This window comes from Panthera uncia, assembly GCF_023721935.1.
Source record: "Panthera uncia isolate 11264 chromosome B3 unlocalized genomic scaffold, Puncia_PCG_1.0 HiC_scaffold_1, whole genome shotgun sequence".
Taxonomy (NCBI): Eukaryota; Metazoa; Chordata; class Mammalia; order Carnivora; family Felidae; genus Panthera; species Panthera uncia.
In genome coordinates, this window is record NW_026057582.1 from 85,544,612 (window position 1) to 85,685,817 (window position 141,206).

Sequence of the window (141,206 nt, forward strand, 5' to 3'; positions counted from 1 at the left end):
AGGCACAGAATCCAAAGCAGGCTCCAGGCTCTGAGCTGTCAGCACAGAGCCCAACATGGGGCTTGAACTCACCACCTGTGAGATCATTACCTGAGCTGAAGTTGGACGCTTAACCCACTGAGCCACCCAGGCGCCCCATACCACTTCTTCTTTATCCATTCGTCTATTGATGGACACTTGGGTGCTCCCATAATTTGGCTATTGCAAATAATGTTGCAATAAGCATAGGTGTGCATATATCTTTTCAAATTAGTGTTTCATATTCTTTAGGTAATTCCTAGTAGTGGAATTACTGGATCATATGGTAATTCTATTTTTAGTTTTTTAAAAAAACTCCATATTGTTTTCTACAGTGGCTGCACCAGTTTGCATTCCCACCAACACTGCATGAGAGTTCCTTTTTGTCTACTTCCTCATCAAAACTTGTTGTTTCTTGTGTTTTTTTATTTTAGCCATCCTTTGTTTTTTAACGTTGATTTATTTTTGAGAGAAAGAGACAGAGTGTGAGCAGGAGAGGGGCAGAGAGAGAGGGAGACACAGAACCTGAAGCAAGCTCCAGGCTCTGAGCTGTCATCACAGGGCCCGATGTGGTGCTCAAACCCACGAGCAGTGAGATCATGACCTGAGCTGAAGTCTGATACTTAACCAACTGAGCCACCCAGACGCCCCATATTTTAGCTATCTTGACAGGTATAAGGTGATACCTCATTGTGGTTTTGATTTGCATTTTCCTGATGATGAGTGATGTTGAGCATTTGCATGTGTCTGTTGGCCAACTGTATGCCTTCTTTATAGAAATATCTGTTCATGTCTTCTGCCCATTTTTAAATTGGATTATTTGGGGTTTTTTGGTGTTGAACTGTATCATTTATATAATCTGGATATTAACCTTCTATTGGATAGGTCATTTGCAAATATCTTCTCCTATTCAGTACGTTGTCTTTTTGTTTTGTTGATGGTTTCTTTGTTGTGAAAAAGCTTTTTATTTTAATATAGTCCCAATAGTTTATTTTTGCTTTTGTTTCCCTTGCCTCAGAAGATATATCTAGAAAACTATTGCTACAGTCAATGTCAGAGACATTACTGCCTGTGTTCTCTTCTAGAATTTTCATGGCTTCAGGTCTCACATTTAGGTCCTTAATCTATTTTGAGTTTATTTTTGTGTATGGTGTCAGAAAATGGCAATTTTTTTTTTTGCATGTATCCTTCCAGTTTTCTCTACACCATTTGTTGAGGAGAATTTTTCCCATTGCATATTCTTGCCTCTTTTATCAGACATTAATTGACCATATAATCATGGGTTTATTCCTCTGTGCTATCTTAGATAGGGTTGGATCCTAAAGGCTGATCTATTATTCTGTGTGAAGACCACGTATTCAAGAAATAGGCTAGTCATGGGGCGCCTGGGTGGCGCAGTCGGTTAAGCGTCCGACTTCAGCCAGGTCACGATCTCGCGGTCCGTGAGTTCGAGCCCCGCGTCGGGCTCTGGGCTGATGGCTCAGAGCCTGGAGCCTGTTTCCGATTCTGTGTCTCCCTCTCTCTCTGCCCCTCCCCCGTTCATGCTCTGTCTCTCTCTGTCCCAAAAATAAATAAAAAACATTGAAAAAAAATTAGCCCCCAACCCTGGAACCCGGGGGGAAATAGGCTAGTCACTCCTCAGGCCACTCATGGCTGGTTTGATGCTCTTTGCTCCAGACTTAGCTCCTGAGCTAAGAAGCTCCTTCGTTACACGTGGAGAATGGCTCTTCTGAGGAATTCTAGAACCAACTCCCCCAGGCTCCAGGAGTGGGGGCACAGGGAGTCACCAGGGAGAAGCTCTGGGGTCCTCTGCTCTGTCCACACACCCAGGCACCTGGTAGAGTGAACAAAACTTTGTTTCTTTCTGGAAAACAGTCTCACCTGCCAGAGCTGCTGACAGGCATGAAGGTGAAGAGAAAGGTCTCATGAAGAGGTGATCCTTCTGTGTCAGACTTATTCCATGATCACTAATGTTTCAGTTTTGTTTCACAATTGCACATTGCTGGGGACTTTACAAGCTGTTGGTTGCATTCTCAAATATGGGGATTTGAAAACATCTTTTAGTAGGCACCTTCCACAAGTATCAAGGGACCTCTCGATTATAATTTTCAGCTCTTTTCTTTCTTTGGACATCATCTCTCTGAGCCTCAGATTTTATGAAATGCAGAGAAGGACATTGCACACAGGGTTGTGAAAAACAAAACAGATCAAAGCTCTTAGACCAGGGCCTGATGTATACAGCAAGTGACCAATAAACACTGGCTCTTATCATTGTTATTGCAAAAAAATAAAAAAAATAAAAAATAAAGGCTGAACTAGGCAATACAGAGTCAGTGTGCTAACTAGTTAGCAAGAACTACAGTAACACACTTTGGCCCTGCTCAAATATAAGACCATCAACATAGGGAGTCTCATGAACCTGAAGCCAGAATATCCATAGCCCTGACCAGAAATTTCTCAGAAATACTAGTTCACTTATTAATTTCAATTCACTTATGTGAAAGACACCATTCTGGCTCCATGGTAGTAGTGGAAGGAAAGCAATGTATAAAGATGATTAAGATATAGTTCCCACACTCAGGGAACTTATAATTTATAAAGAGGATAAGGCATGTATACAAATAACTATAATACAAGATACAATAAAAGTGCTGTAGGAGTTCAGAGGAGAAAGAAGTCAAAAGAAATAATTTTAATCATGTTTATAATAAATATTTACTTGGCTACCTGGGTAGCTCAACGAGTTGAGCGTCAACTCTTGATTTTGGCTCAGGTCATGATCCCAGGATCTGGAAGCAAGCCCCATGTTGGGCTCTGCACTGAACATGGAGCCTGCTTAAGGTTCTCTCTCTCTCTCCCTCTGCCCCCTACCCCACTCACGTGCATGCTTTCTCTCTCTCTCTCCCTAAAATGAAATTTAAAAAACACTTTTTAAATGTTTATTTATTTTTGAGAGAGACAGAGCGCGAGTGGGGGAAGCACAGAGAGAGAGGGAGACACAGAATCTGAAGCAGGCTCCAGGCTCTGAGTTATCAGCACAGAGCCCGAGGTGGGGCTCAGACTTGCAAACCGTGAGATCATGACCTGAGCTAAAGTTGGATGCTTAACCAACTGAGCCACCCAGGCGCCCCTAAATTTTTTTAAAAAATAATAAACATAATGAATATTAATGACCACTTACTATGTTTACTCTTGCTCTTTTTTTTTTTTTAATGTCATCCGGCCTCATTGCTATAAATGTCATCTATATGTTAATGACTCCCAACTTTATATCTCCAGCCCAGACCTCTGTTCCAAATCCAAAACTTGTGTATCTAACTGCCTATTCAGTATCTCTGTTTGGATGTTCAACTGACACTTCAAATTCAATATGCTTAAAATTTAACTCATCTTTTCTACAAAACCTGCTCCACTTGCAGCCTTCCCCATCTCAGGTGATGAAAACTTCATCCTTCCTGTTGATTATAACAAAAAGCTTGGAGACACTCTTTTCTTATTTTAGTGGAAAAGGAAAAAAAAAAACCCATGTACTTATCAGTCAACTTCAACAATTATCAACAAACATTCAAACTTGTTCCATTGATATTCCCACTCCTTTCCCAACTGATTATTTCTAAGCAAATCCCAGACATCATATAATTTCACCCATAAATACTTGTATTTGTGTCTAAAATATAGAGAATCTTTTGAAAACATCAACACATACAGGGGCATCTGGGTGGCTTAGTCAGTTAAGTGTCTGCCTTCAGCTCAGGTCATGATTTCATGGTTTGGTTTGTGGGCTCAAGCCCCACATGGGGCTCTGCACTGACAGTGCGGAGCCTGCTTCCAATCCTTTGTCTCCCTCTCTCTCTGCCCCTCCCCCATGCTCTCGCTCAAAAAAAAAAAAACAAAACAAATAAAACATTTTTTAAAAGTTTAAAAAATTAAAAAAATCAACACATACAAAGAAAATTGACAGCAATTTCTTAATGCAATCAAATATGTAGTGTTCAAATTTCTCAATTGTCCCCCTATCTCTCTCTCTCTTTTTTTTTTTTACAATTCCGAAACAAGGTTTACACACTGACTTTGGATGATTCTTTTCTTAGCTATCTTTTAATCTGTAAGTCCTCTTTCATTTTTATTTCCTGCAATTTATAAATTTGTTGATGAAACTAGGTCATTTGTTCTATAAAATTTCCAGAATTGTGTCGATTTTTTTTTATTGCATCCCTGTGGTATCATCTGACATATTTGTCCCTTCTTATTTTCTATAAGTGGGCAATTAGATATATTTGTTATGATTTATGCTTCGTTTTTTCTTTTTGGCAAGAATACTTCATAAGTGGTATCATTTACTTCCCATTGCATCTTATCAGGAGACATATAACATCTGGTTGAATGTATTTTTGTTACAATTGATAAATAGGTCCAAATGTTACTATCTTTTTACTTGATAGTTTAGTAGTCATTGGTAATCATTACCTAGCTGCATTATTTCACTAAGAGCTGCAAAATAGTGATATTCTATAATTTTTTTTAATGTTTATTTATTTTTCAGACAGAGACAGAGCACAAATAGGGGAGGGGCAGAGAGAGGAAGACACAGAATCTGAAGCAGGCTCCAGGCTCTGAGCTGTCTCACAGAGCCCAACGTGGGGCTTGAACTCATGGACCATGAGATCATGACCTGAGCCAAGGTCAGATGCTTAACCAACTGAGCCACCCAGGAACCCCAAAATAGTGATATTCTAATTTTAACATACTGTATTCATTTATTAGCTGGAATTCTTTCATAAATAAGAACTTTTTCTTCATCAAATATTTGATTACCTAAGGAAAGGCAGAATTAATCCTTGATTCTTTTTTTTTTTATCTTTTTTTTTAAATGGTTTTTTCATTTTTTTTTCACATTTATTGATTTTTGAGAGACAGAGTGAGACAGAGTGCGAGTGGAAGAGGGGCAGGGAGAGAAGGAGACACAGAATCCGAAGCAGGCTCCAGGCTCTGAGCCATCAGCACAGAGCCCGATGCGAGGCTCGAACCCACAAAGTGTGAGATCATGACCTGGGCCGAAGTTAGACGCTCAACCGACTGAGCCACCCAGGCGCCCCAATCCTTGATTCTTTCTTTTTGACTTGCTAGTTTTCAAAACAATGATTTAAGGTTCTCCATATAATAGAGAATATTTCTCCAAATGATGAGGCTCTTTAGCATACTCCAAAAACGACCAAGGAAATTTTTGTTTTTAGTATCACTATGAACTCATGGATTTTTAACACCTGGTGTATTCAATCAACTGCAATTATTGTTCACTTTGAAATGCATATTGTTAGATCTTAGGACTGTTGGACATCACTTCCTTCAGATTAGCTCCAGAGTCCTTTTGACATGATTGCAGGGGTCTTTGATAGCTTCCATCCTTTCTGTTATAATAAGATGTTCCAGGTTCATCCTGTTCATTTCCTGCCCCAGATCTGGAATCAGCTGTTTCCCTAAGAAGACTTGGTTCATTTTAGTAGTAAATAGCACTTAGAGACTGTAATGTGGATGGCTGGAAAGCTTATTGCTAACATTGGATTGGTCATTGTTTTTGCTTTTTCCAATTAAGTTTAGGATTTCAGAGATTTTACCCAAGTTTCTTGATTTTATATTTGTATCTCTCTTATGATCAACATCTTTGTTGTTGATAACATTAACATAATTTGCTTTATTCTATTTTCTATGTATATATACAATCATTTCACACACAAAAAATACCACTATTGTATATAATACAATGGAGTATTACTCGGCAATCAAAAAGAATGAAATCTTGCTATTTGCAACTACGTGGATGGAACTGTAAGGTATCATGCTAAGTGAAATTAGTCAGTCAGAGAAAGACAAAAATCATATGACTTCACTCATATGAGGACTTTAATAGACAAAACAGATGAACATAAGGGAAGGGAAACAAAAATAATATAAAAACAGGGGCACCTGGGTGGCTCAGTCGGTTGGGCGGCCGACTTCGGCTCAGGTCATGATCTCACGGTCCATGAGTTCAAGCCCCACATCGGGCTCTGTGCTGACAGCTCAGAGCCTGGAGCCTGTTTCAGATTCTGTGTCTCCCTCTCTCTGACCCTCCCCTGTTCATGCTCTGTCTCTCCCTCTCTCAAAAATAAATAAAATGTTAAAAAAATTTTTTAAAATAATATAAAAACAGGGAGGGGGACAAAACATAAGAGACTCATAAATATGGAGATCAGACAGAGGGTTACTGGAGGTGTTGTGGGAGGGGGGGATGGGCTTAAATGGGTAAGGGGCATTAAGGAATCTACTCCTGAAACCATTGTTGCACTATACGCTAACTAATTTGTATGTAAATTTTACAAAATTAAATTTAAAAAAATTAAAAAAAGAAAAAAATACCACTATTACTATTAATGAGATGACTAGCAAAAACTGTTTAATATTTCTTTGCAGTTGCTTTTTTCCTTAGGGTACATCTCATTAAAAATGTACAATTAAGACCTATACTACAACATGGACAAATCTTGAAGACATTATGTTAAGTGAAATAAGTCAACCATAAAAAGACAAATATTGTATGATTCCACTTATATGAGCTACTTAGAGTAGTCAAAATCATAGAGGCAGAAAGTAGAATGGTGGTTGGCACAATCTGGGGGGAAGAGGAATGGGGAGTTATTGTTTAATGGGTATAGAGTTTTTGTTTTACAAGATAAAAAGAAGTATAGAGATGGATGATGGTGATGGTTGCACCATATTATAAATGTATTTAATATTACTGAACCATATGCTTAAAATTGGCTATAATCGTAAATTTTATGTGTATTTTACAATAAATTTTTTTTGAAAAAAGTACTGTTAAATTATTGTAGAGTCATTTGAAATAATTCTACCAATTTAATACAGAGAGGTTAATTTATTTCATTTTTTTATTTTTAGTGACTATTTTTATATTTTTGCTAGGATAACATTTAAATACAATGAAATGCACAGCTCTTAGTTGTATAATGTCATGAGTTTTGACAGATGTATACATCTCTGAAACTTACATACCAATCAAGAAATAAAACATTTTCTTGGGGTGTCTTGGTGGCTCAGTTGGTTAAGTGTCCAACTTTTGGTTGATCTCAATGTTTACTGAATTCAAGCCGCACCAGAATCAGCCTCCTTGAGGAACCTGCTTGGGATTCTCTCTCCCTCTCACTCTCTGCTCATCCCCCACTCATTCTCTCTCTCTCTCTCAAAATAAATAAACAGCAAAAAAAAATTTTTTTTCTTCACTCCAGAGAATTTTTCATGGCAACCATATTCTAATTTCTACCATCATAGATTTTTTTTCCTGTTCAACAATATTAATGTAAGTGGTATCATTTAGTATGTAGTCTTTTATATTCAGCTTCTTTTAGTCAACAGTAACACTTTTGAGATTCACCCATGTTTCATGTACCAATAGTTCATTCTTTTTTTATTGCTCAGTAGTATTCTATTGTGTATATGTTCCACATTTTATCAGTTCTCCTAATGATGAATATTTGGGTTATGTTAAGACCAGTATAAATAAAGCAGTTATAAACATTCATAGGTATTTTGTGAGCATATGTTTTCATTTCTCTTGCATAAAATATCTAAGGGTGGAACAGCTGGGTCATAGGATAGGTATTTGCTTAACTTTGTAAGAAACTGCCAAACAGTTTTCCAAAATAGTTGTATAATTTTATACGCCCACTAACAAACATATGAGAGTTTCAGGTGCTGCACATCTCGCTAACATTTGGTATTTTCATTGTAAAGGAGTATTTCATTGTGTTTTTAAAGTAAACTTTATATATAATTTATGTACAATAAAATGTGCCTATTTTAAATGTAGCATTTGATGAGTTCAACAAGTGTGTGTGTGTGTATGTGTGTGTGTGTAGCCACCACCACAATCACATAGAGAACATTTTCACCACTCCAAAGTTCCCTTGCAATCAGTTCTCACATCCTCCCCAACCCCAAGCAACCACTTACTTGCTTTCTATCACTATAGATTAGTTTTATGCATTCAGGAATTTCATGTAAACTTATCCATGCAGTAACTACCGGTGGTGACCATGAAAATGCAGCACTGAAATCTGGTTTCAAGGAACATAACTGACTGATGACACTACCTGCTGCCGCTCTGGATCTATCACCACATTTGGACCAAAGCCACACTTTCCACAGACTGATCCCAGCCAATGAGAGAACACAGCAGGGCTACAAAAACAGGCCTAATGCTGTGATATACACAATGCCTCCAACAGGTGCCTTGATTTGAAGACTTTTTTTTTAAGATAAAAAATTTATTGAAAACTTTTTTCCTGCCAGGATCTATTCTTAAGGCCCATTTTAATACTCATTAGGTCTTAGGTTAATGGGTACGTTAAACTAACAGATTTGCTCACAATTTTTAAGGTAAAATGGGTATGTATATTGGTTTCAGGTGTATAACAGAATAATTTGATATTTGTATACATCACAAAGTGATAACCACAATAAGCCTAGTTACCTTCGATCACCATTCAATTGACCCCCTTCACCCATTTCGCCCACCCCTCTGACTTAAAGGTTTTTCATCAGCCTCACCAAACCTTCTTGGAATTATGCTGTAGGACAAAGCTCTTCCATTCAAAGATTTATCCCTTTCTTCTTCCACAGATGTCAGACCTGTACCTTGATCTGAAGGCTCTCTTTGCTTTCCCCTAGTCCCTCCCTGTGGTGGTTTAAAATAAATCCACTAATTCATTGACACTCCCTTCAAAAGTAGAGCTAATTTCCCTCCTTGCAAGAGGGAAGTCACTAGACTTAGTGATTTGCTTCTAATAAATAGAATAAGATAGAAATAATGGTGTGTAACTCCCACACTATGTCATAAAAAGGCATTGTGGCTCCCTCCTTCTTCTCTCTTGGCTCACATGCTCTGAGAGAAGCCAGCTGCCATGTTATGAGGGTATTCAAGTAGACCTATGGAAGGGCCTACATGGCGAGGAACTGAGGCTTCCTGCTAATAGCCATGTGAGTGATCCACATTGGAAGCAGATATCCAGCCTCAGTCAAGCCTTCAGATTACTATAAACTCAATCAACAACTTGACTACAACCTTATGAGAAACCCTAAGCCAAAACAACTCAACTCGTTTGCTCCTGAGTTTCAGATCCTTAAAAACTATGTGAGATAGGAGTGCGTGGGTGGCTCAGTCAGTTAAGCATCCCACTCTTGATTTTGGCTCAGGTCATGATCTTGGGGTTCATGGGACTGAGCCCTGCATTGGGCCACAGACACAGCAAGGAGTCTGCTTGGGATTTTCTCTCTCCCTCTCTCTCTCTGCCACTCCCCACTCACACACACACTCTCTCAAAATAAAAAATGTTAAAAAAAACACTATAAGATATAAATATTTGCTATTTTAAGCTTTCAAGTTTGGGGTTAATTTTTTTCAAATTGATAACCAATATACTCCCCCAGCAAATCTCTTTGCACATCTAATTATGTGTTGGCATTAGTTCCCCAGGAAACCAACTAACATACTATTCTTTTATGTTTTGTTTCTTTTGTTCAGCATGATGTTTTTTATTTTCATCTATGTTGCATAAATTTGTAGTTTCTTTTTATCACTGAGCAGTGGTATATTGCATGAAGATATCACAATTTGTTTATCCATTCTCCTATTGATGGACATTTGGGTTGTTTCCAGTTTGGGTTGGGCTATTATGAATAAAGTTTCTATGAACAGACCCCACAAGTCTTTTTGTGGACATATGTGTTTTTATTGAGAAAATGTCCAGGAGTGGAACCACTAGGTCACAGGATAGTTGTTTGTTTAATTTTACAAGAAACTTACAAATACTCTTCTAAAGTGATTATAACATTTTATACAAGTATTAGCAGTAAATGAGAGTTCTATTTGTTCCACAATCTTGCTAACATTTGGTGTTATTGCTCCTTTAATTTTTGCTATTTAGTGGATGTTAAGTGATAGTGCACTGTGGTTTTAATGTGCGTTTCTCTAGACTAATGATGAATGCTTTTTCCTGTCTTACTAGCCATTTGTACATCTTGTGGCAATCCACTTAAATTGTTCACTTTATAATTGGGTTGTCTTTTTTTATTCATTTGTAGATTTAAAAAATATACTCTGATTCAAGTTATTTGTCAGATTGGCCATTTTGACTTAATTTTGATTTATACGTATGTAAAACATTTATATAATTCCAAAGTCAAATTTACAAAATAAGTTAAATTTTTAAAAGTCTACTTCCCATCCCTGGCTGCCTCACAATTACTTCTTCTCTCCTCCAGTGGGTAACTTTTTTTTCTTTTTAAGTTTTTGGTTTATCTTTGGAGTCATTATTTATTCTCTTTCTCTTTCATTCTTCATTTGATCAGACAGAAAATCAGGTTGGCCCTTACTTTAAAATACTGTGTATCTAGAATTCCACTGATTGTCACTATCTCCACTGACATCAGTCTAATCTGAGTTACATCATTGCTCACCCAGATTACTGCAAGATCCCTGACTGGCTCCCCCCTTCACTCCTTATATCCTCCATGATACATTCTCAAAGTGACCAAAGTAATCCTGTAAAAATCTAAATCAAACCACATCACCTCTCTGTTCAAAAGTTTGCATATGTTCCCCATTTCACTCAGAATAAAAACCAAACTCCAACATACCTACAATCTCCTGTGTGATCTGGTCTCTAGTATCTCCCTGATCTTATCTCCTATTCTTTCTCTCACTCCTCCACTCCAGCCACAATGGGCTCCAGCTAGTCTTTGGATGTACCAGGCATAGCTACCTTAGGAACTCTGTACTGGCCATCCTCTCTTTCTACGAGACTCTTCTGCCAGATACCCAAGTGGCTATCTCCCTCACTTCCTTCAAGTCTGCTCAGGTCTCATATTCTCTCTAAGGCCTACCCTGACCAGCCCATTCAAACCTGCAACCTTTCGGGGTGCCTGGGTGGCTCAGTTGGGTTAAGTGTCCGACTTCAGCTCAGGTCATGGTCTCATGGTCTGTGAGTTTGAGCACCACGTCTAGCTCTGAGCTGATAACTCAGAGCCTGGAACCTGCTTTGGATTCTGTGTCTCCCTCTCTCTCTGCCCCTCCCCACTCACACTCTGTCTCTCTCCCTCTCTCAAAAATAAACATTACAATAATAAAAAAATAAAACAGCAACCTTTGCTGTCCCTCCCCTCTTCTTCCCCAACACCAGAGCACCTACCAGTGTTCTCAGTCACCCTTACCCTATCTTCTTCTTTTTTGCCACAGCACTTACCACTTTCTCACATACTATATGTTGCCTCTTTATTATTTATCTGTCTCCTCCACTAGAATGTAAGCTCCACAAAAGCAGGAATCTTTGTGTACTGGGTGTGCTGGCACACAGTAAGTGCTCAATAAATATTATTAAATGAATAAGTAAATGAAATCTGGACATTGTTGTAAGCATATTTAAGAGATTGTCCCATTTAATTTTCAAAATAACACTACAAGGTGGGATGCAATTATTACAACTTTATAGAAAAGGAAACTAAAGCACAGAGAGGATAAGTACCTTGTACAGTTGGCAAGTGGGGAAGTCAGTTTCATAGAAGCAGCTGTGTTTGAGTTGGGTCATAACCCTTAAATCCTTTGTGGAATGAAATGGAACCTTATTTCACAAACAAAATAAATCAAAAGGGTAAAGTAAATAAATTCCTAAATGAGAATTAAGGTGAACAAAGCATCTAAGGAAAAAGAGACAGCCTGAACAGAAAGTATAAGAATGACTGAGGGAGTGGTGCCTGGGTGGCTCAGATGGTTGAGGGTCCAGCTCTTGATTTCAGCTCAGGTCATGATCCCAGGGTCCTGGAATCAAGCCCCATGTCAGGCTCCATGTTGCATTGGAAACTGCTTAAGACTCTCTCTCTCTCTCTCTGCCCCTTTCCTCCACTCATACTCTCTCTCTCTCTCTAAATAGATATACACTAAAAAAAAAAAAAAAAAAAAAAGAATGACTGAGGGAAAGGCAAGTGGCTCAGATTGACTGAATAAGGGTTAATGTAAAGTATTCGCAGGAAGTAATGTTAGAAAGGGAAGTTAGGGCATATTATGAAGGATCTTCAGGAAAGTATTAAGAAGGGGGCACCTGGGTGGTTTGGTCTGTTAAGTGTGCGACTTCAGCTCAGGTCATGTTCTCATGGTTCATGAGTTCAAGCCCTGCTTCGGACTCTGTGCTGACAGCTCTGAGCCTGGAGCCTGCTTCAGATTCTGTGCCTCGTCCGCTTATATTCTGTCTCTTTCTCTCTCTCAAAAATAAATAAACATTAAAAACTGTCTTAAAAAAAGAAAGAACTAAGAAGGAAGGGGAAAGGTATTTGTGACTTTGTGATAGTGTAAAGGGAACAATATTTCTTTAACCCAAGCATTCCCTCCTGAAAAATAACTCTATTCTACAAATATCTTTAAAAAATGATGTAGGGGCGCCTGGGTGGCTTAGTTGGTTAAGCGGCCGACTTCGGCTCAGGTCATAATCTTGCGGTCCGTGAGTTTGAGCCCCGCGTCGGGCTCTGTGCTGACAGCTCAGAGCCTGGAGCCTGTTTCAGATAATGTGTCTCCCTCTCTCTGACCCTCCCCCGTTCATGCTCTGTCTCTCTCTGTCTCAAAAATAAATAAACGTTAAAAAAATACTATATAGGGGCGCCTGGATGGCGCAGTCGGTTAAGCGTCCGACTTCAGCCAGGTCACGATCTCGCGGTCCGTGAGTTCGAGCCCCGCGTCAGGCTCTGGGCTGATGGCTCGGAGCCTGGAGCCTGTTTCCGATTCTGTGTCTCCCTCTCTCTCTGCCCCTCCCCCGTTCATGCTCTGTCTCTCTCTGTCCCAAAAATAAATAAAAAACGTTGAAAAAAAAATTAAAAAAAAAAATACTATATAAAAAAATAAATAAATAAAAAATGATGTAAAATTTGATTCACACAAAGGCATGGCCTCAAAACTAAGTTTACACACCTAGATTTAGACTACCTTTACCACTATCATCTTCACCACCACAAGAAAATCCTTAGAGGTCCCTGCAGTAAGAGGTAGCTTTGCTCAGAAGGCTAAGGCCACAGCCAAACACTAACTTCCATCTCACAGGCTAATAGAATGGATTAGGGTAAATAGTATCTATAAATGTTTTTCACTTTTGGGACTTACTTTCTTTAAATTTTTTTTTTGATTTTTTTTTTTTCTGAGATAGAGAGAGCAGGAATGGGGGAGGAGACAGAGAGAGGGGGAGACACAGAATCTGAAGCAGGTTCCAGGCTTCCAGCTGTCAGCACAGAGCCCCAGGTGGGGCTCAAACCCATGAACCATGAGATCATGACATGAGCTGGAGTCTGATGATTGACTGAACCACCCAGGCACCCCTTGGGAATTACTTTCTTAAATAAAAGAATGTGGGGAGTGAGGAAGGAAAAGGGGTAAATGTCTTTATTGTCCTTTTGCAGTGCTCTGCAGGGAGAGGGTAAACCCGGTGTCTGTGCTTTTCCCGTTACTTAATGTGAACAAATACTTAGGAAAATTATCCAACAAATAATTACTGTGGGCCTCCTCTGTGTGCCAGACATAGCAACAAATGCAGATTTCTCCCATACCTAGACCTTTTTTAGAAATTATTTTACTCAATGCCTCTGCAGATAAACCAGCTATTCATACTAAGAGGTGACCCTATGGCTGCCAGTATGCATTATGATCATAGTATTTTCCCCAAAAGCCAAGGATAAACCTCTGACACAGCAATCCTGTAATCAAACACGACTCTCTCTGTGTAAAGAATGCTTTATAGGCAGAACTGAGTGCAGTATGGGAATCTGAGCTGCATGCAGTTCCTTTTGGATATTTTAGTTGATAAGACCATGCAATCCAGCAGAACAAGCTGGAATGCTGCCAAATGAGCTCAGATCTAGGGCGCCTGGGTGGCTCAGCTGGTTAAGCATCCAACTCTTGGTTTCAGCTCAGGTCATGATCTCACGGTTTGTGGGATCAAGCCTCACATCAGGCTCTTTGCTTATAGCATGGAGCTTGCTTGGGATTCTCTCTCTCCCTCTCTCTCTGTCCCTCTCCTGCTCTCTCTCTCTCAAAAATAAGTAAACTTTAAAGAAATAAAATAAACCTGGGGCACCTGGATGGCTCAGTTGGTTAAGCGTCTGACTTTGGCTCAGGTCATGATCTCGCAGTTGGTGAGTTCGAGCCCCACGTTGGGCTCTATGCTGACAGCTCAGAGCCCGGAGCCTGCTTCAGATTCTGTGTCTCCCTCTCTTTCTGCCCCTCCCCTGCTCATGGTCTGTCTCTCTCTGTCTCTCAACAATAAATAAATGTTAAAAAAAATTTTTTTAAAGAAATAAAATAAATATTAAAAAATGAGTTTGTTCACATCCTCAGAAAAACTAATGACATTCATCAGGCCAGAAGTAAGGGAGGAGTTATTGTCTTTTTTTTATGAATTATTAGAGCTGGCTTAATTCCTGTGGACATCCCTAAGCATTGAAAACTTTATGGTGCCCTCCTCTCCCATATATACATAATTCAAGATGAGAACAATTAATTCCAATAAAATTCTGCTTTTCTTGTGAGGACAACTAAAATTTTAAATTTAATTCAAATTTAAATGCCAAATATGAAATTATTTCCAGAAAAAATTTAGAGATGCCCCTCCTACCTTGTTAAATATGTGCATAACTTACCTATTTGCTAATTTATCACTATATATTATGAACTGGCAAAGGTCTGAGAATCCCTTCATTGGCTTACACTTAGCCAAGGCTACAATTACCTTTCATAGTATTTGAGATTTATACTGTTTTCTGCCTTGTGCCCACTGAAGTGGGAAGAGCCTGTAATAGCGTCTTCCTTTTGCATCTCCTCTAACCTTGCCTTCAGTGGTAAATCCCTAGTGACCCCTTCTACAATTCAAGGGTCCTTCATCACAAAGAGTTTGAAAAGCATTGGTTGTAAGCACTATATCTGCCAATGCTGCATGACAGGGGTGTGGAAGAAACAAGGAGTTCCCAAAAGATCATATGTGGTCATCCCAGTGGTCAATAGTTAAATGAAACACTGCAGTGGGCTCTAAACCACCACACACTACTGCATGTGCCTCGTAATCATGTGTATCAGAGGTGCCCAATAATCCCTTTGGACAGGTCTTTCTTTGAAGGACATCTTTTTACTACTAGGTTCCTGCCATGGCACACTCTTCCTAAACACAAAATAGGTTTTTATATACTTTGCAAATCATGTATGTATTTCTTTAATATTTTTAATCAGCTTTCCATGCCTCACATACATGCATCAGTGTTTTCTGTATTCAGTTTTAAAATTCTGGAACCTAGATGCTAATACTAAACTCCATAATTTTCTTTATACAGCATTTTGCACATTGTGCTGTCTGCCATTTGATACTTGAAAATATTTTCTGATAATATGACGACGATACTGGGATCATCACCTAATGTTTGGGATACTGTTAACCCAGGAAAGAGTGGGGTCTTTAAGAGATACCGGGAGTCAATCTTCTTCTGATATTTTCTGCCTTTTAAAGAACAGCCCGCTGAATGCTCATCCAGCTTATATGTGCAATTGTACTATTATCATAGCCTGCCATTGTAACTGTAATTAACAAAACCTAATTCTAGCGCGGTCTGAGATCACAGACCTGAGTTTGTGCCCTTACCATCTGATCAGTGTGTGGTCCTTCCCTATACCATTCAGATCTATTGTCTAACCTCTTTGTCAGACCTGATGAAAGCAGAGTGTGTGGTTAACTGCTGCTGACCCTTATACTGAAGCCCTGTGCTACTTAAAGGCCTCATCTCTACAGTTGCTATGGAAACTGTCCCCTTCTCCTTACAGCCTATTCTGGCTTTCTGCCTCCACGTGGCACTCTTGTCTGATTGCAGAAGAGGAGGCCTGCACATCTCTCCAAGCTTTGCCAGATTCAGATTTGCAAATGGCGGGGCAGAGATGTAGCAGAATATTGTTTTAGTGGCATGTAGGGTGAGGCACCACCACCATCTGATATTTCTCCTTCTCTGCTACAAAAAGGATTTTCAGGGCCATGTCCATTCTTTTAAATTGAGATATAACTGACATATGATATTACATTAATTTTGGGTACGACCATATCCAAATTGACTGCAGAGTGGACTGGCTATTTTACTATCACACATGCTCCACGATAAGGACTAGGACTGCAGTGAGGCACTTAATATGCAGGCCCTGTCCAATCCTCCTCAGGGTCTCCAGAGAGGAGGTGGAACAGAGTCAGGAACTGTGCTCCTTTCTACCCTGTACCATCCTGAAAGTGTAAGGCAAATGAGACCAAAAGAAAACAACAACAACAACAACAAAAAACAGTGCTGCTAGAGCCCTATGGTGAAAGACAGGTTCTCTATCGGATACATACATGTACAGAATGATTCAGAATCTCGGGTAAAAGAAGATGCCGGAGTACAGAATAGGTGATGGGGACACACTGAAGAACAGGGGAGAGTAGACTTAACAGCACACACCATACTTACAATAATGTTCTAGTCAGTCATAAAACAGTGCCAGCCTCTTCAGTCCTCTTTCGCATCCCCTGGTTTTTTGTTTTTTTTGGTTTTTTTGGACAGGTCATCATCTACTTCGGTTCAAACACTGCCCCTTCTGTTTTGGGAATTCCCTGGGGGAAATAATGCCACTGTCTCCCAAGGTTACCCAACTCACTGTGTCACATTACTTGTCGTTGGGAAGGTCTTTCCTGGGTTTTACTCGAATCCCCCTTGCTGCAGTCTGAGCTCATTGCACTGGAGTCCTGCACTCAGCAGAGATGGAGACTAGCCAACCACTATCTTCGGAAAAACAACTCACCAGGGACTCTGGGCTGGAAGGTCATTCTGTCCCTCCAGTACTGCGCAGCCTTCCTGAGCATTCCCAGGGCCTGGGGCAATGAGGACAAGTAAATCGAGGATGGAATCTAGGACCCTGGCAGGCAGTGACAAAAAAAAAAGAAAGAAAGAAAGAAAGAAAGAAAGACAGAAAAGAAAAGAAAAGAAAAGAAAAAAGAAAAAGGGGGGAAAAAACCACACCAGATAATGATAATACAGCGGCACAGATGGAGACAACGCTATAAACTGGGAGACAGGGAGGGACAATATGGCTCCCCTCAGTTTGGGCCAGGCTGCGGAATTGCCAGACAGTACTTATCCGGGAAACATCCTAACTAGAAGCTTCTTCCGGCGCCAAGGCAATCGACTCGCCCCTCCACCCGGTCCCTCAGAGCCCCACCCCTGCCCAAGTCGGAGTGGGCGCTCCCCGTGGAAAACGAGCGGGGGCTGACGCGGGCGGCCACCACCCCAAGACCTAGGGAGTCCGCAGGGCCGAAGCGTCGCTGCCCCAACCCTGCCCCTGCGGCGCCAGAGCTCCACCCCCTGACAGGCAGCAGCCAATGAACGGTTCTTGCCGCCGGCCTTTAAGAACGGCGCACACTCTGCCTGCAGCGGACGCTGCCGGCCTAGCACTCCAACGGAGTTTCCATGGAGACCGAGGCTGGGCCTGGGCGGCCTAGCGGCGTTGCCATGGAGACAAGTCCCGGGCTGGGGCTCCGAAGCCCCGGCGCTCCGCTAGCTCAGAACCCCGCGGAGCCGCCGTGCGAGGCCGGAGCCGCAGTGGCGGCAGCACGCTGGGACCTGCGGAAACACTCTTTGCTCATCGTGATCGGCGATATTGGTACAGAGAGTCAGCTGAGGGCCGTGCGGGCCCACCTTGAACAAGGTGAGCCGCTGTCCTGGCTGTGCTCGGGGCATCCTCCATCCCGTGCTTTTCCGCCATCTGTGTGTACGTCTGCATTCTCCATCCCTAGGTTGCACTTCCTGAGATCTGCCCTCCCTTGTTAATCTGAATCATCAGTGCATGTCACCTGCATCTTCCATGTCGTGCATAGCCTCTCTAGCTACTAACATCTCTCTTTCCCCATCCCTCCCATACACCCCAAGGCGTTCCGCAATCTCCCTGAGGCAGGGGAGCTCTATACAGTCCCTGGGGCCACTCTGGTCACACCCCTCCCACCCGCAGTGTCTCGGGTCGGATGTCTTGAAAGTCCTTACCATCCCCTGGAGAGTCCATGTTCCTACCTTAGTTTCTTCTTTAGGTCCCTGAACAGGAACAGTGTGCTTTCTGAACGTCCCAGACAAATCTTAAATCTCTCAGTGCCAGCGGTAAACCTGAGAGAGTGACCTTCGTGGCCACTATCTCCTCAGCCCTCACCTCCCTCTCCAGTTGCCTGCCTGTGGCGCAGTGCTGCGGAGCCACCTGCGGGTGGAAGCAAGCCGCGGAGGGGTGGAGGCAAAGAGGGGGCATAGAAGGAGAGACTAGAATACTATTTAGCTGTAAAGACCAAGAAGGCAGCCCCCAGTATCTGGGAACTGGCCCTTGAGTGTCACTTCTATCACAATTGGGCAATTCTGCAAGAAAATTACTACATACAAACTCATTAATGACCAAGTTTAGCCTAACCTCTGCCCTTCTTTCTCTGGCTCAGGCAAAGCTCAAGAAAGACACAGGATGGGAAATAGACATAGGCACTAGCCACCTTTCTTAAAGACGGCACTGAGGCTGATCATGGCAATCCTTACCCTCTCCCTGTCCTCATGAGCTTGGAAGGATTCCCCTAAGTCCATCCCCATTGACCTTATCTAGCGCCCTCTTTTTTTTCTCTCTCTCTCACAGGGATTCTCTCCTGGAACATTGACTTATCATCCTTCGACTTGAACCAACAATTGAGACTCTTCATTACCCGGCACCTAGCTCACTTCTCCTCAGAGGTCAAAGGTTAGGACTAGTGTCATTTGTCTCAAGTTCTTGGGGTGAGGGCTGGTTACAGAATGTCAGAGGTCCAGTCTCCCTGGCAGAGCTGGCTTTGTGGGAGGTTTGGGTCAGGCAGAAGGGAGGGACTACTGAGGGGAAAGTTGGAAAGCTAGGAGGCTATCCTCCGCATACCCAGGACTCTTTGCATACACATGGTATGATGGTGGAGGGAGCCTGGAGAACAGAATTTCTACCTGACAAGAGGGTGGTTTATGGACAGCTGTTGACATGCACTAAGGGAATGAGGTACTTCTCTTGAGTGATTAATCATCTCCCATGCAAAAATCCGCTCTTTTTTGTGTGTGCGTTCCTCTTTCTGTATATCCTAGCCTCCTTGCTTCCCTTTATAGAGACCTGTGAGTGCCCCAGTTACCTTCCCGGATCTTTGCTTAGCACCTTTCCCTCAGTCTACACAGCCCCACCCTCCAGGTTTCAGGATTCCTTGTTCCTCCTTTGGGTCATCCAACAGCTCTTGAGAACAGAGCGGAATCCTGGTCCTAAAAGCTGATGAGCACCATCAAATCCAGGGTTGAAGCAGGGTCTCCTGGATTGCCGCTACAAGAGATAGTCACACTCTGAGGTTTGGCTCTGAAATCAAAGTCCACAGGATTCAATTTCCCATTCTGCTGAGTGGGAGAAATGAGTTAGGAATTTGAGAAAATATTTCAGGCACTATCATTCCATGGCAGTATCTGTGGGGAGACTGCAGAAAGGCCTATATCCCACTATAAAAGTGTTGGGCATCTGGTCATGCTATTGGTAAATGCTGACACACCAATCCATGTGCCAGTGCCTTTATGGAAAATAAAATCCATCCAACTCAACAGTCACTGCCACCAAATGACTGAATTCTTATCCACCAAATGACTGAATTCTTATCTTATACAGATAAGTCTCAATTATCCAGTGTAGTGGGTAATCACCAACCCTTCTCTTCCTATTCCTCCTGCTAACTGCCACATTTTTAGTCATTTCCCTGATCATTGACTCTTCTAGAGACGTTCCTAGAGAGAGGAGATGAGAGGGTTAATATGACCGATATTCCATTATCTTAGGAATATGTGCAGCATTTTAAAAAATGTGAAGCTGGCATCTCTTTGATGTGACTGGCTTCCTGTGAAGCTAGCCACTCACTGTTTTGAGACTGCCTTCTGTTTAGAATTATTCATGTCATGGCTTCCTCCACTAGCACTGATGATTGAAAATCAACAGTTTTGCCATTTATTACTCCTACCATCTCTGGTGCAAGCTGGATAAGGGGATGACAGTGGATGAAATTAATGACTGAATTGAAGTTTGGTGGGTATGTGCTGATGTTAACAATTCACACTGAATTCTCTAATTTTGTCCTTTGGGCCACAGAAACTTAAGAGTAGGCCGCATTCTGGAATGGTGTAAGAATGAAGAAAACTTAAACCAAAATGCTTAGCCATTCTTCAGATTAACATTCAGGGATGCTTGGAAAGATGCTTACAGATAGATGCATAGTTACGCTCAGGCATTTCTCAGAAATAACCACTAATATATAAACACCTACTTGATCTTTATAATCAGTTTTGCCATGGCGTCCTTCAGGGGCCTAGGACCATACTCCTAAGATCAGGGCTCACTTTAGTCTACTGGATTTTTTTTTTTTTTTTAAGGTTTGGACATTTTCATGGTGGCCTATGTCCCTGGAGAACAGTGGAGAATTTCCTGGAAAAACCCACATGGCTCAAGACAGCCACAGCCCCACCCCTGCTGGCTCTTCTTTCAGCTGTCCCCACAAACAACAGTCAGCCCAAAGCAGCTGCAGACACTGCCCCGCCCTTCAGCCTCCCATTTGCCAAGTAGCAAAGGGAACCAGGCTGCTGTGATGGGTTCAAGGGGATATGGTATGGCTTAATCCTTTCTGCCCAATCCACAGGCTAGGCAACCATCCCTCTCACCTCTCCTCAACCCTGGGACAAAAGGCTGAGAAAGGGGACAAATACGTATCCTACAGTGTCAGGGCAAGTGCAATCATTCCTATCCACTCTCCACTCTTCACTCAAACACAGAAAAGGAAGGACCCAGTGATGGAGTGTCAGTGGCCCAGCTCCTTCTAGTGGTCAAATCTGGTAAAGCTTTCCAAGGTGAATTTTGAGCCAGGTAGTCTCCAGTGGTGACTTGGAGCCTAACTTTCTAATCCTGCAGAAAATCTGGAGCTTCCAAGCATTATGAAACAGACCCAGAAACTATTAGGACAGTGGAAAACTGAGTTTAAACAACACTCTGATACTTCTATTATTGAGCACCTATAGGAAAGGGAGAGACTTTCCTAATTTATAATTGATGATTGATATTCTAAGACTCTAAGAAACATACACTGAAGGATCAGTTTGTAGGCCTTCTGTGTGAGTCTCCACTACCATTAATGTGCTCTAAAAGTGGTATTTCTGTTCCTTCTGCAAACATGAAAGCCGTTGTGAATTAATACAGTAGTTCATTGGCCCCTACAACTCGGGGTTCTGCCTTGCAGTCTGAACAGGGAAAGCAGCGAACATGAAAGTACTTCACTTCCTACAGGCACCTCCAGCTTTGGGTTTACCTGGGAGCTAGGGGGTACTCTAGAGTTGGTCTGGTCTGAGATTCTGGTTTTAATCTCAATTTGATTCTGATCATAACTCTACAAAAAGGAGACAAAATTTCAGTGGCATTTGTGCGCTGCAGGGTTAGGATTCTAGGAATGAAGCGCTTTTTCATCTTTTATGCCATTCATTCCTCACTGCATTATTAGATGATGGTATTAATACTATCCTCATTTTATAGTTCGGGAAGCAAGCTTTCAGAGAGGTTAAGTGGCTTGTTTAATGGCATGACTGATAAATTGGTAGAGTCAGGTCTCAAATCCAGGACTTCTAGTCGCGTTTTATGTCTGAGCTCAGGCCTCTCTTTGGCATCTCACCATTTCATTGCAGCAGAGCCTAGGAACACAGCAGGTGGAGGGGCAGTTGTGGTGGGTGGCTGTTCAGAGGGTGAGGGTTGAAGGAAAACTCCAGTGTGAGTTGGAACAATGCCCAGGGTGTGGCCCTTAGGGGTAGCAGCTGAGAATAAGGGGGGCTCTGCATTGGCTGGGAAATGTTATTTTGTTCTCTAGCCAAATGTCTACTCAAGTTTCCCTCTTAGCACACTTCAGAGAGCCCTAGAAAGCAGATAGGAGATAGAAGATTTGAAGTGGGAAGAAATACAAAATATGAAGTTGCCGAAGGGAAGTGTTTTCCTTTTGTGATGCTCAGAACTCAGTCTGGTTTGTGTTGTGTATCTCTGCAGATAGTCTCCTCAATCCAAATGGGGCTGTTGCCATGTTGCTGCTTTGCATCTCCGGATCTGAGCAAAGATTCCTCCTCCTCTGTTCCTCCCTGCCCCCCCTCCAGTCCTGGTGACTCAGCTCCTCCTCTCCTCTGGCTACAGTTAAGGGGGGAGGGGGGATGCTGAGAGCAGAGACTATTTTGGCTTCTCTGACCTTCAAAAGCAGTTTTTGGCAGTCTGGGGCAGGGGTGGGGCTGGTGCTGGGGTTTGAGTGGGTGGATGTCAATGTGTGGAAGGCATTAGGAGTTGGCCAGAACTGGGGAGGGTTGGTGGAAGAGAAGAGGGCAGGGAAGGACTCTATGGAAGCATGAGCATCACTGGGTTGGAACTGTATGCTAGGGCTCTCAAGATCGTCCCTTTGAGTCTTTTGAGTGCTGAAACAGAGGTAGAGACTAAGGGAAACAGCCAACAATGGAAGGATTAAGTTAGTGTAAGAAACATCAGAGAGAGAAATAGAAAAGTGCAGAGAAAAGGAGAGCACAGGGACCCAATACCCTACAAAGTCATAAGATTTTTTTTTTTTTTTTGATCCGAAGAGTACTTTATGTTGCACTTAATAATTGGCCTATAGTTAAAAAAAAAAAAAAAATCTCACTTGGGCCTGGGGCCCTGGTGATCCTCCTTGGTCATTTTTAACTCTCTCACCGAAAAGCAGAAAGCGCCCAGCCTCTTCAGATCTAATGACCCAAGAATTCCAAGTATCAGTGCTAGTGTGGTTACTGTGCTGTGTTGCATTGACACAGAACTACATGCAGCTCCCAGAGTCCCTGTGCCCCCACCCAGAAGGGCTAGGGACCATGTGTCTACTCCAGAATTTCAACCTACACTGCAACCTAAAATGAGACTTCTACCCTCCCCTGGTTCCTGCAGATGTGGCTCAAAAGCCCACAGTGCTCACCACCCCATCCCCAGCCTTCATCTCAAGCAGTCCCCTCACTTTTATTCCATTCTTTCAGGTCCCCAACCCCTTTGTCTCCTGCTCCTCCAGGGATTGAAGGTCATTCCCTGGGTCTCAGGGGAGAGGCGGCAGATGGTTCCTGAGGGAAGGGGGAGGGCCCAGGCAGCCCACACCTCCTGTATCCCTGCAGTGTGTCATAGCACAGGACTTTGGTCTTTTGGCTGATGCTAAAAGGGCATTTCTTGATGAAGCAGTGTTGAGGGGAGAAGGGCCTTATGGGCCATTGTAGACCACCGTGGCTCTTTGACTTACTAGACAACTCCTCAGCACCCCCCAGAGCCAAGCAGAAGCATCAGAGCCCTGACACTGTGAAGGCAAATAAACAGTTAAGTCTCCAGTGCCTCGTCATGGACCAGCCCCCCTTCCCCCCCCCGGCACCCCCCCCCCCCCCCCCCCCCCCCCCCCCCCCCACTCCCACCCCAAGTGCGGCAGACTCTTCCCTGAAGCTGCCGGCTGAGGCCGGAGCTGCAGCCTCCATGAGGGGCTCCCGCCCACACCCCAGGGTAAGAACCAAACCAAAGGGCTTTGCATGGGGGTGGGGGAATGCTGTGGTAGGGGTAGCGGGAAAGGAGTTGATACCTAATCTTGTGTGTTTGGAATTTGCCCAGCAGGGTGGGCAGACTGGGGGGACAGAGAGAAAAGATGAACATTACTGGCTGTGGGGTCAGCTTGGACCCAGGACCAGGCAGAGGCCAGTGGGGCCGGGACTGTGACAGTCCACCTCTCAGGCTGGGCTGGGTTGGGAGACATCAGCCTAGGGGCAGTAGCAGAGGGTGGTGTCTCTGGTTCTGCCTGGTAGCCCGGGGTGCTGGAGGACTTTGGGGGCTATGTCTTTGGGCAGAGGCAGAAGAATCTGAAGGAAAGGCGGATGTTACGGGAATGCGCCTAATGGGAGGGTCTCTGGTGTCAGCTGCTGGATTGCTCAGCTGCTCCAATGCTGGGGGTGAGCGGGATAGCGAGTTTTTGCCAAGTAAGGCAAGGTGGGGGACACTGTGGAAAAAAAGGGAAGAAAGGGTCACTAAGACGTGGCACGCGCCTCTTCATAGACCAACCTATTTGCAGCGGCACCCCCCCCCCCATTCCCTGTAAACGGCTTGAGACTGGGACTCTAAGCCCCCGCTTCTGGCTCCCTCTGGAGATTGAGAGGCCACTCGGGAGATTGAGAGCAAGCACTCCCTCCCCGGCAGCTGCCCCGCATTCCCAGTCCTGTCAAACCCACAGGTTCCAAGTCTCAACCCCACCCCCACCCCATCGCCGCTTCTCTTCCCAAGATGGGGGCTCTGGAACAGAGGCGCCAGTTTCTTCTCCCTCTCTTGTGTCCCCCCCTCCTCACCCCCCATGCAGAGGCAGCCAAGAAAATGACTTGTCATGCTGGGGTGGGGGGTGGGGGCGGAGCTGGAGCCTGAGCTCAGCGCGCACACTCACACACACTCACACACTGCGGCAAACTGCAGCTGCCCAAGCGGCCCCCCCTCCCCTTCTGCCTCACTGCGGAGACACCTGCCCTCCTGCCTGCTCAGCGTTGGCGGCCAAGGCCACCCCCACAGCATCACTGGCCAAGGGGAAGTGTCCCTGCCTCGTATGAAAGAAAAAGGAAAAACAAGTCAATTCCCTTCAGTGGGATTGCTGGGGGAGCAGAAAAGAGAAATAGGGCTTTCTCCTAGGCCTCAAAAGGGTGCATGATATAGACCATGTAGTTGCCAGTCAGAACTGGAGAGCACATGGGTGAAGAACAGGGTCTTTCACCAAGACGTTAACTGGAATCAGAGAAGTCTAGTAGTTATACACAAGGGACTGTGAGGAATGGTCAACTGGTGGAGGAAGAGTGGTAAATAGAAAACAAATTAGTCTGTACCACAGATTTCTTCTTTCAGACCATTGTAGCTCGAATGTGTGACCTTGTGTGTATATGTCCAGGGTAGGGTAGGATTTGCCCTTTTAAATCTGAACTACTTACGACTAGTCTAGGGCTAGCCTGGCCCTTCCCTGAACCTTGATACCTACCCCTCATCTGCCCAAGAGCTGCCCCAGCCTGTCTCTAAGGTGGTTCTCATCCTCTGAACTGACCTCAAAGCTTCCCACAGTTCCCAAATTAATAGAAGAGAACCCTTGAACTCTTCTTGGGCTCCACCCACCCACTATGAGGTTTGTTCTTCGGACACATCTACAGTTCATTTCCCCTGCAGCTGCAAGTGCAGCCCTCTGCTGCCAGATTTGCCTGATCCTGGCACTGTGGTTCTTCCTCTTAACAAAGGCCCTGGCCCCAGGCTCCTCATGCCTAAGCCCCAGAAAGAGGAAAGAGCTGGATCACAGAAGAGGGTCTAGGGGACAGATTATGAGCACTCCCACCAATATCTTTCAGACAGCTCACTCCCGGGCCATCTGTTCAACTCTCTTTCTGCAAGGTAACGCCGCTGTGTGCAGCAGTTAGGAAGGGCAGGAGCAGGGGATGGCAGCATCCTCCATTATTTTGTAACCTGCCACTTTCTTTCTTTGCTGCATTGCTCGGTGTTTCATGTGAGTCTGCAAGAGGGAAATAGACAGGGCATTTGAGGCTGTTTCGTCTTTCTCCATGGCCTGGGGAACACTCTGAATCTCTCCTTCCTTATTTGTGTCTTGTTTGTGGACCCCTAACTCCCATCTCCATCGCAGAGGGCCCATAGGAGAGGGGCAAGGATGAGAGAAGAAACTGTTCACAAGGGATGGGTTGTGGGGCAGTGTACCAGGCCTCTCTTGTGCCTGGGGACATGGAGGTGAGGTGGGAGAGGGAGCTGTAACCTATGGTGGTGGGAACAGCATGATTGTGTGCATGCTTGTGAGCTCAGGCTTGGCCTCTGAAGAACTAGAGAACAGAACAAGAAATTATACTCCTATTTCTAATCTTTGAATTCTAAAAGCCCAAGGTTCAGATAAATAGAAACAGTCTTTTGGAAAATGGGAATTCTGGCCTTGGATGGGGAATGGAAAGGAGGATGGGGAGTCTGTAGACACTGCAAAGTGCCCATCTCCATGTTTCCAGGCACTCTACTGGCATGAAAGCCCAGGGCAGAGGCAGGCTAGTGAGGAGAGAGCTGAGTAAGCATCACAACCCCAGGAGCCCTCCCTCCAGCTGAGCCCCCCATCCCCAGGCAGCACCAGGAGCTTAGTGCTCGAGAGGGACAAAAGCTTCTTGTCAATAGGGCAGCCTGAGGCAGGAGTTTCAAGCGGAGGGGGTGGGGGTACCAGACTGAGCAGGCAGAGGGTGTGGCAGATGAAGGGAGGAGAGAAGACAGTCAGTGTGGGTGAAGGGAGGAGGAAACCCTGACAGGGAAGGGCTGGAGGAGCCAGTTCCTAGACCTTACTCAGCAGTATCCAAAGTGGCAGGATCTAAGGATTGCTAGCCTCCTCTTTCCCCTCAGCTCCATTTTCTGACTGTACATTCTTTTCTCTCCTTTCCCACACAATGCCTCTTCCCTTTTACTATACCCACTCTCTTCAATACAAAATCCTGCATCTCTCCCTCAGGCCAGAGGACCCTCTGCCACCAGAGTGAGATCCTTGAGACCGTCATCCTGGTAAACCCCAGTGCCGACAGCATCAGCTCTGAGGTAAGGCCAGGGCCTGTGCCTTGCCACAAGGGCTTGTTGGAAGTGCTGTAACCCACCCCTGCCAGTACTACTGGTGAAAGGCCAAGAATTCCCAGACTTGGCTTTGAACCATCTAGGCTGCTTTATGATCCCCAGCCTTACACTGGAGGTATTGTGGGCCTACTAGTGGGGAGCATGTCTTTGCAGTACTAAGGGGAACCAGGAACATCCAGTGCCCTTCCCTGAGTTTCCCACATCCATGACCACTCTTGTCCTTCCATTATAGGTTCACCATCTCCTTAGCAGTCAATCAGCTCACAAACTACTGATCTTGAGTGGGCAAAGTTTAGAGCCCGGGGGAGACCTTATCCTACAGAGTGGCACCTATTCTTATCAGAACTTTGCCCAGGTCCTTCACAACCCAGAGGTAAGTGCCATGTCTGAGTCTGGGAGGAATGAAAACTGGGGTAGGACTGGGGCTGTGGGGAGGGATCCAAGGATGGGAAATCTCATGTTGCTTGAAGGTTGGGAACTTCTGCGGAAAAATAGGAGGCGATCACCTCGCAAAGAGGTGGAGACTAGCAGATTGAATCTGAGTTGGGTTAAGGCAACCCCAGCTGTTTACCTGACCTGATCAGCCTTTCATCTCCCATTCCTCCAGATTGCCCAATTGCTCAGCAATAGAGACCCTGGAATCCAGGCCTTCCTCACCGTTTCCTGCTTAGGGGAGGGAGACTGGAGCCACCTGGGACTATCCAGTTCCCAAGAGACCCTGCACCTCCGACTAAACCCTGAGCCCACACTGCCCACCATGGATGGTGTGGCTGAATTCTCCGAGTACGTCTCTGAGACTGTGGATGTGCCATCTCCCTTTGACCTGCTAGAGCCCCCCACCTCAGGGGGCTTCCTCAAACTCTCTAAGCCTTGCTGCTATATCTTCCCTGGTGGCCGGGGAGACTCTGCCCTCTTTGCCGTTAATGGTTTCAACATCTTGGTGGATGGTGGCTCTGATCGCAAGTCCTGCTTCTGGAAGCTGGTGCGGCACCTGGACCGCATTGACTCAGTGCTGCTCACACACATTGGGGCAGATAACCTGCCAGGCATCAATGGACTCCTGCAGCGCAAAGTGGCAGAACTGGAGGAGGAGCAGTCCCAGGGCTCCAGCAGCTACAGTGACTGGGTGAAGAACCTCATCTCCCCTGAGCTTGGAGTTGTCTTCTTCAATGTGCCTGATAAGCTGCGGCTGCCTGATGCCTCCCGGAAAGCCAAGCGCAGCATTGAGGAGGCCTGCCTCACTCTGCAACACCTAAACCGCCTGGGCATCCAGGCCGAACCTCTGTACCGTGTGGTCAGCAACACCATTGAGCCACTGACCCTCTTCCACAAGATGGGTGTAGGACGGCTGGACATGTATGTCCTCAACCCTGTCAAGGACAGCAAAGAGATGCAGTTCCTCATGCAAAAGTGGGCAGGCAATAGTAAAGCTAAGACAGGCATTGTGTTGGCTAATGGGAAGGAGGCTGAGATCTCAGTGCCCTACCTGACTTCTATCACGGCTCTGGTTGTCTGGCTACCAGCCAATCCCACTGAGAAGATCGTACGTGTGCTTTTTCCAGGGAACGCACCCCAGAACAAGATCCTGGAGGGCCTGGAAAAGCTTCGGCACCTGGACTTCCTGCGGTACCCTGTGGCTACACAGAAAGACTTGGCCTCTGGGGCTGTGCCTGCCAACCTCAAACCCAGCAAAATCAAACAGCGGGCTGACAGCAAGGAGAGCCTCAAGGCCACTGCCAAGACAGCTGTAAGCAAGCTGGCCAAACGGGAGGAGGTGGCTGAAGAGGGAGCCAAGGAGGCCCGCTCAGAACTAGCCAAGGAGTTAGCCAAGACAGAGAAAAAAGTAAAAGAGTCATCTGAGAAGCCCCCAGAGAAGCCTACCAAGCCTGAAAGGGTGAGGACAGAGTCGAGTGAGGCACTGAAGGCAGAGAAGCGAAAGCTGATAAAAGACAAGGTAGGGAAGAAGCACCTAAAAGAAAAGATCTCAAAGCTGGAAGAGAAAAAAGACAAAGAGAAAAAAGAGATCAAGAAGGAGAGGAAGGAGCTCAAGAAGGATGAAGGAAGGAAGGAGGAGAAGAAGGATGCCAAGAAAGAGGAGAAGAGGAAAGATACCAAACCTGAGGTCAAGAAAATTTCCAAGCCAGACCTGAAGCCCTTTACCCCTGAGGTACGTAAGACCCTCTACAAAGCCAAGGCCCCTAGCAGGGCCAAAGTGGACAAGAGTCGGGCTGCCCGTGGGGAGAAGGAGCTGTCCTCTGAGCCCCGGACACCCCCAGCCCAGAAGGGAGCTGTACCACCCCCAACAGTCAGTGGGCACAGGGAGCTGGCTGTGTCTTCACCAGAGGATCTCACACAGGACTTTGAGGAGATGAAGCGTGAGGAGAGAGGGTTGCTGGCTGAACAAAGGGACCTAGGACTAGGAGAGAAACCACTCCCTCCAGACACTGCAGAGGAGGGACCCCCAAGCACAACTGGCCAGGAGATACCACCCTCTGTTCCACGGCTGGAACAAGAAGAGCCCATGATGAAGGAGAAAGAGATTGTCCCAGACATCCCTGAAGAACAAGGTAGCAAGGATAGAGGCCCAGACTCTGGGGCTGAAACAGAGGAAGAGAAAGATACCTGGGAGGGAAAGAAGCAGAAGGAAGCAGAGAGGCTCCCTGATAAAATAGAAGCCAGAGAGGAAAGTGAACCTGAGGTAAAGGAGGATGTGATAGAGAAGGCTGAGTTAGAAGAAATGGAGGAGGTGCACCCTTCAGATGAGGAGGAAGAGGAAGAGACAAAGGCTGAAGGTTTTTACCAAAAACATATGCAGGAAGCCTTGAAGGCAACTCCAAGGATCAGGGAGGCCCTCGGGGGCCGGGAAGTAGGACTCCAGGGCAAAGCTCCTGAGAAGGAAACCTCATCATTCCTAAGCAGCCTGGCCACACCTGCAGGAGCCACTGAGCATGTCTCTTACATCCAGGATGAGACAATTCCTGGCTACTCAGAGACAGAGCAAACCATCTCAGATGAGGAGATTCATGATGAGCCGGAGGAACGTCCAGCTCCACCTAGATTTCCTACAAGTACCTATGACCTCCCTGAGCCTGAGGGTCCTGGCCCCTTTGAGGCTAGCCAGCCTACAGACAGTGCTGTTCCTGTCACCTCCAGCAAAGGCTATGGAGCAGCAGAGACTGAACTCACCTACCCCCCCAACATGGTGGCCGCCCCTCTGGCTGAAGAGGAACACGTATCCTCAGCCACCTCAATCACTGAATGCGACAAGCTTTCTTCCTTTGCCACTTCCGTGGCTGAGGACCAGTCTGTGGCTTCACTCACAGCTCCCCAGACAGAAGAGACAGGCAAGAGCTCCCTGCTGCTCGACACAGTTACAAGCATCCCCTCATCCCGCACTGAAGCCACTCAGGGCTTGGACTATGTGCCGTCGGCTGGTACCATCTCACCTACCTCTTCACTGGAAGAAGACAAGGGCTTCAAATCACCACCCTGTGAGGATTTCTCTGTGACTGGTGAGTCAGAGAAGAAAGGAGAGATTGTAGGGAGAGGCTTGCCTGGAGAGAGAGCCGTGGAAGAGGAAGAGGAGGAGACCACAAATGTAGAGATATCTGAGAAACTTCCCAGTCAGTTTGGAACCCCGATGTTTGGTGTCCCTGGGCATACCCTACATCAAGGGGAACCAGTCCTTGGAGAAGTGGAGGAGCGCTGCCTTAGCCCAGATGACAGCACAGTGAAAATGGCCTCTCCTCCACCATCTGGCCCACCCAGTGCCACCCACACACCCTTTCATCAGTCCCCAGTGGAAGAAAAGTCTGAGCCCCAAGACTTTCAGGAAGCAGGCTCCTGGGGAGGAACTAGGCGTACACCAGGTATGGGCAAGGAAGATGCTGCAGAGGAGATAGTTAAGCCAGGGCCTGAAGAGGTCACATTGGAGGAGGGAAAGGTGCCTCCTCCCAGGAGCCCCCATGCCCAGGAAGCACCTGTCAGCATCGTTGGGGAACATACAGGCTGCACTATCCAGCTGTTGCCAGAACAGGACAAAGCAATAGTCTTTGAGACTGTGGAGGCAGGAGAGCCCACAGGCCCAATTCTGGGAACAGAAGCTCTTTCCAGAGATTTGAGAACATCACTCCAAGAATCTAGTGAAACTCAGAAAGATGGGGTGCTCCAGTTTCCTGACCAAAGCCTCTCCCCTGAAGATGCAGAGTCCGTATCTGTACTCAGTGTGGTCTCACCAGACACAGCCAACCAAGAAGCCATCCCCAGGTCTCCCTGTGGCCTGACAGAGCAGCACGTACACAAAGACCTTTGGCCAGAGGTATCTCCAGAAGACACCCGGTCACTTTCTCTCTCGGAAGAGAGTCCCAGCAAGGAGACCTCTCTGGATATCTCTTCTAAGCAGCTCTCTCCAGAAAGCCTTGGCACCCTCCAGTTTGGGGAACTAAGTCTTGGAAAGGAAGAAAAGGGGCCTCTGATACAGGCTGAGGACACCTCTCAGCACCTAGTGCGCACATCTATTCCAGAACCCTGTGCAGCCACACTGTCACCTCCCACAGATGGGACCACTGGTTACTCTGTACTGGCAGACATCACAGATAAGAGCCCTGATGGAAAGTTACCTACCAGCTCCTTCTCTCACTCTACATTGTTGGGAGATGAGAAGCACTCACCTGGTGTGATCACAAGCCCTGGTGAACACATTCTGACACCTGACAGCTCCCTCACCAAGAGTCCTGAGTCTTTGCCAAGCCCTGCCATGGAGAGCATTGCCATGGAGTGGGAAGGTAAAGTTCCAGAGTTGAAAGACAGAACCCCAGAGCAGAGGGACAGGGGACCTGAACCAAAAGATGAAGTCTTACAGCAGGACAAAATTCTGGAGCAGAAGGATGACATTGTAGAGCAAAAGGATACAGCCATTGGCCAGAAAGATAAGGCTCTGGAAGAGAAGACTAAGGCTGTAGAGCAGCAGGATAAAGCTTTAGAACAAAAAGGCAGAGACTTAGAACAAAGGGACATAGCCCTGGAACAGAGGGACAAGGCCCTGGAATCAAAAGACAAAGACTTAGAACAAAAAGACAAGGTTCTGGAACAGGAGGACAAGATCCCAGAAGAAAAAGGTGAAACCTTAGAACAAAAAGTCAGAGACGTTGAGCATAAAGACAGGGCTCCAGAGGACAAGGTCCCTGAACTGAAGGGCAAGGCCTTAGGACAGACAGACGAAGTCCCTGAGCAGGAGGACAAGGCCCATGGACAGAAGGATAAGGCCTTAGAACAAAAAGACATAGACTCAGAACAAAAAGGCAAGGCCCAAGAACAGAAGGAGGAGGCCTTGGAAAAGAAGGATGAAGCCTTAGAACAAAAATACTGGGCCTTAGGACAGAAGGATGAAGCCCTGGAACAAAACAATAAGGCCACTGAACAGAAAGATAAGGCTCTGGAAGAGAAGGACAAAACTCAGGAGCAGGAGAGCCCAGTGCAGGAGGATAAAACCATGAAACCAAAGGAGAAGATCCTAAAGGAAAAATCTCCAGAAAAAGTTAAGGCTGTGCAACAGGAAGAAGAAGCTCTGCTGGAGAAGACCAAAGTTCTGGGGCTGGAAGAGAGCCCAGTGCATGAGGACAAGGCCCTGGATCAGGGAGAGAAGTACTGGAAGGAGCAGGATGTGGTACAGGAGTGGCAAGAAACATCTCCATCCAGAGATGAGCCAGTTGGAGAACAGAAAGAGCCTGCCCGGACATGGGAGGACACATCTCCTGAGCAGGAGGACAGGTACTGGAGGGGCAGAGAGGATGTGGCCCTGGAACAGGACACATACTGGAGGGAGCTGAGCTGTGAGCGTAAGGTCTGGTTCCCTCATGAGCTGGATGGCCAGGGGGCCCGGCCACGGTACACAGAAGAGCGGGAGAGCACTTTCCTTGATGAGGGGCCAGATGATGAACAAGAAGTGCCCCCACTGGAGCACACGCCTCAGAGCCCCTGGGCCTCAGACTTCAAGGGTTTTCAGGAGCCCTCACCACAGAAGGGACTGGAGGTGGAGCGCTGGCTTGCTGAGTCACCAGTTGGGCTGCCTCCAGAGGAAGAAGACAAGCTGACCCGTTCCCCTTTTGAAATCATCTCTCCTCCAGCCTCCCCACCTGAGGTGGTTGGACAGAGGGTTCCTCCAGCTCCTGGACAAGAAAGCCCTATCCCAGAGCCTGAGCCCATGCTACCCATGAGGAACGAACCCACCACCCCCTCATGGCTGGCTGACATCCCACCATGGGTGCCCAAGGACAGACCCCTGCCCCCTGCACCCCTCTCCCCAGCTCCAGCTCCCCCCACGCCTGCCCCAGAACCACACACTCCTGCACCCTTCTCCTGGGGCACCACTGAGTATGACAGTGTGGTGGCTGCAGCACAGGAGGCAGCAGCTGAGTTGGAAGGTGGGCCATACTCTCCCTTGGGGAAGGACTACCGCAAGGCTGAAGGGGAGATAGAAGAAGGTGGGGCTGGGGCTCCTGGCAGCAGCCCTCAAAGCTCAAAGGTTCCAGAGGCCAGTGAAAGCCATCCCACCAAGGAGCCCGAACAGATAGAACCTGAGCAGAGAGAGCCCACACCCTATCCTGATGAGAGAAGTTTCCAGTACGCAGACATCTATGAGCAGATGATGCTTACTGGGCTTGGCCCTGCATGCCCCACTAGAGAGCCTCCGCTTGGGGCAGCTGGGGACTGGCCCCCACGCATCTCAGCCAAGGAGGAGGCTGCTGGCCGAAACCCATCTGCAGAGAAGGAGCTTTCATCTCCTGTCTCACCCAAGAGCCTCCAATCTGACACTCCAACCTTTAGCTATGCAGCCCTGGCGGGACCCACTTTACCCCCTAGGCAAGAGCCTGAGCCGGGTCCGAGTATGGAGCCCAGCCTCACCCCACCTGCAGTGCCCCCCCGTGTTCCTATCCCCCTGAGCAAAGGCCCAAGCCCCTCTCTTAATGGTAATATCCTGAGCTGTAGCCCAGATAGGAGAACCCCATCACCCAAGGAATCAGGCCAGGGTCACTGGGATGACAGCACTAGTGACTCAGAGCTGGAGAAGGGAGCACGGGAACAGCCAGAGAAAGAGGCCGAGTCCCCGAGTCCCCCTCACCCCATCCCTGCAGGGCCCCCTACATTGTGGCCTGAAAGTGAGGCACATATCAGCCCTCCCTCGGACTCACACCTGGGCCCTGCCCGACCCAGCCTGGACTTCCCTGCTTCAGCCTTTGGCTTCTCCTCATTGCAGCCAGCTCCCCCACAGCTGCCCTCTCCTGCTGAACCCCGCTCAGCACCCTGTGGCTCCCTTGCCTTCTCTGGGGACCGAGCTCTGGCTCTGGCTCCGGGTCCCCCCACCAGAGCCCGGCATGATGAGTACCTCGAAGTGACCAAGGCCCCCAGCCTGGACTCCTCACTGCCCCAGCTCCCATCACCCAGCTCTCCTGGGGCTCCTCTCCTCTCCAGTCTGCCAAGACCTGCTTCACCAGCCCTGTCTGAAGGCTCCTCCTCTGAGGCCACCACACCTGTGATTTCAAGTGTGGCTGAGCGCTTCCCTCCTGGCCTGGAGGCTGTAGAACGGGGGTCTGGAGAGCTGGTCTCAGGAATGGAACCAGCTGCCCAAAGTCTCTGGGACCTCACTCCTCTGAGCCCAGCACCCCCAGCTTCACTGGACTTGGTCCCAGCTCCAGCTCCAAGCTTACCTGGAGACATGGATGACAGCACTCTGCCCTGCCACCTGGAATGCACAGGAGCTGCCACCAAGAAGCCAAGCCCATTCCAGAGTCCCTCTGGAGATTGTGCCACCAATGGCCCAACTGAAACCAGCCCCAACCCCCCAGGCCCTGCCCTGGCCAAGGCTGAGAAAGAAGCAGCTGAGACTTGCCCTGCCTGGGAACGTGGGGCCTGGCCTGAGGGAGCCGAGAGGAGTTCCCGACCTGACACACTTCTTTCCCCTGAGCAGCCACTGTGCCCTAGAGGGGCTTCTGGAGGCCAACCCAGAAGTGTCTCCCCTGAGGTTGAGGCTGGGCCCCAGGGATGTGCTGCTGAGCTCCGGCCCCACCGAGGGGAACTCTCCCCATCTTTTCTGAACCCACCTCTGCCCCAATCCACAGATGAAGGTGACCTCTCAACTGAAGATGCTCGGCTAGTAGGGAGGGGAGGGCGGCGCCGGGCAGGGGGCCCAGGGGCCACAGGGGGCCTGTGCCCTGTGGCTGATGAGACACCCCCAACATCAGCCAGTGACTCAGGCTCCTCACAATCAGATTCTGATGTTCCACCAGAAACTGAGGAGTGTCCATCCATCACAGCTGAGGCAGCTCTTGACTCAGATGAAGATGGAGACTTCCTGCCTGTGGACAAAGCTGGAGGGGTCAGTGGGACTCACCATCCCAGGCCTGGCCATGACCCACCCCCTATCCCTCAGCCAGACCCCCGCCCATCCCCTCCTCGCCCTGATGTGTGCATGGCTGACCCTGAGGGGCTCAGCTCAGAATCTGGAAGGGTAGAAAAACTACGTGAGAAGGAGAAAGCACAGGGGAGAGTAGGGCGCAGGGCCCCAGGCAGGGGCAAGCCAGCATCTCCTGCCCGGCGTCTGGATCTTCGGGGAAAACGCTCACCCACCCCTGGTAAAGGGCCTGCAGATCGAGCATCCCGGGTCCCACCCCGACCACGCAGCACTCCAAGCCAAGTCACTCCAGCAGAGGAAAAGGATGGACACAGCCCCATGTCCAAAGGCCTAGTCAATGGACTCAAGGCAGGATCATGTAAGTATAACATGAAAAGTTAGAGATTGTGGGTTGGGGTTGGGTGTGGCTGGTCAAAGACTCCAGGAGTAGGAGAAACTGTGGAAGATTGCTAAAAGTGTCTACTTTACCTCTCCAATGAGTCCTGGCTTGTCTCTACAGCGGCCTTGGGTTCCAAGGGCAGCTCTGGCTCCCCTGTATACGTGGATCTCGCCTATATCCCGAATCATTGCAGTGGCAAGACTGCTGACCTTGACTTCTTCCGTCGAGTGCGTGCATCCTACTATGTGGTCAGTGGGAATGACCCTGTCAATGGCGAGCCGAGCCGGGCTGTGCTGGATGCCCTGCTGGAGGGCAAGGCCCAATGGGGGGAGAATCTTCAGGTGAGTGGCAAGGGATGCCAAGGAGGAGGTCTGGTCAAAGCTTACTCAGTGGAACACAGTCTCTATTCATAAAAGAACTGAACCCTTTCTATGGGCAGTGGGACTACTTCCTAGACCATCAGGTGTGATGCCCCATCCCCCTCACTTACCTTCCCTTCATAATGTAACATCAGGCATGTCTTGTCTCCCTCCTAGGTGACTCTAATCCCTACCCATGACACGGAGGTGACTCGTGAATGGTACCAGCAGACTCATGAGCAGCAGCAACAACTGAATGTTCTGGTCCTGGCTAGCAGTAGCACCGTGGTCATGCAAGATGAGTCCTTTCCAGCCTGCAAGATTGAGTTCTGAAAGAACCACACTCCTTTCCCCAGGAATCTGCTTCCCCAGCTCCCTTAGAGAATGGCTATTGCTGAGTCCGTTGGGGTTGAGGGACACGGGAGCTGGGGTGGGGGAGATGGGGCGGGATGTCTTGTTGTGGGAATTTGGGCTGGGCTAAATGGGAGAGGTTGTCCCTCCCCCTCATCCATACCCAACGGGATTTTCAAAACCAAAGGCAACAGGGATTGGATAGAGGGAGGGCACGAAATTAGGATAGGAGGTCATCTGTGCCTGAGAACTCTGGAGTGACACCCTCTCCTAACACTACCAAATGTTCGTATTGGGTGGGAAGGAAGGATGGGTCTCAGCAACCTCCTCCCTCATGGAGGGAGATCATATATCCCCAAGCCCAGGGACCTCTTTATCTCTATTTAGCAACCCAAGGAAAAATTTCCAGTAATAATTTATGTGACCTGGGGCAGGATTCTGTCAGTAAGGTACCCAGAGCTGCGCCCCTTCCTCCATCTCCGATTCCCTTACCCACCGGGGTCTGGGTTCCAGCAGGGGTCTAGGGGTAAACCACTGCTATACTGTCCCACTGCCCCCCACCATATCTGAATGTCTCAATACAAAACTTGAAGCTCTTTTGACCAACAGACTGGTGAGAGAAGAAAGTTGCTTATCCTCCCAGCTCCTGCTTCATACCATTCACATCCCAGAGCTGTGCCCAGACCAGGCCTATTGGGCAGCACAAGAGGGGCAAGGAGAGCCCAGCCCCAATCCCAGAATTCCTCCAAGCTCCCTGACCTTTTGACGTTTTCACCTACCCATTCCAATTATCCTCATCCCTTTTCATCCCCTGCTTGGCTTCTCTGCATGTGGTCATCTGCTGTGGCCTGGTGTGTAATGGGTTAAAAATAAGCCACTGCCTGACATCCCAACATTTGACACCCCAGCAATGTGTGACTCCCCCCAACATTCCACTATGCCATCCTGCAGCTGAAATGGGAACACTGGCTGCCTTTCCAGCCCTAAACTCTTGGACAGAGGATCTGGGAGGTAGAGGCTATGCCAGAGAACTTGGGGAAAATGAGAGGAAGGGAAGAGGGAGACAAAGCTGAGCTAAAGCTGAACTCCTACTGAGTAAGATGAAAACAGGCTGAAGAAACCACCCCAGGAGAGGACCTCTCCCCAAGCAAGCCAATGAGCAGCCCTGCCAGACTATCGCCGGACTGAGAAATCCAGACACTCGTCAGGGCTCGGCTTCTCTGCCAAATGACTGTGTGGAAAATAATATGAGCCGGCCTGTGTTCTTCCTAGCTCCCACCCTCCCTGTGCTGCTGTGCTCTGCTCCTCCCCACACTTCCCTGCTATAGTTCCCAGCTGCTGTAATGGAGCCGCCTCCAACTCTAACAATAAAATCAAGTTCATTACAGATGCTGTCGTGAGGCTTAGGCTTTTTCTGACTCTACACATTGCTTAGTTGCTGGACCTTGGCTTCTACCTCTCTGCTTCTCCTGGCACTGTCATTGATTTTGATGTCTTTGATAACTAGAAGCAGCTCCAGGACCCAGGGAAGCCAGAGAACATCGGGTAGATAAAGGTAGAAAAGATATGGGGAGCCAGCATAATTTCTGAAAATGAGAATGCCAGAGTATGAGGAATAGGGGCCTAGGGTGGGGAGATACATTTGGTTTGGGGGAGGGAAGAGAGGGGCAGGGTGTCTGGGAAGGGGATCTGCATACTCTCGACTTGGGGTCAAGAGCTGAGGACTGAATAGCATCAGATACCCTGGATAAGGGAACACCAAAGAGTCAAAGAGTTGAGAAGCCCTAAGAGATCCAGAGCCTATTGAGGTTGTAATGAGCACTCACCTGTGCATTTAGAATTTCCATGAAGTTAATGCTGGATTTTTCCCTTGCGGTGAAACCCTTTATAGTCGTAGGTATGTCAGGAGAGGCCAGGTTGTTAATGTAAATATATGGGGAAGGGGATATTCCAGCCCTCCCAGTGTGCTGGGCTTTCTCAGTGTAAATGTCAAGGAGGTAAAGAAAGACCATAACCCCTTTATATCAACTCCTCCTTGACACTCACCCCAAATCATCAGAGTGGAAAATTAAGAGGGTGAATCTAAAGATCTGGTGAGAAGGCAAGTACCCACTGCTGCTTCACAGAAATAGAAACTCTGTCCCCGACAACACTACTCATTTAAGACATTTTAGGATGGTGGGCTGACTGCCATAGGGCCCTCCTGGGATGCCTGATCTCTTTTAATGTTTTAAAATGTTTATTTATTTTTGAGTGAGAGAGAGGCAGACTACAAGCAGGGGAGGGGCAGAGAGAGAGGGAGACACAGAATCAGAAGCGGGCTCCAGGCTCTGAGCTGTCCGCACAGAGCCTGACAAGGGGCTCTAACCCACGAACTGTGAGATCAGGACCTGAGCCAAAGTCGGTCACTTAACCAACTGAACCACCCAGGCACCCCCCTGATCTCTTTATTTTATAGTTCCTTCCCACTCAACTATAGCAGCTTTTGACTGGTTCAAATTAATTCAGTCACACGATTGATTTATAGTCATACTCATACTTGAATTCACAAGGACATCATCACCACCATCAACATTTTTATTATTTCATATTTATTGAGCACTCATAATGTTCTGGCCACCCCACTGCAATGACTGCATTATTCCTCCTACCCATGCCCATTCCCATCCCCATATCTTTGGGAAAAGCTTCATAATCACACCTGACCCTAAAGACATAACGATAAAAGGAAAAACCTCTTGGGGACCCTGGAGTGTTTGGTCTTTGGCCAGTCTGTCCCTGGCACTACTACAGAAATATATATAATCTTTCCTCATGTCTGTACAATATTGATCTCTGCTGATTGCTTAAAATAGAACCTGATTTTCTCTGCTACAGCATCTCTTAAGCCAAGTAGCCCCACAACAAAAGGAGACCCAGCTTCACAGATTGGCCAAGAACCCCCAGAGCATTTTAAGTAGTTACTCTTAAAATTTTCACAGCAATCTAATACCTATTTTTCCCTAGAGCTATTGCCCAGAGGAACACTACTGGGGCAGAGGGGGAACTTGCGACGTTATATAAAACACCCATAAACCCAATCTAAAGATTAATGACCACAATGGATGTTTGGGAAAGGGACTCTCTTTCCGCCCCCCGCCCAGACATTTCAGACAGCCATCCTAGGCCCACCTGAGGAGTGCTAGCAAAGACAAGAATCTTCCTGAATGCACATATGGTCTAAGGGTACCTTGAGAAGTTGTGAATATTTCCCCAGAAAGCGGAGACCCGGGAGTCCCCTTTTGCACTTGATGTCCCCGGATGGTGTCTTCAGCAGTTAAGTGGCATTTCCTTTAACAATCTGGAATTTCTTGGGATGCTCAGAGGACGTTGGGTAATGATGCTTCAGCCCACCCCTTTATGGAAATCCTATTCAAGTCTAATGGCCATATGAGGAGTCAATGGTTGCTTTGAACATGAAATTGGCTCCCCTCCAAGCCCAGCTCGGGCACAGTTCTTGGCTTCATGCCAAGAGGACTGCTTCCTCAGACACCTCTGGTGAGATCCAAGGTCTTACACTGGTAGGTGAGTTAGCCAACAGAAAAAGTTGCTAGCTCAAATAGCTGGTATAGTGTGACACCACTAATGAGAACACGATTAATCACATGTTGCTGGTGGAAGGGGTGAGTGCTGGTTACAGGCTAGAGACTGGCTCTGAGGGTTTGGATCACTAGATTGACACTGGGCTTGGGGAATATCCTCTCCAGGCAGCTGGTCAGTCACCTCAGGGAACACCCAGGACTGCTGATTAACCTCAGGGACCTCCTGTACCTGCAGATCATCCTCCCCAGGAAACTCTTGGGATGGTTTATCTACCTCAGGAATGTCCTGAGACAACAGATTGATTGCAGAAGCCTCTTGGATTAGCCTGCCAACCTCTACAAAGAACTGGCATGACTCGCTGAGCTCCTCAGGGATCTCTTGGGCTGGCTTGCCAACTTCTACACCGATTTCCTGGACCAGGCCACCAACCCCTACAGGGAACCCATGGGCCAGCCTGCCAACCTCCACAGAGACCTCCTGGCATGGCCGGCTGACCTCCTCAGGGTTCTCCTGGCAAAGATGGCAAGCTTCCTCAGAGATTTTCTGGCACAGTTGACTTGCCTTCTGGCATGGCTGGTGGATTTGAGGGACCTCCTGGCATATCTGGTTAACATTATCATGATCCTTCTGGCATGGCTGGCTGATGACAGGGACCTCCTGGCATGGCTGGCTAAACTCTTCAGGGATGTCTTGGCATGGCTGGCTGATGTCAGGGACCTCCTGGCATGGCTGACTGATCTCCTCAGAAACTTTCTGGCATGGCTGGCTGGTTTCCACAGGTGGTTCCTGTGAAGACTGGCTTGGTTCAATAGGCTCTTGCATCCCTTCAACGGGGAACTCTTGTTCTCCATTCCCAGGGAGCATCCCAAGGCCTTGATGTTCTTCAATCATGTGTGAACTTACAGAAGGTTGATCACTGAAGCCAAAATGGCAGTTACCATCCACTGCAGTAGGGGAGGAAGGACCAGCACTGGACACAGTACTGGAAGGACCACTGCTGTCTGTAAAGCAAAGTCAGAAAACCAAGTCAGGCAAGCTGGAAGAGTAGGTTAAATTCTATGTATGTAGTCCAAATACCAGAATATACGGCCTATGTTAGTCATGTGTTGAGAAAAGAGGGTCTGATTCTTCCTAAGTTATGCAGAGGCTCCTAAATTAGCCCAGCTCAGGAATTGTTGGTCTGGCATAATGTATACTACAGGAGTATACAGGAGCACAAAGGTATATCTAAGACTTCAGAAGAGAGTGCTAAGGCCTACTTCACCCAGTTCTTTCACAAATGTACCCCCACCCTAACTCCAAATTCCCATTGTCCCTCATTCTTACTTTGGAAGCATATCAACACTGTATTCCAGTGGTTCATAATCAGGGGTATGTACCAAAACTATGGAATATTTAAAAAAATAAAAATTTCCAGGTTCCATCTCCAGAAATTCTAATTCTATAGGTTTTGGGTAAACGTGTGGGGTAGAGGGGGAAAAAGGCAATATATTTTATTGAGACACTTCCCATTAAACCTGATGTACATCTTTTGTTAAGAATCATTTTTTTAAGACAATCAGCTTATTTCTGCGGCAAAGGTAATCATTCTTTACAGCCCAAGAGATAAGTAAGCAGGAGAATGTAGCAAAATCTTGTGAATCAGAACAGCAGGAAGGAAAATTACCTGAAGATGGAAGACTGCCATGGAATCTAAATGGCAGAAGTTCTTAATTAACCCTTCTAGGGGTCACTGAACTCTTTGAAACTTTAATGAAAGTCACAGACTATCTTCTTAGAAAAATGTACAGAAAGGTATGCATATGGATATTCATACTATCTTCACAAATAATTCTTGGGGCTCAAAGACTTTACCCTGAAATCCATCCTGGATCCAAGGTTAAGACTTCTAAGTCTTGGAACACATACAGGTTTATGGATGTTATAGACATATACAACAACAACAACAAAAAACTAATTAGCTAGATACTGACAGTAATAAAATAAAGGTTTTAGAGTCTTCAATTACACTGTGGGACAATTCCTACCCCAATCTCTACTTCACTGACCTCTAGTAGCGGACTAATCTACTTTTCCTTTTGTAAATGTACTTATTGATAGTATTGTAATTTCATATATAAAACACTGTGATACCAATAATGATAGATTTTGGAAATAGGAAACCTGAATATCCTGTCATCAAGGAGAACCTGGGAAAGTTGGCAAGCCTGAGACTGCAAAGGCTGAATCAGTCATTGAGTTTAGGGTATGCCAGTTCTCTCTTTTCTGTACAGGACCACAGGAAGCATGCTTCAAGCAGGAAAGAAAGAGGAACATGGTTTGGGCCACCAAAGCCTATTTAGGGCAGACAAACCCTAAAGAAAATATTTACCAATGAGGCTACACATCTCATACTGAGTCCAAAGTCTGATGGTAGATTAAAAACAAGAAAAAAAAAGTTTACCCAAGGATAGAAGTAGCTTTAATATTCAGCTAGTGGTCTGATTCAGGCAAATCAAAGAGGATAGACAGAAACAGAAGCAGGAGAAAAATAAGGTTTCCAGAGGCAGCCAAAGCAATCTTGAGAAAGAACAAAGCTGGAGGTATCACAATTCCAGATTTCAAGATATACTATAAAGCTGTAGTAATCAAAACAGTACTGACACAAAAATAGATTCATAGATCAATGGAACAGAATAAAGACCCATGCTTATATGGTCAATTAATCTGTGACAAAGGAAGCAAGAATATACAATGGGGAAAAACATTCTCTTCAATAAATGGTGTTGAAAAAACTGGAAGGCTACCTGCAAAAGAAGGAAACTGGACCACTTTCTGACATCATACACATAAAACAAACTCAAAATGGATTAAGGACCTGAAGCCACAAAAATCCTAGAAGACAGTACAGGCAGTAATCTCTCTGACATTGGCCAAAGCGACATTTTTCTAGATATGTGTTCTGAGGCAAGGGAAACAAAAACAGAAATAAACTATTGGGACTATACCCAGATGAAAAGCTTTTGCACAACAAAGGAAACCATCAACAAAACAAAAAGGCAACCTACAAAATGGGAGAAGATATTTGCAAATGATAGATCCAGTAAAGGGTTAGTATCTAAAATACATAAAGAACTTCTACAACTTAACACCAAAACCCCCCAGATAATCCAATTTAAAAATGGGCAGAAGATCTGAATAGACATTTTTCCAAAGAAGACATACAGATGGCCAACAGTCACACACAAAGATGCTCAACATCACTAATCATCAGGGAAATGCAGATCAAAATCACAATGAGATATCACCTAACACCTGTCAGAATGGCTAGAATAAAAAAAAAAACAAGGAATAACATATAATGCTGTATGTTAACTAACTGGAATTAAAATTAAAACTTTAAAAAAAAAACAAGAAATAACAAGTGCTGGGAGGATACGGAAGAAAAGGAATCCCTGTACACTACTGATGAGAATGTAAATTGGTAGGGTCACTGCAGAAAACAGTATGGAGGCTCCTCAAAAAATTAAAAATAGAAATGCCATATAACCCAATAATTCCACCACTGAGTATTTACCCAAAGAAAATGAAAATGCTAACTGGAAAGGACATATGCATCCCTATGTTTATTGCAGCATTATTTACAATAGCCAAGATATGGAAACAGCCCAAGTGTCCATCAATAGATGAATGGATAAAGAAGATGTATATATACGCAACAGAATACTACTCAACCATTAAAAGTATGCAATCTTACCATTTGTGACAATATGGATGAACCTAGAGGGTATTATGCTAAGTGAAATAAGTCAGACAGAAAGACAAATATCACTGATTTCACATATGTGTGGAATCTAAGAAAAAAAAATAAACAAATAAAAAACAGAATCAGACCTAAAATACAGAAAACAAACTGATGGTTGCCAGAGGGGAGGGAGCTGGGGGGATGGGCAAAATGGGTGAAGGGGAGTAGAGAATATAGGCTTCCAGTTATAGAATGAATAAGTCACAGGAATAAAAAGTACAGCAAAGGGAATATAGTCAGTGGCACTGTAACAGGGTTGTATGGTGACAGATGGTAGCTATACTGGTGATCATAGCATAACGTATAGATTTGTTGAACCACTGTTTTATAACATTGCATTATCCACTGTACTCAAAATAATAATAATATTATTAAAAAAAAGATTTCCAGGGGCACAAAACCCATAAATACTCCAGGAGAGAGGTAAAAGGAGCAACGGCAAGGTGAATATAAGAGAATCTGAAATTCAGGGGAAGAACCCTTGGTGTCAGGAAGGGATGTTTCTTCTACATACAGAGTGCCAATTCAGCATTTAACCCAATGCTGAAATATGAATCTTTGTTTCAGTCCTATCCAAATAAAATAATAAAAGCCATGCTTGATTTTCATTATTTCCTGGAGGCAGGCTGAATAAGGAAAGGATTTTTCCATCACTGGTGTCTGGGGCCCTTATACTCCCTCTGATTGTCACCAGTATCTCCCCTTCCCTGCAATTACCCTAAGAACTCCTTGTGACTCCACTGCTCACACTGTTACCAAGGAAAATTAGTGATAGGCTAGATATTATAAAGAAGAGATGGGAAAAAGCAGCACCTCAACTTGAACTAACAGCTGAGAACAGACAACTTCCAAGAAAGGATATGCAGAAAGTAATACAAGATACTAGTTTCTTTCTGCCAACTTTTCTATATATCCAGGTTTCCTCCCAAGTCATCTATAGTTGAGAAAGCTGTAGAGACAAAATGGGAATCTGAGGAGAATGAAGTCCTTTCTTCCCCAAAGGACCTTCTGGGACACTATCTTTTAGGAGTCTCTCTAATGAAATAGAGGGGCATGGAGAACTGAGATAATGAGATAAAGAGATCCTCCCTTCACCTTGGAAACAACAGATGACACTGCTTCCCCTACTGGTTATTCCTGGTCTTTCAACCTTCAGCTACATTTCTCTCATGACACAGATGTCTCATTCATCAATCCCTCCATCCCTCTTGGCCTTTGTCCAGGCAGTTCCAAAAGGATTACTTACACCAAGGGGGCTTCTCAGAGCGCTGCCGGAGTTGTAGGGTAGGTGAATGCAGAGTACGGGGTGGGGAAAATGGGCTATCTGAGGCCTGGTTGCTGTGCATAGAGTCAAAGAGGGCTGGATAGAGTGGGGAGAGAGAAGGAAGGAAAAAATGAGTTTGAGAAAGAATCCAAGAACCACAGGTTCTCAACATAAGCCAAAACAAACTTACGCTTTCTCAGGCTGAAAAGTAGTGTTTCCTAGGGACGCTTCACACAAACCATTTTTAATATTTTAAACTTTATATTATGAATATTTTCATTTTCTGTTCCACCGTATCTCCCCATTTTTAAAAAAAGTTGTTGAAAGACTAGTACAATCCATACTGATACATTCATCTTCTATATTTACCACATCAATGTGTTAACATTTTGCCATACTTGTTTCACCCATTTCTTCACGCTGAAGTTCTTTTTTAAAAATGAGAGACATTATGAAACATTTCAACTCTAAATTCATCAATATTCATCTCTAAAATATAAGGAATTTTTCCTACATAGCCACACACCATTAACAAAGCTAATAAAATTTAATAGTAATACCCTAATATCATCTAATACCCAATTCATATTCAAATCTCCCTCAATTATTCCAAAAATGTCTTCTTTAGTAATATCCAAACATGAACCATGCATTACATTTTATTATGTCTCCAAAGTCTCTTTTGATCTGGAATATTATCCTCCCCCGCCCCCCTGCCACACACACCATTTATTTCCCTCACAGTGATTTTTTTAAAAAAACAGGTCAGTTGTCTCACAGAAATATTGCTTCCCACATTCTGGATTTGTCTGATTGCTCCCTCATAGAATTGTTTAACTTGTTTCACTATTGCTTGTATTTCCTATAAACTGGAAGTTAGATATAAAAGGCTTGATTAGATTATTCAGTTTAAATAACTTTGGTAAGAATATTTTAAGAGGTGATCCGATGTACTTTATATCACATCATATTAGAGGCACATAATATCTCACTGTCCCACTAAGTAAAGCTAAGTTTACTAACTGGGTTTAAGTGGTAGCCACAAGATCTCACCATTGAAAAGTTTTCTTGTTCTGATTAGAGGTAATCCTTGGGCACCATGCAACTCAATCAACATTTCACTTAATTGTGTTAGTATCCATTAATGATCCTTAATTATTTAAATGGTGATTTTCTAGTTCTATCAATCCTCCAACATTTATTAGCTGGCATATTTTCTGTAAAGAAGAGCTTTCCCTGGGGCTATTTGATTACACTGAACTGCAGTTCTTACTGAAAAGGTAAAATAAGAGTTTATTTACTTCCAATTAGTTTTCAGAGAAAAGAGGTAGTGAAAGTATTCTCCAATTGTGGCAGATGCGAATTATTTTATTTTTGCCTGCTTTTTAGTAGAATTACTTATTATTTATTATGAGCTTGTAGATTTTTATATATTCAGTGTACTTTAAATTATTTTTAAATGCTAAAATGTGGGGTGTCTGGGTGGCTCAGTCGGTTAAGCACCCAACTTTGGCTCGGGTCATGATCTCTAGGTTCATGGGTTCAAGCCCCGCATCAGGCTCTGTGCTGACAGCTCAGGGCCTGGAGCCTACTTTGGATTCTGTGTCTCCCTCTCTCTCTGCCTGCCCTCTTTGTCTCTCTCTCTCTCTCAAAAATAAATAAACATTAAAAATTTTTTTAAATGCTAAAATGTTCTGATTCTGGTCAGTGGGAGCCTCTTCAGGGCTTGATCACTTCCTTGCTTTTGTTATAACATGACTCAGGACCACCTTGTAATTTCCTTGTTCTAGACCATGCATTCTCAACAAAATTGGTTCTGGTGAGGGTGAAAAAAAATCTTAGCTATTCTGCTGGTTTGTGGTCCATCACATGGTCACAGACCATAAACACACATGTATTGTATATTTGTGGTATTAAAATTCCATATGGTGGGGGCTACAAGGGGAAAAACTAAAAGACTCTGGGGATGGAGTGTGAACATTGGATTTCTTTTCACTTATTTAGGTCTTCTTTAATTTATTCAGCAATGTTTTGTAGTCTACCGTGCAGAAGTCTTTAAACTTCTTGGTTAAATTTGCTCCCAGGTATTTTATTCTTTCAGATGTTATTATAAATGGTATTGTTTTCTTAATTTCCTTTTTGGATTGTTCATTGCTGTTTACAGAAACACAATAAATTTTTGTGAGTTTATCTTGTACCCTGCAACTGGGCTGAATTTGTTCATTAGTTTTGGAAGGGTTTTTTTGCGGATTCTTTGCTTTTTTTCTATATAGGGCCATATCCTCTGCAAATAGGTTTAATTTCTCCCTTTCCAATTTCAATTCCTTTTTTTTTTTTCTTGCCTAATTACTCTGCCTAAAATTTTCAGGACAATGTTGAGCAGTGGTGAATGTGGGCATCTTAGTCTTATTCTTGAATGTAGGGGAAAAACTTTTAGTCTTTTGCCATTGAGTATGATGTGTGTTATTGGTTGTTCATAAAGACCCTTTATCATGTTGAGGAAGTTTCCTTCCATTCCTAGTTTGCTGAGTGTTTTTTTCGTGAAAGGGTATTGGATTTTATCAAATGCTTTTCTATGTCAACGGAGATGATTGTGAGTTTTTCCCTTTGTTCTTTTATTTTTTATTTTTTAAAAGATTTAATTTTTTAACTTGTAAAAATAATGATAGAACAATTTTTTAAGTTTATTTATTTATTTTGAGAGAAAGCATGCACACACATGGGGAAGGGGCAGAGAGAGAGAGAGAGAGAGAGAGAGAGAGAGAATCCCAAGCAGGCTCTGCTCAGTGTGGAGCCTGACTTGGGCTCAATCACATGACCGTGAGATCATGACCTGAGCAAATATCAAGAGTTTGATGCTTAACTGACTGAGCCACCCAGGTGCCTCTTTTAATTTTTAAATATTTTTATTTTTATTTTAGAGAGAGAGACAGTGCATGCAAGCAGGGGAGAGGGGCAAGTTGGGGGGTGGGCAGAGACAGAATGAGAAAGAGAGAGAGAGAGAGAGACTCTATGCTCAGCACAGAGCCCAAAGCAGGGCTCAATCCCATGACCCTGGGATCATGACATGAGCTGAAATCAAGAGAGGAACACTCAACCAACTAAGCCACCCAGGTGCCCCTCTTTTTGTTCTTTTAATGTAGTGTATTACATTACACTGACTGATTTTCTTATGTTGAATCATACTTGCATTTTTTTTTCACTCTTGCATTCTTGAGGTAAATCTCACTTAGCCAACTTGCTGTTGGATTTGGTTTGCTAGTATTTGGTTGAGAATTTTTGCTTCTCTATTTATAAGGGATATTGGTCTGTAGTTTAATTTTCTTATGGTGTCTTTATCTGGCTTTGGTATCAAGGTAATGACGGCTTCATAGAAAGTATTTTCTCCTATTCTATTTTTTGGAAGAGTGTGAAAAGTATTAGAGTTAATTCTTATTAACTATTTGGTAGATTTCACCACTGTGCTATCTTGTCTTGGACTTTTCTTTCTTGAAAAGTTTTTCTACTGATTCAGTCTTTTTCTCTCTTACAGGTTATGTTCAGATTTTCCATTTCTTCTTGGGTCAGTTTTTATAGTTTCTGTGTTTCTAGGAATTTGTTCATTTCATCTAGGTTATCTAATTCATTGGCATATAATTATTCATAGTGCTCTCTTATAATCCTTTTTATTTCTGTAAAGTCAGCAGCCATGTCCCCAGTTTTATTCCTGATTTTGGTTATTTCCATCGACACTTGATTTTTCTTAGTCTAGTTAAAAGTTTGTCAATTATGTTAATTTTTTTCAAAGAACCAACTTTTGGTTTTGTTGATTCTTTCTGTTTTCTATTCCTTCCTTCTTTTGTCTTTGTTCTAATCTTCACTATTTCTTTTCTTCTACTAGCCTTGGGTTTAGTTCCTTAAAGTATAAAGTTAGGTTTTTGGTTTACCATCTTTCTTGTGTTCAAATGTAGGTGTTTACAGGTATAAATTTCACTCCTAGTACTGATTTTGCTGCATTCCATAATTTCTGGAATGCTGCATTTTCACTTTCATTCATCTCAAAGTATATTCTAACTTCCCTTGTGATTTCTTCTTTGACGCATAGGTTAAGAATATGTTTAATTTCAGGGTGCCTGCGTGGCTCAGTCATGATCTTGAGGTTTGTGAGTTTGGGCCCCCATCAGGCTCTGTACTGACAGCTCAGAGCCTGGAGCCTGCTTCAATTCTGTGTTTCCCTCTCTCTGATCCTCCCCCCACCCTTTCTCTCTCTCTGTAAAAAATAAACATTAAAAAAACCAAATATTTAATTTCTCCATATTTGTGAATTTTCCAGTTTTCTTTCTTTTAATGATTTCTAGCACCATTCCAGTGTGGTTAGAGAGGATATTTGGTATGATTTCAATTTTTTAAAATTTATTTTTTTTGTGTCCTAGCATATGGTCTATCCTGTAGAATATTCCATGCGCACTTAAGAAGAATCTCTATTTGTTGGTGATGGAATGTTCTATATATCTGTTAAGTTTAGCTGGTTTATAGCATTATTGAAGCTGTTTCCCTACTGATCTTCTGTCTGGTTGTTTTATCTACTATTAAAGGTGAGATATTACACTATTATCATAGAACTATCTCTCCCTTCAATTCTGTCAATGTTTGTTTCATATATTTGGGGACTCTGTTGTTTGGTGAGTATATGTTTATAATTTTTGTTGTGTTCTTGATGAACTGACCTTTTTATCAACATAGAGTGACCTTCTCTGTCTCTTATAACAATTTTTTATTGAGAGACCATTTTGTCTGACATTGGTATAGCTACCCTGGCTCTCATTTCGTTATTATTTGCATGGGATATCTTTTTCTATCCTTTCACTTTCAACCTATTTGCATCTTTGGATCTAAAGTGAATTTTGTGTAGATAGCATATAGTTGAATGACTTTCTAAAAAACCCATTTTGTTAATCTCTGCCTTTTAATTGGAGAGTTTTATTCATTTACATTTAAAGTAATTACTGATAAGGAAGAGCTTAATTCTGCCATTTCACTATTTGTTTCTATACAGCTTATACTTTATTTTTTTCCTCCTTTGCTCCATTACTATAATCTTTGGGTTTAATTGATTTTATGTAGTGTACCATTTTGATTCCCTTCTCATTTCCTTTTCTGTATATTTTCTAGATATTTTCTTAGTGATCACCGAGGAGCTTACAATTAACATTCTAAATTTATAACAATCTTGTTTGAATTGATGACAGTTTAGCTTCAATAACATACAAAAACTCTGCTCCTATAAAGCTCAGCCCTCACCTTATGTTGTTACTGTCACAAATTATATCTTTATTTATTATATGCCCATTAATACAGACTTGTGATGATTGTTTTATTCATTTATGTTAAGTTATATATGACACAAAAAGAGAAGTTACAAATCAAAAATACAGTAATGCTGACTTTTATATTTACCAATGTAGTTACCTTTGTTTTGGTATGGTATCAAGTCACTATCTAGTGTCCTTTTATGTCAGCGTCAAAGGCTACTTTTAGCATTTCTCAGAAGGTCTTAATTTCTCTTTCATTTCTGAACAGTTTTGCTACATAAATAATTATTGGTTGACATTTTTTTTTTCTTTTAGCACTTTAAATATGTCATTCTATTGCTTTCTGGCCTCTGTGATTTCTGATGAGAAATTGGTTGTTAATCTTACTAAAGATTCCTTGTATGTGACAAGTTGCTTTTTTCTTACTACTTTCAAGATGTTCTGTGTCTTTTGACAATTTGATTATAATGTATCTCAGTGGATTTTTTTTTATGTTTATTTTTGAGAGAGAGAGACAGAGGTGAATGGGAGAGGGGCAGAGAGAGAAAGAGGCACAGAATCCAAAGCAGGCTCCAGACTCTGAGCCGTCAGCACAGAGCCCGATGCAGGGCTCAAACCCACGAACCATGAGATAATGACTTGAACCAAAGTCGAGCGCTTAATTGACTCAGGTCAATTGACCCAGCCGCCCCTAAGTGGGGATATCTTTGAATTTATCCTTCCTGGTGTCTGAATTATTTGGATGTATAGATTTGTGTCTTTATCACATTTGAGAAGTCTTCAGAGCCATTATTCAAATATTTTTTCTGCCTCTCTTTCTTTCTGGGACTCCCACTATGAATATGTTGGTATCCTTGATGGTATCCGACAAATATCTTTGGCTCTGTTAATTTTTTTCATTCTTTTTTCTTTCTCCTTCTCAAAATGGACACTTTCAAATGACTTATCTTTATTTTGCTGACTCTTTCTTCTGCATGCTCATATCTTCTAAGAAACCCTCTAGTGAGTTTTGCGTTTGTTACACTTTTCAGTCCCAGAATTTCTGCTTGTTCCTTTTTATATTTTCTATCTCTTTAATGACATTCTGTATTTGCTGAGACATTCTCCTGATGTCCTTTAGTTCTTTGTCCATGGTTTCCCTTAGCTCATTAACCATATTTAAGATAGCTGATTTAAAATATTTGTCCTAGTGAGTGCTTCCTCAGGGACTGTTTCCATTAATTTCTTCTGTGAATGGATCATATTGTCTCGTATCTTTGCATAGTGTATAATGTTTTGTTGAAAACTAGACATTTTGAATGATGCATTAACTCTGAGTATCAGATTATTCCCCCTCCTTAAGGTTTGTTTTCATTGTTTGCTGTAGGCTGTGGCTGTTTAGTGATTTTTCTAAACTCTTTTTGTGAAGTCTGTCTTCTTTATCATGTGTAGTCTCTGAAGTCTCTGTTCCTTTAGCTTGTTTCACAACTAGTGTTCTGACAAGGATTTCCTTGAATTCCAAGAACCAAAAGAAGGGGAGGGGAAGATGGGGGGAAAGGAGAAGGGAGGGAAGGGGAGTTCTCTCAGCCTTTACAGATTGGTTCTGTGTTGAGGTATTCCTTCAACAGTTAGCAAAACTGTTTACAACTCCCCCTTGGTCTTCACTTCTTGCTTGTGCCAAGTACAGAGTTCAACCAGAGGTAAAATCTTAGGGTCATCTTGTGTGTTTTCTGCACATGCGTCCCTCCCTAGGCATGCAAATGGCTTCTAAATTCCCCAGAATATGTGGGTGCCTTTGAATGCTTTAATTTTCCAAAAAAATTCTCTCCCTAAGTCTTTACCCCAGGCTTTCAGTACACTTATTGTTTGCCTCAATTATAATTTTTGCCCCAGGAAGCAGCATGTTATTCATATGCCTTACACTGTTTTCAAGGAACACTCTCTGCTACTTTACTGCCCTGATTCAGGTCCAAGTTAAGTGAAACAAAGGTAAGTACGCTGTGACAGTCTTTAGGTTAGACAAGTTAGAATAGATAAATTAGAATAGACAAACACAATTCTTTGAGAATAAAGTCTGTTCTCTCTTTGGAACCAGGGACCAGAGCCCCACACTGAGAACATGGCCTGCCGTCTTTAAGACTGATGCCAAAGTTGGGGAGAGGGTGGGATAAGAGACAGTAAAATGATGGGAAGCTTTCTCCCATTCTTAGGTTGCCTCTTTCTCAATTGACCATTTTCCTGGTTGATGCAAACTTTTGATTATTTTCCAGAGTTCTGACAAAGCTGATTCTGATAGTTTTTGCTTGATTTTTTGGTGCTTCTATGAAAAGACAAGCCCTTGGAACAACCTATTAATTAATTTTTACATTTAGATTTCTCAAATGTAAAATAAACATTTCTGAAATGTAGAAATAGACATTTCTAAAATGTCTATCTTTCCCCCAGTATTTTGAAATACTAACTTCATCTGTTTGTATATTTTCTATTCTGTTGATTGGTCTCTCTGTCCATTCACGTACAATACAACAGTGTTTTCATAATAGAAGTTTTATAGAATGTTGTGAGATCTGATAGGGCTAGTAACTTTTCACTACTCTTCTTTTTGAGGTTTTCTTTGGCTACTCTTGCTTATTTTTCAACGACAACTTCAGAATCAATTTGTCTGACTTTAGAAAAACAGCCGCATTTTTATTGGAATTATGTTAAATTTATAAATTAACTTGGGAAGTTATGATGTTGAATTGGCCTATGCAATTAAACAATTTTTCAAGTCTACTTTTGTGTCTTTTTAGAGTGCCTATATTTTTAATTTATTATTCATGTTCTAGGAAGCACAGGGGCAGAGACAGAGACAGACGTACAAGATAAGAGTATTCTCCATACCTGCAGATGCCTGTGCTTGGGCATCAGTGTGGCGCTGGCAGACGCTACTCAGGAATTCACTCACTTGACGCAGGGAAAGGGCATTATGCAGTGTTTCCAGAGGGTATATGGTAGGCACCATGGAACACCCTTCAAATCCTGTTAGAAAAGAGATGGGCAAAGTCAATGTTATTCCTGCCAGATATACCCCAATTGTCCAAGGAAGCATGGAGAGTCCCTGAGAGCCATCAGGAGAGTCCGTGGCTTTTGGAGATGGGGTATCCAAGATTCTCAAGAGTGGGAACTCTTTAGAGCCCATAAAGGAGTCTGTTTCTCACTTCCAGATTTCCTAAAAAGTCTACCTGCTAAGACCTCCAAGTGAATCGAATCATCTCTGATCCTACCTATGGAGAGCCTGCAATGACCCATGGAAAAATCAACAGAATTCCAATAGGGTAAGTACCTACATTGCTCCTGCTCTTTCTAGGGGAATAAAACAAAAGTCCAGAGGTAATGGTGAAATTGTAGGTCTAAATGAGGTAGGGAGGTCATGGAGCTGGGAAGAAACAGCAGGTTTCAGGGATCATGTAAAGAGAACTGGATTAAAGAGGAGGGCATGGAATCTGAGGAGGGGTTCATGCAGATTTAGGATATGGGTAGAAAGACTAGCTGAAAGCTAGTCTGGAAGCAAGCTGGAGTGCATGCAATACACATGAAGCTCAGCCCAGGAAAACCACATGCATGAACAGGCTGGGGGATGGAAGTTCTTTCTTGGTCATTTCCATCACATCAAAGCTTCTCCCTTCTGCTCTCACTGGAAAACCCCAGAAGACTTGCTAGAATTTCTCTAGTCCATCAGGAAAATGAGGCAAACCCCTAGGAAAAAGAATAAATACTGATTCTCTGTGCTGAACCCAACAATTCCAAGGTAAGTTCCCCAGTCTGGGTTGGGTGAAGTGTAAACCTAAATTTGGAACCTTAATCCCAGGGCCTCTTGATGAAAGAAAAAAAAAAGTCCCCATTAGAGGATTAAGAACACACATCCCAAGTACTTTTTTCAGCCCCCAATCTTTCCTATGTCTCTTTACAATTCCTTAAAGAAACTAAGAGTAGGCACAACAACAATACCTATGTAAGACATAGCCTCTTGTTCCCTAATGACTAAAATCTATAACTCAAAAAGATTACACCTGACCATCTTCTAAGCTCTGGCCCTTGTGTGCTTCAAAGATTCGATTAAGACATTTGTGCCTCAATTTTCCCCTGTACTCTAGTGGCAGGAGCATAGAAGTATATAGTCTTTAGCTCCTCAGAGGGGCTAGAAAAATATTTAGATTTGAAGATGGTGGTAGCTGAGGGTTATAGACACAAGAGCAGATTCCAGGGCAAGAGACTATTCCTATACTGAATAGAGTTGGGAATGGGTAACATTAGGAGGCAGTGAGAAAGGAGAACAGGAAGGGGATGAGCAGCCAATGCTACAGCTACCAGGCAGTCTGGCCCCAATTCCATCCAAGCAACTAAATGCAAGTCACATAACCTTAGGGTAAACAGGAGAAAGGAATAGGTGGACTCTCCTGCCAGAAGTGCAATAAGCAAAGCAGTCATCCCAGCCAGGGTAACGGCAGCAGCCAGCTTGGTGGCAGGGGGTACCGTAGAGGCACTCGGGGTCATCCTGGCCTGAGCGCAGCCAGTTCCGGAAGAGGCGCAGGTGGTAGGAGCACTGGTGCAGGTGATGCGCCAGCGTGGCATCCAAGGAGACTGGCCGGCCCCCTGGACAGTCAGAGGAAAAACTGCGCAGCAACCGGACCACAGGGTGCTGGTCATCCAGCAGCTCTGGAGGGGATGGGGGGGACCACGGCAGGAAGCACAAAGATAAAGAAAGAGAAGAGGGAGAGACAATGAGGGGGGCACTGAATGGCACAAGCATTACTAGGAAGTGGGACCACTCAACTCCAAGGTGAGCTAAGAGAGAAGGAGAGATGGTCAGAACCACTGGGTATCTCTTGCAGGGAAGAAGAGTCGGCATCACATGGAATCTAAAAGAAGGGGCTAGTGAAACCTCATCATACAGCAAGGCCCTCCCCTCTCTCACTGAGGATAAATTAAGTCAGTGCTTACAGAGAGCAGTCACATCATTCTAGATGGGGGTAAGCTGGCAGTTTTGTGGCTGGAAGTCTTGATTAGAGCTCCAGTGTCCCTGGTCATCCCTGAACAGATGATCCCTGAACATCCCTACTTAGGGCCTGCTTCACAGACAAATGTATTTATAAAGTTGGTATAGAGATGCAAAGATTCAAAGTCACTTAGAGAAGAGTATCAAAAATGGTAGAGGGAATCAAGATAGAGTTTGAAGCTAAAAAGGCTCAGGCCAGGCCTCTGGACCAGACTCTAAAATAGCCACAAACAGGGAAGGTATTAGATAGGTGGCTAAGGAGATTGGCAGAACACCAGGTATAGAGGTCCTTTTAAACAGAGTATGTAAAAAACGGAATCCGTAAGTGAAAATGATGATATTGACTAATCAGCCTTTACTCTTACCCAAATATGCAGATATTTAAAAAATAATTGCATAAATCTCAGGATTCAGGAGACACTGTATCTATTACATAAGCCAAAAAAAAGTTAGGTAATTTTATATTTTCTTCCCACTGCTGTCTAACTTTGGTCAGCTGGTGAGTGGAAAAGCTTCAATCCTGAACCACTTACAATTTTAGCTGCGTGGCAAACTTTGTGGATATATGCAATTCAAATGCAAAAGGTTGAAGGCAGTGAAAGGCATGTGGAAAGGGGCATAGGAGGAGCAATAAGGAAAGGATCCTAGGAGAAAGGTATGCTGTCTTAAGACCTGATGGTATAGACAAGTTATGTTAGGGTAGCTAAAGAACTCCCAGACCAGAAGTGGTTCCACAGAGTGATCTTATGAGACTATGGTTTCCAGAGACATTATTATGGATGTCAGGAGAGGTTTCAGCTCTATCCAGGCACTAAGTGTATCCTACAAGAAATGGGCTTGGTAAATCCAATGGGTACACTCTAACATTCTGGATAAGGGTAAACTAGTCTCTTTCCCACTATATTAGTTTACTTTAGTGAGTTCAGCATGCAGTTTAGTAATGGGCCATACTTGTATACTCAACATAGTCACAGGATGTGACAGAAGCTTATCAGGAACAGAGTCAGGGATAGGCTGACAGATGTTCTCCTGCTAAAGTGAGATACTGCCTTGCCTCCTTGCCAAAGCTAGGTCAGGTTTTCCAGCTGCTATTTCAAAGACAGACCTCATGGCAAGGAAATGGTGATGATGGGACAGTAGGTTGGCATATTGTTGTGACTAATCTGCATAAACAATTGTAGACAGAGCATCCACTCTGTAATTGCTGGGTCAGTGACGCAAGATTTGACCATGGGGTAGAGCCCTCATGTTGTCCAGAGGGACAACTTAAATCTAGATAATCTTCAGCAAGAGATGTAATAGCTCCAAATTTCTCCAACAGGTAGATCCCAGATTCTGGTATCTGAGGCACTTTAGCCTCCAAACTCAAGTACAAGAAGAGGGCCAGAAGGTCTCTGAGGAAGTGTGCAGGGTGTCAAAGGAGATCCTGAATTTTCTCTCCTGCACCATATCTGAATTGTCCAGGTCTTTCTTCTGCTCTTCCTTCAGGAGAATTAATTCTTCTCTTCTTCAACTGGTGAGGCTGCTAACGAAGGCTTCAGGGAACTAGAGATATATAGGTTTGAGGATCTGTTTTATGAATTTGGATCTTTTCTCATAAAGCCTAAGAACTAGGCTAAATCAGTGATTTAGCTCTGATTTCAGGGGCCCAATTTCCTGGTACTATATTCTATACTCTAAGTAACACATCTCATAAGTCCAAGTCCCAAGTTGTGGGGTTGGGTTGGTGCGTGAGGCTCTACTCTGGAGATGATTGTGACACATGAAGGCCAGAAGAATTTGGAGCTAAATGTGAAGGCACAGCGATGCCACTCTAAAAGGGGAGCTCCTGTCACAGGCACAAATGGGAGCCAGGGTGGGGGTGGGGTTATAAACCGAGCAAGTATAGGCTAGTCAACCTAGGGAGATTTCAGCAGTGCCTAGTGGAGAAGTATGGCCTGACTGGGCTAAAATCTAGCAGCTGCCACTGGCTATGGAGGTTTTTCCAGCCAGGAAGCCAGGCTAATTTTGCCTCCTTTGCAGAGTCTTAGTTCTCAGACAGAAGAAAATCATATATAAAGAAACCGGATTTACCTTGAAAACAAGGTACAAGGCAGAGAGAAACGAGGAATATGAAGGATAAAACAGGGAGTAAGTCCTGGGTTTCCCTGCCATGCCCTACAAAGAGACCACAGCTCTTCAATTTTTGGTTTACACAGATCTCTAAACTCTCCCACCTTAGTATGACCAGACCAGTTCTTCAATATTCTTGAAGTATTATTCCTTCCTAAGTCCCCCAGAATTCCCAGGTGACATCTCAACCTTCACTTCAAGCTTATCTGAGATAGCAGTGTCTTAGGCTAGGGCTAAAGGGAAACTGTGTAGTAACTCGTGTTATATAACCCAAGGTACAATCCCTTTTCCTTTACCTACTACCTCCTACTCCTTTCTTTCTCTCTTTATCCCAAATTGGTCTGGGCTCCTGTTTTCTAGGTCAACGCCCTAGGTTAGTAGTAACATAAAGCAAATGTCAGGAGCACAAGAGCCACATAAAGTACACACAATGATAGGAGATAGGAATATGGTGATGGAAAACTGTAAACTCAAGACCTTATGGGTATGCTTGGGAGCTGGGAACTGCAGCAACATTGCTCCAAAAGAGAAACAAATTAGTCATTCACTCCAACAAAAAGTTGGAGAAAAAAACAGGAAGACCAAACTTATAAGCTGAGGAGTAGGGGGAAAAAAAAGACATGGGGATAATACAGGAAATACTATTCTCTTCCTAAGAAGGAGAACCATTGTCATGTTTGTACAAAGCCCAGCAGTCATGTGATGGGAAAGGGAGAGGTTTAATTAATGTTTTGGTGATGATGCTGAAAAAAGTGACAGAACAATGATGATGGTGACCATGGATGTAAATCCCTGAGTTGCCACACGGATAGAGCAGCCAGGCTGCAGCCAAGAGTAAAGTTTGTCACAACAAGGAGTATGTCCCAAGAGGGACACTGGTGAGTGGTTCAGAGACACCAGGTTGCCAACACAGTGGAAGACAGAGGCAGAGTCAGTGTCAGAACTCAGAGGTTAAGTGTCTGGAGGTGACATGATGAGGGGGAATGACATTGAGTCAGAAGCAAACGTACCGTTAGTCGGATGCTTTGCAAACGACACAGAAAATCGTTTTACGGCCGGGACAAACAAGAGCTCTGGGGAGAAAAGACATCATGGGGATTATACCCACCCCTGCCCCCACCCTCTGCTCTGGAATTTGCCCACAATATACTCTGTTCTTTACAGTTAGTATATGATCTGTTCCCACCCCACCCCCTAGATTCCTGACTACTACCTTTTGATCTTCTCCTTTGGTATAATCTCCTTGTAGGAATCTGTGTGTCATTTCTACCACAGTACGACCCCACAAACAACCCTAATTTCACCACAACATTCTCTTTCTGGTCATTTGGAAATAAAATCTGTGTAAAAACTTTCCTCCCTTCCCCCAATCTCTTTCCATATCATCTTTCCTGCCTTGACTGAGCAACTTCCCCATCCCTGATTTCCTAGATTTTAATTAAGATTCCACTGCATTCTTCCTGACCACGGATCATCCTCCTTGGTCCTTGCTCCTATAGGCCAGAATCCAGGAAAGAATATAAAGGTGGAATAAATTGATGTAGCAGGGCTGTATGTGGGAGATTATGAAGGGATAAGCATAAATAAGTAGTATTTGTATGGTGAGAGGGAATGCAAATGGAGGGGTGCATGGGGTCTTGGTTCCTTCTCCCCTCTATAATTGATGAAGAAAACTTGCTATAAGGCCAGAGTCAGTGCCACTTTAAGTATGAATAGTTCTTGAGCTGTGTCCGCGCTGGGGGACAAGTGAAAAAAAGAGTTGCCCCCCAAACCCACCCACATACCATCTCGGTGCTTGAGACTGGCAGGTGGTAGCTTTTTGCCATGGCTGCGGGCGTAGTCCTGAAGATTCGGAGCGCTGGAGGAGCCACCCAGCACTGTGGTGCTGAACAGCCCTGTGCACTGTGAGCCTGCAAGGCCGGGAGTGCATTAGTAGCCACACAAAGCTGCAATTACCACACAGAAGTACACATAACTTCACATGACAACATCAAGACACATACATATAGCTACTCAGAGCCACCACCATGTGGCCACTTCTCATAACCACAAACAGATTTCACTATTGTCCATAGTCGCACCGGACAAGCAAGGTAGGGATTCTGCTAAAGATCTATATACTAGATACAAGAGACCACTACAAATACAATGTTAGTCATATTAGGGGACTCAAAGCTACTGAAAGGCATAGACTGTTTTCCAGGTGACTCTTAGGAATGCTAAAAGAATAGGTAGATCTCTCTAGATCTCCCTAGATTTAATTCAGTGCTCCTTACCCTGGATATAGAGTTTGAAGAATTGAGAAATATAATACTTTATAGACTTACAAGGAAAGAACTTTGATTGAAACTAGAGACTAGGTTTTGAGCACTCAGCCCAAATTTCAAGTTCATGTAAGTTTCAATCCCTCCTAAGTTTTTCATCCAACATTCCCCTCCTTCTATCTCTCTTCAGGCCTTTTTTATGTTTCCCAAGAAAAGAAGTACGAGACTCACTGAATTTTTAAAGCTGGAAGGGACTTAAAGATTATCCAGTACAATCTCTTCATGTTAGAGGTGAAGAAACTGAGAGTCAAAAGGGATCTCATTTACTCAAGGTCATATAGTTTGTTAGGAGCTAAGCTAGACTAGAGTCCAGGTCTCCTGATTCTGAAGATCAGTTGTGTTCATTTAGAAAAGACATAATTATTTTTTTCATCAAGAAGAAACAGAGCATTGTTTCTGAAGTGAAGATGGACACAAATTAAAGGCATGTGAAGAGTCCGGTGACTGCATGCAGAACATGCCTACTGTGTGCTGAGGACCCTATTAAGAATGAGGACCTGATAAACACGAAACAATGAAAAAGCCATGTTTTTCTGCTCTCAAACATTTATTGTCTCATAAACCCTATCTCAAAGCCAGATGCCTACACACATAAGTTCAAAGAAAGCAAAGGGAACTCTACTGCCAGAGGAGTAAATAAAACTTAAAAAATCTCTGAAGCAAATAAACCAGTCAATGTTCCAGATATTATTGAGAGTAGGGTTGAGACTCCAAAGTCCCCTCTCCTACTGTAGCTCACAAGGACAGAGTGGGAGGAAAGAGACAAGATTGACACCTAAGTTTCAGGAGTTGCATCTCTCCTTCCAAATCCATCTTAGCCAAGGCCTTGGCTTTGGCTTTGGAACTTAATATAGCAGAGATGGATAGAATGGAAAGGAGGTCAGCTTCCTTTGAGCCCACAAAGAAGGTGTCATGGTTTCAGGGGTCCCAGCATTTCAAAGCTACCATAAAAATCAAGAAGCTTAGACGGCTAATAATCTCTGTCCTGGAATTCAAGATTGCTGCTCTATGCAGCACCTTCTCCTACTTTTCATGTGTAAACAGGCTCTAGAATGGGGCTCAAATAAAGCTTGTTAAATATGTCTACTTTTCTTCACAGAAGCTGAAACTAGCAGACTTTATCCCAGACCACCCGAGCTTTGTTCTATATTTACTTCATCCCCTAATAATTTTCTGGTGCCATCCTGCCAATCTTGCCCTGTCCAGTCCTTGGATCATCTCAGAGGGTAGTGTCTAGGTTACCACCACCCTTGTTCTTGACAGCACTCCTACTCAACTGGGCCTGACACACCTATCCTCATTTTCAGCCTACTTGAAACCTATTCATTACTGAAACTTCTAGGAAGAGAAGTCTGTGTCACAGATCCATCAATTTGCCATTTATTTTCCAGGCCCCAAACCATCTACCTCATCTCAGGGATCTAGAAGGCAACCTACTTCCATAAAACTAGCCAGGAAAGTTACCAAAACCTTTCTCCCCCTTGCTGGTCCAAATGCTGATTATGTTTAGGCCAAGAAATTGCCAAGGACAAAATTAACAGAAAAATGAAAGGAGCTAAATGGAGTGAATAATAGGACAAGATAGAAAGAGCCGGAGAACCAAGTCCAGACGCCACACAATTGTCTCTAACTGCCAGTTTACTTACTGGCTCACAAGACACTGTATTCAAAGATAGCCCCTCCCAAGGACCACTCCCCGCTCCCAAAGAATACAATACCCTCTGAGGCTTGGTCCTTCCTGCAGTCTGTGTTCTTAGGAAAGGTTGAATGATGTTCTCCACCCCTCTCCAGGAATCAAAAAAATCAAGAGACATTCCCTCAAAGTCCTGAGAGAAGCCTCTGCCACTACACCAGTCTCAGATTTGTCCCTCAATTTTCAGGAAGGAAGGAAAAAAAATTACAGGATTAGGAAAGGATGAAAGAGCCATGGAGGTAGGAGGGGCCTGAGCAGGGATACAATAAACATAGGTCTCAGAGGAAGACATGGCACAAGTTGTCCAAATGAGGAATATGACACTTATGAGGAGGTCACAAGTACATCTATTTATAGTTTTGTCTCTGGTAACTCTGAAGTATCAGAGTCTCCATGGCCCCTTAAGGTTGGGGCTAGACTGGGAGGACAGATAAGGAATGAGAGGGGAAGCCAGAAAAAAGTCCTTCAGCCGAGAAATGGGAGTTGGTATAAAAAAACAAAAGACAAACACCTTCCTGGAATGGAAACAATCATCTGGGTTCAAAGTTCACACCTAAACATGGCTTCTCCCAATTCATCCTCCCTAGCCCCACCGACAATTCCACAGACTGAAATGACCCCAACACCCATGACTAAGGTTTCCCACAATAAAACCCTGAGGAACAGACAGACACACCTCCCCAACAACAACAGGTGAGATGCTGGAAGACCATACCTAGGCCACTCTGCTTCATCTCCGTTGGTGGCCGTGCAGATGAAAAGAGCCGGTAGCCACCAGGCCTCGAGGATGAAGTCTCAGAAAGCACCTGGAGAAAAAGGACTCTGTATTACCATTTTGGCACCTCAACCAAGAAGTCTAAAACCCTGGTCCTGAATTCCTGCCCCTATAAAGCCAAGCAATGTCAGAAAGTCTGGAAGAATCAAAAGATTTTTATGGGGGAAGAAGAATGAAAAGGGAATGAAGAATGTACTTCGCAGAGGGAACTGTACAGGGAATCCCATACCAGAAGGCACTTGTATTTCCAAGATGCCTCCCATTGCCCTTCTATCCCAAATCTGAGAAATCATTATTCAACTATTTTCAGTTCTCAGCAGAGCAGTATTCCTTAATCTTATCTATCCCTCCATGGGATTCAGAAAGCCAATCACAATAGCTGAGTAACAATAAGAAATAAAGTCTGGCTACCCTCTCTTCTTTCCATGGGACAACTGTGGTTATGGCAACCACACTCAGTTTCTTATCTGAACCAGGAGGCCCTCCCCTCCATGTCTGGAGACGTGTAACAGATTTCTAAAAAGGCTACAAGGGCCTAATCACACAAACCCCAACATACACACCCTCCAACCCCCAGATAATGTTCTGAGTCCCTAGGTCCCAAAAGGCAAAGATAGAGGCAGGAAAGGAAGATGAAGTAGGGAGGGACACCTGTGTGCAGGATGCCAGGTGAGTGGTGGACACAGCCCGGGGCTGTAGGCCGATGGCTGGGGAAGGCCGGGGGAGGTCTCCTGACCTCCTGCGGCGCCGTCCCCGCAAGGGGATCAGGTCCAGGTTCCCCGTGCACTGCATGTTCATGACCTGCAATCAGACCGGGTGGAAAGCCGGTCACGGCTCCTTTAACTCCCAGGCTCCCAAAAGCCCCAGTGAGGCAGAGCTAGTTATAGACCTGGAGAGGATCATTACCTAGGGCACAGCTGCTATGAAGGTCACAGATCTATATTCTAAAACTGTCCAAAAATATGAGATGACAAGAGCAGAAGAAGGGATGGGGGAAGGGTTGTAGTCAATAAGGATAAAACTACCAATGCCTATACCTATAGAATAAGGAAAGGAAATATTAATATTAAAAGGCTGTGTGACCAAGGAGTAAAGAGACAATTTTCTTGCAAAACTGAGGAACATATCTTGGGCTACCATCATCCTGGATAAGCCATGGTATAAGTAACACTAGGAACTAAAAGGAAGGAATGTGGTTACAACAGGAAGCTTCCCTATAGTCCTGAAAGAAAAAAGCCAACTCCTCAAGTCTGAGAGATGATACACAGAGGGCTCTGCTTTGCCTATGTCTCTCGACTGCTTAAACCAGAAAAGTGGGGGTTAAGCACAACAGTGCCAGAGAGACTGGCAGACGATGTGAATGGGGAAGACATTCAGATGTGGAAAAGTATTTTATTGATGGAAGATTATACATCATTCTGTCCATTTGATCTAGTCACATGAGTCTGCAGGGTACTAGTATATTATGGATACTAAGTTATACATCAAAGGGAAAATGATGCATACCACACTTAAAGAAGCTCTGAGTAGTCACAACATCAAATCTATCTTAAAATAATCAGGAAGAAAAAATAAGCCCGAAACAGAGTGCAGTTTATCTTTCCAACTTTCTCCAAAATCTGAACTGTAAACCTCTGGCTGAACCTATGTAAGCTAGTTGCAAATTCTTCTGAGTAGTCCCAAAATGAAAGATCAATTCCTTTAAGACAGAGAGCTGGTACAAAGCCAGGTGAACAGATTTGTCTGTCAAAGCAGGACCCAAATCGGACAGTCAGAGTCACTGAGACAGGGATAAATCATGGGGTCAAAAAGAGTGCATTGGGCCCAAGAGGAAAAGACTCTGCAGGAAAAAACCAGGAACAAAAACCCCAGCACAGTTAGCTGGATACAAGGTAATATTTACAACAGTTACTTCCTCTAGGCTAGAGAATTGGAACCAGGCCTAGAGGCAGACACAGGCCCAGGTCCCTAGATCTCCTCATCAGAACAGAGGGTAAGACAGAGAGACCTCCATACTTTATTTCCTTTCTGGAATGAATACCGATAACTCTAAAGGAATGAAATTAGAGTGCTATATAATTGCTCCTGTTTGAGCTATAGTTTTTAACCCAAGGGAACAAAGAGATGGAGACACCCTGGCCTTTAATATCAATTGTTTTATTATTATAGCTACTGTTTACTGAGCATCTATATGGTGGATATTGCTTGTGTTTCATAGACAAAAAAAAACTTGAGGCTTGGAGAAGTTACCTGTCCAAGGTCACACAGCTTCTAGATATCAGCCTGGGAGTTTAGCCCAGAGTTCATGCTATTTCTACTATATTTCCTTTTAAAGAACAGCCTTTTCAAATTCATCCAAAGGCCTCCTCCTCATTATCATCTCTTAAAATCCTATCTCTTGGCACCTCTCACTGATATCTCCTTAATCTCAGAGGTAGCAACCAACTTAAAGGAGCTTTATTGGGAGACCAGCTATGAAACGGAGATTAAATAAAACATATCCATCAGGGGCAGAAGGACTCTGCTTAAGGTGCCAAGAATCCCCCCAAAGTGATTCAGAGGATTCATGGATATTGTCCTATGAGCAATTCCACCACTTCTTTCTCCCAAGCCCCTCCTATTACCTCCATGGAGCCAGCTTTTCGGTTACGAATGAGGGGTGATCTCCTTGGGAGGCCAGGGCCCTCAGGGGGCTGAGGTGAAGTCTGCAATGCCCGGTCTGGCTCATCCGATGCCTTCCCTGGGCACAGGTTCTCCATGCTGCCTTGGTCTGCTTTCATCTCTTCATTCTACCCAACAACAAGCACAGATTCAAGAGGAGTTAATGGCCTCCAGCCTTCTAATCCTAGACCCCCAACCCTCTTACCTCCCTCTACTGTTTTCAAGTTTTCCACCACTTGGTTCCTAAATCCTCTAATCTAAAACCCCAGCACTCCAACCCACCTCAGAAGAAGCTGGACGGAATCCATAGCCAGTTGGAGCGTTGCCTTCTTCCTCAACACCTTTCACTCCAGGGCTGAAGTGTAGCTCCACATGGAACCGCTCCTCTGATAAGGGATCCTATGGGGCATCAACAGATGAAGGGGCAGTTGGAAAAGCTGAATATGGTGGTGGAAGACCAGGCAGGGACAACAGAGAAGAACTCAAGAGGATATATCCTCCCAGGGATGAGGTTCCAGTATCTTACTCCACTTTGGTGCTGATCTATCGTAAGCTTCCCCTTAACTATAGTCTAGTGTTAAAGGTTCCTCATTACCTCACTTCTACCATTTGTGATCCACCACCGCACACAACTTTCTAGCCTCCAGTTCTACAACTCTTTCCATCCTTCTCTCACAGTAATTCAGTTTTGCTACAGTACATACAGCAGCACAGTTAAAGATACCTTTGTGAAGCCAGATGAAAAACGTATAATAATGTTTGAGTGAAAAAGACTCATTATAACATCATCCCAAATTCTATACCCTCCCTAATGCAGAGCTATGTTGTCTGATAGCTCTCTGGCTCAACACCATCCCAAAACACTTTTTTTGTTCCAGAAGGAATCTCCTGGATGCTCTGTGACATGCTGTCCTTGGGTGTCACACCTAGCTGAATTCTACAAATTATAAGGATATGAAAGTTTCTAAGATGAGAATTAAGGAGAAAGAAAGGGCACCCTCATTACCCACCCCCCCCCCATTGGCTAATGCTCCTCACCCGTGTGTTGTCCTCATAAAGCATGATGACAATCTGGGTCATATAGTTGAGCTCTGAAATGGCACTAAGATAAGCCAAAGCTCGCTGCCATTGTGCATCCTGGGTCTCCTACCGAACAAAAGAAGACGAAAGTCAATGACCAAGGACTAGGAAGTCAGGGAAGGGGCAGGGAGACAAAGAGAATACAGAAGGCTTGTAATAAAAAGCAGGAAGAGGAGAGTAAAAGAATGCTTGGAATAAATGTTCATACGTTGAAGGAAGGAGGATCCTTACATCAAGAAGTCCCCCATAACGGAATACACTGAGTAGGGAATGGACATGGCTTTCACTGGTGAAATAGAGACGTGTTCGAACATGGCGACCTGGGGAGAGCACCCCTCGAGAGTACCTAAGATAAGAGCTAAGTCATTCACACTGTCAGATAATCTTCTTCCCACCCTTCCACAAAGTCTTTCCTCCCAACTCAAAGACTGCTTTCCTTTCTATCCCAGGATCCCTTCTATTCTTGGTTCCCCAAGCTGTACCAGCCTGGATTCCCCCCAGGGCTCCCTGATATGCCCCTCCCTCCATCCAGCACCCCTCCCAGCCCTCCCTCACAGGGGATGCAGCTTGTTGACAGACTCATCCTCGTGGGTTCTCTGCAGGTCAAGTAGTATCTTCCGCAACAGTGGAAGACAGAAGCCCACAGCAATTTCCAGTTTCTCCTCCCGACTGATCCCGTATTCCTAGGGGCCATAGGCCAGGAATAAGTACATCAATGAATCTTGTTTCCCTCTTGCCTCATACTCCCAGGCCCAAGATGATGCTTGTCTTCACCTCAGGTCTAGAGTTTCTTTCATATCTACCACATTCCCCCTCTCCAGGTGTCTCCTCAGTTAGCCTCTTGCACTTACTCAGAGCCAGAGTGAACCCTGACAAATATAGCAACTCAACTAATTCTTTCTCTAAGTTTTCTTTCCCTGGTTCCCACACCATCCCTCCTTTCTGCTTTTCTCCCCTTCCTTTCCCAGTGCCCCAGGCTATGAGACACACCTGGGGAATGACCACATCAGCCAGTGCCTTAGAGAGACGTAGTAACTCTGCTGTGCCTTGAAGTCCCAGACTCCCATTGTGCTGCACATCATACTTGACACAGTCATAGATGTCAGGGATCTTACTGATATCATAGCGCCCACTCTTCTGTCGAAAGTCACGCTCTAGCTTGCTCCAACGCTGTAGCATGAGCTCTAGAGTCTCACTATGGTAGAGTTGCAGGTCTGGAAGGAAGACAGACAGTCAGAAAGAACCAAAGATTTTACCTTCAACAAAAGACCCTAAAAAATCTGCAGTAGAATCAGAGAGATGAGGATGCCTTGTTTCAGACACTTAGAAGAGGGCACAGGAGTGCCTGAGTAACCCATCCATACCTGAAACCTTGAAGGGAAGATAGTACTATTCATACCCACCTACAGACTTGGGGTCCTGCATCCTTTCCCGGATCTGATGAGTGAGGTTTTCAATCAGGGCAAATACCTGATCACAGACCTTTACAGGATTCTGGATGATAGCCATGGAGTTGAGGAGGGAAGTGCTTCCAGTGGGAGCGAGCTATGAGCAACAGAGAGATGAAAAGCAAGATAGGCTCTGTGCTGATTGTGCAGAATCCTGTGAGCCTATTACAGAAACTGTCTGCCAGTAAGATCTGTTTACAGGCTCACTCTAATGAGAATTCCTGGGCTACAGGGCAGACCACCAGTTCCAAGATGAGAGGATTGCTCAAACACACAGTCATCTAAGGAGGGTTGAGGGTAAAAGCCTTAGAATCCAGAGGAAATAAAATAAACCTAGGTTCTTTTATTGGGGGGTTCTAAAATATACATGGAAAATACTGAGGAATAAAGATTAAACCAACCCCTCACAATCCCTACACAAGGTTTTCATGAGTGGGTAACAGAGATAACAAAATCTTATTCCTCTAAACAAAATGTTAGCTTGAACCTACAGCAGAGGTCTTGCCTCAGAACTAGATTCCAGCTCAAGCTTTCAGGACAGTGACAGTCAATGAAGAATGGGGAAGTGAAAAGAGGATTATGGGTGGAATACACATATTCAACCTAGGTCCTCACAAGTCCCATTTTTGCTAGCAAAAAGAAGCAAGAGAGAAAGAAAAAGTGCTTTAGCTTTTGAATTTGACACTGATTGGAAAATAAGAGAGCAAGGTCCTGTCCTTATTAAGTCCTGCTCAGAGAAAAATACAAAAAATGCCATTCTCCAGACAATGTTCTCAGCTACTTAGCTCATTGAAGAACCCATCAGAAATGGTTACACCATATTGTGAATAGACTTAACTGAATATACTTAATACACTGAACTATACACTTTAAAATGATTCAAGTGGGGGGCACCTGGCTGGCTCAGTCGGTAGAGCAGTCAACTCTTGATCTTGAGGTTGTGAGTTTGAACCCATGCTGAGTGTACAGATAACTCAAAAAAAAAAAAATCTTAAAAAAAAGATTCAAGGGGTTCTACAGCTTCTATAAAAATATACTTTCTTTAAAAAACAAATCCATCAGAAATGAGGAGCTATCAGTGGGAGGATAGTACAAAATCACTGTCTGGCATATGATTCCCAGTCAATCAAGGTCTGGATACACAGCAAAAAAAGATGACATTGGGTAATGGCATCCACTGTGATTACTACCGTGAGACAGTACACTATAGTGGTGAACAGTCCGGGCTCTCAGGTTAGACTCTTTAGGTTAATACTAATTAGGTGACCTTGGAAAAGTTGCTTAAATTTTTCTGAGGTTAGGTTTTCTCATTTTTAAAATGGGGGAAAAGTAGTACAAGTCCACAGTTCCTATGGTGGATTGCCTACAATCTACACTGTGTACTGGCCCTGTGACTGCTTAACCAAAATAAAATAAAATAAAACAAAACCAAAAAGCAAAGTTGCATTTTACTAATTAAGTCTTGACATATACTTTAAAAGAGCTCGGGGGGTGCCTGGGCAGCTCATTCGGTTGAGCATACGATTCTTGATTTTGGTTCAGGTCATAATCTCAGGGTCATGGGATCAAGCCCCATGTTAGGCTCTGCGCTGAGCCTGGAGTCTGCTTAAGATTCTCTCTCTCTTTTGCTCCTCTCCCCTGCTTGAGTGCACTCTCTCTCTAAATTAAAAAACTGAAAATAAAAAATAAAAGAGCTTGGAAGGAGGCACCTAGATGGCTCAGTCAGTAGAGTGTTTGGCTCTTGACCTCAGGGTTGTGAGTTTGAGCCCCATGTTGGGTGTAGAGGTTACTTAAAAATAAAATATTTTTTAAAAATATAAAAGAGCTTGGAAGCTTCTGCTTTTGGGATGTCCTAAGCTACCATTTAAGAAGTCTGGCTACCATGCTAGAGAAACCACATGGAGAAAACATGTGGAGAGGAGAGGCTCTAAGACTATAGGTAGAGCATAAAGTGGGAGAGAACCCAGCTATCTTAGCAACCTAGTCAAGCCTTCAGATGGTTTCAGCCCCAACACATGGACAACATCTGGGCAGTTTTAGGAGAGACCCCAAGGAAGACCAGGTGAACCTAGAACTATGAGTAAGATAAAATGGATATTGTTTTAAGTTACTCAGTTTTGGGGTAGTTTTTTAAGTAGCAATAAATAACTGAAACATTATTTCATTCAAAATCTTTGGGACTGACTGTTTTAGAACTGAGAATTTTTCAGACTTTAGAGTTAATATAGCACATAGTCATATGTTATATAATACCTCTAGCAGGACTGAGGGCATAACTAAACACATTTATGTTTCTGCAGCACAATGTATGACTATTTACACTAAACAAAATAAATAGGAATTAGTAATAGTCTTTTTTTTTAAAGTTTATTTATTTATTTTGAGAGACAGTGCAAGCAGGGGAAGGACAGAGAGAGAGAGAGAGAGAGAAAGAGAGAGAGAGAGAAAGAGAGAGACAGACAGATAGACAAACAGAATCCCAAGCAGAATTTGCACTATCCATGTGGAGCTGGATGCGGGGCTTGAACCCATAGATTATGACCTGAGCTGAAATCAAGAGTCGGAGGCTAAACTGACTGAGCCACCTAGGAGCCCCAAGAATTAGAAATAGTCTTATCATGTCAGGTTTTGCTACCAAATGAATCTTGGTGCCTGATCTTTTTTATTTTTGAAATTATGAGTAAGAGATTATAGACCCATACTTAACTCAAAGGGTAAAGATTGAATGAGAAAATGTATGGAAAGCAGTGTCTACAATGTAGTAAGTACCATTACTGATCACTATTAGTTAGAATTCTAGGAATCTGGGATGGCGGTACATTGGGCACAAAAATAGGGAGAGCCTGACCTGATCATAATCCTCAGGACCAAAGGGTGCATCCTGTTGCAAAATATGGTGCAGTCGAGCCTTCACCCGGTGCTGGCAGCTGCTCAAGGAATCGCCATCGCTGTCCAGTAGCCCATTCATGTTGGCACTCTTCACCATTTGTACCAAAATGGGTGTTAGCTCCCCTTCTAGAGCCAGAAGGCCCTGGAGGGGAAGCACAAAATCTATTAGTTTTCCTTCCAGTCTACTTCCCCTAAGCCTAAATGGTCTCAGAGATCAAATGAGAGCTGGTGTAGAGGCGAGGAGTACAGGTCAAGGTGCCTACGCCCACTTAATTATTCTCAGCTCATTCTCAGTGGTACAGAATGGGTCAGACACAAGCAGAAACTTCTCTGAGTCAGCACATAAACACCCTGACATTTCCCAACTAGTTCTCCAAACTCTTAGCTGCTCTATCTAATGGAAGCTGGGACTGTGAAAGAACTATAGTGTGCACCTTAGCAAAGGCAGCAGCAGTCATCTGGACACGGCCCTCATCAGAGGCATAGATCTTGAGATCATGGCGGAAAGTGCTATGGAGACGGAGCAGCCCACAACCAGGGAAGCCAGCATAGTCACCTGGGGGAGAAAGGGGAGGACAAAGAATGGACTGCTATACATACCCACATGGAAGAAAGAATGCTCCTTTCCCCCTTTAACTTTCCCATTGCCTCTGTCTCTTCATTCCCCCAATTTATTCTCTAATCATCTCATCCAAGCCCTGTTATTTGCCCCCCAGACACTCACCCTGTCCTCCAGGGTACATGCAGCGAAAAGCTCGTCCCAGCTCCTCAGCCTGAACACGGCCATCAGGAGTCAGTTCTCCACCCCACTTCAGTACCAGCAACAGAGAAGGGGATAGGGCCTCCCGCTGTGGATCTGTAGGAATAAGGGGAAGTGAATAGGTCTAGATCTAAGAAAAATAGCTGGGAGGGGGGGCAGCTGGGTGGCTCAGTCAGTTAAATGTCCAACTTCGGCTCAGGTCATGATCTTAAGATCTATGAGTTCAAGAGCCTTTCCTTTGGGCTGTCTGCTGTCAGCACAGAGCCCGCTTTGGATCCTCTGTCCCCTCTCTCTACCCGCCCCTCTCCCCCCTCAAAAATAAATAAACATTAAAAAAAAAAAAAAGAAAAGAAAAAAAAAAGGAAAGTAGTGGGGACATCTAAATGTCAGGTCTTCTGAGGAGCCCAGAATGGTGATCTGGGGTAGAGGTCATCTAAAGGTTTTGTTTTTTATTATTTATTTCTATATTTTAATTTACAACCAAGTTAGTTAGCATATAGTACAATAATGTTTTCAGGTGTAGAATCCAGTGATTCATCTCCTACGTATAACACCCAGGGCTCATCCCAAGGGTTTTGTTTATTTTTTTAAGTTTATTTATTTTGAGAGAGAGAGAGAGGCAAGAGCGCAAGTAGGAGAGGTGCAGAGAGAGAGGGAGAGAGAGAATCCCAAGCAGGCTCCACATTGTCAGTGCAGAGCCTGATGTGGGGCTTGAACCCACGAACCGTGAAATCACGACTTGAGCTGAAATCAAGAGTCAGAGCACCCTCAGGTCATCTAAAGGTTTAATAATAAGAGACTTGAGTGGTAATAGGAAGGGAGTATTATATCTTACCTTGCCCCTCATTAGTAGCTTTTACTCCATGAGGGTAGTAAGTCAACTGCACCTTCCGGTTGATGCCTGAGAAATGACCATACCTGCAGGATAAACTCAGTTTACTTTCTACCCCAGCACCTAGTTCTCACTGTCATTGGCTCCCCTCTCCTATCCCCTTTCTCACATCTCCAGCACAGACTTCAGCTGCTCTAGTTTCCCAGTCTTCTCCTCGATCTCACCACCTGGTTCTTTCTCCAGTTCAGCCAGTAACAGCCTTGTGATGTCCAGCACCTCCTGGAGGAAATAATAGGGTATCCATGAAGGAGACCAAGTCCTGGGCAGTTACCCTTTCATCCTGGTCTCTCACTGAGGCCCCCAATCCCATACCCACCTCGCTCCTCCCAGCCCAACTCACCACCTTACCTGTAGCTGCTCAGGCCGCTTCAGTTTTAATTTCCCTGTCTTGTAGCCACCATGTTTTTCAAACAGACTGAAAAACCTGAAGAAATAAGGAAAAGCTTCAGTATGGGGTGAGACAATCAAAGCCTTTGGGAACTTCCCCATCCCCATCTCTCTCACAAAAACCTATTTGTCTAAATCAGGACATTCATCCTACCTTGGATGTGTCACCTCCATCTTCATTTTCTGCTTGGGAGTACGATCTCCATGACGGATAATTGCAATGACACAACGGAGTTCCATCCTAAGATAGGGAATGTCGTTAGAGCCTTTCCTCCAACCCACCCCACACCACCTCCCATCATTTCATCCTACATGACATGTCAAAGAGCAGAGGAAAAACTGAGATTAAGAATATAGGCAGGGTTAAGGAAATTGCCTAGAAGATACCCAGCCTCCACTAGTCATATGGTATAGGGTCAGAAAGTAACCAGTGGTCTGATTCAGGTGCCTTAAGTAGGTTACTCCAGATTTTATACTTTTGCTCACATAGTGCCAGATGTGGTAGGGACAATGGGAATGTCCTCAGCCTCTGTGGGGATGGACCATGGGATCTGGAACTGTGGAGCAAGCTCCCGCATGATGGTGTTCCTAGAAGGAAAAACATGAAGAAATGTATGAAAATGAATGAACCACAACTACACATATGAATAAAGCTCACAGAAATTAGCAAGTTGTAAAATATATTATATAAACTCTAAAAACATGCCCCCCAAAAAAGCCCCCATAGATGTATTAAAATATTAATAAATGCATGGGAATGACAAACACCAAATTAAGGATTGTGGTTACCTCTGGGTAGAAAGGGAAGGGATGTAATTAGCAAGGAGTATTCTTAATATTTTATTCAAGCCTGAGTGGCTCTGTCAGTTAAGTGTCTGACTTCTGCTTAGGTCATGATATCACAATTCATGAGTTCGAGCCTCACATCAGGCTCTCTGCTGTCAGCACAGGGCCCACTTCAAAAAAAATTTTTTTAATGTTTATTTATCTTTGAGAGGCAGAGAGAGACAGAGAACCAGCAGGGGAGGAACAGAGAGAGAAGGAGACACAGAATCTGAAGCAGGCTCCAGGCTCTGAGCTGTCAGCACAGAGCCCGACGCGGGGCTCGAACCCACGAACTGCGAGATCATGACCTGAGCTGAAGTCAGTTGCTTAACCGACTGAGCCACCCAGGTGCCCCAGAGCCCACTTCAGATCCTCTGTCCCCCTCTCTTCTTGCCCCTCCCCTGCTTGCACTCTCTCAAAATAAATAAACCTCAAAGAAAGATTTTATATCTAATGTTTAATTAATTTATTTATTTAGAAAGAGACACAGTGTAAGCAGGGGATGGGCAGAGAGAGGGAGACACAGAATCCCAAGCAGGCTCCAGGCTCTGAGCTGTCAGTACAGAGCCTGATGCGGGGTGCGAACTCTAGGAATGAGATCATGACCTGAGCTGAAGTCGGACACTTAACCCACTGAGCTACCCAGGTACCCCAGAAAGATTTTATATATGAAGATTTATGGTGAATACATGAATACTCACTATGTTCATTATTCCTTATACATTTTTATTTTTTTAACTTTTCAAAAATTCATGTATTTATTTTGAGAGAGAGAAAGAACTCACGCATGTGCACGAATGAACAGGGGAGGAGCAGACAGAGGCAGAGAGAGAAAGAGAGAGAGAGAGGGAGAGACAGAGAATCCCAGGCAAGCTCTGTGCTGTGAGTGTGGAGCCCAATGTGGTCCTTGATCTCATAAACCTTGAGATCATGACCTGAGCGAAAATCAAGAACTGGACATTTAATGGACAAAGCCACCCAGGTACCCCTCCTCATACATTTTTAAATATTACATGGTAAATTTACTTTAAAATCAACTTTTAAAACAGTATTACAGTATGATCACATTTAGTACTATAAATAGTTTGTTTATACATGGTAGAAAAAGACATATATGTAAAACTGCTAACAGTTGTAACTGGGGAGTACAGTGTTAGGAAAGCAAGAGGGCTAAGAAGCCCTTTTTTTATTTTCCTTTTTTCATTTTTTAATCCTTTTTATAATATTTAAAATAAGGCAAAAAGCTTTCTCTCTTCTCTAAGCCCATTCTCCCCAGTCCAGACCACTGTGTCCTTACCCCAGGATCTTGGCACAGTCATCATAGTATTTCATCGAATTCTTGACAAAACTGAAGCCATTGACATCACACACAAAGGAGTGACCATTGGCACGAAGAAGGTCAAAACCACAAACTGTTTGCTGCAGTGGAAAGAAGCAAGATGAAAACAAGAGAGCCACTCTTTCTTCCAGACCCCTGCTCCTGTCCCTTTCCCTCACTCCACAGCACCATCCCCCAAGGGCCTTTCACTACCTTAAAAGCTACACAGACTTTCCTGGCCACCAGCTTTTCCATGGCAGTCAGCATGACTGGATATCGAATCTCTTTCCCTTCACTGTCTCGTTCGACCTTCCCATCGAGAGCTGGAGATTTTCTGGCTTCAGCATGGGCATAATCTGGCCCCACTGTATATACCTGCAGGTACATAGCATCACTGAGTATGCCCACCGCTCATCCTGCATGTGAGAAGACAACATGAGCACTAGGTCTGTAAACTAGTTTCGGAAACAAAACAAAACAAAACAAAAAAACCCTGAGTATTAAGAACAAGGAGACTGACATTTTCCTTACTGGGCCCCACCAAAGTATCCTTATGAAGGTTTCTCCTTGGGACTCCAGCACCATTTATTACCTAGTCCTCATTAAGAAATAACTTACAATATTATACCATTTTCCATGTTACCCTTGCCCTTGCTCTGACAGTAACAATGTAAATGTCTACTTCTCTCATTCATTATTTTCACCTGAATGTAAAAGCAAATCACATTCACTTTATTTTCTGTGACTTTCTCCATACACTTCCACTTGCTTCCCAAGCACCCCATCCCAACCCAGACATTTATCACTTCTTAAATCCCTGTATCCACCATAACCTTGACATCTGTGCCATCTGTTGGCATAAACTCCTCATAGATGTATGATCCTGTCTTTCGGACGCTGCTCTCAGGAGAGTAAACACTGCTTCGGCTGCCAATCTTCAGGAGGAAAAAGAAGAAAAAGATGTTGCCTTCACGTTGTCCCCAAATTCTCCAGCTCTTGTCCTTCCACCTATCTGACTTCCCCAAATGCTCAAATGTCTCCCATACCTTTCGGAAGAGGCGCTGACTTCCTCCTCCGGCTGAACTGGGGTAGTAGATGTAAACATTATGGTCCTCTGCACTCACTGGCTTCTCCACAAAGGGCTTGGGAAAGACAGCTCCATTTACCTCTACCTGGTCTTCACCTTCTATCAGGTTGCACTCTGAAGTAAAAGTATGTGGTCATTCCCAGGGTTGAGGATTGTAGAATACTTCCAACTCCCATTTCTCTGAGTTTTAATCTTCATAACCCTCAAATTTCTATGACCATATCTTAGTAATAGATATGGTAATATATGCTATATAAATATGATAATACCTACATAAGAGGTCTAAGTCTCTGTTTAAGGACCCATGGTTCTAACTCTACCCATTGCCCAATAACCAAAGCCTCACTTGGATAAGTAATACATGGAGATGTCCAGAAGATGGACAGCTGGGCTATGTTACAGAAAGCAAGGTGGGGCAGGACTGGACAAAGCGAGGTACTCACCCTCAGGCCGGGCAGGGTCACGATTGAGCACAGCATATCGAGGCAGATCAATACCTTCCTCCTGCAGGATCCGGTACACCTCCCTCCTGTCACCCCCAAATAAATTAGCTGGGGGAGGTGGGGAATGGTGAACAAGGGAAGAGGCTAGGGATTTCATTTGCTCAGGAATTGGGAGATACCAGGGTATAGAACTCGGGAAGGTATGATACAAAAATTAGGCATGTTTGTTTGACTCTGCCCCTCCCAGAGTGGGCTCTCTAAACAGGCATGATCTCAGGACTGCCCACCCCACCAATCAACAGAAAGCTATACCTATCCTGGATGTAATACTGCATAGCCAGGTCATTGATAAGAAAGGGGTTTCGAAGCTTGGAGTAAGCAACAGCTTTGTCCAGAGGAAATCCTGGGATAGAAAAAGGAAATAGATCAAAAAAAGAAAGTGAAAGAGACAGAGTGAGAAAACAGCAAGAGAAATAGAGGTATTAAAGCTAAAGTTGCCAATAAGCTCCTCTACCCATCCAACCCGTAACATCCTTCTGCCCAACTTCCCAAGTCTATAATGTTCATCAGGAAAAAGTTAAAAAGATGTTATTTCTAGGGTCCTTCTAGAGACACACAACTCTGTCAGAGACCCTAACAGCTTTACAACTGTCCTGAGGTTCAAATATGGGCTTTAAACTACCGCCAGCAACTCTTCCACAATACAGGGAAAGGAACCCCCTTTGCACTGTTCACCAGTGTGTCAGGAAGAGCTGATGACCACTGTACTATTCGACAGTAAGAACCTCATTTCCCAGGCCAGCATTCCCAACACCATTCCTCCCACTTTCCTTCACAGACTCCAACCTTTGGAGTGGAAAGAGATGAGGCAGTGGCAAGATGGCCAGTTTTCCACAGGTTCGTTGAGGATCACGTCTTCTCCCAGGATGATAACAGTTAGGTAGTCAAATCTGCAAAGTCGCTCTAGGATTTGGGTCATTGGCTTGGACTTGGATTTCTTGGTCATGGCACAGATGCCAACAATGATCTGAGGTTCAGGAGGCTATAGAGAGGAAGTACTGTCAGGAACTTAGGAACTTCCCACCTAGACCATCCCTATTTAGGGAACACTGTCTCATTTCCTTAGGGCATAGAGTTTCTTGCCAGGCTTTGGAACTATGGGGCAAATGCTGTCTCCCAACTTAGGTCTAGATTGGGGTGCCTGTAGGGATTCCTACTGCCTAAAGAATAGGAGGCTTTCCATAGTAGGAAATGTGTGCTCAGGTAGGAGAGCTAGAGAACCAATAACCAGGACACAACAGGAGGAAGGCATAAAGGCAAGGGATTCAAAGATAGGTAATCTAACCAATCTCTACTGCCTCTCCTCTTAATCAAGATAGGGCCTGTTTATGACAGGGAGTCTACGCATTTGGAAAGGACGGAGAAGTATCTCCAGCCAATGGAATCTCAACTCTCTATGACAGGGGTCCCAACACCAAGTTACGTCATTTTCCTTAGTCTTACCACTTCATCCTCCTCATCCTCAAGGAGCTCGCTGTCACTCTCTTCTGTCCTCATGCCTATTCCACGGGTGCCCAGCCCCTCATCTCCAGCTCCAAGGAAGAAGTGGGCCGTGGCACTCTCGCCCTCACTGGCCGGCAACGACCACATCCCCGCCGGAGCACCCACTCATCCCGCTCTGCAATGGAGGGTATCCCATTAGCTCAGAATCCAAACCCGCATGGCAATGGGTGGGGATGGGGCATAGGGAATGATAAAATAAGAGGGAACCACAAGGAGACTAGGGGGAACAGGAAACAAAGCTATCGTAAAAAGGAACAACAGGAAAGGAGGCACATGGGCTATGACTTGACATGACTAAAGATCCATAAGAGAAAAGCAAGGTCTTCCTTTTCCTCCCTGCTCACTCCACCCCAACCATGAGACTGGTAAGAGGATCAGTAGGTTAACCCTTACAGTGCTGGCATGTCCCTGATTCTGCCAGCAGGAAACACCATTAACTCCAGCAGCAAGTGGAAAAGGCAGTTCCTCATGGAAGGCTGCTGTTGATTCCTACCAGAAGAGAAAGTTAGAGAGACATTTCCAACTTTGGATTCATTCCTAAACATTCCTATCCCTTCACCACCTCCCCACAGTAGTGTTGAACTCAGGGATTTAATTCAAGGGCAGAGGTAATGAGAGAGCACAGCTGCCTTTGACCTTAACCCTCATCTTCATTCCTACCAAGGATTAACTCAAAAAGAATTTATTGAGGGCACTCTATGTTCTAAGCATTATATCAAAACATTAAAATCCTCTATGTTCCCTGTTTCTCTTCCATGTGCTCCACTTTAAAAGACAGATGCCCAAGTCTGGAAAATCTGTCAAGGAAAGAGGTCTAGTGCTAACTGGGAGGTTGAGGATACAGGCATCCATACAATAGCCTCCAACCCATTCTCAAAATAAAGTTTCAGTTTTCTCTCTACCATCTCCTGGTACTACAGACCCAAGTCGGGTCTAGGCCAAGGTGTCAGTAGGAAAAAATTCTGCCTAGAGCCATAATTAATGAAAATATCTTTTTTTAAAATGTTTATTTATGTTTGAGAATGAGAGAGACAGAGCATGAGTGGGGGAGGGGCAGGGAGAAAGGGAGACAACCGAAGCAGGTTCCAGGCTCTGAGCTGTCAGCACAGAGCCCAACTCCGGGCTCAAACTCACAAACTGCAAGATCATGACATGAGCCGAAGTCGGGTGCTCAACCAACCAAGCCACCCAGGCACCCTAATCAGTGAGAATATCTTAAGACTTACGCTTGGATTAGAATAATCTGGCAGTTCCATTTCTACATATACACATGTACAATAGTGATTCTTAACCAATTGTGATTCTGCTGGCCAGGGGACATTTGGTAGGAAGCACTTTTGGTCATCACAACTGGGAAGGTGCTATTGGTGTCTAATGAGTAGAGGCCAAGGATGCTGCTTAATAGTTTCAAATGCATAGGATGTTCCCCCACAATGAAGAATTATCCAGTCCAAAATATCAGTAGTGCCGAGGTTGAGAATCTCTGCTGTAAAGAAACTCTCCCACATAACGTGCAAATATGTTCATAAACTCACTGTTGGTAATGGGAAAAACTGAAAACTCAGAGATCACAAGTAGAATGCACAAATACAGGGTAGAATATACAAATGATAGACTAATAGCAGTTTTAAAAAATGAATCAGGGGCAACTGCGTGAGTCGGTCAGTTAAGTGTCTGAGTCTTGGATGTGGCTCAGGTCATGATCTCACAGTTCATGAGTTTAAGCCCTACGTCGGGCTCTGTGCTGACAGCATGGAGCCTGCTTGGGGTTCTCTCTCCTTCTCTCTGCCCCTCCCCATCTCATGCTCACTCTTTCAAAAAAAAGAAACGATGTCTGTAATAATATGGACAGCTTCCAAATGCAAACTGCAGAAATACACACATTGCAGTACAATTCAGTTTGCATAAATAAAAAATATTACATATATTTATGACTGTATATATAATTAGTAGAGTCTAAAAATATGGACTGAAAAGAAAAGCATCAAATTCATAATACTGGTTACCTCTGAGGACAGGGTAAAATGGAACTGAAGGATTTGAGTGGAACTTTACAACCTTATCTGTAATGTTTATTTCAATTTTTTAAAAATCTGAAACAAATACACAAAAGGTTAACATTTGTTAATGCCAAATTGTGAGGATACATATACTATTTGTTTCCAAAAATAAAATTGAGTCACCCAGCAGCAATTTTTCACATTCTCCAAAAGTTCTCAGAAATACTAATGACTCTAATGAACACCACATTCTAAGTAAATGGATCATCTTAACAGATTTATAAAATAGTCTTCAACAATTGCATTTTGTATTTTATTTTAAACCCTTACCATTCCCAGTGGGATTTCCAGCTTTGATTAGAAAATTATTGCTAACCTTTGTATAGACCTTGACCTCCCCAGTCTTTACCATCTGCTTGTCTCCACAGGCCGGTCACAACATTCTCCTTAAGACTTAACATTTCCAGTTGTGTACTGCAGGTCTTATACATATGCTTTATCTTTGAACCCCTTTTTAGTGACCTGACCCAATTTCCACGACCTGTATAGTTTAAGCAGGCAGAATTTTGTTGCACCCTTTATCCTTTATCTGAAGCAGGGGCTTTCCCTCATGTCTAAGATTCCTAACCCTTCACCCTTTTTTTCCACTAAGTCCTTCCTGATTTTCTACTGAATGTATATAGTCATTTTTCCTTAAAATCTTTTACAACTCTATAACAGGGGATGGTAACAGAATGGGGAAGAAGAGTCTGTTCACAGATCCTTTAAGGGGCTAAAGAGATATTATAAAGGCCTAAATTTATAGTTAACAAAGCAAAATGACAAAGCTATGAAATAGCTTTGAATAGCTATGAAATAGCTATGAAATAAGACAGGATTTATTTAAATGTACCTTTGAGAGAAGCTGGGATTTAATATGGTATTCCAAGAGCCATTCCCCTGTTTTCCAGGCCCTTCTTCCCATCCCCCTTTCCTTCAATACTTTGTTGCAAAAGAAAACTTCACACTCTACACTAGGCTAAAGCAATCTCACTCCCAAGGCCGAATCAATGCAAATGACGGAAAAAAGGGAGGATGGGAGGGGAGACGATTAAGTAGGTGAGAAGAGAGGGTGGGGCAGAAGGGAGGGTAAACTGTGTAACTTCTTGATCCCTTAGAATTTAGGGCTGTTTGCAGTAGTCCTCTAATTTCCTTAAACACCATGCACTTAATGGAGGGCACCATTAGTGGTGAAGGGGACACATCAATACAGAGTCCAGGCAGGAATATTTTCAACAGAGTAAAACTCCTCAGGCAACCAACACTAGCTCCTTCTCACCTTCCACAGTGGACCCCTAAATTCTTTCTGGATGCAGCATTTAATCCTTCACACAGACCCTTATTCTGACACGGATGAATTGGGCTGAAGCCCTTGTTCTACCAACTCATACTCCCTTCTTTCCCTAATTTGCAACAATGACTCTCCATGGACCCTCCCCCAACCACTCAAGACACTGCTGCCCCCTCCCCCATCACTGATCAACGAATCCAATTAATAATCCAAGTAATCCTCTCACTCAGTGATTCTCCAACATTAAACTGCCCTCCAAACCCGCAAATGAGTCACCACACTTGGTAACAATTTATATGGAACACTCAATGATCTCCCACAAAGACTGCCTTAGATCAATTCCGTCCTCACATTAGCTCTCTCCAGGGTACCCTCCTCTCTGTAACAACGCCTGCCTGAAGCTGATCCTCTCCAGAGTCGACTCCATTCCACCCCTCCTCACACAGACCTCCCCACCCTGACCCTCTCTCGGGCTGACTCCGCTCCTCACGCAGGACTCCCTCTTCCGCAAATCCTCACACCCCTCTGTTCTCTTGCTGACTCCCTACGGTGTGTCTCCGGTGTGTCTCCTCACACAGCTCCCGGTCACGAATACTGCCCTCCTATGCGACTCCACCAGCCTTCGCCCTCCCCCGCCTTCTCCGCCTTACTCTCCCTACGCAGACATTGAGGCCTCATCGAGGGCCTCCTCCCGAAGCCGCCCCCAGCCGGTACTAACCATGGCCCTCAGCACCTAGCAAGCCCACTCTATCCAGCCCACCCCCTCAGATACCGCCCCCAGCCCCCAGCCACTCCCCCACCGCCCCCGGCCCTCGCTCACCCGCCTCCCTGCGCTCGCGCAGCCGAACCTGCCGGCAGCGACACCTGACAGCAGCCCAATCAAAGCGCTGCTTCCCTGCGGTGTCACCAATCAGCGGAAGGCGCGCACCGGCAACAAAGTCAGGCTGCGTTGGCCCGCACTTCTGCGTGGAGGAGGGTGGCCCCTAGTGGCTATGGGGAGGGAATGCAACCTGATGCTCGCCTTCCTCTGATTTCTGTGTCGCCACAGCCCAGATGCTTGGTCTAGACAGAGACTTTCCAGTGAGACGAAGAGCAGAGAAGAAGCAAGATGCAGAAAAGAGGCACAATTTGTGCCATTGCACGACCTGAGACGAACCAGGTTTTCTGTTTGATTTTTATTTTTTATTTTTTTATTTTTAAAAATTTCTTAATGTTTGTTTTTGTGAGAGATAGAGCGCGATTGGGGGGGGGGGGCAGAGAGAGAGAGAGAGGGAGACACGGAATGTGAAGCAGGCTCCAGGCTCTGAGCTGTCGGCACAGAGCCCAACGCAAGGCTTGAACCCAGGAACAGGGGAGATCATGACCTGAGCCAAAGTCGGATGCTTAACACCCTGAGCCACCCAGGCGCCCCTCTGTTTGATTTTTAAAACATAAGAGGTATGATATACTTAGAGAGCCAATAAATGTTGGTTGAAATGTTAACAGATGTAGAGGAGTGATAAGTAGACTGGAGACAAAAAGAGACAGAGAGAAACAAATCAGAAAGTTAAGGGAAAGAACAAAGACTTATTTATGGAGAAGACAAGAAAATGGATGTACATGGAACACTGGGCAATATGATTCCCATATCCACACTGGTTTGTTCTTTACACCTCCAGCCTTGGAACCAGACAAACCTGGATTTGAGTCCTGGTCTTACCTTTAATAGCTGTGCAGCTTTGGGCAAGTCACTGAACTTCCCTCAGCCTCCATTCCCTCATCTGTAAGAGAGTGTTTTAAAAATCTAATCATATGGTACTGGTTATATGAAAGCATTTTGTATATGTTTCCATTTTTATTATTATCTTTTCATCCTTACTTAGGTTTCCCTAGTCAAGACAATCCCAATTGCCCTGTTTCTCCTCTGCAACCTTAAGGAGCTTACCATTTTTTCAGTCAGGTGCCTCATTATACTAACCCTGAATGAGATAGGGATGATTCTAAGGGTTGTCCCTAAGGGAAATAGATACTTCCCTAGTTCGTGCTCAGGCTCATGTCCTCTCCACCACTCCAGCCCTTCAAACAAGTTATTAAAACATCGTCTAGGTAATTAACTTATCTTCGCACCCTAAAATGTAGACTTCGTGTCTAAAATGTAGACTCAGTCCCTGGTCAACCATTGGAACAATCCAATTAAATGAAATAACACATACAAGAGTTTCTTGTAATTATAAAGTGCTTTATAAATGTTAGTCTTGGTAATTGTTATCATTAAATAAATAAAATACATATACATATCAATTACTTCCTGTATGCCATAGGATAATTTTATAAAATGAGCATTAATACATTATGTGGCTGTCAGTGACTCACAGGGAATAAGAAAAGTACACAAATACACATCTTTTCTCCGAGGAGCTATTACTCAAATTTGGACAACTAGTCTCCAAACTTGAGTGATTTCTCAGGCTGTCTTATTTTTCCTTCTCTAATTCTCTCTTCTTGTTCCCTACCTCTTTAATCTTAGTAACCACCCTCTCAATCAAATAACAACTCTCCTTCATTGGAAGATTATCTCCCTTCTTTATCTGGGTAAATATACACCATTGCAAGTAATTATATTTGCTTGTTCATAACTACTCCTTAACCTAGACAATGAGCCCCCACAACACAGGTAACATTTTCCATCTCTCCAAAAGTGACTCTAACTACAGAATTCTATCAATTCTCTGATAATTGCTCTCTTGCCAGAAGAAGGAATTAAGTGATGGACACAGAAGAGAGGTGGATAGCTTCTAAGGATACAAATGAAGAAGGGAGGAAAAGGAACACAAAGGAAGCCTGAGAGTAATGAAGGGAACGAGAGTATAGGAGTAGAATGGTATCTCATCAGTGGGGCCAGAGGACAATATGAAGGGAATTTCTCTTTCTCAAGTAAGATTTCCAAGTATCTTACTATCACCAAGATGGCTCAGAGAAGGGACTAACACCACCATGTGTACCCAAGCTTAAATGACTTTCCATATGAAGCCCCCACATCTCTATTTTGGCTCTATCATTCATTCTCTTTACTGCCAGGACAAAGGTCAAGTCACACCTAAGTCACACTTTGAGCTGTGGGAACACACCCTCTCAAATCTGAATACATATCTTGGGAGGATAAAGGACAGAAGGCCAGTAGGAATGTACAGATTCCCTGGCCTTGAACACCACTCCCCTTTACACTCTGGAATAAACAGGATTAGGGAGCCAAGAGAGGAAACATTTGTGGTGGTTGGAAACCTGTGCCTGCCTGTTCTGTTCCTACCCGCCGTCATCTTACCACACCCTTCACCTCACCTTACACTCCCCTCCAGCCCAGGAACTGGAAACTACAAAGAGGGGAGAGAAGGGAGAGGAGGAAGAGGAAACTAACAATTCCCTGCCCAATCCCAGGTCTACACCCAGTACAACCAACAGGTAGGCAAGCTTGCAGAGAATACTCAGAGGGAGTCCTGTGAGCAGAAGACAGTCCTGAACCTGGATAAAACACGAGGAAGTAAAAGATCAAAGGTGAAGTAGAAAATGGGGAGGAGGGTGGAGGTGAAAAAAGTTGGGGATCATGAGAAGCGGGGGCAGGACATAGCAGGGCTATGTGGGAGCCAATCGGGAGCAGGGAACACAGCATAAATGGGATAAGAGTTAATGTTCCCCTGGTTGGTCTCAGGGAATCCTTCCACAACCTTGTAAGAATAGCACAGGTGTGGCCGGAGGGCACCTTGGTCCTCTTCCTGGTTCTAAAGCAAAGGTGACCTTGAGCCACCGGGTGTCTTTTCCAGTGTATGCCTCTGTGTGATTTCTCCATTTCTTTCTCTGTTGTCTGTATTTATGCCACGGTTTCTCCCGCTGCCGCCTCCCCTGGGAATATGGAGAGGTTGCTGGGGAAGGCCGAAAACTAGAGAGAGGTTGGGCAATGTCACCCTTTCACACCCACACAGAGTGACGAATCGGGTTTCCGATTAAACCGAGAGGCTTGGGGGAAGGGTGTTAGGCTTTGCGGGTCCCGTCGGGTGCTGTCCTCTACGTGGTGCTGAAATCTGGGCGACCTCAACCCAGGTGGGCCGGCATCCCCGGCCAAAGGTTGCGAAGCTCGGGTCCCCTAATCTACCTGGCGGTGCTTCCCACCTCTGCCCCCGCATACCTAGTGCGGTGGCAGGCGGAAAGGCGGGGCCTGCGTGAGCCCCACCCCTGGAGACTGCGGCTGGGACCTCCCTCCTCCGCCCGCCAGCCGCTACCTCATTGCGCCTCTCCTGCAGTCTGGTTGCTACCGTTTTCCTCTCCTGCTCCAGCTTCCAATCCGGCCCCCATTTCAGCTCCAGCCTCGCACCCAGTTCCAGTCCTCAGTCCTTCTGGTTGCATCCTCCCTCCCTGTTCCTGCCCTGCGCCAGCTCCCACCCCGGGATTCCATAGCCGGACCCTCAAGCCATGGCTGGTCCCTTCTCTCGTCTGCTGTCCGCCCGCCCGGGGCTCAGGCTCCTGGCTTTGGCTGGAGCTGGGTCTCTAGCCGCTGGGTTTCTGCTCCGCCCGGAACCTATAAGGGCCGCCAGTGAACGACGGAGGCTGTATCCCCCGAGGTATCAGTGTCTGAGGCACAGGGGTGGGGGGGTGGGGTGGGGGGAGGTGGCGACGGGAACGAAGATGGGGATGGAGATGAGGACCTGGGCAAAAGAGAAGGGTTATAATCACGAAGGCTCTGGAGTGGAGTGCTGTACAATCTGGAGACCACAGTGGGTTGGGAATGGAAGCCAAAACCATAAGGCTAACGCATTTCTGGGGACCTGTAACCCGCAGTCCCCGCCCCCAAGACCCGCTCTGGCCCTGTGAGTTCTGGCTGCACCCACTCTGCCCAAAGCCCTAACTGAGAAACCAGGAACTATCCTTTTCGCTCTCCTCCATCTCGTTTCCTGCTGTCCCCCCCCCCCATTTCCTGAATTCCCCTCCTTAGTCTTCCCCTCCCCCATCCCAATGTTGTGCTAATGGTAGGAAATAACTGAGCAAATCTGGGGAAATTGTGCCCGCCAGCCAGAGGAAACTAGACCTGTTGGGAAAGAATAGACCCTGAAAGTCCCTAAAGAGATTACTAAGTAAGGTTTAGCCTCCCCCTAATCTCCCCTCCTCCCAAGGAGCAAAGGCAGACATGGCTAACTGGATAGCTCCCAGCTGATTGCACTGGGTCTAGGCCCCCTGTGCTCTCCTCCATGGTTACTGGGTACCCCCTCCCTAGCGCTGAGTACCCAGACCTCCGAAAGCACAACAACTGCATGGCCAGTCACCTGACCCCAGCAGTCTATGCCCGGCTCTGCGACAAGACCACACCCACTGGTTGGACGCTAGATCAGTGTATCCAGACTGGCGTGGACAACCCCGGCCACCCCTTCATCAAGACTGTGGGCATGGTAGCTGGAGATGAGGAGACCTATGAGGTAGGGGGCCCCCAGAGTTTCCCTGGTGACCCAACTCATCTTCCCAGTAATCCCAGCTCCTTCCCCCTAAAGACCCTTCACTTTCCCTTAAGGCTGGACCTTCCATATTCATGTTTTCTGACCCAGTGAAATCAATCCACAACTAAGGCCTGGAAAAGGATTCTCTCTCCTTAACCACCCTCTCCCTCTTAATTCCCCATCAGGTATTTGCTGAGCTGTTTGATCCTGTGATACAAGAGCGACACAATGGATATGACCCTCGAACAATGAAGCATACCACTGATCTGGATGCCAGCAAGGTAGGACAGATATTCTTCTTCTGATTTGCATTGCCTTATATATAGCATTCTGTTTCTCCAATCCTTTCACCTTAATTATTCCTGACTCAGAGTCATTATACTGCCGAGCTTTTAGTTTTGGTTTCTTTGGTTAGATTCTTTGGGGGAAGAATTGTACCTTAAGGAGCTGCAGATATGGAAGGGAGAGGAGAGGAGAGGGTGGGTGAGAATGACTGTACCCCAAAGTGGGCAGTTTGAGGGAGGATTCATAATGCCCTCTTCTGTTGGAGTGCTTGCCCAATGAACTTCTCCTTCCAATGCATGTAGTGAGGACCCCTACAGTCTTTAAGGTCTCTCCTTCCCCAAGGCTCTCTGTTCCCACCCCTGTGTTTCTGTGAGTTATATTAATTTCTCTTATTCCCTAGATCCGTTCTGGCTACTTTGATGAGAGGTATGTATTGTCCTCAAGAGTCAGAACTGGCCGAAGTATCCGGGGACTCAGCCTTCCTCCAGCCTGTACTCGGGCAGAGCGACGAGAGGTGGAACGTGTTGTAGTGGATGCACTGAGTGGCCTGAAGGGTGACCTCGCTGGACGTTACTATCGGCTCAGTGAGATGACAGAGGCTGAACAGCAGCAGCTTATTGATGTGAGGGGCCTTGAGAGGAAGCTGGGTTGAGGAAGCAAATAGAAAGAAGAGTCAGGGGAGGGTGGGTCAGATGAGATAGAGGCCCAGGAGCTACTGTGAAGATTCTTAACTCAAGTCCTTTTACTCCCCTCAGGACCACTTCCTATTTGATAAGCCCGTGTCCCCACTGCTGACTGCAGCAGGAATGGCTCGAGACTGGCCAGATGCTCGTGGAATCTGGTATGAGGCTTACCTTACCTCTCTTTCCCCCATAATCTGTAAATGTCTTTTATTCCTATATCTCTCCCAGTTCTCGCCCTATCTCTTGATCCCTGTCTTTCCCTCTTTACTGCTCTCAGGCACAACAATGAGAAGAGCTTCTTGATCTGGGTGAATGAAGAGGATCATACACGGGTCATCTCCATGGAGAAGGGTGGCAACATGAAGAAAGTGTTTGAAAGATTCTGTCGAGGCCTCAAAGAGGTTGGAGAAGAATGTATAAGGGAACTAGGTGGGAGGACATAAGGAAAAGCTAAGGACTAGACCATATAATTTATCAATCAACCCATGATACTTTTGATAACAAAAGGGATCACCATCAGTCAGTCCAGGACAATATATCAGGACTGTCCAGAGAAAACCAGGATATATGGTCACCTAAGAATAGAAAGAGAAAGAATGTCCTGAATCTAAGGTAGTAAATAAAGTAGTTGTCGGATAAGACAAAGATGGAATAATTGTGTCAATGCCTGAGGTGTGTGGAGTGTGCAGATAAGGAAAAGTTTGAGCCTGGATCAACGTAGGAAGTGAAAGATTGGTGTGTTCATGATTCCAGTGTAACCATCCAGTTCTGAACCAAGGTATTCTGTCATTCTCACTGAAGTATCATGTCTAGGTTTTAAGCTGAGAGCAGGAGGGAGACTAGGGGAAATGGAAGATGGAATGGCTTAAGTCCCAGAATGTGTGGCTCTACTGAATCCTCAATCATATATGGATTAGGACTCCATATTCTATTCTAGATTAGAAATCCCCATAAACCCAGTTTTTATTGTATGTTCTCATATATACAGTTATATTTTGGACTTGGAAAGACAGACAGCTTCTCTTTTTTTAGATTCTAGCTGGGAAGTTTTTATTGTTTTTGGCTAATAACAGATAACATATTCTGATGGTAAGTGGGTAGGGAAGTACTTTTCAAATGATATGCCTCAGGTTTCTCATCTGTAAAATTGGGATAATACGGCTTCCTACATTTTAGGTTGTTGGGGATTAAATGAGATAATGTATGTAAAATACCTGGTGCATAATAAATGTTCAATAAGTGTTAGCTCCTATTATTTTTCTAGATGTAAAGGTTTCCCCTTGTTCAGCATGTAAGATGACCCCCTATGCCGTGTTGTTTTTTTTTTTTCTCTGAACTATAAACAGGGTTCTCTTTACTCATATGAGGTAGTCTTCGCATCCATCCTTCTGGCACACCCCCTGTCTCTTGAACTCTAATAGTCATTTCCATCATTAGGAAGCTCTAGTGAAACAAAACAATCTACCCACACTCCCTTCCCCACCCCCTCATGTATACACATAACTATGAGTCCAGCTCTTCTGGACTGTTTTCACCTTTCTCTCTGCCTTCTCACATGTGCTCTTTCCACAGCTAACAGAAGGCTTTCTTGCCTCTTCCTGTTGCAAAGCCTACACCCTCATTTTATGTGTGAAAGAACCCTTCCAAACTCTAGGCTCATTAGCAAAGCAAAGATAATCTATGCATGCTGAGCTCATTGAATAATCATTCCTTCCTCAGTTCAGTTTACCACCTCCACTCATTTCCCTAGATCATCCTTAGTGCCTTATTCTCTCAAGTGTCTCTTCTTCCACACACAAGATATTTTTCTGTAATCTCACCATTATGGGCTTGCAACATCAAAATTACCTTATACACATGATAATAACAAACGATTCCCCACCCCACCCCCCACACACACAAACAGCAGTGTCATTCTTTCACAGTCCAAATTCCTCATTCTAGACATATTTCTAGAGTTCTTGTAGGTCTGGCTAAGTGAGGGCTCAAATATCCCTGACTTTTCACTAACAGAGCCTTTGTGGACTCAGGTGGAACGGCTGATCCAGGAGCGTGGCTGGGAGTTCATGTGGAATGAGCGTTTGGGATACATCTTGACCTGTCCGTCTAACCTGGGCACTGGACTTCGGGCAGGAGTGCACATCAAACTGCCCCTGCTAAGCAAAGTAAATGAGTTGTGTGGTTAGAGAGGGGTATGAATAAGGAAGGTGGCCTTGTGTGGATGGGAGGGTATGGGCATTTTGGAAAGGAGTCAGACACATTGTGGGTAGAGTATCAGGGGAAAGGGACCAGTCTCAAATAGGACCAGTCTCTGCCCCTAATGGCCCGGCCCCCAATCCCTATCTCCTCTCCTCTAGGATAGCCGCTTCCCAAAGATCCTGGAGAACTTAAGACTCCAAAAGCGTGGCACTGGTGGAGTGGACACAGCTGCCACAGGCAGCGTCTTTGACATCTCTAATTTGGACCGGCTGGGCAAGTCAGAGGTGAGATCCTTAGGGATTACAGTGTGGAAAGGTATAGGTCTGTGGGGGTGGAGATATGACAGTGAGTGGGCCCCAGGAATGTAACAGAATCTGAAATGAAATTCAGGTTGAGTGGGGAGACAATTGGAAATGAGTTCCTAGAGAAGGCAAATCAGTGTTCAAGAAGGAAACTCAAGGGTGGGAAGCAGAGATCAAGGATTAGTGTCCTTCAGGTGGAGCTGGTGCAGCTGGTCATCGATGGAGTAAACTATTTGATTGATTGTGAACGGCGTCTGGAGAGAGGCCAGGATATCCGCATCCCTCCACCTCTCATCCACAATAAGCATTAATTCCCCATCCTCAGGAGATGACTCAAGATCCCCAGGACTTCTGCCCATTCTAATGTGGCCCATTCTACTTGCCCTGGATGCCCCTCCAACTCCCTTCTGTCCTAGTAAAGACTCCTTGCTATGCTCTAGCTGTCTGTGTTATTTCTAATGGTTGGGATGAGGAGGGACTAGCTTTCAGGAAAGGAAAAGAAGCAGTGGGGTTATTTATGATGGAAAGAAGACTCCAGATATGGCATGCCAGGAACACTGATTCTCAGGTGGGTGGAAAGCATTAGCATTTTACCCATATTCCTCATCGGCTTCCTGAGGATAATTAGAATGCATTTCCATTTGCACTTTATTAAAGTTTCTTTCCCAACAATCTTTCTCTTTAACTGTGGAGACAGGTTCAAAGCAGGTTGCCAAGGAAGCAGATGGTCAATGCCATGGCCCAGGAGGGCTGTGACCAGTCCTGAAGGCCCCAGGCTGTGCTTCGACCTATAATGAGACAGAAAATGGGAGGAATATCAAAACTCTGTTCCCCAAGAACCACTGATACATGGAAACTGTCTGCCTAGATCCCTTTGCTTCAGGGGTCTCCCTGAATGGGTTCTGTGAACCAGATAGCATCAAGTTTGGGGTCAGATTCTGGGTCAGGAGTTAGTGGGGCAAGCTGTGCATTTGGGAACTCACCCTGCTGTTCTGGGCTGTCCTTCCCCTCATGCTGGGCCCATGCAACTGCTCGTCGCTGCTCAGGACTCAGAAAGGCCATTTGTTCAGGAGTGACAGCCATAGCCTGAACACTCGTGAGACTAGATAGCTGGGTGGGACTGAACACCACCTGGGGGTGGGAGCAGAAATTAGTACATCCAATATAGCCCCCATTGGGCCCTGGCTCTGTGTGGTCACCTCAGACCCCAGTTCTTAAATACTTACAGCAAATTTAGGAGCAGGGATGACAGAAATAGCAAGAGGGGTAAGGCCCTGGATCTGTTCCTGCAGCAGTGCTGAAAGAGCCAGGTCTGGGATCCCTGCTGTTGAAGCAAGTGGGATGGGCATCCAAACATTGTCTTATACTGGGCTTCCCCCTTCTCTTCAAACCTACAGACTATAGACTTCTCTAACCTCTCCCCAAATACCCGGCCATACACCTTTCCCAACACATCTCCAACCTCTTACCTAAATGCCTTCTCAGACTCCCACCTTAAGAATTCCAGAGCAGTCCTCCACCCAGTCCATCCATGGTAGGGAAACCAACCTCTAACAGCTAGCACCAGCAGTGGCCCAGCCTCCCTACCTGCTATTGTGCCGATTTCAGTGAAGATCTCAGGCCCCCAGTTACTGACTGGACCAAAACCACCCGGCAGCACAAGGAGCTGGGCCAGAACTTCCAGTTGCTCCTCAGAACACTGGAGATGCAGATTGCCCAGGAAGAGAGCTGCTTGGCTGCGGAAGAGTGGAAAGAAAGAAAGTATATTCAGCCACAGTGATAGGGTCCATGGTTATGAGATGGGAGTATAGATGGCTTCAGGTGAGGTCCCTTCCTCCATGGGACCACTCCACCATGGGTCTTCCATCCCCAGTGAGTCCACCTTTACATGAGCACCACCACCCACACATCCCCTCCACAGATGACCTAAATTCCCAACTGCTGATATGCTGTAGCTCCTCTGGCCGAAGTCCACAGAGTGTATAACCCAGTGCAGTCAGATGAAGGAAGTCCAGGTGGCTCACATGCCGGCCACTCTGCCGCAAGAAACTGGAGACCACAACCCGGAGCTGGGATGGAGATGGAGGGCACAGAATAAGGAGAGAAATCACAAGGAATTCATGGGTAAATTCATGGTTGGGGAAGAGACAAGTGCTACTGGATTTTATACTTGTATTATTAAGAACTGATGATCCAATAGCCATGAGGAAGATTGAGGATCCAAAAAAGAGAAGGCCTCAGGGAAGACAGTCAGGAGGGAGTTTTATGTGTCCAGACCTCAAAGTGAATAAATCACAGAGTTCCTAAGGCCACAAGTAGGGGGTATTCTATTTTAATAGAAAGAATGGCCAAGCAGGGTAACAGAAAAAAAATTCTTTAGGTGTTAGGTGACCTAAAGGCCTAGATCTGTGGAATAGAAGTTTGGAAGGTAGGAAAAGGGAAGGTGTTACCTGGATGGAGCTCCAGCCATCTATCTGCCCCAGGGTGCTCAGCACTCCCCAGTCCACTAGGATCAGCTCCTGTAGTTCCCGCTCTCCTAAACCTATTAAGAGCCGACCTAGCTGCAGGATCTGCTCAGGACGGAATCCCCGGGGAGGACCCCACAACTAGGAGAAAGAGGAACAATGTGAGTGGAAAAGCACTGGACTAGGAGTCAGAATGCTTGGTCTTAGTCATGCCTCTGACCTTCGCTGTGAACTCTAGGCAAATCACTTGCCTCTCTGGGTCTTTAGTTTCCTCAACTGTAAAATGAGAGGGTTGGATTAAGGTTCTGACTAAGGTGTTACTGAAAGATGCTAGAGTCTCAGTATAGAAGAATAGCAGATCATAGTCCATGGATTCTAAACCTTATGTGCACCAGACTCACTAGGAGTGCCTGTTGAAATGCTGATCCCCCAGAGCCCTCAGAAGATTCTTCCCCCAAAAAAAGATTCTTCAGTGAGTCTAGCATAGGACCCTGGCACCAGCATTTTAAAAACCTACTCCCTGGATAATTTTGATACACCCTAAAGTTTGGTAACCACTGCCTTCTTCCCTCTGCCCATTGCACTAGCTTCCTTTTCTCCATATTCATCCTCTCTGACTTCCTACTCAGGATCCACTCTCATTCTTTCATCTCCTATTTCCTCCACTTTTCCCCAGCTATCCACTCCCTTGTGTCTCATACCACACCCAACCAGCTTCCTCATGTTGGCCCCTCCATCCCTAACCTGTTTTGCCTTGCCCATAGCTGCCCGTAGTTCCTCAGGCCCAAGTCCTGGGTCTCCTGCGAATAATTCCAGGCAGTCCTCAAAGTCTGAGAGCTCCATCCCTGCAATCTGGGTTGCTGACCAGGCTGCTGGGAATGTCCCTCGTATATCTGCACAATTTGGCACAGGTTCTGAAGGGGGAAGGCAGGCACAGGGGGTCAGTGTAGAATTAAACTATGCCCACAGAAATATCTATAGGTGGAATGACCCCTCCAACCTTTGGAGGATAGGGTAACATAGACAGTATGGGCCAAAGGATTACTATAGTATGAGAATTACAGGACTCAAGGGATATTAGAACAAGTGACTAAAAAGGATAAGTCCCTCATTGTATAAATGGAAGGCTGAAGGGGTTGCCTAGGGATTTAATGGCAGGTCTAGATCAGAACTCAGGTCTCACTAGCATCTCCCTCCTACATCCTAAGCATCTTCCCAGCAGACAGCACCATACTCTAGCATAGAGCCAAGCTTAGAGTGGGTCAGCTGCTAATATGGATAAGAGAACAGGAAAAGGTAAGTCCTGGGCTAATAATGTAATGAGTTATAAATGTCCAGAGCTATAGAACCCTAGAACCAGAAAAGACCTTGAAAATTATCCCTCTAACCACTATGGTTTATAGATGAGAAAACCCAAGCCCAGAGAGCAGAAGGTGTGCAAATCTGCTCAAAGGGCACAGCATACCTAGAGCCCGACTTCTGTCTACATTTCTGGATACTCTTTCCTATACACCCTGATAGACATGAATATTTGGGTAGTTTCACCTGGGAGATCTTCTGCAGTGGGCCGTACAACCCCAGCTACCAAGGCAGCTTTCTTGGAAGCAAGCTGTGGTCTTCCACATAGCTGTCCAACTCTGCTCTGCTCCCAACTCTGCTGCTTCTCTAGGAGCCGCTCCAGAGTCTCTTGGCCCAAGGCCTCCTGTGTGAGATGGTAGATGGAGGGTGGGGAGACCTGGGCAGGTCAGGGCCAGCTGCTGCAGCTATAATTTTAAAGTCCTATCTCTTTTTAGCAGTTTCCCCCAGATTCAGGCTTCACATCCCTTGCCCTCAGTCTCCTTGCTCTTAGCTCCCCAAAGCCAGCTCACCAGTCCCCTCTCTGCTCTTACTCCCTCCCTTGTTCCTTCACCTCACCCTGGGGATCAAGGAAATAGCTTCAGTAGACAGAGTGAGTACTAGGCGTCCAGCTTGCTCTACTTCACCCTGGCTCCACAACTCTGGCTTCCTGGGGGACAGGAAGAAGATCAGGGGCTGGGATGCTGAGACAACTGTGAGGGAAAGGAAGGGGAAAAGAGGACATGGGGACTCAGGGCTCCAAGGGACCTTGTGTATATTTATTCAATGATCTGCCACTGATGATGGTGGTTAAGAGAGTGGGTATAGGATGAGTCAGAATTAGAAGTTCCCGAAGGTTCATACCCAAGAGCAGGCTCCTGTGACAAGAGCCATCCCAGCTCTGTGGCAAATGGCTCTCCTAGGCAGAAGCCCTGCAGCTGATTGAGTTGGCCCAGCAGGATCGGTAGGGGGATCCGTCGTGTACTCTCTATCCCCAGGAATCCAACCAAGGGGCCCAATGTCTCCAGCACTTCCCTTGAGACTGTTGTCTCCTTTGGAGCCTGGAGGGGGCATCAGGCCTTGGGACAATGCATCTCTGACTCAGAGGACCAGATTCTTTGATCAAGACACCAAAACCTTTGATTTTCCCTCCCTCCAGCTCCCAACTCAAGACCCTACGATGTTCACTGCCATTGTTTACTTTCTTAAATAATGAGCCCAGATAGGAACAGGCAGAAAGGCTAGGAGTTGGAATCCAAGGGATTTCTTGGACTCTAAGGAATGTGGACAAAAAATATGAACCTAGAGATAGGTTGGGATGGAACCTAGAGATATATCTAGGGGCTAGGGCCTTCTGGACAAGAACCTTTTTGGCAACAAAAGTGTGGGGCTAGGCCTAGAAGATAGAGAGCATTGTCTGAGAGGTAAAAATTGTCCAGGCAGCAGTTCCGAGTCTGGTACGTTGGACTCTTACCAACTTTTGTAGTGCCCTCTCTGCCAGGGCCACCCGGTGGAGTGGGGTCAGTGCCAGCAGCTGCTCTGGAGCTCCTCGTACCAGCCCCACCACCAACATAATAGATTCATTGGACAGTCTATCCATCAACCGGACCCTATAGCAATTTGACAACAGGGGCATTCAGAAATGAGTCCTGTTGAGAAGGGATAACAGAATGCCACATTGCCTAGACAAGAGGTAACATCAGACCAAACCCTATGGCCCTGGACAGGATCTGATATTAAACTGCCCCAGATGCAATTCCCTTCATAGTGTTTAAAAGGAGAGAACAAAAGGAGTGCCATATTTCTAGTCTTCCTCAGGAAAAATGACAAATGACCCTACCTTATCTAATGGAATCAAAAGTCCCAAATATTAAATATCTTTAAAATTTCTCCCCATTTGGGGCACCTGGGTGGTTCAGTTGGTTAAGCGTCTGACTCTTGAATTCAGCTCACGTCATGATCTCATGGTCTATGAGTTCGAGCCCCTCGTTAGGCTCTATGCTAACAGTGTGGAGTCTGCTTGGGATTCTGTCTCCCTCTCTCTCTTCCCCTCCCCCACTTGCTCTCTATCTCTCTCTCAAAACAAATAAAAATAAACTTTAAAAAAATCCCCCCCCCCCCCATGTTATAGATTAGAAAACCAGCTCACAGAGATGGTGGGATCTTACTCCCAAGTCCTTTTTTCCACAGGGTCACCCTTCCTCTACTTTTTGTGGGGAAGTCCTCTCTCATTTGCATAGTGCTGCACAATTTACCAAGCCCTTTTATAGTATTCTCTTATTTGAACCTTATGACAAAACTTTGGGGTAAGACAGGTATTTTTCTTTTTTAAAATTTTTTTTTTTCAACGTTTTTTATTTATTTTTGGGACAGAGAGAGACAGAGCATGAACGGGGGAGGGGCAGAGAGAGAGGGAGACACAGAATCGGAAACAGGCTCCAGGCTCCGAGCCATCAGCCCAGAGCCTGACGCGGGGCTCGAACTCACGGACCGCGAGATCGTGACCTGGCTGAAGTCGGAAGGACAGGTATTTTTCTTATTCCTCTTTCATAGATGGGGAACTCAGGTTTTCCAACTCATGGTCTAGAAACTTATCTAGGTCCTTAGGATTCTAAATTATCTCCAAGAACCAATAAATTTAAATAGATTTCAATGGCTTTTTTAAAAGCCCTTTTGTCCAGGTTTCAGAAGTGTATTCTATCTAGGGCTGCCAATTCTGGAACTGGAACTAGGCTGCATAGCACAAAAGCCAAAATCTGTGGAAAGGCCTATAAAAATGTAAGGATGGAATCAACTGCTTTACCATCACCTCATCCCTAGGAAGACTAATACTAGCCTTTTCCTACTCTAACTTACAGTTCAGATGGCAATGGGGCAGATGGGGGCAAAATGAGAAAGGAAGCCTGGGAGAGAGATACTCATAAAACTCCTAGAGTCTCTGTGTTAAGAGGACCCTTACATTCATGAATTTTCTCTCCCCACAACCCTTATCCATACTTAAATGTGCTCTACAACATTCCTGCAATGAGACCATTCGGCCCAGGCTTGAATAGCTCTGATGTTGGGAATTTGCTACATCAGTTTTCCTTGTATTTTTCAAATCTGATTTTTACTCATTGGTCATTGTGATGCCCAATGGAGCCATTCAGAAACATGCTAATCTATTTTCTATTTGATAGCCTTAGGAGTATTTAAAGGCATTTATCATGTTTCATACACGCTCTTTCTGTACTCCACTGAACACACTGACAACATGGTGGCTTAAGCAGACTATAATCTTCTAGGGTGAGTTGGACCATTGACTCCCTCAGTTCAGATACTCTATCTCTATTAATGTGGCCTAGGTTATACTATGATTGTTTGGCAGCCCACATCATAGTGTTGCCCACCATTAGCTGTCCTATGTTGGGGTCATGTTCTGGGAGCCAGTCAAAACATAGAGCAACTTTGAGTAGAATCCTCTGCTTTGGGCTATAACTGATGGCAGAGGACCACCAGACAGAAAACTTCCACCTTAGGGCATTTCCTAAGGGCAGACCTTCTACCCCAGGTTGAGACGTCTAGGGATCCAGTGTCTCCAGTTGTAGCACTTACGGTAAATCCAAGAGTAGCCTGGTGTCTAGCCCACTCAGTTCTGGCCCCATGGTTGCCAGCTCTGGCTCTGGCATTGTCATCCTCCGCTGTAGCTCCACCCAGATACAGGCTCTCTGTAGGATAGGATGGGGAAACAGGTCAGAATAGAGCTAAGCATAGGGGCCAGATTCGGTACCCAGGATCCCTGCCTCCCTGCTCCACTAATGTTTAAGCACCCCTCTCACCAGACTCCCTCGAACTCCAGTGGGCAGCTGATAGATCATGTGCACTACTTCAAGGAAGTTTGCCATTGAGTTGATCTGCTGCAGAAACTCACACGACATGCCCCCTGCCAGGGTGCCCAGAGCCCTGTAGGTATGTGAGTGGGTAGATGCTCATTCAACACATGCTGTGGTCTGTCTGCTCCTTGATACTGATACTCTCAACACAAGTACAGAATTCATTTATGGTAATTTACAGTTTGAGAAATGGCTTTCCATAGAAAACCACAACATCATCACTGTTTATCAGAGAGGAAAATAAACGTTCACAGACGTCAAGGGATATTCCGAACATCATTCTATTAAAAATGTGGTAAACTGAGCGTAGAGCTATATCTTTAGATTCTGAAGCCCATGATTCCTTTACTGTGGGTGAAAGGAAAGTGATACTTACTTGTTCCTGTTTATTGCTGCATGGCCAGTAGCTCTGAGGTCACCTTGGATTAAACTAACAACAGCAAATATCTATTGGGAGATTTCACTGGGCCAGGAACTATATTAAGTACTTTATATGCCTTACCTCATGTAATCTTCACAACCACATCCTATGAGGTAGGTACTATTGTAATTCTCCTTCCACAGAAGAAAAAAACTGAAGCTTAGAGGATTAAATGACTTGCTCAAGGCCATGAATAGGTCTCAGGGCTGGGACCTGAATCCAGGTGTTCTGAATCCCTTAAACTAGTCAGGATAGGTGTGGTGCTATGGGAAGGCAAGAGAGTAAAGGGAGGAGGAGCCAAGAGAAGGCCCACACGCTGGGACTATGCATCATCCATCCTCGCATGTCCCATTGCATATCATATGGGGCCTGGCACATGGGAAGTCTCAAAAAATGTTAGTTGAATTAAATTCTGCTCAACACAAGTTACTCACTGCAGATTCCTAAGTGTCAGGTTGGTGGGCACCTGCATCTTCTTCCAGAGAAACTGAGCCTACAGGAGAAAGAAAGAGGAGCAGCCCCCCAGCAGAGATATTGCCCAAGGACCTAAGATGCTTTGGACCTAGCCCTCCCTCCCCACCCTGTGGATCCACCAGCCTCCTACTCTCCCAAATGTACACTCCTCTCTTGGAGATGGGGGGGGGGGGGGAAGTAAGGGGGAGGGAGAAGGAATAAAGCAAAGCAAGTCACATTATAAAGGATGCTGGAGATAATGTGACCAATCTAGGGCTGACAGATAAAAGAGGTGGAACATAGAGGATAGTTCTGGAGTAAGTGAGGAGAATTACCTGCTGCTCAGACCAGGGCAGCTCCCGGTAGCGCCTTCGGTTAGCCAGAAGAGCCGCAGAGTCCAGCTGTAGCAGCTTTAGTGGGAGCAGGGGAAGCAGGCAGTCTGGCCAGGTGGTGGGGATGGGCTGCTGGTGAGGATGTGTGTAGCAGAGTAATGATAGGTAAGAGGGGCATCATGGGGGTGGGAAGGGACCAAAACTAGGGAAAGGGTGGATGGCATGTGCCACTATAGCAACACACACCAGAGAGCCCTCACAATGAAGGTGGATGTGGTCAAGTATTGCTGCTATTCAGGCACCTGATGAACTGATCTCCCTCAGACTCTCTGAGCTTTGCTCTCTTTATCTGAAAGCAGGTTCGTTGGCCTGGAAGATTTCTCAGACCCTTCTGGTTTTGACATTATAGGACAGTGTGGGTCATGCTGTCATGTAACTGGAACTGGGGAGAGCTGCTAATGTCTTGGTGTAAACAGAGTCAACTTGGATGCTCAGGGCCACTGCAGGGAGAGTATAGGAGGCAGCACCAGTCATATGAAACTACCCGGGGACATGGAGAGGAGCTTAGTTGGGAGATCCCACACGTACCTGACCAGGGATACACACAGCTGCACTGGCACCTGTTGTACCTATGTTTTTAACGCCGTCTTTCACCTGCATGAGAATCAGCAGTGTGTGTGTGTGTGTGTGTGTGTGTGTGTGTGTGTGTGTGTAAGGAAGTGGGGAGGTATGGGAGGCCTTCCCTGGCCACAGGGAAGATGCCCTCCTCTTAACCAGAGCCCACATCCCTGAATGTCTCATCCTCCCTGCTACTCTCATACCCGAAAGGTCTGCAGCAATGCTGCAGTCTGGCAAGCTGAGAGGCGTGACAGTTCAGGGGCCAGGCAGGAACAGGCCCCAACCAGAACTCGCCTAGGGATGGCCTGGAGTGTCTGGGAGCTGAGGCCTGGCAGCAGAGGGTGCAAGGAGCAGAGTTCCTCCAGGGACAGCTGGGGAGCAAGAGAGACAAGAGTCCTGAAGAAGAGAAGCAGGGTGGTTGGGAAGACAACAATCACAGTACAGCAAGGCAGCAGGTCTGAGGAACTGAGAGGGAAGAAGGGGCAGATGTGAGAGCCAAGGAAAGGGGGACAGGGACCTCTGAGGGACATTGAGAAGTTGTTGCTACTCACATCATGCCTAGGGAGGAGCCGTCCAAGCAGTAAGACAGCCTAAGGTGGGATGGGATGAAACAACAGCACTCAAGTCCTGGTAGCCAGGTTTTATGCAGGTCCCTAGGACCTACCCTTTAAAACTTCTAGTTTCCTTGATACCACCCCAGTGACTAGCCTGGCTCTGGGCTCTTCTTGATCTGAAGAAGGGGGATGAGGGAGTCCTCCTTGGGACAGAGAAAAAGGAGGCTCCAGAGAAGCTGGTGGTATCCCTGAATGTCATTCCCTTGAGTGGGGTTCCTGGGGTTGGAAGGTGGATGTTAGAGAGTGAGACAGGCCCACCTGGGCTGGTGTGACACTGGTGCCCTGCAGGGCAGGAAGCATGGCTCTAAGCTGGGGCTCTGACAGCTCCTGCAGGAAACGGAGGCCCAGCTGAGGGAAGAGAGGGGCCCAGACCCGCAGCTCCCGGGGGCTCAGCACAGCTCCTCCAGATGAGCGCAATACCCCCAGAAGTTCATATGCCACCTGTAACCAAAGAAAGTTTGGGACTGGGGAGAAAAGACAAGTGAACCTTAAACTTCCTCTCTAATCCCACATCTGGATTTCCCAGGGCCTGGGCTAGGGTTTAGAACCAAAGATGGGACACGAACAGATAGGGTTTAAGATGTCAAAGGGTATGTTTGGGGTGTCATAGACCAAACGGCATTGGGTCAGGAAGAGGTGGTAACAGATAAGGATGACCACGAAATAAGGAACAGAGATAGTAGAGGTCAGGGGAGGGCTGGCACTGTTGTGCTCAAGCTTGATTGAGATGACTGAGCATGTCATCCACACAGACCCAAGGAAAGCCTGGACTCTTGTAGGCCTGTGCCAAGGGGCTCACCCGTCCTTGTGGGCTGAGGGTCCCGTTGGCCGCACATTCCAGCAGCCCCCGTTCTACTGGCCCCAGTGGATCACTCAAGGGTACCAGGCTCTGCAGCTCCTCAGGGCTCAGGAAACAGGCGAGGGACCCCAGCCTGAGAAGGGCATGAAGCTGGCCTTCATGTGGTCACTGAAGCTGGCACTAAGGTAGGGATCGTGTAGGTATATGGAGTAGGCACTCTGCTAAACTAGGAAATATGGGTACCATAGATAGGCCTCTGTCCTGGAGTCCTATACTGCCTGTGGCTGCTGCCTACCTTTTTGACCCTTCCTTCCTAGGCCCCCAACCCACCATGGCAGCTGCACTAGCCTCTCTCCCAATTTGGCTTTGATCACTGATCCCACAACTGCTCACCTGCGCACCTGCTCTTCTCCGTCCTGGACACTCTGGTTCACCAGGCTTCGTAGCACATGCCGGGCATGCCCTGGCCCAAGACCTGCTGCTGGCCAACTATCCTCCAGGGCCTGGATCTGAGGTGAGGAGGGTCAGCTCATGTTGGGTCACTGTGGGACACTTGTGGGGAGAAGCTCACCAGGAGACATACTACTGACTCCTGTTCCACCTAGGAGAAGATGGGCTAGTCAAGAAAATCATGTCATACCTGGTGAGGGCTGAGCTGCAGAAAGTTCTCCAGAGGGAGGTGGGGGAGCAGGGGCAACACTGCCCACAGTAGCTCCTGGGACCAGGCGGGCACTTCCCCAAACAGGTCAGGGGCCAGCAGTCGCTTTGCAAGAGCTTCCTTCTGTTCAGGCCTCATTCCTGGGCTGTAATCTCGGATGGCAGCCAGTCTGGGGAGAGAAATGGGTATTAACCTTTGGCCCCTGTTGTCCCCCTCACAGTCTGAAGCCCTACTATCATGGACAAGAAGGAGACTCTCCCTAATTTTAACAGAGAGGATTTCAAGAAGGGGCTGCTATAGGCTGATGGGGTTGGCTGACCCTGACAGGATCAGAAGGAGTGGTGTGGGGTCCTTACACACTGTCATTGGCCAACAAGGATGGTGGGAAGCGCATCAGGTCAGAGACAGCCAAGAAGGGGATGAGCGGTGACAGGTCAATGAAGAGCTGGGAGGTGAGGCGTGGGTACTGCTGGAGCAACAAGGCTGTCAGGCGACCCAGGGCCTGCTCCTCAGATGGTGGCACCTGTGAGGGCATAGGAATGGATGCTGGCTCTGGAGATGCTCAGTATTATCGCCATCTCCTTTTGAGCTTCTCCTTCCACTGGGGAAGCCCTCTGCACACCAGGTTCCAGGTGCTCTTGATTCCCAGATGTCTCCCTCCATCCTCCCCCCCCCCCCCCCCACCTGCCCTCTATACCCACCTGAAGCTGGGCCCAGGAGCGGTGCATGAGCGTCAGGAAGCCCTGAGCAGCCTCCCTCTCTGCTGAAAGCACCAGCTGCTGGAGATTTTCTGGTGGCATGTGCAGGTATGCCTGGGAGTAGGAGGTTAAAGTGGGCATGGCCTCACTGGGCAGAGACCTCATGCCACAGTTGTTACCCATTCCATCCATGTACCCCTCCATTTGTTACCTGCACTAGAATCTGCAGGGCCCAAACACTCTTCTCCCTCTGGAGCAGATCCCATAGCACAGGCTGGTGGGGAGACAGACAAGATACCAAGAGCTGTCTCCTCTGTCCTCCTGAAGATTCCCCAGGCACTCCAAGTCCACTTGCTATATGCTTGTCCTTCATCTGAAGCTTGTATGTGTGTCTCATCAGATACTAAATTCCATTAAACCAGGATGATGTCTCAAACTTCTCCTGTACCCTTTTCTATGCTAGGTCCATTGTTGGCTCAATAAATACTTGTAGATCCAAACCAAAACTATGAATCTGTATAATCCCATTTCACTGGACACAGGACTTGAGAAAGGTGGGCCCTAACATGGAGTAAGGAATCTTTACATATGCTACATAACCTAGCAAAGTGCCTTTCATATAACGGGGCACCCAATGAATGAATTATGGTAGCCCCTTCACTCTACAGAGAAGGAACAGAAGTCCAGAAAATCTGAGTTAAATTATTTTCCTATTACCACACTAATGTGTGACATAGTTGAACCCAGAACTCAAGTCTTCTGATTTCTGGTTGCCCTGAACTATTCTCATTTCTGTCTTATCTTCCTATATTCGCCAGCCTTCTCACTCTCTAGGGACAGAGTCAGATCCCTCCAACTTGATACCTTTCCTTTCTGGAGCAGAAAGGGGGAGAGTCAAAGAGTTAGAAAGAATAATGAGATAACGTCTAGTGCACGTTTATGTGTCATGCTATATACATAAGCCCACAGCATGTATAATCTTATGTAATCCTTACAGGTACCCGAAAAAAGTGGCACGGTTACTCTCCCTCATTTATAAGTGAAAAAAATGTTGCTCAGAGAGGTTAAATCACTTGTCCAAGGTTGATCACAGAACTAAGATCTGAACTCAGGCCTGTCTGACTCCAGAGCTGTGTGCTTAAAACACTATACTATACTACTACCTCTCAGTATTAGAGAATTTGTTTGGAGGCCCTTCCCTCTGTTCCAGGGGCTTTAACCTTGGCAGATTACTCACACTGAAGCAGGACAGCAGCTCCATCTTGTTTATACCAGAGCTGGGGCTGGCAGTGGGTTCAAAGCCCAGCGGGGTCCACTGCTCCTCCTGTTCCAGGTACTCCCCAACTGTCCGCAGCACACTGCGCCGGCCCTCTGGGCGGAAGGCATCCCAGAAGGAGCAGTTGTCTGGGAGACTGGAGAGCATCAGGGCCTGACCCAGCATCCCCTGGGCCTCAGTCCCCCCAGCCCCTGGACCCAGAAGAAAGGTCAGCAGGCGCAGGAGATAGTGTAGGCGTGTGGAGTGGGCAAGGGCTGGTACAGAGGACTGACAACGTGGCAATTGGGATAGCATGCCAAGCAGGAAGGGGGCTGGGGCCAGACACAGTGGGGATGGTCCCAGTGGTGGCAGAGAGGGCAGAAGAGGGCCCAGTAGCCCCTCTAGGAAGCAAGTGTCATTGCCCCCACGACTTATCCTGCACTGGCCTGCTAGCCAAGGCCAGAAGGGCACAAGCGCTTCATACATGGTGTCATTGGCACAGACCATCATCAGGAAGCTGCCCCCATCTGGGCAGCGTTCCCCACAAGGTCCAATGTGGCAGGGTGGGAAGGCAGTGGCATCTGGGGTAGGGCCCTGGCACACATGCTGAACCCAAGCCTGATTGCTGGGGGGCACAGCCTGCAGACCCGCCTCTCCACACAGCCGCTCAGCCCACAGGGTCTCATTCTCCAAGAAGCAGCCCCAGAAGATCTCTGGGGTGAGGGGAACAGAAGGCAGTCCTTCAGGACAGCTGGTGGGGGGTGGGAGAAGACCAGCACAGAGCCGCTTTACCAGACGGCGATTGGGGCCAGACAAGGCTGAAAAGGAGAGGTTGTTACATATTGCCTCCAGGAACTGATCAGGAAACTGGTCATGGCAGGCCTGTAGCCAGCCTTGGGCACCTGGTGCCCATGAGACTGCATACCACACAGCTGTCTGGCAGATGGCAATGGTGCTGGGAGGGGGCTGCGGGGTGGCAGGCTTGGCGTGCTGGCAGAGCAAGTGGATGGAGAAGTTGGAAATGCTGTAGGGTGGTGCTGGACCTGAGTGGTTCTCGCAGAGGGCCTCCACAGAGATGGCTCGCTGTTGGCGAGGGCTGATGTGGGCTGAGAGCTGGGAAGCCCTGGGCAGAGGCACACCTGTGCTCAGACAGTGGAGGAGGGCAGGGGGTGGGGGTGGCAATCCAGACAGAAAGCCCAGCGCCTGGACATCCCAGGAAAGGTTGTGCCGGATGCCCCTGGAGGGAGGGCAGGAGGGAGGAGTAGGCATCACCTGGTCAGTTTAACCTTTAGTTGAACATTCTGACCCTGGCCCAGAGCCCTGCATGGGGGGATGGCAAGCATAGGCTTTTCCAAAAGGTCCCTGGGAGTATAGGTGTTACTGGTTTAAATACTGGGATGGTGGGAGCAGGAGAAAGATCTGTCCTGCCAAGGCACAAAATCATCTAGGAGCAGCCCAGCTGGAGTCCCTTCTGTCCACCTGGCTCCCTTCTTTCTCCTTTCTTCATATACTTTTAGGTAGCTTAAATACAACCTTTGGTTGACCTCACATCAGGAAATCTGCCCTGCAACTGAGTAAGTCTAACAGTGCTCTGACATTGTTGTACTGAAACAGTAAAGATGGAGGAATCCAGTCTTATCCTTTCTTTCCATGCCCCAGCTTTATTAGGTAACATTATTAAGCACTATGTGCAAGACAGTTCTGAGTGGCTTGCACATAGAGCATCAACCCATTCAATCCCTTTCAACAACTCTGTGGTTGTTAATATTATCTATGTTTTATAAGAAGGGAAACTGAGGCATGAGAATGAGAATGTAACTACCCCAAGGTCACTTGGCTAGGTAAACAGAGCTAGGACACCAACCCAGACAGTCATGCTCGAAAACCACTAAACAATGCCCTCCCATCAGTCTCCTCCTCCATTCTGCAGGCTGACAACTTTCCAGGCCCACTCCCTCAGAACTCCTCTCCTGGTAAGAGAGTTACTTACCATAAAAGCAGCTGTTGAAGGTTGCCTAGGAGGGAAAAGAGTACGGAAGAGGACTACCCCAATCTCCCCCCTTCTTTGTCCTGCCACAGCCCAGCCCCGAACCCAGCAGCACTCACCTCCCTGGCACTGCCCATTGGCATCAGGCTCTGGTTGCCCCAGAATGGAAAAGACCTCATCCTGTAGGGAGTCAGTGACACGGAGAAGCCCCTCCTGGAAGGCAGCATAGAGGGGGGCCCCCACTGTGCGCAGCAGACCTCCCCAAAGAGCCTCCTCAGAGCCTGGCTCCCCTACTGGGGTGAGCAAACCCAACAGACCCTGTAAAAAGTGGGGGGCTGGCTCCCTCCCATTGAGGCCTGTGGCATTTGTGGGGTCCACACTGGACTGCACCTGTACCAGGGCCTGCCATCGTGTACCCTCTAACAAGAGCAGCAGAGAAGGCAACCAGTCAGCCACCAGGACGCAGTCAGAGGGCCCATCACGGGTGCATGGGGGCCGGGTAGGGGTTGGGGGCCCCACAGGAACTAAGGCTCCTAGCAACACCTCTGCGAGTCCACCCAGCACACCTGCCTGGTGCCCCAGGAAGTCCCGGGGGGTCTGCTCCTGTCCCAGCAGTGCCAGAACATCCCCTAGTAGACCTAGCATTGGCTCCCAGTCTGGGCTGCCTCTCAGTGTCACTAGGAAGTCGTGGAGCCGGAGGGCAGGGGGCTGGAGAGGTGGGGGCTCCCCCACAGGTCCCTCCCCCATTCTCCCAGGCCCAAAGGAAGAAGAAATGTTGGCCAGGAATGCAGAGAACTGTGAGCGGCTGAGGGACCCCTGAGGAGCTTGGTCCATTGTGGAGAGCAATGACTTCAGGAGGGAGAGACCAGGGTCCAGGGACTGAATCCCAGTAGGGACCAGAATCACTGTAAGAAGAGAAACCAGAGGTCACTAAAGGGGAAGAGCCTAGAACCCAATTCGGTCCTGCCCGGAGCCCAGTCCTAGCTTGGATCTAAAGATGAGGCGACAAGGATGGCAAGCTGAGTCCCTTTACTGAATACTACTGAATACTTACTATAGTAAGTCTTGGCCTGCTTTCTTAACCCTCATTTTCTCCCTTAGCTCCAGTCTCTGACCATTTTCCTTTATCTTTTATAGAAACCGGTTAATCTCTGCATTCTTAAGTCTCTTTTCAGCAACCATCCCCTTCATCCCCAGCCCTGCTCACTGTTCATCTCACCTGCACAGGACAGCGGCAGCAGCAGGGCCCAGAGGCTCAGAGCCATGTTTCCAGGTGAGCACTGGTAAGAGGTGAATTCTGGTTATTCTCACCTTGTATGCAATAGCCAGGTGAGGGCAGAGCACTGCAGGCAGCCTGAGTTGCCACTGACACTGTAGTGTGGTCTTTCAGGGAACAATATCTGTAACCTGACAGCAGGTTTGTCACCTGAGCCACTGAATACCTGATCCTTTGGCTTTGGAGAAAGGTGTGCTTCTGTGAGAGGGACCAGTGATAGGGGATCCCGGGGGCGGGGGGGGGGGGCCTCAGAGGAGCCCAGGGAAATAACTTCAGTTAAGAGCCAGGATGCAGATAGCAGTGGGCAGAAATAGAGGTGGAGACCTGGAGACCAGGGTATAATGTGGTAGGGAGGGGGGCTGCAGAAAAATGTAAGAAAGTATAGAGGGTACAAAGGAGTTAAAAGCAAGTAGGATTTGAAGGCATCAAGGAACAAAGGGGGCCCAGAGAAAGGAACTGGGCAGCCAGGTATGAACAGAGAAGAGAAACAAAGACAAATGTCTGGTCCAATGACAGAGCATTCAGGAAGAGCAGAGCCACTTTTGACTCAGTACCTAGAACCACAAAATGCTAAGAATGGGAGAGGACTTCAGAGGTTACAGAGACCAAACCTCTCATTTTATGGATGTGCAACTTGCTCATTGGGCCATTCAAATATTTGTGTTTGCCCTGTGGTCCTCTTCCTGTGGCCTAGGTGAATGCTCTGTAGAAAATTCTGAGCTGAGAAAAGAGATAAGCCAGATTAAATCACTGTGCAAGGGGGCTACTTCCCACATGGACACACACACGCATGCCCACATGTGCATGTATTCATGCAAATACAAAGAAAGAGAGTACTGCTCACAGATCAGAGAGATCCCATAAAAAATACTCTGGTCTGGTCAAGGTGAGAAGTATTTTCTGTCCTCCATTTATATATCCCCAAAGGCCTTTACCTGACACCAGCTCTAAATAGTAATTCAACACTGTGGCTCCATTCAAACTATTATTCTGTCCCTCTTTCCTTAAAATCCTCCTCTATTCTATCCCCTCAAACCCACACATTCAAATCTATTATTAATGAGCTTCTGCCCTAGAAAGTTCACTTAGGATCATAGAATTTTAGAACTGGAAGAGACCTGAGGAATCCTGTGGTAAAGAAACTTCTCATTTTATAAATGAGGAAATAGAGGCCCCCCAAAATGGAATGACTTGGCCAGGCCACCAAAGTTGAGGACACTGCTAGGATTTTCCAAGGCAAATCAGAAGTTGGGATCAGTGAAATGATCTACTGCATCCCTTTGCCAATATTTTCCCTTTGCCTATCACAGTTACCACATCTAGTCTGAAAAGCAGAGAGGATAATCAAAGGAAGAGTATGGCCTGTATTCCCAATAGTTTTCTATCTCTTGGTTCCAGGCCATCCTGCAATCCATTTGAATTTCTTCCCTTGGTTCTGTAACAACCCCCTTATAATAAATTATCCTTTTTGGCTAATAGTGTACAAAAAAAAATGAGATGGCTTGGGTTCAAATCCTGGCTCCAATGCTTACTAGCTGGGCATCTTGGGCAGTTTCTAAACCATTTTGTGTCACAATGTTCTTTTCTATAAAAAGGAGAAATACTAGTATAGAGTTATTTTGAGGATTAAATTAGATAATGCACTTAAAGTACTTAGCACAGTGTGGCATTCATCCAATAGAGTAAGTACCTATCATGTGCCAGGCACTGCTACAAAATAAACTTTCACTAAATATTACTACTATTGTTATTAGACTCAATACGAGTTATATTTTTGAAACTAAAGAGTCCTTTAGTATTGAGTTATTTAGCTCAATATGAATTATTTATTTGAAACTAAAGAGTCCTAATTAATACAGAAATTTTTACCAAGAAGTAGTGTCTTGAGTGAAAGATCTTTAGAACAAGTTTGAAACTAGTAGACTCAAACAGAGAGGGAAACAATGAGTACTCCCTCAACCCAAGCTAGGAAATTCTTGGCAGTACATATGATGATGGAGCAAGCAGTTGGTTAAGCAATCCTGTTGCCACCAAAGCTTCAGAGTATGTGCCAACTGAGGGTAAAGTGTTTAGGGTTTATAGCTAATATATCAAGCTATCTGATATAAGCAGGTTACTGCTTATACAGTTGACCCTTGAACAATGCAGGTGATTAGGGGCACCACTCTCCACCCCCAACCTCCACTGCACAGTCAAAAATCTTAACTACCCCAAAATTAACTAAGAGCCTTTGTTAACTAGAAACCTTACCAACAACATAAGCCATCAATTAATGCATATGTTGTATATTATATGTATTATATACTGTATTCTTCCAATAAAGTAAGCTAGAGCAAAGAAAATATTAACAAAATCATAAGGAAGAGAAAATACATTTACAGTGCTGTATTTAGCTAAAAAAAAAAATAAGTAAATAACTGTGTGTAGGTGCATCCGCACAGTTCAAACCCGTGGTGTTCAAGGCTCAACTGCAGTTTGGTAAAGTCCAACAAAAATGAGAAGAGTTTCAATCCATGAGTGATCAAATAGAAAGAGAAAAACAGAAACAACAGACAAATTACAGGAGTACAGAATAAGAAATTAATCATGTGTCTTGCTAAAGTGAAATGGAGAAGATTGGTGGGATGACTGGAATGCTCTGTAATCTGGCAATTTAAAGGGAGATACCTAGGAGGAGCTGAAGAAGTTGAGAAATCTGAAACATCCTCACTGCCTCAAACCTGTCAGACGGGTACTCCTTCTGACAAGAACACATTGCTCCCTTGTAAATTACAATTATTTTTCTCCCTTTTTCCCTTTTTGATTTGCCTTTTGTAACTGAAATATGAATTGCTCACTAGATATCCAAGAAATCCCCACATTTTCCATATCTTTTTCAGCTAGGTAGGGGCAAGTGATTAGTTCTAACCAATGAATAGTAAGTGACCAAGAATTTAAGAGCTAGTGAATGATGCTCCAGTAATGTCTTCTCTGTTGAAGTAACCTAAAAACCACAAGCTGATACTGTTGGTGGGAATGCAAACTGGTACAACAATGTTGGAAAACAACATGGAGTTTCCTCAGAAAGTTAAAAGAACTAACCTATGATCCAGCAATTGTACTAGTAGGTATTTACCCAAAGGATACAAAAATACAGTTTCAAAGGGGTACATGTACTCTAATGTTTATAGCAGCACTATCAACAATAGCCAAACTATGGAAAGAGCCCAAATGTCCATCAACTGATGAGTGGATAAAGAAGATATGGTATACATATACAATGGGATATTATTCAGCCATCAAAAGGAACGAAATCTTGGGGAGCCTGGGTGGCTCTGCGTTAAACGTCTGACTCTTGCTTTCAGCTCAGGTCATGATCTCATGGTTGTGGGATTGAGCCCACACTGGGCTTTGTGCTGAGTGTGGAGCCTGCTTAAGATTCGCTCTCTCTTGGGGTTCCTGGGTGACTCAGTCAGTTAAGCATCTGACTTCAGCTCAGGTCATGATCTTGGAGTTCATGAGTTTGAGCCCGGCATCAGGCTCTGTGCTGACAGCTCAGAGCCTGGAGCCTGTTTCACATTCTGTGTCTCCCCTTCTCTGCCTCTGCCCCTCCCCCACTTGCACGCATGCACACACACTCTCTTGAAAAATAAAATAAAAGGAATTAAATTTTGCTATTTACACCAACATGGATGGAGCTAGAGTATATTATGGTTAGTGAAATATGTCAGGCAGAGAAAGACAAATACCACATGATTACACTCTTATGTGGGATTTAAGAAACAAAGCAGATGAACATATAGGAAGGGGGAAAATAGAGAGAGGGAAATAAACCATAAGAGACTCCTTACAATAGAGAACAAACTGAGAGTTGATGGAGGGAGGTGGGCAGGGGATAGGCTAGATGGGTGATGGGTATTAAGGAAGGTACTTGTTGTGTTGACCCCTGAGTGTTATATGTAATTTAACATTTAGTGATGAATCACTAAATTCTACTCCTGAAAACAATATTACACTATTTGTTAACTAAGAAGAATTTAAATAAAAATTTGTAAAGAAAAAAAAAGGACCAAGTAGGTCCTCTTACAGGTTTAAGGCACAAATTCATGCTACCCATGTGTCCTTAGGTACCTGAAAGAAAAAAAAAATGTAAGTCCATTCTGCAGGAATCCAACTCAAAATACGGACTTCAGGGGTGCCTGGGTGGCTCAGTCAGTTAAGCATCCAACTCTTGATCTCAGCTCAGGTCATGATCTCATGGGTAGTGAGTTCAAACCCTGCATGAGTCTCTGTGCTGTCAGATTGGGATTCTCTCTATCCCTCTCTCTTTGCCCCTACCTCCCTCAAAAATAAATATAGAAAAAATCTTTAAAAAAAAAAACCACATGGACTTCAAAGAATAACAAGAGAAATTTACAACAAGTAATTCACAATCAGAAAATACAAAACATGTGAGAAAACAAGGCATCAGGAATGAGAGTTAGCAGAAATAATAAATAACATAATCAGACTTGAAAGACTAAAAGTGTTTAATTTTTCAGATTTAGAATGTAAAATAAGTAAAGTTAATTTGCATGAATAAATAAAAAAGGGTATCAGATGTATGACTAAGAAACAGGAAGTTCAATTATTGAGAATAGTCAAATTACTTAATTCAGTGAATTACTTAATTGTACCTAGGTATTGTACTTTAACTCTTGCTTTAAATTGTATTATTCCTACAAATCAAAACCACAATGAGATACCACCTCACACCTGTCAGAATGGCTAACATTAACAACTCAGGCAACAACAGATGTTGGCGAGGATGCAGAGAGAGAGGATCTCTTTTGCACTGCTGGTGGGAATGCAAACTGGTGCAGCCAATCTGGAAAACAGTATGGAGGTTCCTCAAAAAATTAAAAATAGAACTACCCTACAACTCAGCAATTGCACTACCAACTATTTATCCAAATACCTATATATACTAGTTATTTATACAAAAATGCTAATTTGAAGGGGCACATGCACCCTAATGTTTACAGCAGCACTATCAACAATAGCCAAATTATGGAAAGAGTCCAAATGTCCATTGACTGACAAATGGATAAAGAAGATGTGGTGTGTGTCCATGTATATCTATCTATCTATCTATCTATCTACACACGCATATACATACAATGGAATATTACTTGACAGTCAAAAAGAATGAAATTTTGCCATTTGCATTGTATTATGCTAAGGAAAATAAGTCAGTCAAAGAAAGATAAATATCACATGATTTCACTCATGTGTGGAATTTAAGAAACAAAACAGAGGAACATAGGAGAAGGGAAGGAAAAATAAGATAAAAACACAGAGGGAGGCAAACCGTAAGAGACTCTTAAATACAGAGAACAAACTGAGGGTTGCTGGAGGGGTATTGGGTGGGAGGATGAGCTGAATGGGTGATGGTCATTAAGGAGGGCACTTGTTAGGAGAACACTGTAAGTAACCGTATGTAAGTGATGAATCACTAAATTCTACTCCTGAGATCATTATTACACTATATGTTAACTAATTTTGATTTAAGTAAAAATTTAAAAATTTATACAAGAAGCAAAAATAAATAAATAAATAAATTGTATTATTCTTTAAAATGTAAAATAAATTAGTATAAAAAGAAAAAAAGTGTGCCTGGGTGGCTCTGTTGGTTAAGTATCCAACTCTTAATTCTGGCTCAGGTCATGATCTCACAGGTCATGAGTTCAAGCCCGCATCTGGCTCTGCACTAACAGCACGGAGCCTGCTTGGAATTCCTGGTCTCCCTCTCTCTCTGCACCCCCCACTTGCTCTCTCTCTTTCTCTCTGTCTCTCTCTTTCAAAAATAAATAAACTTAAAAAAGAAAAGAAAAGAATAAAAGGGCACCTGAGTGGCTCAGTTGGTTAAGTGTCCAACTCAATTTTGCCTCAGGTCATGATATCAAGGTTTGTGAGACTGACCCCATATCATGCTCTGGGCTCATAATGAGGAGCCTGCTTGGGATTCTCTCTCTCCCTCTCTTTCTGCCTCTCCCTCCAGTCATGTTTGTGTTCACTCTCTCAAAATAAATAAATAAATAAATAAATAAATAAATAAATAAGAAAAAGAATGCAGCTTCTCTGGAAAACAGTGTGGCAGTTCCTCAAAAAATTAAAGATAGAACTACTCTATGACCCAGCAATAGCACAGTTAGGAATTTACCCAAGGGATACAGGAGTGCTGATGCATAGGGGCACATGTACCCCAATGTTTATAGCAGCACTTTCAACAAGAGCCTAATGTCCATCAACTGATGAATGGATAAAGAAGGTGTGGTTTATATATACAATGGAATACTACTTGTCAATGAGAAAGAATAAAATCATGCCATTTGCAGCAACCTGGATGGAACTGGAGGCTTTTATGCTAAGTGAAATAAGTCAGTCAGAGAAAGACAGATATCATGTGCTTTCACTCATATATGGATCTTGCGAAACTTAACAGAAGACCATGGGGGAAAGGAAGGGGAAAAAAAACAGTTACAAACAGAGAGGGAGGGAAGAAAACCATAAGAGACTCTTAAATACAGAGAACAAACTGAAAGTTTATGGGGCTGGAGAAGAGGGGAAAGTGGGTGAGGGGCATTGAGGAGGGCACTTGTTGGGATGAGCACTGGGTGTTGTATGTAAACCAATTTGACAATAAATTATATTAAAAAAAAAAGAAAAGAAAAAAGACAAAGAAAAGAAACCACAAGTTGAGATGGCAATTTCACAGGGCCAAGTAGCCTCAAGCTCCAAATTATCCCACAACATTTACAATCATTCTCGTTATTTATGAGTTCTGTATTTGTGAATTAGCCTACTAAAATTTAAAATCACTAAAATCTGTGATCCCCAAATCAATACTGGTGGTATTTTCTTTCTTTCTTTCTTCCTTCCTTCCTTCCTTCCTTCCTTCCTTCCTTCCTTCCTTTTGAGAGAAAGTACATGATCAGGTGAGAGGGGGAAGGGCAGAGAGAGAGAAGGAGGGAGAGAAAAAAAAATTTTTTTAAATATTTACTTTGAGAGAGAGGAGGGGAGGGGCAGAGAGAGAGGGAGAGAGAGAATCCCAAGTAGGCTCCATGCTGTCAGCACAGAGCCGGATGTGGGGCTTGAACCCACAAACCAAACCATGAGATCATGACTTGATCTGAAACCAAGAGTTGGACATTTAACTGACTGAGACACCCAGGGGCCCCAAGGGATAGAGAATCTTTTTTTCTTAATTTTTTTAACGTTTATTTATTATTGAGAGACAGAGAGAGGCAGAGCATGGGCATGGGAGTGGCCTAGAGATGGGGAGACACAGAATCCGAAGCAGGCTCCAGGCTCTGAGCTGTCAACACAGAGCCCGATGCGGGGCTCCAACTCACGAACCTCGAAATCATGACCTGGGCGGAAGTCAGACACTTAACCGATTGAGCCACCCAGGTGGCTCCACCCAGGTTCACCACTGAGCATGAGTGGAGCTTGATCTCACAACCATGAAATCATGACGTGAGCCAAAATCAAGAGCCAGACACATAACCAAATAAGCCACCCAGACGCCCCTATACTTGTTGTTTTTTCATAATCACTCACAGGCATATGCAGAGTGGTGAAAAATTTGAGTCACCTGGTGTCTACGTTGTCTACATTGCCTTAAACAAGGCAATATTTCACTGCCTTCTCATAATATAAATTTGTGTCCTTTTCATGATCTATTTAGTGCCAGAAGTTTAACATTTTTGTTCTTTTTGTTCATGATTTTGCTATTTAAAGTGGCCCTCATGCTTAGTGCTAAAGTTCCTTCTAGTGTTCCTAAGCACAGGAAGGCTATGATGTGCCTTAGAGAGAAAATATGCGTTAGATAAACTTTATTTAGGCATGAGTTGTAGTGCTGTTGACAGAGAGGTCACTGCTAATAAATCAACAACATATATTAAATAAGGAGTCTTCAAACAGAAATAACTTACATAAAACACAATGCATAAAACAAGGTTTTGTATCCACCTGTTGTGACCAGGCTAACCCCATACTTCCCCTAGGAGCAATGGTTTAACACTTGCTAATTCAGTGTTTTTGAATCTCTCTTTTTTTAAATTTTTAAATGTTTATTTATTTATCTTTTGAGAGAGAGAGGGAGGGAGAGAAAGAGTGAGCTAGGGAGGGCAAAGAGACAGGGAGAGAGAAACCCCAAAGTGCAGAGCCCAATGCAGAGCTCAAACTCATGAACTGTGAGATCATGACCTGAGCTGAAACCAAGAGTTGGACGTTTAACCAACTGAGCCACTCAGGCACCCCAAGAAGTAGTGTTTTAAGTGAAAGGTTTTCAGAAAAAAACATGGAACTAGTTGAGTAAAGTAGGGAGGGGATCATTGAGGACTCCCCCAATCTAGGGAAATTTCTTGGCAGTCCTTATTGGGACTAGAAGAGGAAGAACAGGCTTGAAGGAATGGTAATAATTCAGTTTTGGACATATTAGAAATGAAGTACCTAAGAATAGACAAATGAAATTCCTGAGGATAGACAACTAAATATTTTTCTTGGAGTTTCTAGGAGAGGTCTGGATTGAAAATGGAATTGGAAGTCATCAGCATACAAATAGTAGTTGAAACAATAAAAGTGGACAAAACTAGTTAGTGAGAGTTTGTAAAGAATGAAGCAACAATGGCTGCTAGTGATTGCTACAAACAGGATCTACTGATGAATGTTAAAATTAGTAGAGAAAAGTTTAAGAAGAACCAAGGTATTTGCATAAGCTTTCAGTATCTCCTTCCAAGTATTTATTAACTATAAAGGGGGAAAATAGTTAGCTTCACAGCAGAGAAACCTAGTTGACATCACCTTAACTAAGGGATCAAAGTTAACATCACCAGTTATAACATATATCACTATGGTATTCCTCCTGATACGATGTGCTGAGAAGGGCACTTCAACTCAGTGGTATTTTTCTGAAAATGCATAACCTCAATATAATCATGAGAAAACATCAGATAAGCCCAAACTGAAGGACATTCTGCAAAATACCTGAGCAGAACTCCTCAAATATATCAAGGTCTTGAAAGATAGGGAGAGGCTAAGGCAACTGTTACAACCAGAGGAGATTAAGTAAGAAGATATGAACGCTGAATGCAATGTTGAATATTGGTCTGGAAACTGAAAGAGAAAAAAAGGACATTAGTGGAAAAACTGGTGAAATTCTAGTAAAGCCTATACCTAAATTAATAGCATATTACCAGTGTTAATTTATTGATTTGGTCATTATATCCTGGTTATGTGGGATGCTAATATTAGAGAAAGCTGGGTGGTAGGTACATAGGAACTACTTTTGCATATCTTCTGTGAGTCTCAAATTACTTTAAACTAAAATGTTGAAAATGTTCATCCCACCCTAAGTCACTGAATAGGAAAAATACAAATATAAACATGAAGATTTCTGCTTGTCATGGTAAAAAAACAGAAACCTCTCTAAAAGTGGTATTTAAAAAGGCTTGCAGGGGCGCCTGGGTGGCTCAATCGGTTGAGCGACCAACTTCGGCTGGGGTCATGATCTCACGGCTCGTGGGTTCGAGCACCACGTCGGGCTCTGTGCTGACAGCTCAGAGCCTGGAGCCTGCTTCGGATTCTGTGTCTCTCTATCTCTTTGCCCCTAACCCACTTGCATTCTGTCTCTGTCTCTCTCAAAAATAAATAAACATTAAAAAAATTTTTTAAATAAACAAAAAGGCTTGCATTCATACACTGAACAGTTTTTCTATCCTCAAAACTGAACAGCATGGCTGGGACATAAAAGGCATCAAAACTTTTGTTGAAAAAGAAATGAACCCCTTTTGAACATTAGGAGTCTGACCAACTACCTCAAAGTCTCAAGAAATGAGATGGATTGAGACCTACCAATTCTCTGAGGTTTTAAACCTTTGGAAGTATAATAAGTTTTTTATAAATATGAAATTTATTGTCAAATTGCTTTCCATACAACACCCAGTGCTCATCCCAACAAGTGCCCTCCTCAATGCCCATCACCCACTTTCCCCTCCCTCCCACCCCCCCATCAACCCTCAGTTTATTCTCAGTTTTTGAGAGTGTCTTATGGTTTGCCTCCCTCCTTAACTTTTTTTTTCCCTTCCCCTCCCCCATGGTCTTCTGTTAAGTTTCTTAGGATCCACGTAAGAGTGAAAACATGGTATCTTTCTCTGTATGACTTCTTTCACTTAGCATAACACTCTCCAGTTCCATCCACATTGCTACAAAAGGCCATATTTCATTCTTTCTCATTGCCAAGTAGTATTCCATTGTATATATAAACCACACCTTCTTTATGCATTTAGGCTTTTTCCATAATTTGGCTCTTGTTGAAAGCACTGCTATAAACATTGGGGTACAGGTGCCCCTATGCATCAGCACTCCTGTATCCCTTGGATAAATTCCTAGCAGTGCTATTGCTGGGTCATAGGGTAGATCTATTTTTTTATGTTTTGAGGAACCTTCACACTGTTTTCCAGAGTGGCTGCACCAGTTTGCATTCCCACCAAAAGTGCAAGAGGGTTCCCGTTTCTCCACATCCTCTCCAGCATCTATAGTCTCCTGATTTGTTCATTTTGGCCACTCTGACTGGCACGAGGTGATATCTCACTGTGGTTTTGATTTGTATTTCCCTGATGAGGAGTGACGTTGGACATCTTTTCATGTGCCTGTTGGCCATCTGGATGTCTTCTTTAGAGAAGTGTCTATGGAGGTATAAGTTTTTTAAAAATTTAAAACTTTTATATTAAGTTTGAGACACAGTGACAATATATGGAAAAATTATAAGGCAAAAATAGTATAGATTCATAACCAACAATCCATGTTGAACATTAAAAAAATAAAAATTAGGGGCACCTGGGTGGCTCAGTCAGTTAAGTGTCCGACTTCGGCTCAGGTCATGATCTCACAGTTCGTGGGTTCGAGCCCTGCATCAAGCTCTGTGCTGACAGCTCAGAGCCTGGAGTCTGCTTCAGATTCTGTGTCTCCCTCTCTCTCTGACCCTCTCCCACTTGTGCTCTGTCTCTCTGTCTCTAAAATAAACATTAAAATTTAAAAAAAATAAAAAATTAAAAGTTACTATAATACGGTAAGTAGAAGCTATACTGTTATTATAAAATTTTTCTTTCATTCTTATCTTTTACATACACTATGCTATAATAAAACAGATATAAAATTTTCTGCTTCCAAGTGGGAACACATTGGTTTACGTTCCAGTATGATATTTGACGATGTAAGTAATAACTGGAGATCAAAGGGGGAAACTATGTTCCAAAATAAAAGCTCAACACAAACCATATATGAAAAAATTTTAAGTTTGTTATATCACAATAATATCTAAGTGATAATTTCACTTCCAAAATGTTCCTGAAGAACTCTCACCATTACCTGGCATAGAGTTTAATCTCTTCCTTATGAATAGTGAGGGATCCCTATGGGGTACCCTATGGTACCCTATGGTATCCCTATGGGGATACTCAGGGCAAGGATAAGAAGGAAGGAAGAGGAGTAATAGATTAATTGCCAGTGGGGCTTGATTTTTCAACCTTAGAATATTTGTGTTTAGTCAGAAAAGGTTTTGCTTGCTTTTGTTTTTGAAAAGTTGTTATTACATGACTCTAGGCTGCTAGAAGGATAATTCAGGGGGAAAATGGAGGAGGTAAAATCAGCCTTCATGGAAAAGATCATTTCTTATTTGGTGATCTTATGAAGAACTAGTTAGGATGGAGCAAGGATTTCTGTCCTGTTCATTCACTGATGTATCCTAATGCCTAGAATGGTGTCTGGAACATAGAACTCAACAAATATTTGTTGAATAAACTTCTGTTTCAATAGAATTGAAATCAGATCATTTTCATTAAGGAGTTAAAGAATGAGGTGACCTGCACAGATCACTCATTTGACAAGGCTATAGAAAGCCAAGAGATCATTCATCAAATACCTATAAAACAGTTCTTTTGAAACTTTAACGTGCATATGTAACACCTGATTCAATAGGTGCTGAGGATGGGACCCGTGATTCTGCACTTCCAACAAGTTACCAGGTGAAGCTAATTCTACTGGTCCTCAGACCCAATTTGAGCAAAGCTACACAAAGATGCTGTTTTCTTAAATAATATTTCCTTACTCCCTTTTATTAGGCTTATTAAATTCTGACTGCCAGGCTCAATGGATGCTCCAATTGGGATCTGACTGCACCATTCCTTTCTTCAAATTCTATGTTGGCTCTAAGGACTTTACTCTGGAATGATTATCCTTCTGTCTCTTCATCTCTTCCCTCCCAGGCTCCTTTCTGACTTCTCTTCCTCCTTCTATCCCTTATATGTTCCTGTTTCCCAGGTTTCTGTCTCAAACCCTCTTCTTTTGTACCTAATGGAAATCCTTTGTTATCTCTAATTCTAGTTGATAGTTTTAGGGTTTCTAGGTATATAGTGGTGTCTAAAAATAGTGTTTTTAGTTTTTCTTTCCAAATATATTTTTGTTTTTTTATAAGTGTTGCTTTATATTTTTGGGTTTTTTGGTTCAAGTATAATAAACATACAGTGTTATATTAGTTCAGGTTACAGTATATGATTCAACTTCTATACATTACTCAGTGTGAATCATGATAAGTGTACTCTTAATCTCCTTCACTTCTTTCACCCATCCCTCTCTTCTTTCCAAATATTTATGCCCTAGTTCTTTTAAAAATTTTTTTTAAATAAAAAAATATTTTATTATTTTTTAAGTTATTTTTTTAATGTTTATTTTTGACACAGAGAGAGACAGAGCATGAGCGGGGCAGGGGCAGAGAGAGATGGAGACACAGAATCCAAAGCAGGCTCCAGGCTCTGAGCTGTCAGCACAGAGCCCAACATGGGGCTTGAACTCACAGACCGCGAGATCATGACCTGAGCTGAAGTAGGACTCTCAACCGACTGAGCCACCCAGGCACCCCTATTTTATTATTTTTTAAATGTATTTTTTATTTTGTTTTTTGAGAGAGAGTGTGCAAGCAGGGGAGGGGCAGAGGGAGAAGAAGGAAGAGAATTTCAAGCAGGCTCCATACTCAGTGCAGAGTCTGATGCAGGACTCAATCTCAGGTGAGATCATGGCCTGAGCGGAGATCAAGAGTCAGACACTTAACTGATTAAGCCACCCAGTGCCCCCAAAATGTTAAGATAAATTTCAATATATAATATTGTAATAAAATTCCTATCATAAGAAATAGGGCATGGGGTGCCTGGATGGCTCAGTCAGTTAAGCGTCTGACTCTTGATCTCTGCTCAGGCCATGAACTCATGGTTTGTGAGTTTGAGCCTGCATTGGGCTGTCTGCTGTCAGCAGCTCGCTTTGGATCTTCTGTCCCCGTCTCTCTCTGCCCCTCCTTACTCATGCATTCTCTCTCCAAAATAAATAAACGTTTAAAAAAATGAGGTCTAATCCACATAAAATTCATCATCTTAAAGTGTACAAGTCAGTGTTTATGTATAAATATATATCCTCATACATGTTAAACACTCAATAAATGATAGAATTTTTAGTAACAAACATTTCTGAAGGCTTAAGTCATCCTACAGTGGCATGGGATTCCTTCTAGATAATAAATCCCCAATAACTAGAAACATTAAGCATCAGTTGGATATCCCCCTTTCAGTGATGTTCTAAATAGTGTTCCTGCTTTGGGGCACCTGGGTGGCTCAGTAGTGGCTGCGTGTCTGACTTTGGCTCAGGTCATGATCTCACGGTTCATGAGTTTGAGCCCGCATGGGCTCTCTGCTGTCAGCACAGAGCCTGGTTTGGAACCTCTCTCTGTCTCCCTCTCACTCTGCCCCTCCCATGCTCACACTTTCTCTGTCAAAAATAAATAAAACATAAAAAAAAAAAGAAAAGGTGTTCCTGCTTTGATGGAACATAAATTACTTGTGAGGTCTCTTCTAACACAAAAAACCTACGGGACACTTAGTGGAGTGGAATCACTGCCCGGAGCAATGGCAAGGAAATAGAATGACATGGAATAAAAGGACCCTCTTTTGGCTCAGAAACAGGTGAAAATGATGTTTGATTAAAATTAATGGTGCAACAACCCCTATCAAAATAACACCATCATCCTTCACAGAGCTAGAGCAAACAATCCTAAAACTTGTATGGAACCAGAAAAGACCTCGAATAGCCAAAGCTATTTGCTTTCTTAAAAAGAAGACCAAAGCTGGAAGCAGCACAATTCCAGACTTCAAGATGTGTTATAAAGCTTTAATCATCAAGACAGTATTGTACTGGCACAAGAACAGACACATAGATCAATGAACAGAATAGACAACCCAGAAATGGACCCACAAACATATGGCCAACTAATCTTTGACAAAGCAGGAAAGAATATCCAATAGAAAAAGGAAAGTCTCTTCAGCAAATGGTGCTGGGAAAACTGGACTGTGACCTGCAGAAGAATGAACCTGGACCACTTTCTTATACCATACACAAAAATAAACTCAAAATGGATGAAAGACATAAACCTAAGACAGGAAGCAATCAAAATCTTAGAGAAAATAGGCAACAACTTCTTTGAACTTGGCCACAGCAAATTCTTACTTGACATGTCTCCAGAGGCAAGGGAAACAAAAGCAAAAATGAATTAGTGAGACCTCATCAAGATAAAAAGCTTCTGCACAGCAAAGGAAACAATCAACAAAACTAAAAGGCAACCAACGGAATGGGAGATTTTTGCAAATGATGTATCAAATAAAGGGTTAGTATACAAAACCGATAAAGAACTTATCAAATTCAACACCCAAAAAACAAATAATTCAGTGAAGAAACGGGCAAAATACATGAATAGACACATTTCCAAAGAAGACATCCAGATGGCCAATAGACACATGAAAAAATGCTCAACATGACTCATTATCAGGAAAATACAAATCAAAACCACAACGAGACACCACCTCACACCTGTCAGAGTGGCTAAAATTAACAACTCAGGCAACAACAGATGTTGGTGAGGATGTGGAGTAAGAGGAATCCTTTTGCACTGCTGGTGGGAAACACCACTCTGGTGGAAAAGCCACTCTGGAAAACAATACGGATGTTCCTCAAAAAATTAAAAATAGAGGGGCGCCTAGGTGGCTCAGGAGGTTAAGTGTCCAACTCTTGGTTTTGGCTCAGGTCATGACTTCACAGTTTATGGGTTCAAGCCCCACATTGGGCTCTATGCTTGTGGCACAGAGCCTGCTTGGGAGCCTCTTTGTCTCCCTCTCTCTCTGTCCCTCCTCCAATCACCCTGTCTCTCTCAAAATAAATAAACTTAAAATACTAAAAATACTTTTAAAAAATTAAAAATAGAACTACCCTATGACCCAGCAATTGCACTACTAGGTATTTATCCAAAGGATAGAGAAATGCTGATTCAAAGGGGCACATGCATCCCAATGTTTATAGCATCACTATTGACCATAGCCAAAGTATAGAAAGAGCCCAAATATTCATCAGCAGATGAACGGATCACATACATATATATCTGTATATTTTGTGTGTGTGTGTGTATATATATATATATATATATATATATAATGGAATATTACTTGGCAGTCGAAAAGAATGAAATCTTGCCATTTGCAACAACGTGGATGGAACTAGAGGATATTATGCTAAGTGAAATAAGTCAGAAAAAGACAAATATCATATGATTTCACTCATATGTGGAATTTAAGATATAAAACATGAATATAAGGAAAGGGAAGCAAAAATAGTACAGAGAGGGAGACAACCCATAGGAAACTCTTAAATACAGAGAACCAACTGAGAGTTGCTGGCAGGGTGTTGGGTGCAGGGAAAGGCTAAAGAGGTAAGGGGCATTAAGGAGGACACTTGTTGGAATGAGCACTGGGTGCTATATGTAAGTGATGAATCACTAAATTCTATTCCTGAAATTATTATTACACTATATGTTAACTAACTTGGATTTACATTTTAAAAAGGGGGGTGGTCTAGGTCAGTTGAGCATCTTATTTCGGCTCAGGTCATGATCTCATGGTTCATGAGTTCAAGCCCTGTGTTGAGTTCTGTGCTGACAGTTCAGAACCTGGATCCTGCTTCAGATTCTGTGTCTCCCCGTTTCCCTGCCCCTCCCCTGCTTGCACTCTGCCTCTCTCTCTCTCTCTCTCTCTAATACACACACACAAAAATAAATAAACATTAAAAAAATTAGAGAACTATTTCAAAAAATTTTAATGTTGCATAGGAGAAGCAATGTTCATAGAACAGGCAATGAAAAAATAGTTCTCAGTTACACTACAGCTCCTGGGATCTCTTTACCCTCCTACTCCCAGAGGCCTGTACACATCAGGGAGGGAGAGGGTAAAATTAGGACTCTATCAGGAAGTAAAGGTTGCAGGAACGGTGTGGGCTGCAATGACAAAGTAAAAAAAAAAAAAAAAAAAAGTGAGATCGAGGTGCCTGGTGGCTAAATTGGTTAAGTGTCCAACTATTGATTTTGGCTCAGGTCATGATCTCCCAGTTCATGACATCAAGCCCCATGTGGGACTCTGTGCTGACAGGGTGGAGCCTGCTTGGGATTCTCTCTCTGCCCCTCTCCTGCTCACACATGCACCCATGTGCATGTGTATTTTCTCTCTCTCTCTCTCTCTCTCTCTCTCTGTCTCTCTTGCTCTCAAAATAATCATTTATAATTTTTTAAATTTAATTTTAAAAAGAAAAGGAAAAACATGAGATTCAGGGAGCTATGGAAAGAGTAAAAAGCCAAGGACCATGGGCCCCACCTAACTTTATACATTTCAGTATCCCCAAAGTCTCAGAGACAGACCACTAAGCAGTTATCAACAGTATTTATTAGACATTTATACTCAGAATTCTCCATTCCCAACTATTTCTTTCATTAACTTTTGCCAAAGAAATCGAAGCCATCCACTGTCAGCTTTATTTGTCTTCAAAGTTCATCAGTGCCTGCACTGTAAAGAAAAAGACTGTGAGGCTGAAAAGCTAAAAATATTCAGGACATATAAATGTTTGAAAACCCTGCTTTTCCCACACAAATCTTCACTAACCTTTACTTATAGTAAGCCCTATGAGTCTGTACTCTTTGCCATAGATGAATTAATCCAGATTAAAGAAGCTACTTTGCTCCTTCTTCTCCTTTTCCCAGAGAACAAGAGAACAAGTGGGAAGGCAGGCCTGAGGACAACTTGAAAGAGCAGGATTGACCTTAGGCAACATTTTGAACTAGGCAAAGCCTGTCTTTGACATCCTGCTCTAAATTCCATGTTCCAATGTAATAAATTCCTCTTATTGCCCTTGTGTACACACCACAAACCCATTCCTCTTCCCTCATTGTTATTTTCACATTGAGTTGATTTCAACTCAATGGTATGAGGAAGACACCACTAATCCATATCAAATGGTAAAAAATGGCCCCTAACTCTTCCAGTTTTTGTATTTTTAGAAGGAGAATTTATTAACTCAAAATTCATCTCTATGTGGTAAAATTGCAAGGGAGAAATTTAGGGAAAATAATTTTGAGCAAGCAATTTTCTGCTTAAATTAATTCTGCTGTTTAAATAACATACATACTTCTCTCTGCCTGGGCTGACACTAGAACAAGCTGAAAGGAAAAGCCTGTAATTCATAAACCTCTTTTGGGGGTTGGGGAGAGTGGGGTACTTGTGAGCTTTCTGCTCTCTAATCCCCACAGCTATCCAACTTGAGCCTGAGGCCCTACTGCTTAGGTCTGAAACATGCCCTTCAAAGAGAAGAGATGCTTGCAAAAAGGAGTGGACTGCACAAATCGAGCAAGAGCCCACCTTATCCTAATACCCAACAACTGCATTTAGACACGTTCCTCTTGGGAAACAAGCTGTCAGACCTTATAGGATTTAGATTTTCCCTACTGGAGAAGCAGAGCTCTCAGGTTCTCTCTGGATTCTAAGAAATAAGGACATAAGGATGTGACACACCAAACCAAGGATTTGCCTTTTTAAGTCTGAGGTGGAAATTCAGAGGCTGAAATGCCAAAATAGTGCACACCCTCCTCCTTCTCCCCAGTTATATATGCTACTCCAATGTACTTAACCCCTGGTCCCCATGACTGCCCTAAATCCATACCTGCAAACTCCTGCAACCGTTTACGCTCCTCTAGGTTGTACTGAAGCTTTTCTAGCAACTCAAAATATCGGAAGAGTGAATCTCTAGGCCAAACAACACGATCATCCTGATCCATTTCCATTAACCCAGGCAGATTCTGGTGCACATGAGTTTCCCAGTCCAACTGACCTGGAGGGAGGAATGGTTCTTAAAAACAAATATAGGTCTGTGGAAGTTGGGTAAGAGCTAAAAGATCCTATGGTGTGGGGGGAAAGCAGGGATGAAAGAGTAAACAGGAAGCAAAGAGGGAAAAGAGTACATCCCTAAGAGACCACTTTTTACAATAAGCAAAGACAGCCACAGTCACACTTATCCAAAGTGAAGCAGAAGTACAGGGGAAATGAAAGAAAGCACAAAGAAAGCAATTAAGACCACAAAGTCAGACTAGTGGAGAAAACTGGGAAGTAGATATAGTGGGAGAGGTCCTATTAAGAATGGCATGTCTCTGGAGAAGTCTGAATTCAAATGGAAGAAACCCTCTGCTTACCAATGGAGTCTAAATATCTGGAGTCAGAAGAAGAGGAGGAATCGAGGGAAGATGAAGACGAGGAGGAAGAATAAGAGGAGGAGGAGGAGGAAGAGGAGGAAGAAGAGGCGGACTTTTTCATTTTTGACAAGGACTCTTTTGTTTTCGATATAGATGCCCTTGAACCCTCTTCATCAGCACTGTGTTTAGACTCTTCTTCAAAAGCTGTTGATAACTCCAAAGATTCCCTTTGTTGACTGGCATCTCTATAAGTGAAAGGAGAAATTTTATTGCTTTAAATACCTTTATGAGATACAGCAAGTTGAATCATTATTCTGGCCTTGGCTCTTGCCATCCCCTAAAGGTGGGATTTAAGGCAATGAAGGCCAAATTGCTCCCAAAATTTGAGCTTGTAAGCACTTCCAACTTCAATTATTCCATGTGGTATATCCCTATTACTGCCCCTCACCACATAGCTTCTGTGCTCCATTTTACTCAGGTTTCTACATTTCACGTCCCACCTTATTTTGCCACATTTTAGCTCCTCACTCTATAGTTCTATGTCTGTTACACCACAACTATAGCTTTGCCCCCTCAATTCTATCTCTTGAGAGGTCCCGAGGTTCAGCTCTTGGCCTTTTTATCTTCCTCATCTACAGTCACTCCTTTAGTGCTCTCTTCTCCTGAGTTTAAATGTCTTCTAAATGTGAATTTAAACCTCTAGTCCAGACTTCACTCCTTGGTCCAGACTTGTATGTACAACTTTTACTCACATATCATCACTTGCAAGTCTAACAGACATCTCAAGTTCAACCCAAACTGAACTCTTTGCCCATCAAACCTCTTCCACTCACAGCCTTCCTCATCTCAGCTAATCCATCCTTCTGGCTGCTCTGGCCAAAACTTTGGAGTCTTTCTTAACACTTCTCTTATACCCCATCCAATCCATCAAGAAATCCTGTTGATTCTACCTTAAAAATGTATCTTTTCTCATTGGTAGCACTCTGGTCTGAGCCATCATCACCTCTTGCCTGGATAGCTTCACAGCCTTCTAACTTGTCACTGCTCCTTCCCTTGTTCTCCTATAGCACATCATCAACACAGCAACCAGAATGATCCTTCTTAAATGTCATTTCATGTCATGGCTCTGCTCCCCATTTCACTTAGAGTCAAAGCCTAAGTCCCTGCAATGGCCCTCACAGCCCTACAGGATCAGGTCTCCGTGATCTCTCTGACCTCATAATCTATCAATATCCCCCCCTGGTCACAGTGGTTTCTTTGCTGTTTCTCAAACACACTGGGAATGCTTCTGGCTTAGGGCCTTTGTACTAGCTGTTCTTTCTGCCTATAACATTCTTTTCATAGATATCCACACAGTAATCCCTTCGTCTCCAAGTCTTTGTTCAGTCATTACTTTTTCAATGAGGCCATCATGACTACCTTGTTTAAAATTATAACCCATATGCAACCTCCACTCTATATTCCAATCTCCCTTAACCTATTCTAATTTTATTTTTATTTTTTCACAATGCGTATATTTTAATATAGTAGTCTACTTATTTTATATATTCATTGTTTATTATCTCTTTCCCCCTGCTCATATGTAAGCTCCATGAGAACAGGCATTATTGTCTATTTTGTTCACTGATATATCCCAAACACCTAATAAATATTCAATAATTATTTCTTGGGGCACCTGGCTGGCTCAGTCAGTAGAGCCCATGACTCTTGATATCGGGGTTGTGAGTTCAAGACACATGTTGGATTCAGAGATTACTTAATAAAAAAAAATGTTTACATCAATAATTATGTCTTGAATGGATGAATGAGTTTCTTATTTCTCCTTCTGCTCTCTTGTCCACTGCTGAACACTCACAGTCTAGAATAAGATCTGTTTCACAGAAGGTACTTTTGTAAGTTTCCTATGGCTGCTGCAACAAAGTACTACAAACTTGGTAGCTTAAAATAACAGACATGTATTCTCTCACAATTCTGGAAGCCAGAAGTCTGAAATTAAGGTGTCTGCAGGGCCATACTCCCTCTGGAAGCTCTAGGGGAGAAGGCTCATTGCTTGCTCTAGCTTCTGGCAGTTGCCTGGCATTCACTGGCTTCCTTTGGCTTGTGTTGCATCACTCTGATTTCCATCTCCATCTTCACATCTCCTTCTCCTCTTCTCTTCTGTCTCTTATAAGGGCCCCTGTCACTGCATTTAGGGCCTACCTGGATAATCCAGGATGATCACATCTCAAGATCCTTAACTGCATCTGCAAAGACCCTTTTTCCAAATAAAGTCATGTTCACAGGTTCCAGGGGGTTAGGCCATGGGAATTTCTTTTTGGGGACTACCATTCAACTCACTACAATAAGTAGTTATTGAATAAATGGATTATCTCTCAAAGTCAATCTTTATCTTTGATTTTCTACCCTCTCCCTGCTTGTGTGTCCATCTCAGTTCACACAAACTCTCCTGACCTGGCATCCATTTTGCTAAGGCTTGACCTCAGTGCCTCAGGGGACAGGTTTTGTCTCCTGCAGAGCAAAAAACACAGAACAGTGAAGAGAATTATACTGGTGCAGGAGCATAGTATGGAAAAAAGAAAAGAATTCAGATCATAAAGTGAAGAAAACTGAGGGAGGAGAACAGATTGTAGTAAAAAGGTAAAAATGAATGGGGAAGTCCCAATGGTGAATAAAGAATCAGGCAATGTTCTAGAGGCGGGGAATTCTAACCCTGGGGTAAATCTTCTGTCACAAAGGGAAAAATGGGGTCAAAGCCAAGGAGTAGAAACAGGGAATGAGGTCAGGATACTCTTCAGAACTAAACTTGGGTTTGAAAATGGGAAAGCAGACCTCTGGATAATCTGCCGCTTGAATATGTCAGCTTTATGTTGAACCTCCAAATGTGTCATCTCCTCGTTCAGCTCATTCCTGATATTCTGGAAGTTAGTAACTGCCCGAAAGGGCCATTAGGAGTTGGGAGACAGTGGTGAATAGACCTGAGGAGAGGGCTTGGGTGGGGAGAAACCAAGTGAAATATCCATTCCAGGCCCCAAGCCTTCTTGCTACCTCAGGTTCTCTCTATACATAATTTACCAATTCTAGTTTTCACCCTAATTTATTCCCAACTACCCCTCTCAACCAAGTTTCACCTCTTTTGTGCTTACCCATCATGGCTACTATGATATTTCGAAAGATAATGGAACCAAGTAACAACCAAAGGATGACATAGATGCTGCTGAAGGTACGGCTGACTTCAGGCACCTTCCAGGTATCCTGAAGCAATGCATACCAATGGTCCATGGTGAAGAGGATGAATACTGTCACCAGGGAATTCAGAAGGTCCCTAAAGAAAAAGGAGTTGTGGGTACAGACAGAACAGAGATCTAAATCTCTCAGATATGGTACCTTTCCTACTCTTAAAGCAACATAAGAACATTTCTTTGTAGTTTGCTCTGACTTCAGCTTCTTTTCTATCAGTTTTTTAGCTAATCATTCTTCAGTCAGGGTTGTTTTATTAGGTTTTCCTTTATCATGAATAATCCAAGAATATCTCTCACTATTCCATTAGTGCCTACAACATAGTAGGTGCTCAATAAATAGGTACTGGCTGAATTTTAAAAAATTGAATAAATCACCAACTACATATCTCTTTTGTAACATAGTTTTTCACGGTTCTATGGCCTTCACCTAAAAGATCACTTCAAAATTTGGCAAACATCATTCCTATTTAGTTCTCTGGTATGAAGTGATTCTTAGGTAAACGGACAGATATGTGACATAAACACGTGATCCCAAATAATTAATAATAATGAATATGTCATAAAAGGTCTCAGGAAGGTATATAAATTTTCCTTCTTTCCTTCCTAGTTCTCCATAATACAACTTATTGAAAATATCAGGGCCTAAATAGGATGAATATTTAGGACTTCCCTAACTTAATACTCTTACAAAGCTACCTATTAGCCTGAGACCTAAGAGGTGCTGGCAAGATTGGATTCCGGTTCATACGTAACTATCTCATCTAAATCCAGTTGATTTTCTACTAGCAGTCGGTGTTCTCTAGACAAAGATCTTGTCAGGATTTTACTTTTGAATGTGTATAGGTGTGTGCATGTGTAATGCCCATACTGAGACTTTGGGGTAAAACCAGTGACGTGTTTGAGAGTCATAGTAACAGGTGTTGATCACTTATTGTGTTAAAATCCATTCTAAGTGCAAAGATGCATTACTTTTATCCCTCAGTCTTATGCTATAAGGTAGTGCTACAATTATTCTCATTTTTCAGAAGAGGTAACTGAGGCCTAGAAACCAGAGCTTAATCACTAAAATATACTGCTATTTAAAGATGGCTGATGAGGGTATGTTTAAATTTCAAAACCCAGAGCAAACCTGGAAGTAGTCACCCTATCCTCAAAATCAGAGCTAATACCACTCTCTATTCTTTTGCTGTCTCTTTCCTTCTCCTTACTATGATCTATTCCAGTTTCTTAAAATAGACTATATTTTTTGTATTACTTACTTTGGACTAGGTTCCCAGTTTCTTGCCCAAATTATCTCCCCCCACCCGGGATTCCCCCAGTCCTGCCTACGAGAAGAACATGTGGTACTCCAGGTCCTGGCGAGTTGAACGGGTGTAGTCCTCAAAGAAGTAGACACCAGTCACAGCAAAAATGTAGAAGAAGATGAGCAGCAACATCAAGAGGAAGGTCATACTCTAGAGGCCATGACCTCAAGTCAGCACTGAGCCAGACTAGGCTGATTCTACCTACAGCAGAGTCAAGCCCACCCTGGCAAACTCCCACCAAAACCCTCACTTCCACTCCCAAGCCCAGTTATCTCTAGCCCACAGCAGCTTTCCCCAGCCCTTTCTCATCCAATGATATTTCATAGGGTCTTTCATTGCCTTCTCTGACACACCCAGACTTGTTTTATGTTAAACTCCCATGTTTACCCACCCTGCCCACTTGGTTTAGCTGCAACACTCAAATCACCTTGAGGGCCCTCACCAGGGCCAAAATAATGACTCGAATTTGACGGAATCGTGCAAAGAGTTTGAGAGATCTTAGCACCCGGCATATCCTTAGCAACTGGAGCCACACAGACTGGCCTGTTACCCCTACCAGCACCACAACCTCAGGAAGCAGGGACTGTAGGAAACACATAGATTATGAGTACAATATACCCCAAAGCACCCATGCACAGTTACCCCTTCTTTATCTCATCTTCTTCATAGTTCCTTGGGCATTATCCCTTGAATAGCATTTTCTGGGGACTGTTTCCTATTCAGACTTCTTGTACTAAATTACTTAAACTCTGCACTTCAATTTGCTCAAACATAAAAAGGGGATTAATATAATGTTTATCTCATTGGGTTGCTGTGGAGCTCAACTGAGAAAATACATGTAAAACACAACAGTGCCTGGCACTTGATAAGTGCTTAGTAACAGGCAGATGTTATTGTTGGGGTTAATGTTGCGGTTTGATTCTGTCTTGCTTCTAATACCAACAACTCCTGCAATGACTGACTTTAGTTTTAGAAAAAAAATCAAAATAATGAAATTCGTCTTGTGATCTAATTAACTTTTCTTGTCATTTTGATTGACCTAGGCTTATTCCTCAACCCACCACACTATTCCTCAGGATACCTATCCTTACCAATATGGTGACAACAAAGTCAAACACATTCCAAGCATTCTTCCAGAAGAGGAAAAAGCTGGATATCCACATAAGAAGGATCTCCAAGATGAAAATAAGCAAGATGAACCAAGCTGCCACCTCCAGACTCAGCTTCAGTGACCACAGTTTGGTATTTGAGGATTCAAGCAATTCTGTGAGAGTAGAGTGAAAGACAAACAAAGGTTAAGGAACTGGGAGGCTGAATAATATAGAATGATCAGATCAGAAACTATTATAAACTATAGTTGTGCCCACTGCTGTTTTATTTTTCATTTTTCTTTTTTTTTTCTTTTTTTTTTTTAGAGAGAGTGTGCAGGTGAGGGAGAAGGGCAGGGTAAGAGAGAGAATCGTAAGCAAGCTCCACACCTCCACACTCAGTGCAGAGGCTGACACAGGGCTCAGTCCCATGACTCTGGGATCATGACGTGAGCCAAAATCAAAAGTTGGACACTCAACCAACTGAGCCACTTTGTTTCTCTTCTTAACACCAATGTTTTTTCAACCTGTGAAATATAGGGGAGGTCAGAACTGACCGTGAAAAATAGCTACAACTCATCTCCTGCTGGTATTGATATGTCTAACACCTGCAAGTCACTACCTTCCCACTCTGGGGTCACAGAAACACCAAGGGATTACTTTTTTCACTACCACCAACACTGTCTGCTATACTGGTACCCCGGTCCCAAACTTCACAAAGAAGCAATGGGTCTTGAGAATAGAATGAAAATGTAGGGCCATGATATGTAAAGTGCTTGGTAAGGGAAGTAGAAACAAGAAGCCAGATCCATAGTGAGTTATAATAAAAAAAATGTTTGAGGGGCACCTGGGTGGCTCAGTTGGTAAAGTGTCTGACTCTTGGTTTCTGCTCAGGTCATGATCTTGAAGTTCGTGAGATCAAGTCCCACATTGGGCTCTGTGCTGGCAGCTCAGAGGCTGCTTGGGATTCTCTCTCTCTCTGCCTTTCCCCCACTCACTCACTCACTCTCTCAAAATAGATAAACATTAAAAAATACTTTACAATAAGAAAATTTTTGGTTCTATATTTGTTAGCTTTTAAAACTTTCCCATTCTTCTCTAAAGCTGATTTTGTTCAGCAAAGCAAATTAAATCCTATACTTTCTCTTTAGAATCCTGTTTGCTAATTGCTATACTTCAACATCACCTTTATCTTTCAGCCCTCTATTTTTTTTATGTATTTAATAGATGTATACCATGCTGTAGGAAAAAAAAAACACAATGAAATAAAAATGGGCTTAAAAGCTAAATAATAATTTGGGAGGCGCATGGGTGGCTCAGTTGGTTAAGTGTCTGACTCTGATTTTGGTCTAGGTCATGATCTCATGGTTCATGAGTTCGAGCCCTACATTGGGCTCTGCAATGACAGTGGGGAGCCTGCTTGGGAGTCTCTCTCTCACTTTCTCTCTCTGCCCCTCCCCCACTTGCATGCACATGCTCTCTCCCTCTCAAAATAATAAACTTAAAAAAAAAGCTAAATAATAATTTGATACATTTCCCTTTGAAATGGAACAATCTAAGAGCCTCCAAATGCACTATGACTGATATCATGGCTGTTAATGGAGATTAGAAGAACATACTTAGTCACTCTGAACAACATAAACTGCTGTGTAGATTTTGACACTTAAACAACTTGAAATTGCTACTGTTTTTTTGTCTGGTTATATCTATAATATTAAATTTAAAAACATATAATACATAAAATATATTTCATTCCCATGCCAAAATAACTGATATGGCTTAGTCAGTTAAGCATCCAACTTCAACTTTGGCTTAGGTCATGATCTCATGGTTTGGGAATTTTAGCCCCCCATCAGGCTCTCTGCTATCAGCACAGAGTCTGCTTCAGACACCCTGTCCCCCTCTCTCCACCTCACCCCTGCTCACTCTTGCTTTCAAAAATAAATACAAACATTAAAAATTTTTAAAAATAACTAAATGAATTCATTTGTGGACAAATCATGTGTTTTATTAAAAATTTTTTAAAAATGTTTACTTATTTTGAGAGGGAGAGAGAGAGAGAGAGCACAAGTTGGGGAGGAGCAGAGAAAGAGGAAGAGAGAGAAAATTCCAAGCAGGCTCCACACTGTCAGCAAAGAGCCCAATGAGGGGCTCGAGCTCATGAACACATGAGATCATGACCTGACCTGAAACCACGAGTCAGATGCTTAACCAACTGAGACACCCAGGGGCCCCTTACATATTTTCTTTAAAAAATGATGGGGGCAGGAAAGAAAAAAGATTTGGCTCATTATATCCACAATGAAGCAAGGAACACTAATGCTATATAAAGTTTTTGATCAGATGAATGCAGTTTATAGAAACTGATGAAGATCATGTTGAGATAAACTTGCAGAATTATTCTTATATATAGTACAAGATATCTCTAGAACTTCAAACTCAATGTAAGACATTATAATGACATTATACACAAATTTTTTTTGTTAGAAATAGACTATTCACACTTGCAATGTGTTATTTTCAGAAAACGGATTGCAAATGAGTCAAATCTTCTTACTTTTCTCCCTCTCATCATTTGGAAACAAAATGTGAAAATTAAAAAAATAAGCCAAATTGATATTTAAAATGAAAAGTAGAATTACCAATATCACTGTGAAAGTAGATTTTTTTCTAATTTTTACACCCTAATTTGTAATTAAATTTACACCTACACCTTAACATGTACTTAACATATAATACATAATTATTATTATGCAATTAATATAATGAAATACGTCAAGTATATCTCAATTTTGAAAAAGGAACAAAAAATTACATTTAAAAACATAATACGTAAAATAAACATATTTGATTCAGGACCAAACAATATATAATGACCTTTAAAAATTCATTTATGAAGAAATCATACATTTACTTTAAAAACAGCACGAATCACTTATAAAATGGCAAAAGTGAAAATAAGCTAACATAATTTTTTAAATTATATAATATACATTAAAATACAATATTGAATAATATGCTAGTCTAAAGCATTATTTTTACTTCAACTTTCTTTTTTTTTTAAGTTTTTACTTTTGAGAGCTTATACACATGAGCTGGAGAGTGGCAGACACAGAATCCAAAACAGGCTCCAGGCCCCAAGCAGTCAGCACAGAGCCAAACACGGGGCTCAAACTCATGAACCACGAGACAATGACCTGAGCTGAAGTCAGATGCTTAACCAACCGACCGAGCCACCCAGGTGCCCCAATTTGCATGTGATAAAAAGAAGCAAGTTGAGGGGCGCCTGGGTGGCTCAGTCAGTTAGGCGCCTGACTTCAGCTCAGGTCATCATCTCACGGTTTGTGAGTTTGCTCATGGTTCTTGAGTTTGAGCCCTGGGTCAGGCTCTGTGCTGACAGCTTGGAGCCTGGAGCCTGTTTCAGATTCTGTGTCTCCCTCTCTCTCTGCCCCTCCCTCGTTCATGATTTCAAAAATAAGAAATAAATATTAAAAAAAGTTTTTACATCACATACAAATAATGGAATGATTAAAAGTCCTAGGGAGATTTTCAAGTTTATAGCTAACTGGGAGACAAAATCACAAGACAAAAAAGATTGGGGAGCTTTCATCTAGAGAACTGCTTGTTAATTATGATTTTTTCCCCCATCTGTAACAACATTCTCTGTGATCTGGAAAAAAATTTTTTAAAGCCTAAACAATCTTAACGTTTATCATATGAATTAGCCTGTTCAAAGAAATCTGTTAGTCACAAATTCTTTCCCTTTGCAAAATCCCTCCTGCCTTTCTATCATGAGAATGTACTTAATACAATTTTCCTGAACTTGTCAGGTAATTCCCACTCAGGCAACCTACCTATCCTATGGCACAGTGATCATGTTTCATATCCAGCTGTTTTACCAACTAGAACGGTATTCTATTTTGATTTGTCCATTAGATCTAGGAAATCCTGTACATTTATTGCTGTTTACTTTATTCCAAGGCTTAAGACTACATCCCTAACCCCTCAAGGCAAATACATGCCAGTTATCGTAAAAGAAATTGGAAATGTGGGTGACTTAGTTCAAAATTCTTACCACAATGGGGAGAAAATAAAATACTTCAAAGTATATAGTATACTGTAGTGGATCAATGACATCAAGTATTGTATATTTAAATATCTTTGACCTGATTGCATTAAAATACTTAAAAATTTTTTTTAAATATCTATTTTTTTTTTTTTTTTTGAGAGAGCAAGAGACACAAAGCATGAGCAGCAGAGGAGCACAGAGAGGAGGAGACCGAATCAGAAGCAGGCTCCAGGCTCTGAGCTGTCAGCATAGAGCCTGATGTAGGGCTCAAATTCACTAACCTCAAGATCATGACCTGAGCTGAAGTCGGATGCTCAACCAACTGAGCCACCCAGGTGCCCCTACATTAAAGGATTTTTATTTTTTATTTATTTAAAAAAAAATTTTTTTTTAACGTTTATTTATTTTTGAGACAGAGAGAGACAGAGCATGAACGGGGGAGGGTCAGAGAGAGGGAGACACAGAATCCGAAACAGGCTCCAGGCTCCGAGCTGTCAGCACAGAGCCCGATGCGGGGCTTGAACTTACTGACCGTGAGATCATAACCTGAGCCGAAGTTGGCCTCTCAACCGACTGAGCCACCCAGGCGCCCCCATTAAAGGATTTTTAAATGGGAAAGTTCCTCAAAACAGTGAGGATGAAACAAGGAAGTAAGTACTGTCCTTTTCATTTCTGAGCAATCTGTTTGAGGTGATAATCAAATGAGCTCACTGATTTTCCAGATGTTCTTTTACTTCTAATACATTTCATATAATTTAGGACTGATTTTAGAGTCATTTACTCTTAAGTCATGTTTCGGCCCATCCAATATTTTAGTTGTGTCTAACTTTACACACTTTGTGAGCTTTCTTATTTGTACTTAATATTTGACATACTTGTAAAAAATGTAAATGTGATATCAGTTACTGACAGACACCAACCAATACCTCTAATACAAAAGGCTAATTCAAACAAATATTAAACTAAACTGACACAAGAAATATAACTGGTCTTCCCATCTTCGGTTTCGTGTAACTCTATTATATTCTTCAGTGTCTAGCTTGCTTTGTATCTACCATACTCTTTGAAAGCCCTCCAAATGTTTCCAGGTCTTAACAGTTGCACAAATCATATTCCAGGAGACTCAATATAGGTGTCCTTATCACAATTCAAGTAACATTGAGAAATGAAAAATGATCAATTTATAGGAAAAATGACTCATAGCCACTTCCTCTTTCATTTAATGTCAGTTCTCACCTATTTCAACCATCAGTACGATTGTATTCAAAAAGATGAGAAAGATGATGAAGTTTGTGAAGAGAGGGCCTGTTTTCTCTTAAGGAAACATCCAGAGTGGAATTCTTTTTTATACAGGTGAAATAATAAGGGTAAGAATAGAACCAGTGAGGATGAGAAGAAAATGGAGTTTGGAAAAGGGAAAGTCAGTCATCGGGCAGATGATGAGGCAAGAGAGACAGTAAAGGCATGGGATAAAAGTGAGGGGCATGAAAGGATACACTCAAGGACCCATCCAGCCCACAAGGAAAGAGGTGGCCTCTGACTGTAGCGCACATGAAGCCTGCTCATCAGTCTCCGGGCACGTGTAATACGTTCTACATGTCGAGGCTTTATGGAGAAGCGCACAAGCTGGTGTTGATCTCCCAACATAAGCTTCTTCTGACCGGAAGGATCTATACCAAAAAATAAAGGGCACAGTGGATAAACATAAAGAGAAGTCTCTGGGTGATACGGAGAGCAGGTAGGACTGGGGCAGGAATACTGGTTACATAATGGGTCCTGTAATGCAGGGGATTGCCTTGCTGTTCTTACAGCAACTGACATTAGTTTGGAGTAAGAGCTAATACATTGCTTATGACCAACACTGTCAATGCCCAAGAGAAAAGGCACAGATTCAACCCTCAAAGTTTTCAGGGTCTTTGGTAGAAACTTCCAAATCAGCCAGAGCTAATAGTTATCCTAGGCCTAAAAGTGAGCAACATGGGTCCTATCTCCTGGGTTCAAAGAGCTTTACTTATAAAGCCCTTAATTTATCAAGTTTGGTATCATTTACAAACTAGCAACCAAACCAATCGTCCCTGCATTTTTCATCCTTAAAATTGTCTTTCTGCTTCCTACTCTTTTGAGGGTGTGAAGGGGAGTTTTAAATTTATGCTAGTTAAGAAACAGAATGCTGACCAAGTATCTCTCGGATAGTGTGTCGTGGCACAGCTTGGCTCAAGCCTTGCAGATGCTCGATGAGAGAGAAAGTATCAATGAGACGTGAACGTATGGCATCAGCTCGGGGCAGTTGCATGTGTCCTGCTGGGTGACTGGTGGCCATGTCTGTTAAAATAAAGGAAAAACCAAGAGTCATTTCATTATTGGAGTTGCAGCAAAGATTAGAAGTTTCCTTCCCCTTCTCCCACCTTCTTTGCCCTTAAGAAGTCAAACACGTTGTACCAAGACTCAAGGTTTTTTTTTAAACAAAAGGAGCTGAGAGTCCTAATAGAGACATTGCACGGTAGACCAAGTGGCCAGGCACCTTTACTTGTGTCACATCGTTTCTCATTAAGAGTAGCAGCCACAGGCAAGGAGTCCCAGGGTTGGACAGAGGAAATCGGAGCACCACCCGGACCTGAGGTAATCAGGCAATGCAATGTGGTGAGGCAGTGAGGGACTTAGGGCTGCCTCCGAAAGACAAACCAAGAGGAATTGGACAAGTTGCAGCAGCCTGACATTACGAAAATGTTTTCCGTCCCAAGTGTGTTCCTCGGATGCCAGCTCCATCTGTCAATACCCGCTTCTGGGCCTCACCTCAGCCCAGGCTCTTTTCCGCCCACTCAGCTCTGACTTCACGTCTCCGCCTCCCGCGCCCTCTGAACTCGGCTCTCCCCACGCAAGACGAGCTCAGGGTCGGTTCCCAGCCCTGCAGCGCCCCATTTCCAGCTCGGCCCTGCCCCGCCCCACTCTACCCCACTTGCTCCCTAAGGTCTGGCTCGCCGCGGGCCCAACCCCAGGCCCAGGCCCAGCCCCCGGACCCCGGCCCCCAGCCCAGGCCCCCGGCCAGCCCGGTCAGCCCGGGAACCCGCCGCCTCAGCCCCGCCCCGCGCTCCGGCCACTCGGCGGTTACCAGCTGGTCCCGCCCGCCCGACGCAGGCGCCACGCAGCCAATCGGAGGCTGCCACACTGCGGCCCGAGCCGGGCTGGGGGGTTGGGACCTCCGGCTGCAGGTCCGCCTGGGCCAGACGCGCGAGCGCAAGCAGAGGGTGCGTGGTCGCGGCCGGCCTTTGCAGTCCCCGCCGAGCCCCGACCCTCCCGGCCGCCCCCAACCTCACCTCGTCGCCATGCGCCCCCGCTGCCGAGCCCTGTTCCCGGGCGTGGCGCTGCTATTCGCCGCGGCCCGTCTCGCCGCCGCCTCCGACGTGCTGGAACTCACTGACGACAACTTCGAGAGTCGCATCTCGGACACGGGTTCTGCGGGCCTCATGCTCGTCGAGTTCTTCGCCCCTTGGTGAGGCCACTAAGCCGGGGCGTGGATGGGAGGGAGAGCCGGGCTGGGCCGGGGGCGAAGGCGCGGGAACGGTTGGGCCTACGCAGCGCCGGCGCCCTCCCACCATTCCAGCAGGCCTCGCTGCAGCCGGCAAATTTCCCACCTCCGGGGGGCCGCGCTGCCTTGCCGAGAGAGAAGTCGGTGCTGATCGCCTAGGAGCAAGATCCGGGAAGGAAACCCGAAGGCCCCATTCACGCAGGGCCACATCCTCACCTCCGTGCTCTTGCGGCACTTCCTATTTGCAGAAGGTTTAACCACCTCCTACCCCGCTTAGATTGGTATCTTTACAGTTTCTGGGTGAGTCAGTGTTAATGCTCTGCGTCCTACAAATGAGGCATCCCAAGGCCTTATGCTGGAAGCGAACGTTTCACCAAGTGCAGAGGCCCTGGGCCCCCAGAGCACTTCCTTTCTTCTTGCCCCACGTCCCGCAGCCATTGGTTTCTAGCCAAGGTCACTCAGTGGCTGCAGAATGGTCATAAGTGCTTTCTTGAGGCAGGCAGTTATTTTGTCCCATCGCATGGTGCACACTTTTTTCATTAAGCTAATCACATCTCAGCACCAGCAGAATCCCATCCAAAAAAAGAAAAAGTAGGTAAAAAGAATCATTTCATCAGAATCTGTCTGAAGTGTCAATTTTAATTAGAATTTCTGAAAAATGCCGTGAAAGACTCCAGTGAGAAAGTAACCACTGTGGGGAGAAGTAGTCCACTTCAGGGTGATATAACTGAACAAGGGTGTAAACTCCTTAGGATACAACTAACTCAAAAAGTTGGGGGTAGGGAGAGACAGCAAATAGGATTTCTGGCCAAGTAGACCGGAATGTTTTCGTTTGTTTTTAAACTCCCAGATCTTTCCCACAGAGAGCCATGATTAATTTAAAACTTGGGATGGCTCAATATATCCATACTAATTACAGTACTTGATTTTTTATCTCCTCCTGCCACAATACGATTAGTTAAAAACGAATTGTATTCAAAAGTGTCAGTAAAACAAAGTTGGTGTGTAACTTCTGACTGGTTCTTCACTCACCAAGGGCTGGGCTGACCTGCTGAGGGTAAAGTCCTGTAATGAAGACCACCTGAACCAGAAAGATGTGTTAGAGGCAACAGATTTTGTGTCCAGGACATCCGTGTGGTTAACTGGTAGTACTGATTACAAATCATATGTGCTCTTTATACATCTCCAGAAGTCACATTCTCCCTTAGAAACAGCTCTTCACAATCAATTAAGCATGCTGTTAACTTTGAAGGGGTGTAACTGTACTTAGAGTGACAGGATGGGGTTGTAATCAGAACTGGGTGGTGCTTCTGTGACTACAGGGGTCAACATAGAGTGAATTACTGCAGAATAGTGGGCTATGAGACTATTAGTTTAAAGCAGGTTTTTTTGTTTTTTTTTTTTTTTTGATTGAAGGTATTCTTTCCTAATTTAAATTGTTGTATCTGCTTCCCTAAAAACTGCATATCCTGTCATGCACTAAACTATCCCCCAAATTGGGTGGATCTCTGCTGTGGTGTTTGCTTTTAATTGGTCTAGAAGGTAAGGTCATCCTCCACAATGCTGGCAGGAAGAATCAGTTTTCTGAATGACTAATTTGGAATCAAGGAAGTCTCGTGTTGATCATGTCCTTATTTCTTCACATTCAACTTTTTATTTATTAATACTTCAGCTGGAAATATTTTCTGACTGCTGTATTCCTGTGTACAGATCAAGAGAGCTAGCTCACAAGTTAGATAGGAACAGTTAAAGAATCCTTATTGAAACTAAATTGACCTATTTTGAGCAAGTTTTTCATCTCCTTTGTTTTTGGGTATTTTTTGCACTTTCATTTTGTAGTGAAAGTGAAAGATTTCTTTGCGGTTGAGTTTATAGACTGATATTTCCATTATGGAGTTAATCGTCTGTAGTTTGTAAGAATGGGAGTATCCAGATTTCTCTGGGGAAATAAATAGCACTATTTAAATGTGATAATATCTGAAAATTTATTGATGATTTCTGAAAACTTACTGATCAGCATTAAGTTTTAAGTCCTCAACATCTACTTATGTTGTAGATTTGTGCCTTGCCATCTAGGACGGTAGCATTCAATGATATTTGATATACAGCATTTCTGGAGTACATACAGAAAAAGACCATATGGATAGCATAAAATGGAGTATTTTTTTGTACATGCCGATTCCTTTATTTGGAATTCCTGGTATACCTGCCCCCCCCAAATTGGTCTTTTCAAAAAGATTTAGCTCAAAAGTTACTTTTTCCTTGAACAACTAACTGGTTGCTCCTGCCTTTCTGTTGGGACCTAATAATACACCTAATATCACCCTTTCCAGACAGGGAAAGGACTACATCAGTTTTTCTGTCAGAGACCTTTATCAAATGAAGTAATGATTGCTGAGTGAATATATGTGGGGATTTATTATTAACTGCTAGATACCATCCCTGAAGGTGATGGAATTGTTTGTGTTTTAATACTGTCTAGGGTTGGGTGAAAGAAGTAGTGGTTAATCTTGATGTTCACCTTCAAACTCCACCTGAATTCCATTCCTCGTGAATTTGAAGAAGGCAGTCTCCTCCAGTCTCTTTGGAATTTGTTAAACAGGTCCTTCCTTGGGGGCATTTGATGACCTTATGGATGCAGCCAATGCTAAGGGCAGTGGGTTTCAGTTGCAGCCTTGCCACTTACATACCTCCCCATAACCCTGGTTTACTCCCAGATTGCTGGAGGAATCATTCAGTTGAGTCCCAGGGTGGGGCCCAAGCATACAATCTTTCTAATGCACCCCCCCATGGATATTTTTTATATGC

At 44.3% G+C, this 141,206-nt stretch overlaps 7 protein-coding genes across 24 annotated transcripts in view; 4 read left to right on the forward strand and 3 right to left on the reverse strand.

Annotated features, from left to right (window-relative positions):
- Positions 1-17,541: 17,541 nt before the first annotated feature.
- LOC125909931 (electromotor neuron-associated protein 1-like) lies at positions 17,542-19,498 on the forward strand. The gene is made up of 2 exons (XM_049613494.1): positions 17,542-17,815; positions 18,770-19,498. Exons 1-2 carry the CDS (start codon positions 17,578-17,580, stop codon positions 18,874-18,876), a joined length of 345 nt encoding a protein of 114 aa, XP_049469451.1. The 5' UTR covers positions 17,542-17,577; the 3' UTR covers positions 18,877-19,498.
- A 4,195-nt stretch (positions 19,499-23,693) lies between these two features.
- Positions 23,694-37,701, forward strand: LOC125909929 (microtubule-associated protein 1A). Its single transcript, XM_049613493.1, has 6 exons — positions 23,694-23,698; positions 26,700-26,782; positions 27,048-27,188; positions 27,423-35,583; positions 35,725-35,945; positions 36,141-37,701. The coding sequence occupies exons 4-6, from the start codon at positions 27,573-27,575 to the stop codon at positions 36,294-36,296; spliced, it is 8,388 nt and encodes a 2,795-aa protein (XP_049469450.1). The 5' UTR covers positions 23,694-23,698; positions 26,700-26,782; positions 27,048-27,188; positions 27,423-27,572; the 3' UTR covers positions 36,297-37,701.
- Positions 37,702-38,884: 1,183 nt separating this feature from the next.
- Positions 38,885-81,703, reverse strand: PPIP5K1 (diphosphoinositol pentakisphosphate kinase 1). 17 transcript variants are annotated; one of them, XM_049613499.1, is made up of 33 exons: positions 81,660-81,703; positions 77,903-77,998; positions 77,450-77,624; positions 76,793-76,988; positions 76,259-76,349; positions 75,947-76,032; positions 75,463-75,617; positions 75,250-75,351; positions 74,630-74,791; positions 74,396-74,517; positions 72,760-72,861; positions 72,428-72,514; positions 72,235-72,310; positions 71,996-72,105; positions 71,830-71,912; positions 70,959-71,090; positions 70,669-70,790; positions 70,194-70,376; positions 67,301-67,442; positions 66,888-67,111; positions 66,453-66,580; positions 66,129-66,243; positions 65,856-65,963; positions 65,100-65,216; positions 64,781-64,945; positions 62,808-62,957; positions 62,097-62,187; positions 59,149-59,274; positions 58,375-58,437; positions 53,098-53,235; positions 44,927-45,040; positions 40,551-40,897; positions 38,885-40,520 (listed from the first exon to the last, which is right to left on the reverse strand). In XM_049613499.1, the coding sequence occupies exons 3-33, from the start codon at positions 77,594-77,596 to the stop codon at positions 39,951-39,953; spliced, it is 4,554 nt and encodes a 1,517-aa protein (XP_049469456.1). In that variant the 5' UTR covers positions 77,597-77,624; positions 77,903-77,998; positions 81,660-81,703; the 3' UTR covers positions 38,885-39,950. The 17 variants fall into 17 exon arrangements, with proteins under 17 accessions (XP_049469456.1, XP_049469455.1, XP_049469452.1 ...); XM_049613498.1 differs by having other exon boundaries at positions 38,885-40,897; positions 66,477-66,580; XM_049613495.1 differs by having other exon boundaries at positions 38,885-40,897.
- A 2,419-nt stretch (positions 81,704-84,122) lies between these two features.
- On the forward strand, positions 84,123-90,200 carry LOC125909934 (creatine kinase U-type, mitochondrial). The gene is made up of 10 exons (XM_049613512.1): positions 84,123-84,370; positions 85,147-85,431; positions 86,082-86,280; positions 86,484-86,579; positions 86,984-87,205; positions 87,339-87,424; positions 87,544-87,667; positions 89,297-89,431; positions 89,624-89,749; positions 89,962-90,200. Exons 2-10 carry the CDS (start codon positions 85,283-85,285, stop codon positions 90,076-90,078), a joined length of 1,254 nt encoding a protein of 417 aa, XP_049469469.1. The 5' UTR covers positions 84,123-84,370; positions 85,147-85,282; the 3' UTR covers positions 90,079-90,200.
- A 203-nt stretch (positions 90,201-90,403) lies between these two features.
- On the reverse strand, positions 90,404-106,753 carry STRC (stereocilin). The gene is made up of 29 exons (XM_049613513.1): positions 106,494-106,753; positions 105,394-106,179; positions 105,278-105,302; positions 103,270-104,524; positions 102,244-102,306; positions 102,036-102,146; positions 101,691-101,857; positions 101,317-101,503; positions 101,070-101,185; positions 100,677-100,809; positions 100,136-100,318; positions 99,815-99,853; positions 99,467-99,634; positions 99,234-99,299; positions 98,649-98,774; positions 98,295-98,353; positions 97,386-97,509; positions 97,162-97,274; positions 95,042-95,177; positions 94,432-94,628; positions 94,147-94,237; positions 93,778-93,934; positions 92,977-93,146; positions 92,218-92,373; positions 91,694-91,836; positions 91,355-91,503; positions 90,994-91,091; positions 90,751-90,898; positions 90,404-90,555 (listed from the first exon to the last, which is right to left on the reverse strand). Exons 1-29 carry the CDS (start codon positions 106,537-106,539, stop codon positions 90,467-90,469), a joined length of 5,301 nt encoding a protein of 1,766 aa, XP_049469470.1. The 5' UTR covers positions 106,540-106,753; the 3' UTR covers positions 90,404-90,466.
- Positions 106,754-123,358: 16,605 nt separating this feature from the next.
- Positions 123,359-137,896, reverse strand: CATSPER2 (cation channel sperm associated 2). 2 transcript variants are annotated; one of them, XM_049613517.1, is made up of 13 exons: positions 137,666-137,893; positions 137,048-137,194; positions 136,369-136,542; positions 136,109-136,177; positions 130,807-130,979; positions 130,143-130,298; positions 129,741-129,865; positions 128,316-128,494; positions 128,002-128,101; positions 127,624-127,680; positions 125,173-125,417; positions 124,647-124,814; positions 123,359-123,496 (listed from the first exon to the last, which is right to left on the reverse strand). In XM_049613517.1, exons 2-13 carry the CDS (start codon positions 137,190-137,192, stop codon positions 123,465-123,467), a joined length of 1,623 nt encoding a protein of 540 aa, XP_049469474.1. In that variant the 5' UTR covers positions 137,193-137,194; positions 137,666-137,893; the 3' UTR covers positions 123,359-123,464. The 2 variants fall into 2 exon arrangements, with proteins under 2 accessions (XP_049469474.1, XP_049469473.1); XM_049613516.1 differs by lacking the exon at positions 123,359-123,496 and adding an exon at positions 123,503-123,729 and having other exon boundaries at positions 137,666-137,896.
- A 163-nt stretch (positions 137,897-138,059) lies between these two features.
- The window catches only part of PDIA3 (protein disulfide isomerase family A member 3), a 26,409-nt gene continuing 23,262 nt past the window's right edge, over positions 138,060-141,206 (forward strand). Inside the window, exon 1 of the mRNA XM_049613518.1 lies at positions 138,060-138,362. Coding sequence (XP_049469475.1) covers positions 138,196-138,362 — 167 coding nt within the window. The 5' untranslated portion in view covers positions 138,060-138,195. The remainder of the gene's footprint in view (positions 138,363-141,206) is intronic.

Excerpts from the sequence above, each read along its gene's own strand:
- LOC125909931 (XM_049613494.1), top strand. The coding sequence starts at position 17,578 with ATGGAGACCGAGGCTGGGCCTGGGCGGCCTAGCGGCGTTGCCATGGAG. Across the intron at positions 17,816-18,769 it reads GCGGGCCCACCTTGAACAAG|GGATTCTCTCCTGGAACATT; the intron begins GTGAGCCGCTGT and ends TCTCTCTCACAG.
- LOC125909929 (XM_049613493.1), top strand. The coding sequence starts at position 27,573 with ATGGATGGTGTGGCTGAATTCTCCGAGTACGTCTCTGAGACTGTGGAT. Across the intron at positions 35,584-35,724 it reads TGGACTCAAGGCAGGATCAT|CGGCCTTGGGTTCCAAGGGC; the intron begins GTAAGTATAACA and ends TTGTCTCTACAG. Across the intron at positions 35,946-36,140 it reads AATGGGGGGAGAATCTTCAG|GTGACTCTAATCCCTACCCA; the intron begins GTGAGTGGCAAG and ends TCTCCCTCCTAG.
- PPIP5K1 (XM_049613511.1), bottom strand. The coding sequence starts at position 77,596 with ATGTGGTCGTTGCCGGCCAGTGAGGGCGAGAGTGCCACGGCCCACTTC. Across the intron at positions 66,244-66,452 it reads GTCAACAAGCTGCATCCCCT|GTACTCTCGAGGGGTGCTCT; the intron begins GTGAGGGAGGGC and ends CTCTTATCTTAG. Across the intron at positions 54,913-58,374 it reads TGCAAAGCATCCGACTAACG|AGCTGCTGGATGACCAGCAC; the intron begins GTACGTTTGCTT and ends CATCCCCTCCAG.
- LOC125909934 (XM_049613512.1), top strand. The coding sequence starts at position 85,283 with ATGGCTGGTCCCTTCTCTCGTCTGCTGTCCGCCCGCCCGGGGCTCAGG. Across the intron at positions 87,668-89,296 it reads TCTGTCGAGGCCTCAAAGAG|GTGGAACGGCTGATCCAGGA; the intron begins GTTGGAGAAGAA and ends TTGTGGACTCAG. Across the intron at positions 89,432-89,623 it reads AACTGCCCCTGCTAAGCAAA|GATAGCCGCTTCCCAAAGAT; the intron begins GTAAATGAGTTG and ends CCTCTCCTCTAG.
- STRC (XM_049613513.1), bottom strand. The coding sequence starts at position 106,539 with ATGGCTCTGAGCCTCTGGGCCCTGCTGCTGCCGCTGTCCTGTGCAG. Across the intron at positions 94,629-95,041 it reads AGAGGGCACTACAAAAGTTG|GCTCCAAAGGAGACAACAGT; the intron begins GTAAGAGTCCAA and ends TGCCCCCTCCAG. Across the intron at positions 91,092-91,354 it reads TGAAATCGGCACAATAGCAG|CAGGGATCCCAGACCTGGCT; the intron begins GTAGGGAGGCTG and ends TTGCTTCAACAG.
- CATSPER2 (XM_049613516.1), bottom strand. The coding sequence starts at position 137,192 with ATGGCCACCAGTCACCCAGCAGGACACATGCAACTGCCCCGAGCTGAT. Across the intron at positions 136,543-137,047 it reads CACTATCCGAGAGATACTTG|ATCCTTCCGGTCAGAAGAAG; the intron begins GTCAGCATTCTG and ends TTTTTGGTATAG. Across the intron at positions 127,681-128,001 it reads AAGCGGCAGATTATCCAGAG|GAGACAAAACCTGTCCCCTG; the intron begins GTCTGCTTTCCC and ends TTTGCTCTGCAG.